Raw genomic sequence first — 143,147 nt, 5'->3', positions numbered from 1 at the left:
CCGTCTCCCATCTTCTCAAAAATAATGGTTTTTAGCTCACTTATCTAAATACATCTCCTGTTGTGTCATTTGGTTTTACTATCTTTCTGTAATATTCATTGTTATTGGCTATTCCTTTATTTGAAAATATATCCTTTACTCTACAACTTCAAGATGAACTAAATGGGTCAAGTTATTATTAAGCAATTTATCAATTAGTTTTTGCTATATTTATAGTAAATATTGAGTTAAGTATGAAAAACGTTTTTTCGACAAAAGTAGCCCTCTGCAGGTATTGTGTAACCTTAAAGCAGCTCTCCAATCAGTTGCAATAGTCAACATTTAAATCTTAAACCCTCGTGCAAAAACACGACCCAACAATATCTGAAATGAAACTAATGTAAAGCGCTTTTCGCTTTGATGATTGGGCCTCGATGTCCATGTTGTAGAAATCGCAGATTGACCGCAGTTGTGCAACACTGAGTTTGGTCAGCTTGTTACTAGTATACAAGGAACATATCATATTAAGTGTGTCATACACGATGGGATGAACCAGTTGGCACTGGTCTAGGATGGATGCACGAGCAGAGGTAAAGGCTTCTTCCTCTTGGGCCGCCAGAAGGTCGTTATCATCGGTTACATGAGCTGACTGAGATGTCGCGTGTTTCAATTTTGCAGCGGTACGCGAGAAGTATCCCTGAATCTGCTGCGCAGTTAGGAACTCGTCAACCTGAGAGAGCCGCTGACCATTTTCCTTCCTTGCGTATCGCATGTCCCGAGATACTTTTTCAGGGTCGGATTTGTGGCCAGTCTCCTACCCGATCTGGAACTTAGCATCCAGGTACTGGCGCTGATTGTCGTTAAAACGGCTGGCCTTTTTTGAAACTTTTAGAGCCCAGCCTTGCTCTAGGGGGGCCTCTGGGCACTCTTCATGATCAGTTGTCGTCGGGACAGCTAGTGTTGGCTGAAGGGAACAACCCTCTTAAATCTTTTTAGCGTACGCCAATACTGCCTGGTCAAAAAGGGTGTGCTTCTCAGAAACGAGTTTGCACTTTCCGAACAGCAAATGGCGCTCAAGGTTGTAGTACTTTTGATAGGTGCAGATGCACCCATCCACAGGACACGACAACAGCCCACTGCTTGCACCTTCCTCTTCTTCATCTCCGTCCTCGTCTTCTTCTTCATCCAAGTGTTCGATCATGGCTCGTTCGGCAGGTACGCGCCTTTCTTTAGAGCATGCCACAAAGTCTCCTTTAGACACCTCAGCCTTACACACATCTGGTAACCTTACAGGAACTGAATAATGGACCAGAAAAAAATATTAGAAAAAAGTAAAAGAATAACATAGTAATGTACAAATGAAACAAAATAGTAGGGAAGACTCTTCAAATTATTTGTTTATATATTTTATCTTATCTTATTTATTTTTTTATTTAATATTTTACTGGTAAGATGGGAGTTTCATCCAAATAAGAATAAGATGTTGAAATAAAAAAAAGACAAGAAATCGGATTGCCCATCATTAAATAGTTTTTTCCGATTTACTTTTTCCCTTGACTTTTTCTTAACACAGTAGTGAAAATATCAGAATAGAGGTATATAACTAATATAAGATATGCATGTATGTTGTTGTTGTAACTATAACCTTGTAATTGAGACCATGGTATATTCTTTCCCTCTCCAATGTTGCATGCCTTCCATACTGTGACACAGTCCTCTTGGTAGAGGAAATTGTTTAAGCTGCTGATACCCTCCCAGCGGCCTGGAACCTCTTGCTGTGGCTTGTTGGTAGCATCGGTAACTAGGACGACCCGCACAGCACTCATGCCCCCGTGAGACAACATGGCTTCTTTGAAGTCGCGCGCCGTTACCACGTCGTGGCCCTGGTTGATGTATCATCGCACATAAGCCTTGATGGAAGCGGCTTTCCTGTCACAAGGCCCTTTACCTCCCTGAGGGTCACTGAAGTCGACTCTTTTTACATCAATCCCCGTCGCCTCTCCCATCAGACGGCATGCTGACAGTATGGCTGCACTGTGATAGCACCCAGCGTTATCTTGCCTTAGTGCTGCACTTGTAATTTCAGGATGCTTGAGCCATGACCGAACACTTGGATGAAGAAGAAGACGAGGACGGAGATGAAGAAGAGGAAGGTGCAAGCAGTGGGCTGTTGTCGTGTCCTGTGGATGGGTGCATCTGCACCTATCAAAAGTACTACAACCTTGAGCGCCATTTGCTGTTCGGAAAGTGCAAACTCGTTTCTGAGAAGCACACCCTTTTTGACCAGGCAGTATTGGCGTACGCTAAAAAGATTTAAGAGGGTTGTTCCCTTCAGCCAACACTAGCTGTCCCGACGACAACTGATCATGAAGAGTGCCCAGAGGCCCCCCTAGAGCAAGGCTGGGCTCTAAAAGTTTCAAAAAAGGCCAGCCGTTTTAACGACAATCAGCGCCAGTACCTGGATGCTAAGTTCCAGATCGGGTAGGAGACTGGCCACAAATCCGACCCTGAAAAAGTATCTCGGGACATGCGATACGCAAGGAAGGAAAATGGTCAGCGGCTCTTTCAGGTTGACGAGTTCCTAACTGCGCAGCAGATTCAGGGATACTTCTCGCGTACCGCTGCAAAATTGAAACACGCGACATCTCAGTCAGCTCATGTAACCGATGATAACGACCTTCTGGCGGCCCAAGAGGAAGAAGCCTTTACCTCTGCTCGTGCATCCATCCTAGACCAGTGCCAACTGGTTCATCCCATCGTGTATGACACACTTAATATGATATGTTCCTTGTATACTAGTAACAAGCTGACCAAACTCAGTGTTGCACAACTGCGGTCAATCTGCGATTTCTACAACATGGACATCGAGGCCCAATCATCAAAGCGAAAAGCGCTTTACATTAGTTTCATTTCAGATATTGTTGGGTCGTGTTTTTGCACGAGGGTTTAAGATTTAAATGTTGACTATTGCAACTGATTGGAGAGCTGCTTTAAGGTTACACAATACCTGCAGAGGGCTACTTTTGTCGAAAAAACGTTTTTCATACTTAACTCAATATTTACTATAAATATAGCAAAAACTAATTGATAAATTGCTTAATAATAACTTGACCCATTTAGTTCATCTTGAAGTTGTAGAGTAAAGGATATATTTTCAAATAAAGGAATAGCCAATAACAATGAATATTACAGAAAGATAGTAAAACCAAATGACACAACAGGAGATGTATTTAGATAAGTGAGCTAAAAACCATTATTTTTGAGAAGATGGGAGACGGGAGGGGTAATTTTTGCTGAGCTAGATGTTTATTTTTCACATGTTTCATTTTCATTTAACGAAATTAATTTTTTGGCTTTCTTGCACGATTATTTCAGCCGGTTTTACTCTGCAGCAATTTATTTGACTAATGTCCACCCCTCCCCCCCCCCCCCCCCCTAAGAAAATAAAGGTTCGTTCCTAAGTGGCATCTGTTGAAAGTCACCCGAGTTAAGGTCACGCTTTAGTTTACTTAACAAACATTTAGGGTAAAAGGGGTCACTAACAACAATAATAAAATATTTAATAGACTGTAAAGGACGGATAAACGTCCTTCTGTAGAATCAAGCCCGCAAAATATAACAGCTTGTCAGCGGTCTATCCATTATGTAACGCAAGCTAACGATAAGCACAGTTGAATCAAACCAGCGAAGAATAGATGTTGTTTTCGATGGGCTTCGATTGGATTTTTTAAAGTTTCCAGGGTGCTTTGACTACTTATTATAAGGTATGAACATTATTTGATTGTAGCTCTTGTTATCTGTGTTACAAATGAAATTCATTGATGACAATTTGATGTGATAAAGGGTGCTTTGACCTTAACAAACGCTACGTGACCTGTGTTTGCTTTCTGTTACTTTGGAACTCGAGGTCAAATAAAACGGCTAAAATGGTTTCTTATTTCCTAGAAATGATACAACACCACGCCAAATAGTCTCGCGAGTATGTTCTGGTACCTGTTAAGAAGTATTATTAAAACTGTATTGTTTAAATATGTTTATTTGTTATTCTTTGTGAGTTTCAAGCATCGCGAAGCCGTTACGGCGAAGCTCAAATTTCACGAAAGTACTACTTGCATTTCGGGCCGTTAAAAATCGTCTTTTTAGTAGCCCGTGGTTTTGAAAACGGATTTTCAAAGAAGAAACAATGCTCTTTCACGTGGTATACGTTTTTATACCTTAGCTTATGTACCAGGCAATGATTTTAGGCGCTGAATTTTGTCAATTTTGCCTTGCGTGAAATGTCTCAAAATGATGTAAAGAATTAAAAATCTCCCAAATATTTAATATTGATTCAAACTTAGAAAATAACCATTCAAAATGTGTATAATTATCTATTCTTTTAGATGATGTATTTGTTGTTTCGAAAGAGATCGTTTTAATTTTGAAATTGAGGTGTTTGAAGTGTGCGGTATCAGACCCCTGAAACCGCTTCCGAGAGATGCAAAATCAAGATCACTTCCGTACGCCTAAAATATTCATCGAATCGAAGTAAAATATATATTTATAGTTATAGTTTACCTAGGGCTATGCTGTGAATTTTTTTCAAATTTTTCGAATTTATGCTAATGTGGGCCCGCGGTTGAAATTTATGGCTCTCCCGTCTTAAGCTGTTGGTCATCAGAGAGGTAAACTCTGATATGCCAACTATCTATATTTTAACAGAACAAACATTTACTTTGTTCTGTTAAAATATAGATAGGGATATCAGAGTTTACCTCTCTAATGATGAACAATTTGTTCGAAATGTACCGTGTTCCGTACAAATTAAAGCTGTTTACGAAATTCCGAGGACGTGCTTCACGCACCGTGGATAAGAGGCAGTGTTAACATAGTGCGTCATCTGAACGCTCCAATGGCCAATGATAATGGAATCATTTGACAGCTATTTTACGCAGTATTTTCACTGCCAAAAGGACATTTAACCTTGTACATGTTTTGGGATACTTAGGCGTTATAACCCTATTGACGCGGAAGCGTTATGATCGAAGCAACGATGGATCCAAGAAAAGTTCGTATCAGAAAGAAAAATTTCGTCATGCTTTTACTTTATTTTTGCGTTATCGTTTTGAGCCAAGTTGATGCAAGCCTCGTTAATCCTTCTCGAATCGGAATGGAGCTGCAAACGTTTGCCAGAGATGCACTTGGAGTGGATGAGATGCAGGTGAGAACATTTGCTACGTCAGAGAGCATGATATCAGCTTTATTTTCGCCCCAGTAAGTCTTTCTAGGTTACATAAGGGACATACAGCCTGAATTGAAATAGTAAAATTATGCCACGGATTACGGATCATGACAGCTAATGTTCATTCTTAATCTCCTTTCCTAAACGTTTGGGTCAAAAAATTAGATTACCAATTTAAATAAGTTGTGTAAACGGTATGGATCAATATCGCTCAAACGTACCCCAACGTAATGGCTCAGTTTAAAATTTGCACTTTGAAGATGAACTATCGCGATATAGATTGAGCAGCTGAGACAGTTATCTTTTAAATCTGTCACTTTACTTTGGAAAATGTTAACAAGTTAAAAACGTTTTCTTTGTTCTGAATTTACTTAGTTTAAATGAGTCGTCCCTCACGGAAGTCATGAGTCACGAAAGAGTTCCTCTTTTCTGCATCCAAGCACGTTTCAACTATTCATCTTATACCCTTCCGCTTTAACAGTACTAGTACCAGTCTCCCTTTTTTAATTGTACCTTTGTTCTAGTTGGTTTTGCTTTGGCAAATTTAAACAAATTTCTGTAACGCCCTTGCCAGACACGATGCCCTCAAGTTTTATAAGATATGAAAACTCAAATATAGTGTTCTAAATACAGTGTGCATATATTGCTCAACTTTCAAAATGGAAGTGAATCCGTTCATGACTGGCTTTCCTACGTGTTTATCTTCAAAAGTGTTGTTTTCTCTCATCTTTCAGAATTATTTTGACAGCCTTCAGTACCAGAAGCGGACAATAAAAGGAGAGGACATCACCCCACAGCTAGCAGTAAAACTCTCTAACAAGTTTGAAGCAAGATTTCAGGTTGCAAAACGCCTTAAAAAAGCAGTTGAGGACTCGTACACCAGGTCGGCAAACGCTGCACCAAAAACAGAATGCTGTAATGTCAACAAATCGACACTGAAGTACGATGAACGCTTTCACTCGAAAGTGGATCTGGAAAATGTCTGCTTGAAGATTTCTGGCAGCGCTTCTCCAAACCCAGTGCATTTAGACGAGAACGTCTTAAAAGAGATGAAAGACATCTCGAGAACGTATCCATTTATCAAGTGGCAGTACTTTGGATCTGAGGAAGGTGTAATGACCAACTTTCCAGTGTTCGACGACAAAGAGGAATGCGACAAATACGATCCTCGATACAGACCGTTTTATGTCGAAACTGCGACCCCCGAAGCTAAGGACGTCGTGCTTGTTATCGATACAAGTCAATCTATGATTGGGGATAAACTCTACAACGCTAAAGAGGCTGCAAAAACAGTGTTGGATACCTTGAACCCAAAAGACCAGGTAGGTTAGACATGTGTTCCACTAAAGATCCAAGTCTGCAGCCTAAAATACCAAGCCACAAGGCGTCAAAACATCAAAAAATATTTCAGATGTTTAACACTGCGTTAAATTGCCTACGGAAGACAATTTAAAATTTTGCTTGAACATTATGAAGAGCCATACTCTGGGTTCCACAGAGTCTCTAGGCCAACTCTGTACGACAGCCTGAACAACAGGGCTGCCAAACATCCTTTCGAAGCTTCTGTCTGTAGTACGAGTGGACCGTAGGGAAAGAATCTTTGTCAGAGGTCTTGATTAAACGGTCCGAGGCCACAGCCAATGGGACGTTACACTTATTTAATACTTTCCTTCTTTGTTTGGTGTAGTAATTAGTATTTGCTCAGATCATTTTTGAATAGTTTTGAGATGAGTCTTCGTTTTTTCGCTCAAACCGAACAAAAAGGGGAACTTCTATTGTACGACTAGAACTGTTTGTTGCAAAATTTGATTAATTAAATCAGTTGTTTGATTTCTTTAGGTTGGTATTGTGTCATTCAACAATGAGGCTTCAACCCCAGGCGATGTTGGAGGAAAACTGAGTCGTTGTTACAGTGAACAGTTAGCTCTGGCAATCCCTACAAATATCAGGGGCATGAAAAGTTATGTTGATGGGCTGGTGCCCGAAGGTAAGAAACGAATAGAATTTTCATCATTCTTGAATGTTTGCTGCTGAGAGTAGAGTGTCTTGACGTAATTACGGCATTTTTTTTTTTTTTTGCTTACAGGTCAGACCCAATACAGATTAGGATTTGAAAAAGCATTCAGTCTCCTGAAAGGCTCAATCTCTTCGCAATCGGAGAAAACCAAAAAGAGAGTTATTTTATTTATGACCGATGGGAAACCTTCAGATCCCAAGGTGGAACTAATTTTCGAGACCATAAGGGACAGAAACTTTGAGCTTAACAACTCTGTCATCATTCTAACGTATGGATTTGGGGACGTCGATCCGGAAATTCTCGAAGACATCGCTAAACAAAACACAGCAAAATATAACGTAACAGCAAATACCTCTGTTGGAGACATCACGGTAATACAAACACATGATTAGTTATATTTAATACTAGCTCAAGTTGAATCATAGATCGCTTCTTGTTGTATCACAGATTTTGGGAGACCTTGAACGATTTTAGGACGCGCTTTTGCTGATTTGTATACCGTCAAGCAGTCGTTTTTTCGTCATCAACCATGCGATATCTGCGCTTGACTAGGACTGGAATATATAGGTCGACAGTCGAAACTAGACTCTAATAGTCTAGATTAAAATACCTAAGCTACATCGATTCAGCTTAGCTTTGGGATAGGGATATGGACAGGATTTGGCAGATCAACTTGTTTGTGTAGTGGTGAGGAAGGAGAGTTATCATTCCAGAGGTTCTGGGTTTCGATCCTGGTTGCTGACGCGACACCAAACGTTTGCATTATTGTTGTCTATACTGCTCAACTCTTACACTGATCGATCAACCTCATTAATGAATATCATTTACTATTCCAAGTAAATCATATCTAACATACCTTTACTATTTGGTGCGTGTTTATCGTCTCATGCCCACTTAATCTGAATCATCGCTTTCTTTATCTCCTTAGCCTGGAAAATACACCTTTGTCGCAGACGTCAAAAACCTACGAAGTAAAATGGCTACGTATTATAATTTCTTTGCACTGGGAGAGCAAGACAGCCCAGTTGTGTCTGTGCCATATCTCGATGCGTTTGGAACAGGTACGCCATACGTGTATTTAGTATTTGGTTCCTAGGGTGTTGTGTAATAGTGTGGTTAAACTCTGTTTTCTAAAACGTTTGACCGTGTTTAGGGAAAAAAAAATGTTAACAATCGAAGGTTTAAGTTTTTAAGTCCCTAATAAGGAATATGAATTGCATTATGGATCACCAAATTATGAATCAGATTGCTCGAAAAGAAAAGTTACCAAGAGTTCGTGTATTAGTGTCGATCTTGGGAGCTACAAGAGTTGTTTGTTTGTTGAAGATGGCAAATTAATACCTCGCAGGAATTCAAAAGTTTAAGAACGTTCCTTTGACAAAAGTGTGGGAGGCGCGGTGGCCTAATGGTTAGCTCCGAGTCGAACGGCCCGGGTTCGAGGCCTGGCCGGGGCGCTGCGTTGTGTTCTTGGGCAAGACACTTTACTCTCACAGTGCCTCTCTCCTCCCAGGTGTATAAATGTATACCGGAGAATTTACTGCTGGGGGTAACCCTGCGATGGACTAGCATCCCATCCAGGGGGGAGTAGCAATACCCCTAGTCGCTAAATGCTACGAAAACCGGGATAAGCTCCGGCTGTATATGTACGGGCCACTAGGCTCGGACAGATACTTTACCTTACTTTGACAAAAGTGCATTTCCCAACTAATTCAATGAGCGTTTAAAATGAAACTGAAAGGAATAACCAAAAAGGCTGAAAAGGTTCACTGCTCGTGAGTATCGCTATATTTTTATCTTTTTCCATAGAATGTTCAAGGTATATAAATAATCAGCAGCACTAACAGCATTCCTATACCGACTATTTGTTGAACTGCAGAAGTTAATTCCCACACTCTATCTTTTTAGGGCTTCTGATGTCGATCACACTTCCTTGTTTTCATGAAGGAAAGTTCATTGGCGTAGCAGGCACTGACATCAACATAGACGACCTATTGTCTGACATAACATTCTTTAATCAAGGCCAGAGTACTTATGCTTTTATGGTCAGTAACTCTGGAAGGACTTTAATCCATCCGCTCCTACCAGCCCCAACCGATGCGTACGGGGACCCTGTGTTTCTGGACATCAGGACCTTGGAGGCAGAGATAGCGTTCGAGGAGGTCTTTGACGCAATAACAAAGTATGTTATTTTGAAAAGATTACTCTTAGGCCCAGTCAAACGTCGAACTTCACATGAGTCGAACCTAATGCAAATGACCAAAAACAATATCATTTGGTCATTTGCATTAGGTTTATCACATGTGAAGTTACGTTTGGCCCGGGCCTTACAGACTCACTTCTTTACGCCACTCATTGTTCTCCTTAAAACGGTTCTTGAAGTGGAAGGCGATGCTGCCTCATAATGTTGGATTTCGGATCAAGCCACCCAGATGCGAACACTCTCTGGGATATTTAAGTCGTGTTTTGTTATATGGACAAGACAATTTACTCTCACACTGTGCCTTTTCAACCCTGGAACTTGGCAACAGTTAATTTTTCGTTGTTCTGATTTTCTTTCTAGGGGGCAATCCGGTTCCAAAACGTTCGTTGCTAAAAGATTTTTGCCACGAGGCGGGAAAGAAAAAGAAGGGGTAACAGTGAAAGAAGTTAACTCCACGTACTTCTGGAGACCACTGGTGAAGATTGATTTCTCGGTTGGTGTAGTGGTGCCAGTTTCTCACGTTGACGATCAACTAAACTCACTTAAAATTCCTGATGGTGAGTTTTAGATCATTACACCAATCACAGAAGATCTTGGAAAAGTTGGAGTTCGTTTGGTATACAGTCAACTCTCTCTCTTAACGAACACCTCTATAAGACGGACACCGCTTTAAGACGGACACCTGGTGTTGGTCCCGTCCCTGCCGTTTTTTTTTTACTGTAACTTAACTCCCTATAAGACGAACACCTCCGTAAGACAGACAGTTGGAGTTGGTCCAGACGGTTTCCATTTCCGTACTTAACTTTTCATCTCTGATGTGATTTAATTTTTGTTGTTTTACAGGGTACAAGTTTAAATATCACCGAATCGACTTAAATCCTCCTGAAAAACCATGTTCTCATTTTGGAGTATATGCTGCAAAAGGTGAGGACACTTCGCATATAACCAATCAACACAGTGGTTAGCAAATGTCTTATAAAAACACGCTCCAAAAGCCTAGATATTCCCCAAACATCCCAGAAAAACACTCGTGCCTTTACATTGTGCCGTTAGAATAATATTTTCTTTCGATCCGATTTCTCTAATCGTCAAAATTGCATTTTTACTTGATAGATTCCACTGTGGTAAAGTTTGCTCCTGGAGCCTATAAAGACCCGTATAACTATATAGGCAAAGATGAGACAAAAGGCGATGTGGATCTACTAACTGCTTACATGAAAGACGACACGGGAAGAGTAAAAAATCCTGGTTTGAAAGATGACATTCGGGACACAGTGGTTGCAACATGGAAAGCGGAAGACCTGTGGTTGCGTGACAAAACAGACCTCACGGAATATGTGGTTTGGAGATACATTGGTACAGCCAATGGAATTTTCAGAACAACTCCAGGAAGTGTGAATACCAAAGGTTACGACCCGAGACAAAGACCCTGGTAAGGAATGGTACCGCTGTTGACTCATTATACATTGGATACTGTTTTTCAGTGACCTGGGCTGGTTATGTGATTAAAGAAGGATGAAGTAAAGAATTGATTTAAAACAGTCAGTTTGAAAAGGCCATACAACATAATGTGCTAGTATAAGAAGGTTTTAGAAGCGTTTTCAACAAATAGTCCAGTGTTTCCAAAATTAACTTTCTAGAAGCGAATTTTCAGGAATGGAAAGTCTGGTTGCATTGGCTATCCACATGAACACGAAAGTGAGTTACTATTTGTTATAGACGATACTTTTAAAGAAAAGCAGTCAGAAAATTGATTTTCCAATATCAGTTACACTGTCATCATCATCTTCACTATATTTCTATGTTGGTCTTCTATATTTCTGTCTTATTTAACGTGTAATTTTTCTATTTTCTAGGTATTATACTGCATTAGCCCATACGGGATCACTCACTCTTACAACACCATATTTGGATATGGCAGGAGCTGGAGTCGTAATTACCGCTGGCCGCGCCTTATTTCGTGGAGAACCAAGTCATATCCATCACACAAACGATGAAGTGCTTGGTGTTATGGGGGCTGACTTTCCACTGACTTATTTCTACAGGTGAGCATTTCATATCGGATGCATGTAGCAAACTGTCAATCAATAGAGTGTGTTCGTGGCGGCCATGTTGGAGGAGTTAAAAAATAAAATATATTTGCATAAAAATGATTTTTTCTCAAAGGAAAATCATTTTATTAATGATTAACTTCTCCAATATGGCCGCCATGAACACACTCTACTATAACACCTTTACCGATAACAACATATAGACAACCAAAATATTGTTTCAAAATCATGCATTTTTTCTAGTTTGAGCTGATCTATTTGAAAACATCTGAACAGGTTACTCACCAAGGTTTACCCAAAGTGCAAAGAGACAAAAACCTATTCCTGCTTTGTGATGGACAGTGCTGGCTTTCTCATCATGCACGAGGACTTCTTACTTCCATCTGCGGCAGCATCGGACGTAGAATATGTGCACATCACCGAGAAGGACAAGTTCATGGCAGAAGACCTCATCAGGGAAGGGTACTTGTTAAAAAAGGAATGTCGTGATCTGGAGGAGATACAGAAGCAAAGCTTTTACGAAGTCCACTTACCACCCGGCGGGGTAGACACTCTCAGGAGTGGTGCAAGATGTACAAAATACCAGCTGGCGGAAATTATAGGAACAAATGCATATATAGGTTTGTAAATTACTTTTTATCTTTGAATATCAAATACGAGTAGTCATAAGTTGACATAGTCACATTGAACAGTTTATGACTGACTCTTTGAACATTGTCGACAGTACTTTTAGTTTCGTCAGTAGTTTTAAACTACTACTGAAGTACTTGCCAAAACGTCTAGTGGTCGATCGGTCGGCCGCGATCGCTCAGTCGATTGGTCAGTCCGTCAGTGACTTAGCTAATACTCAGTTGCAATATGTATTTTTGCAGGGATTGCTGTCAGAGAACTCTTCTGCTCTGCAGAGGCCTGCCCGTGTTCTTCAAATAACACATGTCCTTATACAGGCTTGACGTGTGAATGCCCCTGCACCTCCCCCTTGGATTTTCATTATTGTCGCAGTCAGTTCCCCAACAGCAGGTTTGTTTCTTTATTTCTATGAGACTGAAAAACGAAATTAAGATAGTCCTTCAAAAAGAATTTGCACATTATATGAACAATGACTTAACTACGATTCTTCCTTTAAACTTGCTCATGACAGTCACGTGTAGTTAACAGGTACGACGTTTGCGCGAGGGCTGAAGGTTTGTTAAGTCAAATATGTTACTTAACCCTTCCTTTGCTTTGCATTATTTTCAGTCTTCCTATTTGCCCACCCTCGGCTCCTGAGGTACAACCACCCAGCAACCACAGCTCTCCTGTCCCTAAAAAGAAGTGCAGCGATCCTTTGTCAAAATTAGAGAAATGTTTTGATCCTCGCTGCAGCGAGAGAAACAGTTCACAAACGTGTGAAGGCATCGTTGGCTGCTATTGGTGCAGGAACGACAAGGATGATGTACCATTAAAGGAACCATACTGTGCCAGTTCTGAAGTGTGCTTCAGAGGACGAGAAGGTACCTTAGACGTCTTTAACTCAATTTGGGGAAGAATGGTTCATCGCCCTACGTTTGTCTTGTACTCTAGATTTGGGGCTGCTTGTACCTTCGCATTTTTAGTGTTTAAAAAATCAAACTTAATGCAGCCCAAGATATATCGAACCGCTTTATAACGGACCTAGAGCTAGTGCAGTGCTATGATGTAGTGCAGTGCAGTGCAGTGCAGTGTAGTGCCGGGCCGTAGGAGGTCGATGAAAGAGGGTCTAGTTCGGAAAAAGTGCATAAAGGGCGCAGCGGGCGCCGCCGAAGGTTAACACTTCCTCCCTCTTTCTATATGTTCCACTGTTTTCCCTCTGCTCGAAAGAGAAATAATGTGCCTTGACTTTTATTAGAGTATTTAAAAGGTGGAAACCGAAGTTTAATTCCTTTTTTTTCGGAGGAGGCGGCGTGGCCTAGTGATAGGGCGCTGGACTTGTAATCCGGAGGCCCCGGGTTTAAATCAACGTCCCTGCCACTAGTTTGATTTGTCTTCTGTCGTCCCGAATTCAAATCCCCAACGCTTTGTAAATAGCCAACTGGATGGCCTCCTGCCAGTTGGGTTTTTTAACATGCTTATGTTCGATTTGTAATATTTGTTTATTTTTTTACAGTATCCTCAATTAGCACAACCGTGCTAAATACATTAACACTTAAATAAAGTGATTTATTTTTTATTTTTTTTTATTTTTTACTTTTACAGTGTGCAACTATGTGAACGCCACTGGCACAGTCTACAGCACTACCTTGAATGCAACAAGTACAGTCCACAGCACTACCATGAAAACAACAAGTACAGTCCACAGCACTACCATGAAAACAACAAGTACAGTCCACAGCACTACCATGAAAGCAACAAGTGCAGGTTTGGGATTGGCTGCAAGCTCTGGCGCCACTTTGTTGGTTTTAGCCTTGACCATGCTTGTATGAATTCATCTGCAAAGCGAACCCAGTATCGCGGAACTTTGTGGCTTATCACATAAAGGGACTTGTCAAAATCGATTGTGTCTTTTTGATGCATTTCTTTTTTTTTACTTTTTAATTTTTTTCCCTATTATTTTTTGTAAAGCTGGTAGAAGTTTCGTTAGTTAGATTGTGTTAGAAGTAATCCGCGATTTGTTTTTATTAAAAATCGACTACTTTTCTACTTGTGGTAACTGCTTTTAAGAGACAGAGGATTCCCCGTTCCTCCCATTACCCGTCCGCCAATTTTGCATTGCGCCGTGTTTGTGTGCACGTGTGAGTTTGTATGAGTTGGCGGTGACTTTATTTGGGTAGTTAATAAATAACAGTTCCACGTCTTTCTTTTCCCTTAATAGGGTCCTTCTCACCTGATACTGATACTGTTGGTCAGCATAATCATTCGTAAAACTTGTTTAACACATTTATAATACAGTCAAACCTCTTTAATACCGACACTAAAGGGGCAGAGAAAGAGTGTCTTTCCGTGTCCGTAGGTCCCTGGGAACAAGATTAAAGAAAAACAGCCCCTGGAACGGCGTTGAAGATCACAGAGTAAGCACACAATAACATCGCATACATCTGATGTGGTAGTAAACTGCCTTTAAAAATTATTGGGTGATTAAAGTTGTGCGTAATTAGTGAAAAATAGCAGTCAAGGTCCCACCTAATGTTAATATTAAAATGGGCTTATCGAGTGTTTAAGGAGACTCGCAACAGTTTCCAATACTTTCTTTTTTTTTGATGAGACAGTGCTACAAACATTAACCCTGCTACAAACATTATTAAAGTCGCTCTGAAACTGTTTGGTAGAAAAAGTTCTATCTTAACATGCTGATCATTATCCTGTAATAAAAAATGGGGGCCACCGGACTCGTTTTAGAGTTATAAGCACTTAAGGCTAAAATAAGAGTGTTTTAACTTGTAAATCGATTGCTATGGTTATCAGTGACGTTTAGAAAATAACCACAATGTGTTTATCAACGAATGGGCATTTGTTTGATACCATTTTTGTAGCAGTAACTGATAAATGTTTGCAGCACTAGCCCATCAACGCATGAGAGCTATGAAGAACTCGATGAAGTCTTTATTTAATAAAACTATTCAAAACTTTGCGAGACCAATGCACACAAAATGGCGGTAAACGTGAAGGTCAATCCTTTGACATGGGCAGCACTGTTTGGTTTGGAGCTTGGTTCAGTCACGTGATACGGGTCACACAGGTCGCCTTGGCAACAGGCCACCGAACAATCGGTCATGTTGAGAAGCTTGCACACTGAGGAAAAAAAAAACGATTTTCTTTTGGTGTTTTGTAATATTGCGTAAGTGATAAAAAACACTTAAAACAGTGAAGGAACATTTCAAAAATACGACTTATACAAAAAAGGAACGAATGAACGAAAATTGAAGATAAAAAAAAAATTAAAGTTTGCGATATGGGATTTTAAAGTCTGCTACGCTAAAAAGTAAGCCAGAGTTGATTATGTTCGTTTATGGAAAACTATTAAATTATAACGCCGTATTTGCCGTTTAGAGTGAAGCTATGGTTATAAAAGCAATTTCTTCGCTAACAGAAGGTTTCGTAGCGAAAATTTAGTAAGCCAAATACAATTAACTCCCTCAAAAATAGACACCTTCGGCACCACAATTTGGTATCCGAAATGACGAAAGTCCGTCATGTCCGCTACGGCAGTAGCGAAAGTACACATTGTATTTTCAGTAATTATTTTTCGCCGGGACTTCAACTTCTGTCCGTAATAACAGGTAGTTCGTAATGGCGAGGTGTCCGCAAGGCGAGAGTTGATTGTCTCAGCCGTGACACAGTCGCAATGATTGTCCCTTTTGGTCCCTTGTAATCATTTCATGTATACCTTAAAGTTTCTATGTTCAGCGGCCACTAATTTAAGCGATTTTTTCTGAGCAAGATTTAGTGACTATTTAATTTAGCGATTTTCTAAAAGTCGTGTAAATTAGCATATAGCCAAAATAGAAACAAATGTTCAGTAAAAGAACAAACTCACATGAAATTGAACGCACATTTGTCATTTGTATTGCCAGAAAGAACAATTTTAAAAATGTCAGGAAATGGATCCGGCATCCATTTTTTTTTTCAGGTCAACTATGTTTAATTTTGTTTTTCTTTGGGGTAGGGGGTATTTAAATTTAACGCGTATTAAATTTGACGGAGACAAATTTTAGCGAGTACTAATTTAGTAGCTGCTTACAAGAGTAGAGCAGTTTTCAATTGAGTGTCGTTAAACCAAAACCAAAGTAATCAGTCTGGCCAATCACAAACGACACAGACAACCCAGTGAACCAATCAAAACTCGAAGCAAATACATGTAGCTGGCACGAAGCGCGGGAAAACGTGCGCGAGCGAGTCACGATTGGTTTTGGTTTTACTCCTGATTGACTGAGAAAGTGGCGCGAGATTTTTTAGCCAATCACTAAGCGTAGTAATGTAAAACCAAAGCAAACGCAATTTACTTTCGACACTCAAGTGAAAACCGCTCCAACCTTAAGGTACATTGTAGTGCACAGTACACTTACTGCTGAATTGACTCTGCGGATTGCACCCAACCAAGCTGCTTGAACAGTTCTTCAGAACAAATGACACAGAGCCCACATGTGGAATGGACATGGTCCCATTTACAGTCATACATCTGTCCAGATACTGACTGCACTGGACAGTGTCCTCCTTGTCACTGTCGCACTGGCTGGCACCGCTAGGTATCCCGGGTAAGTTTGAACCAGACTGCGTCAGACACACGTGACATCTCAGAGAGAAAACTGTCAATCAAATCAAAAATTCTTCAGACCGATTTCCTCATAATTTCTTCTCGCAATATCTTATCTGTTATCTGTTAAGATTGAGAGAATCACAGGAATAATAATAATAATAATAATAATAATAATAATAATAATAATAATAATAACGAATTTAAAACAGGATGGCCCTTCAGTACATGAGTACTGTTATCAAAGGGGTCCTTTAAAAAGAAAAATATATATAACAATATAAAAATAACTACATTATATATAAAGATAAAAAGTTAAAAATCTATTAAATTGGAGCAATACGTGACAGTCTTCTGGCGGCCAACGTGTGGAAAATCCGAAATTCAAATGATGTACACCAATGGAATGGTTATGAATCCCGGCAAAGTTCACTGTAATAGGTTTTTGCTCGCTTTTTGGGGGGTTGACGGTGCACAAAACCTGATAATTCATCAGCTCAATGTATTTTTATAAAACCTACGTATTTTCTTTTCTTGCCAGATCTATCAGCCATGTACTTATATCAAACAGAATCGGCCGCTAACAAGCACGGAGTAATTTCTCTTACGGCGAAATGCTATAGCACGGTAAAAGCAAAAAAACAAGTTTGACTTTTTAAAGTAAAAAAAAAAAAATAGGCGATTTACAAGCTGGTATACGAGAAATGATTTACGTCCATCAGATGGCTGCATAAAAATCGTTACCAATATCACACTATATTGAAAACGATGTTCTTTCTAAATTTTATAAGATATTTACCTGTCTGTCATAGGACTTTTAAAAAATTAGAGTGTTATTGTTAGAAATTTCCTCTCTCAACCCGAATTACAAGAATTGAAAACAAACTTCGGAAACAAAAAGAATCATTAACTGCCATTAACGTTTTTTTTTTTTTTGCCAGCTGGCAAATTCTAGCTAAAACAATCTACTGGTAGTTATTAATAAGAAACTTGATCACCACAGCACTTAAACCTTAATCTTTACAATGTATTAGGAATGGAAGCGGAATTATGAATCAAAGCTATAAAATTGGTAGGAATGATAAAGCGCGTGTTCAAAACTTGAGAATGATGAATAACAAATGAATGCTTTCATCAATATTGGGGCTTATGAATACAGAATGTAACTAAGAAATTGATGAAATGACATGGGTCATTTTACTAAACGTCTTAACGGATATGTCACAAAAATGGCTGGAAATAGTATTTCTGAGCAGCTAATTTTTAACATTTATGGGGGAGAATGCCCCCAGATCCCCTAAAGCAAAATACGTCGATTTTGCCGCATAATTCATGCAAGCAGAGTGTTCATCGTCCTCGGAGACCCAGGGGCAGTTAGTGGGGCGAAACGAAGGAATAAACCGGGCAGAAATCGTAGCGACGAATGTTTCAAGAACGGCACGAATTAAGTATCCATAACAAAGCAAGCAAGTACGTAAGAACAGGAATTATTTTTAGTAATTCTTGATTATTCGCCGGGACTTCAACTTCTGTCCTTAAAAACTGGGTGTCCGTTTTAGCGAGGTGTTCGCAAGGCGGGAGTTGACTGTATTGTGGAAGTCTTATTATATACGTACCATGAGGCAGAAGAAACGCAGCTACTAAAATCTGGAGTAAGATTTCCATGTTGCCGGAAATGGGCTTGTAGCGTTTATTCGCCCCGGCCAAAGGTTTACAACTTTTCGTGACTCGAGCGTGCAGGTGTGTCGAATATTATGCAAATTTCCTGATCATGACAGTTATGTTTTCAAGAGTTAACCGGTAGGAGGCGAAGCGTTACCATGGAAAATGGCGGTAACAGGAGGGTAAACAAAAACAACACTACACATGCAGGCATATCAACTTTTATTGCTGCTTCCAGTTACATCCAGGCACTAAAACTATTTTATCTTTATTAATTCAATATTTTGTCAAGCATACAAGTGTATACCGTAAAATTCCGGTTATAAGCCCCAGGCTTATACAACTTCGTAAGGGGTTTTGTGTGGGCTTATAAGCGGAGAGGCTTATATCCGGGGGGCTTATAAGCGGAATAAAAAAAACGTTTCGAAACGAGCCAAGGCAGTGTTGATCTTAGGCTAAAAACGCATAAGAGGGTGCTTATATCTTGGGGGGGGGGCTTTTTTATTCCGCTTATAAGCCCCCCGGATATAAGCCTCTCCGCTTATAAGCCCACACAAAACCCCTTACGAAGTTGTATAAGCCTGGGGCTTATAACCGGAATTTTACGGTATACACTTGTATGCTTGAAATTGAACCCATGACCTCCTAAACACCGTACGGGCACTCTATCCACTGAGCGACGAGAACTCATGGTGAGCAAGGCCATTTTATTTAACAAATAAAGAAGCCTAAGCCATGTTTTATACTGTCACGACGGGCATTTGAGAACAAGAGGGATATGTAGAAAACATGAGCCGCAGGCGAATGTTTTCTACATTTCTCGAGTGTTCTCAAATGCCCGGAGTGTTTTATGACAGTATAAAACATGACTTAGGCTTCTTTATTTGCTTTATGATATAGATTTTAGACACCGCGAGTGAAAGGTTTAATTAAAAATATGTACAACAAGAGCGAGTAAACAAAGATGAAAAGCAGAAAATAGTTTACGGGAAGACCAGAAAACTGACACAATTTCATTCAGTATTCGACGTAAAATAAGGCTAAGCATTTCAGGTAAGTTTGTTACCTTTTAATCTTGATCTTGTCTTTTTGAACTTCGATAAACTTCACCGACTGCACCGAGTGCAATTTCGTCTCAGCATATAATTATAGTAGTCTCGATGACATCCGTCCCTTGCTTCGTTCGACTTGAACAAGGCGTATAATTTCCAGAAAAGCTATTGCTTCGGATATTCCCGTAAACCTTAATTGTTGTCACAATCAAGTTCCAGCATGAATAGACGATTTAAGAGGAGATTGTCGAAGAAAATCTTCGAAAGAAAACTCTCTCGCTCGCTTTCCTTGCGAGTTTCATTCAACTCAAGCAGTGGACACCGCGCCACAATTTTTCCCGCCTCACTTCGTTTACATCAAAATGAAATGTCCAGTGGATTTATACTTAAAAAGGAATTTAATAAAACAATTATTCCATTCGCCCTTGTTGGATACGAGTGGTTATAGCCAACAAACAGTCAACGACGCGCGAAGCACTCGAGGAAAGCTGACGAAAAACAATAAAACATGATTTTTCTATGTTTTATACTCTGATAAAACATAGGTTTTTAGCCAATCAGAGCGCGCGTAGACTCCTATCTATATTATAATAGGTTCTAAACTCTGCCACCGGAGGGAGTTTCTTTTTTCGTGACCCTGATTATTTTTTTAATTAATTAAAAATTGAACTGTGAAAATAAAAACCTTATCTTTGCAGTACTTTTCTTATTTTTTGCATATTTCTGTCGTTTGTCCGCGGTCGAAAGGAAGTCACACGAAAGCAAGGCCTATATTAAAGGGCCACCAAGCTCGCTACATTGGAAGCTAATATTAAACTTGACTTGTCGGTTGTTCTTGTTGTTGTTGGCAATCCCTCGTTACTTGACTTAACATTCTGTCGAAAAGGATTTTAGTTCACTGTCAGAAGAAAAATGTAAGAAATAAGTGAAATTTCGTTACTGTAAAATGACTTTTTTTCAATCTCTCAACATAACTGAGAATTAATTAGCTTTGATTTCAACTAGCTTTCCCAGTAACTAGTCTGCGTGACGGACAATTTAAATAAGCTAAATTCATATGATTATTACATCCGCTAAAATTACGATTCCTATATTTGTATGCGAAAGTAGATGTTTCCAGGTGCTTAAAGGTCTGAGAATAAACGAGTCCGAAATGAATTAGCTTGCTGGTTTCCTGCAAAAATGTGCAAAACTAAAAATATCTTAAGAAATGGATTCCGATTCGGGGAAAGAAAGTTGAGGAAATGGAAATTATTTTCCCTTATCCAGGGATGTTCACAACACATTTCCGCCACACCCTCCCTGATAGAAATGCCACTGCACACGCCCTCCCCTCCCCTCCCCTTTAATTAAAAGAGCTTTTCACACAGACACGAAGCAAGAATTTCACTGTGAGAACCCTAACTCGCGCGATCGGCTCTGTATATAAATTACATGAGTCCAATTGCCCGAACGGCTCTGGGTTCGATCCCTGGCTGGGGACAACGTGTCGTACGCGTTCTTGGGCAAGACACTTTACTCTCATGCACATGTACAGTGCCTCTCTCCAGCTAGGAGTATAAACGGGATTGTTGAGACAGCTTGGCAGATATCTGGGGAGTAACTTGCAATGGAATAGCATCCCGTCCAGGGAGCAAAAAGCTGCTAAAGTGCTACAGGATTCAAAAGTAAACGACGCGAGTTATGAGTCACTTGGAGCTACTTGGGCATTAAAGATTTCACTTTTCAATATCAGCTAGACAGCGAGTCAAAAAAACGTTTTATTAAGGGAAAAGATCATCAAGGTGTCTAGTTTGTCCGCCCGTACCATGAAATCAAAACGCATCACAAGTAATAACGAAAAAGTGCAAACATTTATTGCTTTTAAAATGCAATTTTTGCTACTAGTTATATCTCGCCAAGTGCAAAGTGTTAAAAAAACTTTCCTTAAAAATCATAAATTATATGTTGTGGTTTTGTTCTACAGTCCACAAAGTTCTTCTATCTAGGAATGAACGTTTATTCGTTTGTCTCACGATAGAATCGCTTTGAGATGTTGATCGCGACGTTTCGACTGCAATACTGCTAGTCTTCATCAGACTAGCAGTATTGCAGTCGAAACGTCGCGATCAACATCTCAAAGCGATTCTATCGTGAGACAAACGAATAAACGTTCATTCCTATCTTACACCACGATGAACAATATTCACATCTTTAATGACATTCTCCTTACTAATATTGAAAAAAAGGTACCGAAATCACAAAAGGAAATTTATATTCTTCAACTTACATGCATAATTGGTTAAAAATGAAAACCGTGCATCACTTTTCTGGCCTTTTAAAAACGTTGCCAGCTATTTAAACTAAAACAAAAGAAAACCCCTGACGTGATATCCTAAAAATTACAAATTCAGGACCAAAGCCAGCAAAATGGCGGCAAAACTTGCGAGCAAACCAGAGATGCGGACAGCTCCATTGCACAGGTCACCTTCACAGCACTCGGTATTACAATCGCTCATCATTCCAGTTATGTTCAAGAGCTTGCACACTGTAAAGAAAATGTTCTTGTTATGAATCACGTTACCAAAAGAGAAAAACCTATAAAACTCAAATCTCGTATAAATTTGAAAATTAAAATAAGTGCCAATAGGTAAAGAACGTCCACATGCTTAATTTGACGTATCGTCTTCAAGAAATTGTTTTTTTTTTTTTATCGTAAAATGGACGTCAAATTCTCTGAACATACTGTAAACGACATTTCAATCTTTGATGTTTGGGGAAAGAGCAATGGTGGATCCTGACCTCGTGTGTGTGCAACCAAAAAACTTTTCAGCAGGGAAGTCATTTAAAAAAAATGTCTTTTGGCAAGAACTAGGAAGGGGCCCGGGTACCCCGCACCCCTCCCCTAGATCCGCCCCTGGAGAGCTTAACTTTCGGTCAGTGTGTTGGGGGGAGAGTATTTTATCGAAATATAACTGTATGACTTGAATATTGGCTTTATTTTTTATACTTACTGCTATATGGACTAGCTGGGTCACAAACGAAGCTGTTGGTGCAGTTCTTAATCTCGATGTCAAGTGAGCCAGCACCAGCAACTGTTATGGTACCCTTGACAGTCATGCATCTATTCAGGTCAGCCTTGCATGTTATGGTTCCAAGTGGCTCATCGCTGCATTGGCTTGCAGCGGAGTAACCGGGAATGTTTGTACACTCGTAACATTTTAGAGCCAAAGCTGTTGATTAGAGGAAATGAGGCATGAATGTGGTGTACAGTTTAAAATGTAGTGCAGCCAAACTCGTTTTTCATATGGACACGAAGGAGGCAGAGTTGGGTGTCCTTATTATAAAGTAATTGTCCGTGTTATGAGGGAGATTGGGGGGTGGGGTGGGATGGAGTGGGGGGAAAGGGGGTCTGAACCTCGCATCGCCAGTACCTTTTACTTTCGCGCTCCGCCACTTTCTGTAGTTTTTCCTCCTCTTTGTTCCATATCTATTGCAAATTAGTATAAATCTACTATCGTTCTATCACGAATGTCGTTTACTGGTTGGCTACGCTACTCACTATCTATTCTGTTGTAGAAAGTGAGTAACGAAACAGCGTGCGCTTGTCAACAGAATTGCCGCCGCTTTTTCGCTTTTTAAATTGTCCGTGAAGAAGAACTTGAATAATTTACTATTCGAGACGATTTCACAGAATTCGGAGAAGAAAGTTACTGTAAGGAAATACGTAATAAAGATTTTACACTGTAACAAAAGCATTTATTGTTATTTACGCTTTTAAAAGGGGGCGATTTTTATCCTCTCTTGTTTTATAACATTCAGAAATGCGCTTCACCGGGACATTTTGTGGAAATTAAGTTTAAACAGATTCGACTTGCAATTTTGTTATGCATCAATAAATTAAGCAACAAAATTGAAAGCGAATTCGAGGTTTTTTGCGGGCGACTCGTTCAACTTTTCATAAATTCCTAATCGTTCACGTTCCCTGCATTTGAAACAACTTGACTTCCAAAGGGCCTTTGTAGTTTAACAATGAATTAAAGTCCTGGCTTTTCGTTCAATTCCGAGCAGGTGACGGTTTACAAAAATCGTGCATGAAATGCAAAGGCGCACACTGAAGCAAAATAATGCAATGTGGTTTCTTCCTTGCGAACAACTCGTTCATCTTTTCAATTTCTAATCGTTTACGTTTTCGAATTTTAAAAAAGCTTGACTTCCAAGGGCCCTTGTAAGTCAGTACATCTTTCAATCGTCATTTCACAATAAAAACTTGGCTTTTCCTTCAGTTTCGAGCAAATAACGGTTTCAATAAAGCATGGTTCAATTTGACCCGTTTCTGTCCCCCCTCCGGGCAACCCCTGGGATAAGTCCGGTCCTTTGGGCCCAGGGGGTGGGGAATTGTTTGAAGCGGTCGTGTCCCGGGGGTAGGGGGCGGGAAAATCGAAAATAACGTTTCGTTCTTCGTGTGACATGCTTGCCTTCACTTTTCGGTTGACATGTTGGCGCTGGACCGCGTGGATAAATCGTGAGTGAAATGCAAATGCGTACACAGAAGCCAATGCAATGTGGTGCAGTTGTCAATTATCCGCGTGTGGTGAGACCTATTTATAACATCATTCAATAAAAACCGCTTAGCCTGTCTTGTTGTTACGCTTTGGACGTCTAGTAGATTTATATTAAGACAATTAGATTATTCGCGCTCGATTTCTATGTTGATTATGGCTTCGCCCTCATCAACTATCACACGTTACTGAGTTCACCACTAAATTTTCTCCGATTCTGATTGGTTTAAATTGATCACGTGACGCGAGAGTGTTCATCCGCTCATAGTGCCCGTCCGAGAAAAAATGCCCGGATGGATAGTGCCCGCCCGTGAAACTTTTTGTAAACAAGCGTGCCCACAGACAAAAAACCCAACCAAATTCACTGCATTCAGTGGGTTTCTTGTCTGGTTTTGTTTCATTTGTTAAATTTCAGCTTTTAATTGAGGTTTTTATTCTGAAAGTAAAAAATAATTCAAGATGCTCGTTTTTGAATTGGCGCGAGGAAAAAAAATTAGTGGTGAACAATAAAAACGATACTAGAGTGTTTCAGTCTCGGAACTATCGGTCTGATAGTTGCCACTTGGAAATTTGATGTTGTTAAAACTAGCTTCACTTCTCGGGCTAATATTTCTAATTTTCTTTCAACTTTAACATTGACTGCCACAGGCAAGCTGAATATTCAGCAACCCCATACTTAACCCAAACCTAATTGGGCAAACAAATCCGTCCATGTAATTTCATACTTCACGCATGAAAAGGAGTCTCGCAAAATGGTATGCATAATTTCATTAGTATGAGTTATGCGAAAATGTGTCTAGATTCCCCCAACCAAGAAGTTTTCAAAGAAACTAGATAGCAGGAAGCCTAGAATTCGGTCTTTGTCTAGAAGAAATGTTAAGGGATTTAAAACACGATTTTGGATTTGTCACAGTTGGTGAATTTTTCGTTTTCGGTAAAGTTTCGTTTTCGACAATTACAAAAGTTGGTGGTGTTACTCACGAAGCCAACTCTCATAAAATATCCACAAAAATTACAAATAACATCACCTGAAAGTAAATGGAGAAAGTATATAGGCAGGTCTATAAAGACATTTTTTGTGACCTGGTCTCCTCATCGAAGAAAAAAGGATTGTGCAACGAAAGCAAAAAAAAAAAAAACGCTCATGTTATTTTTCAGTGTGAAGCAGAAAACCGTGAACACTTTACTCCATTTTGCATATGTTAATTTCTGCAGAAAACCATCAAATGATAGCTCAAACAGCAGGGAATTTAAACAAATGACAGAGATGAAGCAGCATGATATTTTCCGTGAACAGTTCATCAACTATTTCCTCTACTTTCTTTTTCAAAGTATAATGAAAGTGTTCGTGGTTTTTGTGTTCTCACCGTAACAACAAGTGCAGATTATCAGCCGTCGGTATCATTTTCTTCATTGGCTTTGCTCATTTTATCCAATTCATTACGGTGTTTCTTTGCGCGGAGCTTGCTATCTTCTCAGAATTTAAAGGAACATGTTCACGATATTTTGTCATTTTTCTGATTACTTCCAAATTGAAGGAAACCACAAAATAATAGTTGTGTATAGTCCAAGCATTTTAGCGAATAAAAGTGGTCAACCTATCACTAATTGCAACAGAAAGTTTCTCTAGGGTTTTATAACCAGAAATATATCCTCTACAATATATCAAAAGTCTAGAACAATCTAAGGAGAACAAGGGGAGAAAAATATATTATTTATATGGATACCCTGATGCTGAACATGAAAACGAGGCTATATAAACAGTTATCTTTTACAGGCTGTTACATAAATCAGAACGTTAGGAAAACCTTGTAATTATCTTTATTGATTGAAAACTATTGTCTTAACATTTTGAGACCGTTTAAAAATAATAACCGCAGACCAGTAGTTACTGCAGGCTCAATTCAATATGGCCGCCTCCACGTGGGATTTGCTGTGTACAGGTGAGTCCTTTTATTACTTGTTTTGACTTGCTTTTCAATGTTTTAAATATTGATTGGTGATTTGAATAGAATGTTAAGCACAATAAAACACACATTTGCAAATTAAATAACTTTTTCGCAGAGAAAATTAGAATTATATTTTTGGTTTCACTACAGTGTATGTAAGTTCGTAAGCTTGTTAGCAGTTTAAATACAACAATTTTCTGCACTTATAATGATATAAATTGTAAGCATCATGTGAATTTGAATCGTTTATTCTTCTAATTCATGAAATGTGATGACTATTGGCCAGGACAAGCTGTATAATAGCCCTATTTCGCAGTTAACTTATCATATTAAGATAACAATAGAGACAATGTAGGCACTTCAGTTCGGGCTCAAGCCACAAAACACCATATTTTTTCCTGAGTTCGTGAAACTATTTTAGTATAAAAATGGTTTTAAAATGTACAAGAACTACAATTATTTTAGTTTACATTGTTTATATGCTGTGCAAGATTGTAATTGCAACAATAATTTGGTTATAACAGGTATTTTAAACTTATAAATGTACAAAAGAAGTGATTGAAGTGAAGTATTTTGGTGACCTATAAGTATATTTTTTACTTAAAAACGTAGGTAAATTTGATAAAGCAAATTTATGACGGCAAGAACAGACTCGGATTTCAAATTCAGTGTTGTAACTAGACTTGCTGAAGCATTATTAGTTCAATCAATCTTGGAATATTTATGATTTCAGATAATCTTAAACACAATCTGTGATGGATGGAAAACCCAATTGCATAATCTGTAAAGAGCCACTCGACCAAGGGCCTGACTCCGCTATAGTTACGCTAGGAGAGAAAGGCAGTGCAAGTGTTAACAGAGCAAGTTTAGAGCGTAATGATAGTACTATCTGCACCGTACCTGGGCAACAAGTTCACCAATATTGCCGCAAAATCCATTGCAACCCTAACAAAATAGCCCAAGCTAAAAGAGAGGCCGCCCAAACCCCAGACACGAGTATTTCCCACTCCAAACGCCGTTCAGCGGAAAAGAGCTTCAGTTTCAGCGGTGATTGCTTTTTTTGTGGAACGCCTGTCAATGTTGGGGAGCAAGGGAATAAAAAAGAGGTATTTAATGTAACAACCCTAGACATTAAGGATACTATATTGGCGACATGTTGTGAAAGACAAGATGCATGGAGTGACATTGTACAGGCCAGAATTATGCATGTACATGATTTACCTTCCGCTGATGCAGTGTATCATCAGACATGTAGTGTCAATTTCCGCACAGGGAAGCAAATTCCAAAGAAGTTTGTGACTGATGAACCTACGCACAAGAAGAAAAAAGTTGGCCGTCCGCAAGATGAGGAAAGAACGGATGCGTTCCTGCGAGTAGCAAGGTTTCTTCAAGAAAATGACGATGAGCAGATTAGTGTGAGTGACCTTATTGACTTAATGAATGATTTTATGGCGGACTCGGAAAGCACAGCGTATGGCCATACACACATGAAGGCAAAGATCAAGGAGCACTTTGGTGATCAAATAATAATCACTGAATTAAATGGAAGGGCTAATGTAGTCACGTTCAGGAGCACAGCAGAGACTGTTCTTCAAGAATTTCATGCTCATCAAAAGGATCATCCTGAACAGGAAAAACAATACATCATAGAAACTGCTGCCAAGCTCATTAAGAATGACATCAAGTTAGTAGACACTTCAAATGAGCACTATCCCACCGTAAATGAAATTGAAACTGAAGAGAAATGCCTCAACTTCCTTCCTGCCTCTCTCAAGCTTTTTTTAGAAGGGATCCTGGCAGGAAAAGATGTCGGCCTTAAATTGGCATCTATTGGACAAGCCATGATGCAAGCAGCCCGCCCTCGAGTTCTACTTGCACCACTTCAGGTTGGAGTGGCTGTACAGCTTCATCATCATTTTGCATCACGTTTCCTTGTTGACTCCCTCCACCGCCATGGATTTTGTTGTTCTTATCAAGAAGTGCAGAAGTTTGGACAAAATGCAGCTGTAAATCAAGGAACTGATATTCCCAGCCATACTTCCGAGTTTGTTCAATATGTTGCAGATAATGTTGATCACAACATAAGAACCTTGGACGGCAACGATACGTTTCCATGGCATGGGGATCATAGCCGCTGCTACCCCTGGAACAACGCAGAGCCAACTTGTTCCAAGGAGACGAGTTAATGCAGAAGATATTTCCACAGCAGGATGCATCCAAATACAGCACCAGGGCTTAGCAAGCCAGGAAATAGAGATCAAGTACAATGACATAGTCATCCAGAAAGCCCGCGATCCAACAGCCAATCTTGATATTCTATGGAAGACGTCACTCAGTGACAGGGTTCAAAATAGCAGCCGGCTGTCGGCGATAGCCGACAGTTTCACACCACTTGCCGGCGAAGTTTCACCGAAGAAATTTTGATCGGCCATAAAACTGGTAGAAAGAATAGAAAACGGTTTGAAGAATCGGCCAAATGAAAGCAAAGATTTTAAAAAAGGGTCAAACGTTTATAAAGCTTTTTGGAAAACGTTTTTAAATGAGTAAAAAGAATAGAAAATAGTTTGGAGAATTGAAGCGTGGCGAAGTTGAAATCAGGAGAATCCTCGCTCTCCGGGAACGACTCTCTCACGCATTTGTTTATTCAAGCGTGAAACATGCAAGTTTGTATGAATATATACCTTGCATAAATTACCACTTTATGTTTCTACATGTGTTAACAAGATTTTTTGGACCAAAAATTGTTTAGTGCCGGTTGTTAAGCATTTTTACACTTTCAAACTAAAGACAGTTTTGTTTTTGATAACACAGATTTCCGTGTTTGTGAGTAAAGAAGCGCGACAGTTTGTCTAGACAAAGTTGCATATTTCACGCTTAAATAAACACAAAAAGAAAAGCCATTCACGATAATTTGTGTGAAAGTGAGCTATCGCAGCGAAACACGTTAATTAAAATAAAAAGATATTGACATAAATTATTTCAGCAGTTCAAAGCATGCGATATGTGCGAAATCTTGTTTTAGTCAGTTTATTATCTCAAGGTTTCTCACGGAATAAAGTAAAACTTCATTCAGGAAGATTTTGGTCACGTGCTAGGCAACGGGTTTTTCTTAATTAGTGTAGCACCGAAAGTGAGAAAACGTGATTCATTGAATGTGAGAGTTCTGTCAGCAAAATGTCTTTGCAGGCATCAACTTTCCAAAAGTGGAAACAAACAAATAAATATCTGGAAATTGATTCGTCAAATAAGGTTATAACATGCGGTCTTTGCAAGAAATGGGCCACAAAATTACCCTCTACAAGTGCCTTTATTACGGGATCAAAAAACTTGAAATCGTCAGCCGTTGGTGACCACGAACGAAGCGGACTTCATGTCCGTGCTTTACGACTAGAAGAAGAAGAGCAAGCAAAAGCTGAGAACAGAAAGGTGAGAGCTACCATACCAGCGCCATCTGAGAATTCCCCCATTTCTATAGCTGTTGGGAACATGGGTCGTCTTGGAAAAGAAGAAAAAAGCAGTATTCAGCGACTCTTTGATATTGCTTACTTCATTGCTTTCAAAGGCCGCCCGTTCTCTGACTTTACAGACATCATAGAACTTGAAAAGTTACACGGAGTCGAGTTCTTTAGCAATTCTGTATATGAAAACGACATGGCCTGCAAGATATTTATCCACTTTGCAGCAAAAGCGCTCTTCGAAAAAGAAGTTAAAGATAAAATTAAAAGAGCAAATTTTATCACAGTGTTGGTCGACGGAGCAACGGATGCAGCCCTCATTGAGAAAGAAGTTGTGTATATACTGTACGTTGATCCAGATGAGTTTAAGACTAACCTGGAATTTCTAAGCTTAAAGTCAGTTGCATCCCAAGACGCAACGGGCATTACAAGTGCTATCGAACATGCTTTTCAAGACTGTGATATTTTGGAGAAGTTGCAGCGTATTGTGTTTTTTGAGTCCGATGGCACTGCAGTCAATTCTGGATTAAGAGCTGGCGTCATTTCGTTCCTGCAGCAGAGATATGGGAGGCACATTAAATTCTTCTGGTGCTTATCTCATCGACTTGAACTAGCTCTGAAAGATGCTCTGAAGAACGATATGCAGGAAGTAGAGACAGCAATGCGCGATTTGTATTACTTTTATCAGAACTCAGGAAAACGCTTGAGAGAACTACGTAGCTTGCACGAAATCCTGAAAGATGTATACAACTTTGAGAACGGAGAAGTGAAGCCTTGCAAATCAACTGGAACCCGCTGGATTGACCATAAGCTACGTGCAATGAAAGCCTTTATTGACAAGAGAGGATTGTACTTGGGCCATATGCAGAATGTTATTGCTGATACAAGCAAGAGGAATGATAAAGCAAAGGTTGAAGGAATAAGAAGGCGCATTGCACAGGGATCGGTGCTGCTGAAGTGTGCAATGTATGTTGACATTCTTGAGCCTGCCCGACAACTTTCCTTGCTCACCCAAGCGACAAACGAGATTAACATTGTCAAACAGGTTGAAAAGGTTGACAGCACACTCAAGCAGTACGAAATCATGCAACGCAGAGTACAAGAAACTGATGCTGCTGCAACGTCTGCACTGCCAACGGTTAAACATGTTCTTTCTGTCATTGAGAAAGAAGGTCCCTCTGAGGTAGGACAACAGAGCCAATACCAGGGTGTTCCTGTCAGCAATGTTGAGCAGAGCAAGGCTGCGATCAATGGTATGATACGCCGTAACGTCAAAGCCATCTATGATTCTCTTACAAGCCGTTATGGTAGCCTCATTGATGGTACTGAAGCTGAATCGTCTAGAGAAACAAAGGAAGCAGATGAGGTTGCTCATGCTGTTGCAAAAGTGTTAAACACGCGTGTGTGGATGAAAGATGCCACTGAAGAAAGTCTTGCCATACAGCTTACAGCCGTCAGTAAAGTGTTTAAGACGTTTAAAGATGTTCAGCCACTTAGCCTGACAAACGAGGAGCAACTGAGAGACCAATATGTAATGTTAGTCCAGTGGACAACAACATATTTTGAAGTTGAAATGATCGACCCCATGGATCTGTGGCCAAGATTGAGGAAGGTGAAGCAAGATGAGGCAAAGGAGCTGTGGAGTCTCATTGAGCTCTGTCTCTGTTGCCCATATGGCAATGCTGTGTGTGAGTCCTTCATCTCCTACCTCCGAATAGTCAAAACGGATTGGCGCAACAGATTAAACGAGTACAACTTGTCCGACCTGTTGCGCATTAAAGTAACAGGCCCCACTCTCTCGGTTTTTCATGAGAGCTTCAGTGATCAAGCCATAGAACTTTGGAGCGATGCTAAGAGAAGGAGACCAAATCAGAGTAAAAGGAAGCAATATCTACCAAGAAATGGAGGGCAGAAGAGAACAAGAGAAACGGAGAGGGCTGAATTTCTGGAAGAGTGGCTGGCGGATATAACTGGTGACACAGAGAGGGGTTCTGACAGTGACGTTGGAGATGAAGACGAAGAGCTAGAGGAGATGAATACCAGTTTGGACGTAAATGAAGTTGACTCATTGTCAGACGAGCAAGCCAGGGAGAGGGAGAGCCATTCTGAAGCAGAAGAATGGAGTGATGATCCTCTGGATTGTGGAATGAGAAGCGATTCTCCTTCAGACACTGATTAGTCCTAATGCTAACCTGAAAACTGTTTACGGCAAGGAAAGATTAAGACATCTGATCACTGTCATCATTATTTATAAATTATGTATTTTTGGTGGTTAGCTTTCACCTTAGTGTTTTAACAACGTTATCTTTCAAATTTGTGATACCAATTTTGTTGATTTCCCAAGATATCAGTTCTTCAAACATGTTGTCATGAATCTAGCGTTGATATTGTTTCCTGTCGTTCAAATTAATTCCATGTTGTTGACTATTGGGCGTATGTGGTCATTTATTTAATTATTGACAGCCGGTAAAATGTGAGCCTTGAAAATAAAAAGCTGACAAATTTAGGCCAGATGCTGAGATTTTATTTTGAACCCTGAAGCTTTGTCAGAGATGCTTCCCTATCTGGCTGCCTCAGGGCACAATCTGTATGCTAAAAGTGCCAGATTGTACTTGCAATCAATGAACAGCCTTGAGAGTGAACATCCAGATGTATACAGGAAATTTGAAGCTGGGTTCCATGTAGTTAGAAGAAGCAACCGCATGTGGGCAGGACTCTCGACAGATCTTGTGATTGAGCAAGTGCTAATGAGAAGCGTTAAGACAAGTGGTGGTCTTACAAGAGGACGTGGGATGACGGAAAGACAGCGACTAACTTGGTTGCTCTCCATGCCTGCCTGTGCTGAGATGAATCGTGTCATGTTGGACCTCACAGGTGTAAGTTACAGCACAGGAGAACAGAACAAGGATATGACCAAGTCTAGGCAAGCCCGCGACATGAAGGACACCCAGAGTTTGCTCTTTTCTCTAGCAGAAAGAAACCCTTTCACACCTCATCAAGATCTGATGAACATCATGAATGGCGTCCATGCTGACAGTTCCGTGAATGTGGAAAATGCTAAGGAGATTGGACAGACCATCTTAGAATCCATGACAGGAAAATCAGCTGTGGAATTCAAGTTTAAAAGAAGTAATCAGGTCATCACACTTAGCACAAAGTCATCTGTTAAAATTGATGGAGAGAAGATCCAGGTGGATCCGCAGCTGTTGTTTCAGCGTCTAATAATTGCCAGTAAATCACTGGATGACATGGAAGCCATGTTCCAGCATGAGCTATGCAGCTATCCAACAGCTCTGTTTGATTCCTCGTTCATGCTGCTTCAGCCACAAAAGCCAGTACTAGCAGATGCTATCTGGGCCAAGCTTCCTTCCGATCCTGCTGGGCCAACCGGTGAAGTCCAATATGTGTTGGATGGTGGTGCGCTTCTTCATCGCATCCCGTGGCCACGCGGATTCCCTACATATAGGGACATCTGTGATTTGTACTGCAACTACGTGACTCGGAAGTATGGTGCGGCAATTGTTGTCTTTGATGGTTACACTAGCAGTTCCACAAAGGATATGACACAGCAGAGGCGAGCAGGAGGGAAAACAGGGACAACCGTCACATTTTCTGATGATATGAAAGTTACCATGAAGAAAGATCAGTTCCTGTCAAATTCAAGCAACAAGCAATCCTTCATCAATATGCTGAGCAGCTATCTGCAGAAGAGAAATTGCCAAACACATCACTCCCAAGCAGATGCTGATCTCCTCATAGTACAGACATCTGTGGAAAGCGCAAGAAGGATAAACACCGTGCTTGTCGGGGATGACACCGATCTTCTTATCCTATTGTGCTATCACACGGAATTGGATGCATTTGAGTTATTCTTTCAGCCGGAGCCAAAGGCCAATTCGATAAAACGGCGGGTCTGGAACATGAAAGTGGTGAAGGAGACGCTTGGTGAAGAGGTATGCAGCAACATGTTGTTCATCCATGCAATCCTTGGATCTGATACCACTTCTCGCCTCTATGGTATTGGTAAGGGCGTCTCACTGAAGAAGTTCTTCGCCAGCCAGCATTTTCGAGATCAAGCACAAGTGTTCAACAACACATCTGCCTCCAAGAAGGATGTTGTCGCAGCGGGTGAAAAGGCACTGGTTTGTGTTTACAATGGCAAGTCTGACGAAGGACTGGATTCTCTTCGATACCGACAGTACTGCGAAAAGGTAGCCACCAACACTTCGCAAGTTCAGCCACAGAGCTTACCTCCTACATCAGCAGCAGCGAGATATCACAGCCTACGTGTGTACATTCAAGTCCAACAGTGGAAGGGGGTTGGAGAAACCATGTCAGCAGAAGAATGGGGATGGAAGGTCAGTGAAAGATTACTTCTTCCTATCATGACACACTTACCTCCAGCACCTCAAGCCCTCCTTCAAATTGTGAGATGCAACTGCTCCACAGACTGCAGCAGCCTTAGATGTACCTGCAGAAAACACAACCTAGAGTGTTCAGCTGCTTGTGGTCAGTGTAGAGGCTCAGGTTGCACCAACTCTGTCCAGCCGGATGACTGTGAAAGTGAAGTTGATGACGATGATGATGATGTTTGATTCATGCATCCTTCCCAATTGACACTGTCTGCTAAGGTGTCTAGATTATAGCTTTACTTTATTTCAATTAAGCCGGTGATGTTTCCATCAATGAAAAGTAAATGAGGAAAGTTGTTTTGTATTTAGTCTTGTTGTCATGCTGATTTTTAAAGGCTTATTTGTAAAATTAGAAAAGTACTAGGCAAAAGGATTATAATTCGTGATTCATTTGTCCTACCCAGTTGAATTAGAACTTGTGAGGATGTCTGGATCATTATCTTTCTTGTTTGAATGACATTAGTAAATTTGCGATAAAAGAAATACATCTAAGAGTAGGTTATTGTATGTAGCCTTGTTTTCATGCTGTACCAATAGCGGTATGATGTATAAGTAAAAAATTAAGTCACTTCCCCTTCGTAGATTTTTCTAGACTTTTGATATGTTGATCGGGACACTTTTCTGAGATGGATAGTGAAGAAATAAATTCTGTTGCAATTTGTGATGGGTCTTATCAATATATTGACTGGACTAGTAATGTAGGAAAACAACAGAGGAGTAAACGAAACGCGAAAATAACCAAGGATGGTTTCGACTGACGAAGATTAAGACAGATTACGAACGACAAACTTGAAAAAACTTGCCAGTTTTTTCAAGATGAGTTGTTCGTGACTGAGCTCCTTTAAGGCACGAAGCGAAGGCTCCTATGATCAGAACATCGGCGGCAGGTATTCGTAGCAAAGATATTTACAAACATGGTTTCACATGCGAAAAAAGGGCCTGCTCGCAGGCTAATCTGGCTAAAATATGGCTGGTTTTTGGTAAATTCCATTAAAAAAGAAATAAATCGATTTACTGATCGATGGATCGACGATATTAGCCGATTGCAACATGAAAATATCAAACAACACCCCGCTGAAACTACCCCACTACAGCTACAATTATTGATCGAGTACGTTCCCATGATCATGCTGTATTTTCATTCCAATCTGCAAAATTCAAACATTTCGGAGTCAACTTACCGGATGGCATCACACACAGAGCCAGCAAAGCGACAAAAACGAAAGTTAAAGTTTCCATGATCCGTCAACTTGAAGAGACTGAATAAAAGTGCAGCCAGTCGATTACGCTTGAGCTTTTATAGCTGCGGTTGTGCTATGCACAGAAATAGATTATGATGTGATTGACATCTGATTGGAGGGCGGCTAGTCGGCCTCCATATTACAATATTAGTGGGCGCGACACAAGCCTTTTTTACCCCTCAAAGAAACCAAAATGCTAAATGTATAATTAATTTTTCTTGTGTTCTTCCTATCTGAAGGTAAACGAGACCCTGGTGGTTCAAAATAATGACGTTTTTTCCCAAAACACCGTAAGTGAGACTAAAATCCGAAATTAACCCCCCCCCCCCCTAAACGAGACGATGAGCGGCATCCCGGTCTCTTTCATATGGAAAAATTAATAAGAAACAGATGCATCATGTTGCCGAATGTTGTTGTTTTTTTTGGCTCAAAAGGACCCACACTGGCGTCCAAATCTTTTCTCTCCTTTAACCACCTCTACCCCCTAAACGTCCAGTGAAAGTCAATTATCTCGACGGGCCCTATCAACGGCGAAAACATTGCACCGACTTGCGTTTAACTTTGTTCTCACAAGTGCAACTTAATTGCTGCAACTTTGTTCTCGCAAGTCAACGCAAGTGCAAGTAAATGCTGGTCAAACAGAGTCGCAAGCGTGATATTTAAATCCGTGACTAGCCAAGAGGCCGAGTCTCGAGAATTTCGCTTTCGTCTGGGCTCCCGGTTGTCGCAAAAGAACAGTCTTCGAGCTACAGTCTGGTCCATTTTGATTAGCTCGTGGATAATTAATAAGCTTGGGTATCTAATCAGATTGCAAATTGGCTCTTTTAATCCAATAGCTGGAACAATTTCTTCATGATTTAGCAACATTTAATACTTGCGCGACAAAAGAAAGGCGTGCGAATTTTGGGTTCGTTTCAAGCGCTAAGTAGTTTTTCAGTTTCAAATCAATGGATCACGGCTACTAGCTCTCAAATATGTGCTTTCTCTAGACTCACTGAACTGAGTTGCTGAAGCGCAAAACGTATTCTGCATAACAAAAAAATTTCTTAATTAGTTGATAATGAAATGCCTAACGCAATTTAATTAATAGTGCGTCCGAGGCTACTGCGCCTTTTATGGTCTTTATGAGATTTGGCGCCGCTATCCCAAGGCCAAGAGACGACTGACGGAATTCACTTAGCATATAAAGGACAGTTTTTGAATCTACAGCTCCCGAATACCCTGAACAAACAAAGGGAAATGAATCACTATTCATTGGGCGAAAGTATAAATTAGCTATATGAAATAAGGATAGGTCAGATAGCTTTTATATTTTCCTTACTTTACACTTTAATCTGAATGGCAGCAAGTTCTAAATACAATCTATTCTTTTGAAAGACAATGAAACAAACCTCTCATACTTTGTGAAAACACTTGAAAATATTTATTTATTGAGCAATTAAAATTGTTTTGACTAGCCATTCGAGATAACATCAAACTTTAGTACCAGGCTTAGCTTCCTATTGGTTTGATCACTGGATCGAAGGGAGCCTGGAGCGATTCTTTATTGATCGTCTGGTTCCTTTGCCTCACTGAGATGTATGACAAAACCTTTAAAGCAGTGAACCGTTCGCTAAACACGCAAATGGAATAAAGTAGTTTCAAGGTACTAAGGGACGGTTCATTTTTTATGAGATTTTTATGAGGGGGTGGGGGGGCTGGTGGGATTTGAGGGGGGGCCATCCGAAAAAATTTGGCTTTAAAGGGGGGGGGCAGCCAAAAAAAATGGTCTGTAAGGGGGGGTCACTAAATATAATTATACTTTTAAGTGTTGTAAAGAGGCTTCTGTAAGAGTAAAAAAAAATTCCCAGAATGCCCAAAATAACATTCCTGAGGTTCTCAAAATTCACTTTTTCTCGGGGGAGCAGGCCCCCGAACCCCCCTACTTTGTTATGTACCAAATGCCATTAACTCAACCCAACAGCTTATTGGTTACAAGTGCAGACAACCCATACTAACAGACGACATCCACAATAAACAGTTGAGGCAATGCCAGCTATTTGGGATGTGTTTTTTGTACACTGATAAATTCTTTATTCACAAGGCTCGATATATTTTAATTTCACTTGATTATTGTTGTTGTTGTTGTTTTCTTTTTGGGGGGGGGGGTCATCGAAAAAAAAATGATTTCGAGGGGGGGCCAGGCAAAAATTTTCGATGAAGAAGGGGGGGCCATTATATATAACAGCGACTATCTATCAAATCCCACCAGCCCCCCTTACCCCATAAAAAATGAACAGTCCCTAAGCAGTTTGGGTTTGTTTCGTGTTTTGCAATTTCATATTACTTGAGCATAATATCAGCTATCAAATGTTCCAGCTGTTATGATAAGTTGGTTGTTCTGTGTAGTTGTTGTTATCACGTGATTTTAAGTTCACATGTTCAGTAAAATCACATGAGAATAAATTCTTGAAGTGTATAGACGTGCACTTCATTACTCATAACACCATCTCTCTTTAAAATAAGGGAACGCTGAAGCATAATTTATTAACAAAAAGAAAAATATTATTAATAGTTGTCTTGCTGCTGCTTTAGTCAGGACTCGAGGAGTGGGCATACTTGAAAGAGTGGGCATACTTGATTCACGCAAAACCCGCCATTATTCGCATTTTACACGCATGATTGACACAAATTTCTACCGTTTCCCGGCTTCCGTTATGCCGTCAAAGAAAAGTGGCGACTCCCCCCACCCCCGTAAGAGACAAAGCCTGCAATCCAAGCGGATTTTGGCGAGCGAGCGTATTTTGATCGGGTGAGCGCCGTATTGATAAAGCATGAAGAGAGAGGAAATAAAAGTGAGTCCGCAATGCGTACATGTGTGGACTTCCATTATGTATATGAATTATTTTCACTGTACATAGCACCGGTCAAATGTAAGTTAACAGTCCTTGGAGTATCGACTCACGAGTCAACAACATAACGTTTAGAGTCGATTAATTCAAGACATGTACACGAGACGAGAAATCAATCGATTAATTTTTCACAAGACTGTTAGAAGAAAACAAGTGCACGCCGTTTTTTTGGGATGTCACGCAATGCTCAAACACTAAAAAAAATTGGCGTTCTGTCGTCCTCCAACACAGTAGCCTGAATTTCAGACGTCTTTCTCTGGTCGCCTGCTCCTAAAATTTAGGCTACCAACACAGATGAATAAGTCTACGGTGTTCTGCCCTAGACACCCTGGTTTAGAAAAGACCATGACTTACCCGTCCCGTTCATATCGTACCCCCTAGGCCTCGTCACGTCGTTTACGACAGATGCCATTTTTTCATGGAAATAAAATCCCAAAATCCTAATAAAAGCTAGTTTTTGAAACCAAAAACCTACCCTTACCGCTAACAAGAAGGGATACTAATTTTCATTCGAAAAGAAATGTCGCGTGCAGCACGTGAACTGTCTCAGATCGGCTGTGTAAACAAATCATCGATAAACGTTTTTTTTTTTTCAATGCGTTGGCGCCATTTTATGAGCACAGGTTTCCTACGGTCAAACATATGTCGGTAAGAGTCCTTAAATGGATTTCGCTCATACTCTTACCATGGGTAGGCCTTAATATAAAATAAATCACAGTATACTTTGTTTGGCTAAATATCGATTTGTTTTCGAGAAAATCGATAATTCTAAAATCCAGCAAAATTGACGCTTTCGGAGCTCAAAATTTATGCCAAGTTTGTTAGCTTCGCGTCGAAAAATAAAGCACTCTGGAAGAAAAGTACCTATTTAATATCGAAGAATAACATCAAATTAGTACGTCGAAAGCAATTTCTGCTCTTAAAGTCCTTTTATTTACAAAATATAATTAAGTTTATTCGACACACTTTTGATTTAATTCAAAATAGGTCAAACTTATCGCTTTATTTAAGTATGAGCGAAGCGAAATAAATGGCCGAAAATTTGGTGTTAGACAGATAAATGATTGTTCTTTTCGATACTAAAAGGATTTCCTGGAGAAATGATTTAGTGCGATGCTTTCAGATCTCAAAGTTGCTTAAAATTCGTTAATTTAACCGACCGTGACATTGTTGATCTTATCAACATTATGTAAACATTCCACGCAAAGGTTAATTTTCCCCATGTGAACTTCAACTGAGTAAAATAAAAACATAGACTTGCTTACCGTGGTGTTCGCTGATATGTTGTAAATCCTGTTTTCCTCATTTACGACAAAACCTAAGCCCTCGGCGAAGCTGTTATCCAATTTTCTTGACGCGCCATTTGTAACTGATTTCCACGTATTGAAGTGACAGTTCTTTTCCATGCATTCTTGAAAACAGTCCTGAGTCTTAACTGATCAGTGTAAACAGGAATACGAAGTACTTTGCTTTAAATCAACTTAAAGCTTAGCAGCAGTGGTAGATAAATCGATACGGCCGGCGAATCTTCGTTTCGAAAACCGCCATTTGAGATTTGTCGGCCCTTTGTCCTGCGGTATGCAGATAATTAATTCACACTTGAGTAACTTCCGGCACATGAAATCGACAACCACCGTGACCAGATAGCACCCTCCTTTTCGAAATATTGGTCGAGGCACTATTTTTATCATTTTAACATAAGCTCTCAATGAAGAACTTTTGGGCTGAACTTGTAATAAAGTTTCACTTCAGTTAGCCACCGTTCGAGAGAGTTGTTAAATGGTTGCATGAAATCCGGGTGGAAAGTTCTTCTGTTGCGTTGCTTCGCTTTGTTTCATATTTTTTATCCAGTTCTTACCCTTGTTCAAATTCTTGTCCCTTCTTCAGTGGAAAATTTGAAACGACGTTAAAATCCCTATAAGACGGAGATCTCTTTTAGACGAACTGAGTTGGAGCCGGTCCCGAAGGTACCCGTTTCAGAGAGAGTTGGCTGTACACAAAGCCTTAGATGGCGTCGTTGGATCCGTCTCCCGTGAATGTCAGTTAAAAATATATATTCCGCTGTGTAGTCTAGCCTGTAAACAAGCTCTCCTTCTTTCTCCTGTGGAGGATTGGGCGAAATAAAAGCGGGAAGGAAAGGTGGGGAAGGGGTGGGGAAAAAAGGGACCATATATCATGTATATGCAGTTGTAATACCAGTCACGGTAAACAATTTATAATAAAACGCTGAACATTTATGACTGTATAAAAAATTATTGGTGTAAAAATTAAGGAAAGGGTGCTTTTCACTTCATTAGATTAAGCTAGGTGAAGAAAAGTACACGTAATCAGAAGTTTGTTATGGACTTCTGACGTGATGCCATATTTTGTATTTATTTCTGCAAAGTACAACAAAGCATTTATACCAAAGTAGCATTCTTAAAAAAAAATGAGCATAATTACAGTTGAGCATTATATCGGACAAAAAACAAGCATTGTTAGAAGCATAACATTCCCTTTTTACCAGCGTAATTGGAAGGGCCTCTGGTATTCAGTTAGAAAGAACTTGCATTCAAAAGATACCGCGTTCTAGAAACAAGTCACCCCGTTTTGGCTGCTGATATTTTGGAACTTTTGTGTGTTCAAAATACCATATCTCGTTCTAGATATCGTCTGATATTGAAAATCCCGTTCTAGATCGGGAACCCAAAACCACGACCTCATTGGACGGCACAGAGCCGTTTTTGGGGAATACCCCAGCTTCGACAACTCCTTCCTAATAAAGTTCGCCTATTGAATTGAGAATTAAGGTGATTATAAAGTTATTACTTTATATCTCTTGTTGTTTGGAAACTTGAGTCGTATTATAATTATAACCGTCTTATTTATGAAGGAATAGACTGCGGATAATATTTGAAACTTAAACCGTTTTCCCCTAATAGCTTCCAAATCAACTCAAAAACACACCGGAAAACAGGTTTAAAAACAAAATATTTATATAATGACTATGATATTTTTAAAACATTTGGGTTCCCTGACGGCGAGGCGCTTGTCCCTCCCCGCAAGCTCTGGCGGGGGGCACCTTCCCTTGTTTACGCCGGACCCCAACAGAATATATACATGGTCATATTTTTTAACATTCACGGAAGACGGATCCAACGATAACATCTTAGATTTTGCTTTCACCTGTTTTGCCTTGACCTAATCAAGAACTTGGACAAAGGTAAGAACAAAAAAAAACTATAAAGCGAAGCAACGCAACAGAAGAACCTTAGACCCGGGAGTTAAAAGCGCTGTCATGCAACTATTTAGCAACTTTCACAAACGGTAGCTACCTAAAGTGAAACTTAATTACATGTTCAGCCCAAAAGTTTTTCATTTAGAGCTTATATTAATATAGCAATAATATGGTGCCTCAACCAATACTATACCAAAACGCAGGGTGCTATCTGGGATCTGGTCACGGCGGTTGTCGATTTCATGTGCCGGAAGTTACGCAAGTGTGAAATACATTATCTGCACACCGCATGACAAAGGGCCGACAAATCTCAGTTTTCGAAAAGAAGATTTGCCGGCCGAATCGATTTATCAACCACTGCTACTGTCCGGAACGTTTCGGTCCGATTTTCGGATAGGATATGCCTTCTAATTACACGGATAGGATAGGCCTTCTGTTTACACGGGGCCGTTCTGGAACCGGTGCGGGACGGAACCAAAACTGGACCTGCTATTTTGCAGGTCAAGTTATGGAACCGTTCCGGACCGGTTCCAGAACCGTCCTGTGTAAACACATGGATCGGTGCCAAACGCTTCCGTGTAAACAGAGGCCGATCCGGTCCGGTCCAGTTCGGAACGGCTCCGGTCCGGTCCCGTGTAAACGTAGCCTAGCTGGTTAGAGTATAAAAATGACTGAAAAAACGGCAAGGACAGGACTAACACCAGGTGTCCGTCTTATAGAGATCTTCAATAAGGGAGAGTTGACTCTACAACTGTTTTGCCTTAGCCTAATCAAGAATTTGAACAAGGGTAAGAATTTCGCCCCCAAATTATGGAATAGCCTCTCAGACACTGCCAGAACTTCAATATGCTATAAAACCTTTAGAAAGGCGTTAAATGCTGTAGATATTAGTCGTCATTTGTAATTTTTAATTAAATAATTGTATATATTCTATAACTTTTAGCTCATTTTTAATCAGGAAATGCGTCGCACATATTTAAAGCTTTAAAGCTTTGAAGAATTTTATTCACTTTACTTTATTTTATTTTATTTTTATTTATTTTTTATTTTTTTATTTTTTATTTTCATTGTGGCTTACCTGTAAACTAGCTGGTGCGTTCCCGCAGATTTTGCTAACCATATCTGCGGGACGCATCGAAACCATAGCTAAGTGTAATGACCACATTAAACATTGTATTGTATTGTATTGTTGTATTGTAAATATGCAGCAAAGCGAAGCAACGCAACAGAAGAACTTTCGACCCGGAAGTTAAAAGCGCTTTCATGCAACCATTTAACAACCATTTAACAACTCTCTCAGCCCAAAAGTTTTTCATTGAGAGCTTATGTTAAAATGATAAAAATAGTGCCTCAACCAATCACCAAAAGGCAGGGTGCTTTCTGGTCACGGTGGTTGTCGATTTCATGTGCCGGAAGTTACTCAAGTGTGAATTAATTATCTGCATACCGCAGGACAAAGGGCCGACAAATCTCAAATGGCGGTTTTCGAAACGAAGATTCGCCGGCCGTATCGATTTATCTACCACTGCTGCTAAGCTTTAAGTTGATTTAAAGCAAAGTACTTCGTATTCCTGTTTACACTGATCAGTTAAGACTCAGGACTGTTTTCAAGAATGCATGGAAAAGAACTGTCACTTCAAGACGTGGAAATCAGTTACAAATGGCGCGTCAAGAAAATTGGATAACAGCTTCGCCGAGGGCTTAGGTTTTGTCGTAAATGAGGAAAACAGGATTTACAACATATCAGCGAACACCACGGTAAGCAAGTCTATGTTTTTATTTTACTCAGTTGAAGTTCACATGGGGAAAATTAACCTTTGCGTGGAATGTTTACATAATGTTGATAAGATCAACAATGTCACGGTCGGTTAAATTAACGAATTTTAAGCAACTTTGAGATCTGAAAGCATCGCACTAAATCATTTCTCCAGGAAATCCTTTTAGTATCGAAAAGAACAATCATTTATCTGTCTAACACCAAATTTTCGGCCATTTATTTCGCTTCGCTCATACTTAAATAAAGCGATAAGTTTGACCTATTTTGAATTAAATCAAAAGTGTGTCGAATAAACTTAATTATATTTTGTAAATAAAAGGACTTTAAGAGCAGAAATTGCTTTCGACGTACTAATTTGATGTTATTCTTCGATATTAAATAGGTATTTTTCTTCCAGAGTGCTTTATTTTTCGACGCGAAGCTAACAAACTCGGCATAAATTTTGAGCTCCGAAAGCGTCAATTTTGCTGGATTTTAGAATTATCGATTTTCTCGGAAACAAATCGATATTTAGCCAAACAAAGTATACTGTGATTTATTTTATATTAAGGCCTACCCATGGTAAGAGAATGAGCGAAATCCATTACAGGGCTCTTGCCAAGAATTTTCATTTTTGTTTGAAATTTGTGCATATGTCCTCTTATAACCTTTCTGGAATATGTACGTTTCAATAAGCTTTCGCTAATGTATAGTTTCTTAGTTGCTTGCCTAGAAAGGCAGAAGAATATTTTTTTCTTCAAGAAATATTCACTGTTCTTTAATTTTTGAGTCGGTGGTTTGAGAAGCGGCGAGCGACTTAATTTCAACCAACAATTAAATTATCTTGTTGCACAGTTACAATATGCAAATTTTACGATTTGATGTTATTTTTATACTTTAAGGACAATGTTTTTTAGGCAGTTCTGAATTCGACATCGGTCTTAGGTTATTCATGACTTGAGAGCCAAATGGAGTACGTGATATTATATTCCGAAGCCCAAGACGTGTGTAAAACTAAACATGATCATCGAACTTGTTTCGGTGACCCATTGCGCATTCATTCTGTGTATATTTTCGTCAACCGATGGTGTTACTATTTGCCGCCAAATAAATGCAGTTTCACCCTTTTCACATTTGAACACGGGGAAATATTCTCCTTCCTGAAAAAGTTTCTTCCTTTATACACGGAGAGTTATTTGTGCCTCTAATACGAGTTTCTTCTTTTTCAAAAGGAAATTCATTTCAAACTCTTCGCGAACAAGTCTCTTTTAGGCAGTTGATTTCTTAACTCGCGGCGCCGCTTTTACGAGACGAAATCGCTTCTAGATTCACGAATAAATTGCGACTTACTCGATACTGATTGAATAGCTCACCGCCTTGACTGCCCGTTACATCTCACTGAAACTTCGGATTCTCCGAACACTATCGAATCCTTCCGAAAGCACTTAATCGAGTTAACACGGAAAGTGACCCCCCAATCGGAAAAAACTGCATCATGACAATGTGTGGAAATCCACACAAAAAACGAGTTCATCTTCAGAACATTTTTTGTAAAGGCCTTGACTTTCCACATGAAAGCAACGTTCATTCACACTGTTCAACTCACTAATTGCAAAGGTTTTCAACTGAGGGCGGCACATCAACCCTTGTGATTTCAGAGTGATCCTGCTCACTATATTGCTAAAGCCCGCAATCCGTGCGCTGTAAAAGGCTAAATCCGTCGATCCACAAACGAATTCATCCCTGGCCACTGATAGGGGCCACTGATAATGGCCTATACGGGGAGGCTCTGCCCGAAAGGGGTACCTTTTTCATGCTTCAGGTTTATAAGTGGGAAGGATTAAAGAGTAAATATATCGGTCATTTAGGTATTAAAGAGGGCCTACAATTAAAATATTTCAAACAGACGCACCTTATGGCTGTATCATTTAAATTTATTAAACCCTACATAAAACTGAATGGAATCAAGACTTCCTGTTATAGGCATATGTCTGTTATAGGCATATGTTGGGCAAGACACTTTACTCTCACACTACCTCTCTCCACTCAGGTGTATAATTGGGTACCGGTGAATTTAATGCTGGGGGTAACCCTGCGATGGACTAGCATCGCATCAAGGGTGGAGTAGAAATATTTCTAGTCGCTTCGAGGCTACGAAAACCGGGAAAAGCTCCGGCCTGATGAGCCACTAGGCTCGAATGCAGACTTTACCTTTACCTGCAGTCAGAGGAATTTTTTTATGGAAGAGATCATCAAGATGTCTTGTTAATTCTGCATCATAAAACAATGCATGACAAGTAATAACAAAAAAAGTTCAAACGTTTATTGCTTTAAAATTTAAAACAATTTCTGCTTTAAAACAATTTCTGCTGCTAGTTACATCACGTGACCAATAATTTTATCCTTACCACCTCAATATCTTGTCAGGTACACAACTGTTAGAAATATTTTTTCCAAAAAAAAACACAAACTACTTGATGTTAAGCTATTGTACAATCCACTAAGTTCTCCTAATTAACTTGAAATAATTGTAACAAAATCACAAAAGGAATTTATATTCTACAACTTTCATGCGTATTGGTTAGAAATGAAAACAACAACAACAACAACAACAACCATTTTATTTTGCCAAAAAAACGTGCGAAAAACGTGCAATCACTTTTCTGGCCTTTCAAAAAAACTGAACCAGGTATTTCACTTAAATTTAAACAAAATAAAACTCCTGATGTAACACACACACTTCAATACGATCCTGTAAATTACAAATTCAGGAACAAAGCCAGCAAAATGGCGACAAAACTTGCGAGCAAACCAGAGATGCGACCAGTTCCATTGCCATTGCCATTGCCATTGCACAGATCGCCTTGGCAGCAGTCTGCGTTACATTTAGTAAAAACTCCGCCGGTGGTGTCGTTCAAAAGGTTGCACACTGAAAATAAAATGTCGTCATTAATGTTTACTGTGTATCTTATTCTTACTAATTTTCGCGGGTACAAATTTTCGCGATTTTCGCGTTTTCAAAAAAAACGCGAAATTTAATACGCGCGAATACAACGTTGCGCGCGATTTAAACCCGCGAAAATTAATACCATATTTTATATTAAAACAATCATTTTTGGACCTGCGACTAAATATCCTTGAAAATATCGTTCCGTCTTGCTTTCGACTACCACCCTACCTCTGATTACTGTTTTCGTCAGCTTGTTAACCTCGAGCGGCCAAAGCCCTTAAAGCACAGTTACCAAAGTTTCCGCTTGCAGGCTCCTTGTAGTAACATTGAGTTTGACCATTGTGTTCCTTAGTCTTTGACGGTTGATCCATAAAACATTGACAAAATCGCGAAATTTAATACACTTTTGCTCTAATTGTTCTTGCAATCGCGAAAATAAATACTCGCGAAATTCGGCTCCCGAATTTTCGCGAAATTAAGGACGCGCGAAAATTAGTAAGAATAAGGTAGCTACCCCTCGACACGCAGGTAATTAGCAACTTAAAATTAATCAAGAAAAAAATAACGGCTCCTTGTTCGGGTATCGTATACTACTGCACACAAATGAGAACACAATTGTGAAAACTTTGATTGTTAGTTGCTGCGTTTGGATGGATCATTATTAATCTTCTGGGCCCGGTTATTCAAAGCGCGATTAAGCTTATCCAGGATTAGCGTGAAATTTGATTTCAACTTATATAATTTCGTTGAGGTTTTCTGTTAATATTTTCTGTCCCACAGTTTTGACATGGACCAATCTCAAACTTAACAAAATATTAGCTTTGGGAAACCCTTTAAAACAAGAGAAATTTAAACCTTGATCATCTTTTAATCCTGGGTTAGCGTTAATCATCTTTCGAACAACCCGGCCCTGGTATTTTATGTTATTTTTATCAGGTAAATGATAACCTGTGCGGCAGGCGTCGAAAAAGAAGGGGCCCGAGGAAATATTGTTGTGTTTCTGATTTGGAGGACTAGGTCGGGCCCTTCCCACCGACATTCTACAGTGTAACCTCAATATTAGTTTTACTTACTGTCTAATGAACTGTCCGGGTTACAAAGGATGCTACTGGAGCAGTTTCTCAGCTCGATGTCTAACGGACCAACATCAGGAACTGTTACGGTGCCAGTCAAGGTTATGCATCTGTCAAAAATCGGCTCGCAATTGATGGTTTTAAGGTTGTCAGCGTTATCACTGCATACAGCGCTTCCTGTGGATCCGGGGATGTTTGTACACTCGTAGCATTTGATGGCCAAAGCTGTCAGATAAGGAGATAATTAAGATATTTACGTTATTGGACTGTTCACAGTCCCCTATTTTTCCGTGAAGTCGTAGAGATCGATCGTTCAGTCCGACGAGCCGCCATCTTGGTTTACGAACGCGACCGAAAACTGGGGAGATTCCAAAAACCCCGTGGGTGGCTGGGCTGGATGCTCATAGCGTGGGGGTGGGAGAGCACACTCCCCCCCCCCCCACCCACGGGTTTTTTTGCACTCTCCCCATTTTTTGCTCGCGTTCGTAAACCAAGATGGCGGCCCGTCGGACTGAACGATCCATTTCTACGACTTCACGGAAAAATAGGGGACTGTGAACAGTCTATTACGTTATACACACAAACACATTCGAACTTCTTAGACTGCTCAAGTGATACCGCCATGGCTTTATGCCGGCAGACGATCGACTGATCTTTTATTCTGTTTAGCGCGATCAAACAGACTGAAATCAAGTTAAACAATCTCCGCATAGAACACAAAAGCAAAATACTCCCGTGCAGTTACAATGGAACACTGCAATGTATAAATCAATGAGACTAATTATCTATGATAGGATCTATTATATTTATTAGATAGAAATTTCTAATAGCGAAGCGTGCGAGTTATATTCATTTGCATTCTATTTTATAACACAATCTTTGTTAACCCTATCCAGACCGGGGGTGGGGGGGGGAAGTGCCCGCGCTGACTTTTAACGTTTATAACTTTTTGAAGATTCAAACAAACGCTGCCAAACTTTACAAGTTTATGTAAAATTTATCTGGGAACAATTTAGTAGGATAGGATATTGCGTCAGGAACTTGATGTCACCATGGCAACGGCATTTTGACAGGCATGTTTTTCCAAATTTGTAATTTTCGTGTTTCTATTAATGAAAACTAACTTTAATGCAATTAAAGTTCACCTTTTTACGGTTTTTAAGCACAGTTTTATTAATTTTGAATGCTTTGCAGTAATTTTGGGCAGTTTTCTGACGTTTTTGAAAAAAATCGAAATCCAAGATGGCGGCTGTTTTGACATTATGATGTAATTGTCACGTGATGTGACGTCATCATCCCACGTGACGTATACCAAAAGATATATTTTCGGACATACTATATATCCTCTAAGTTTCATTGTGATTGTTTAAATATTCTGGAAGTTACTGAGGGGGGGGGGGAGCGGAATCCCCCCCTGCGGTTTGAAAAGATCCCAAAAAGGCCGGTCTGAATAGGGTTAAGACAACATAGGAAATTCTAAAAAAATAAAAATAGAAACTGTTTTAAAATAAAATATTATTGTTGTTCAATTGAGCAAATCTTCTAAGAAAATGTTTTATGCATCCTTGACCTGTGAGTTCATAACTACTGCATTTATTGAATTCCATCAGATCCTTACTATGCTATTTATGCAACCGTTAACATTGCTTCTTATGCTTAAACAAGGTATCAGCTACTTTTATTTACGTTAACGTTTTGACAAAATTCCACAAAATTATGTAAGACCCCTTGTGATACGTCCACGTTTCTACATAAGTCTGCATGCATTGCGTGCCATCTATTCCTGGTTCTGCTCCAGTAGAACACACACTTTTTTTATAAGTGCGTCTAATTTTCGATCAGGGCTGAGCGTTTCTATTTTTTTGTTTTGTTTTGTTTTGTTTTATTGTTGACGACTTGAGCCTGTAAATGTTTTAAGTTTTGGAATTTTATAAACAAAGTGATCCTGCGGTAAATTCACTTACCATTTATGTTTCTGAAAGTGTATCCGCCTACTCCATTGTTTTGTTTCTATGTAAATTAATGACGTTTCGAACAGTGCTGCAAGGCAAATTTGCAGGCTTGGACAAAAATTATTCAACTCCGAGAAAGAACAACCGAACTGCAAGAAAGCGAACAGTCGTTCTTTTCGTATAAACTTCGCGACGTCTCATCATTTCTATATTTATTATTTCGTGATTTCATATCCTTGATCCGTGAAAGTCATTGAGCATGAAATTTGCCGATTGTGTAGCCACTAATGATGCGAGATATAAAACACCGCAAAGAAAGAAAACAAGCATTCAAACTGCATCAGTAACGAAACTTCTATCCCTTTTCCATTCAGAAACATTGCCTGCTACCCTATAATCCTTTATTACATCTTTACAGAGACGAATGAATAACGAAGAGACGGTGAATAACAACATATCTTTGCATAAACTTTTTATTGGCGTAAAGAAAAGAAACAAACAAACAACTTCAATGATAGAGGGGATGGAGCTCTCAGCTCATAGCTGTTTGTGTATGTATTTTTTTTGGAGTTAATTCTTAGATTACTGTAATAACCACCTTTTCAACTAAGCTACGGTTGCAAGTGAAACTCTCAGGAAAAGTTTACCTTTTTTCGGCTGTTCAGAGTAAATGTAAACATCATTGGGAAAAAATTTGGCGAATTGTTATTAATTTCCTCATTGTTTCTTAGAATGAACAAACAGCCAAGAAATAACGCTAACGTCCTTGGCGATTGGGGCGATCACAATCGCTTGGATCGCCCGTGGTCTTTACTTCTAGCTTCTCTTTCCCTTCTTCGCCTTAAAACAGCAATAACTAAGATAATAGGAGGCCACCAGTTTTGCTCTTTTATTGAAGGCTGTCATTGTGCTGGATATAGGGCAAAAATGATTGTATTTTGTAGGTCTTCGTTCATACCAATGACAACCCCTGGTCGCTTCCACTCGCTTCCATCGCCTACGATCATCTCAGCAGTCGCAAACGATCGATGCGATAGAAACGATCGGGGCGATCATATCAGAACCAGCCTTAATGGTAAGTGAGCTTCACTCCGGATCGAGCGGTCCGAATTGTGTTGTAATCTTGGGCAAGACACTTTACTCTTACACTACCTCTCTCCACTCAGGTATATAATTGAGTACCGGTGAATCTAATGCTGGGGGTAACCCTGCGACGAACTAGCATCCCATATAGGGAGGGGGGGGGGGGAGAAATACTCCTAGTCGCTTCATGCTACGGAAACCGGGATAAGCTCCGGCCTGATGAACCACTAGGCTCGAAGGCAGACTTTGCCTTTACCAACTGAATCAGAAGAATGTTTTCATGGAAAAGTTCATCAAGGTGTCTAGTTTATTCTGCATCATAAAACAACGCATCACACGGTAATAACAAAAAAGTTCAGACGTTTATTGCTTTAAAAAAACAATTTCTGCTGCAGCTATATGCTAGTTACATCACGTGACCAATAATTATCATATCCTTACCACCTCAATATCTTGTCCAAAAAAACATAAACTTTTTTTTTAATTTATTTATTGCAACACAAAGAACACTTCTTACAACACAAATACATGCACTACTTACAATGCTACTTACAATACTTATTACATTGTTTCTTCACTACTTTTGTAAACATTTCTTTTTAAATAGTAATATCACGAAAAAATCATAAAACTACTCGATGTTAAGTTGTTGTACAATCCACTAAGTTTTTCTAATTAACTTGAAATAATTGTAACAAAATCACAAAAGGAAATTTATATTCTACAACTTGCATGCGTATTGATTAGAAATGAAAATCGTGCAATCACTTTTCTGGCCTTTCAAAAAAAAACTGAACCAGATATTTCACTTAATCTAAAACAAAATAAAACTCCTGATGTAACACACAACCTTCAATAAAATCCTGGAAATTACAAATTCAGGAACAAAGCCAGCAAAATGGCGACAAAACTTGCGAGCAAACCAGAGATACGAACAGCTCCATTGCCATTGTCATAAATTTCATTACCATTGCCATTGTCATTGCCATTGCACAGATCGCCTTGGCAGCAGTGTACGTTACATTTAGAAAAAACTCCAGAGGTGGTGTCGTTCAAAATGTTGCACACTGAAAATAAAATGTCGTCGTTATTGTAGTACTGTGTAACTATCCCCCGACACGCAGGTAATTATCGACTTAAGATGGTTTCCGCCGAACATTCGAGCAATACAGGCAAAAAAATAAAGTTACCAAAGAGACCTCATAGCATGGTTTCAGTTTAAGTACAGCTATCAAAAACCTGACAAAACTTTAGCACTCAAGCTGACCCCGCGGAGAAAATGGATTTGAAATTATCTACATTTCAGTTAAAACGGACATTTCGCGCCAGTTTACAACAAAATGGCGCATATTTTAAACATTTTTATGAGGTTTGACTTTAATTTTCTCGAGAACGCTCTAGAGTTTATCGTGGGGTCACAGAGAAAAATGAATTTCAGTGAGATGTTTCAAATAGTATACAAAATGTTACCAATCAATTAGTAGATTATTGGTACTTAATTTTTTGCACTCATTGCTCAAACTATCAGCGGAATCCATCTTAAAAATGATTACGAAAAAAAACTGCTCCTTCTTCGGGTTCCAGACGCATGCAAAGGGCTAGCTACCTTTCGAGAGAACAATAGTAAAAATATTCTTGTGAATATTCTTAGATTCTAGCGTATGACATTTCCGTTTTAGAATGTATTGACATGGTATTGAATGTATTGAAAGGGGTACCTTTCTTCATTAAAAGGTATACGAAAGGGGTACAATTTCTGGCAAAATGGTATATAAAAGGGTAGGGGTAAAAGCTCGGGGCGGAGCCTCCCCGTACAAATTTTTTTGGGGGTACCCCCTCCCCCCGGGGGGGGGGTCACATTGATTCTACTTACTGCTGTATTCACTGTCTGGGTTACACAGAATGCTACTGGAGCAGTTTCTCAGCTCGACGTCCATCGAACCAGCGCCAGGAACTTTTACCGCGCCAGTGAAGATCATACATCTGTCAGAAAACACATTGCAATTGATGATTTTAAGCTTGTCTGTGTCATCACCGCATTGGCTCGCTGAGTATCCGGGGATGTTTGTACACTCGTAGCATTTGATGGCCAAAGCTGTCAGAAAGAGCAAATAAGATGTTTGTATGTTATAGACCCATGGCCAATGCAAATATGGCGGCTGTTAATTTTCGGCTCCCAGAAAAAAACATTTATCAACAAAATTAAACTTAAAGATAAAGTCAAAGTTAATCAGTGTATGAAGTTTAAAGGCTATACTTTCGCATGGGAAGTTACAGGGGCATTTATATTGCCAAAACATGAAAACGAGGCTTGGCAGTTTGTACACTCGTAGCATTTGATGGCCAAAGCTGTCAGATAGAGCAAATAAGATTTTGTATGTTATAGACCCAATGCAAATATGGCGGCTGTTAATTTTCGGCTCCCAGAAAAAAACATTTATCAACAAAATTAAACTTAAAGATAAAGTCAAAGTAAATCAATGTATGAAGTTTAAAGGCTATACTTTCATCTAATGGGAAGTTACAGGGGCATTTATATTGCCAAAAACATGAAAACGAGGCTTGGCAGGCCGGCGTGACTTTTTCCATTCAAATCTCTTAAATTTTAATGAGTCATAATTCGCAGCTATTTAACCCAAAACACTAAAACTTCTCAGAATAGCATAATATTTCATACATATTTAAGTGCCACGATCAGCGTTTTAAGAAACTTGACCAAACAACAGAAATCAATGACAACCATTTTTGCATAAGGTCTATACACACAAGCACATTCGAATTTCTTATACTGTTCACGGCGTTTTTTCTTCGATCGTTAATAAAACGCAGGTGAAGAATCGCGAGAGAACTGGGCGCCAGCGCAAAACGGGAGGCGCGCTTCGTTTTCCTCGAGCTTCGTTCTCGGAAAACTGTTTAATTCTCGGAACAGATGATGTCCGAGGACAAATATCAGTGCACATTTTCGCGCCAAATGGAGGTAGACAACCAGCAGAGCTTGACATTTTAATATTAAAATATTTGATCATCGAACAAAATACACAATTTTTTATAAGAACGTCTAATTTTCGACCACTTCTGAGCGTTCCTATTTTTTATAGTTGATGACATGAGCCTGTAAATTGTCTTAGTTTTGAAATTTTAAAAACAAAGTAGTCCTGCGGTAAATTCACTTACAGTTACTTACCATTTATGTTTATGAAAAAGTGAACCCATCCGCCATATTGTATTGTTTATATGTAAATTTATGACTTTGCTTGCCTGTGTAAATTTTGGGAAATGCGAAAAGGCAAACACAATATATTCTCTTAGTCTGCATACTGCGTTCTGCATTTTGCGTTCTGCATTCTGTATTCTGCAGTCTGCATTCTGCAGTCTGCAGTCTGCAGTCTGCAGTCTGCAGTCTGCATTCTGCAAATGTCAGACACCGCGATTTAACGAACCTCTAGTATAGCGAAGTCCACGATATAACGAACGATATTCTTCGCCCTTGTAGTAGTAAAATGTATGAGAAAGTACCTCGATATATATAACGAGACCTCGTTATAGCGAACAAATTTTGCCAGTCTCTTGGTCTTTGGAGGTTCCACGGTATGTTTATTATTTTTATTAACTCCTCTCATCGTGAGCTTGGTTCGCCTGTGATGAAATTTGCCGATTTTGACACATCAATTGGACCAATTGTGTAGCGACCAATGAGATGCGAGGTATAAAACACCGCAAAGAAAGAAAACAAGCCGTCAACTGCATCAGTCACGAAACTTCGATTGCTTTTTCTTTCCAAAACATTGGCTGCTACCCTGTATTTTTTCCATTCCTGATTTAACCTTTTTTACTTGTTTTTTTTTTTTTAGGACAGAGACAAAATTCAATCATCACCCCATACATCACACAGCACAGCGTATGAGGATACCTAAATTTCGAGCCAGGATGCGATCCAGGATTCGAGCCAGGATCCGAGCTAGGATCAGAGCCAGAATCCGAGCCTAGCGCTCCGGTAAGCCTAAAAAGCACTCCGATTAGCCTAATTTAGCTTGGGTTGCTTGCGGTTAGCTTTTTAAAAAGGATTAGGACTTTTATCTACAAAAAAATTCTGGCTCGGATCCTGGCTTTATTACTTGTTTAAAAATTTAAAACATCTTGTCGTTCATATGATACAACAGTCTATATAAAGTTTCGAGAAGCAATCCAAAGCATGCAAACCCTCCACAATATTGTAACATGTACTACCACATTACTATTTGAAAACTCAAAATTTGACATTTTTATCAAAGTCGAGCTGAAAAGTTATTAAAAAGGTCGCGCAAAGGTCGTTTTAATACCGAGGAAGGTCCTTATGTTCTTGGCAAACAAGCTTCGGTAGACAACAACGTTTCATTTCAACTGGATTTTTGTGCTTTTTTTCTTTCATTTCGTTGCAGAAGCAACGAAGTATACGATCACAATAAAAGGAAATTATTAACAAAGCTGCTAGTACTGGAGATATGCGGCAAATATTGTCAGAGAGGAACGTTCGTGCAAACGTCGGTAATGTTTATTCGCAGTGAAGTTCGAATTACAAATCCCGACCGTAATTTGCCAAAAAATGGTTGGCAAGGTTAATTTTATCGCCTACAAAAGCAGGCAGGGTACCCAGACTGTGTTTTATGACCTGGTCATCCCATCGAAACAAAAAGATTTTTACTAGAGAAAGCAAAATTCATACAGCTCGTTCTGTTGTCCTTGGTGTTAATCTTAATTAAACTGCCAGCGCGCGGCCGTATTTTATTTGCATTGCTTTTCTCATTTTATTTGCTATCCAATTCCTCGGTGATTGTAGTATTTTACATACATTTTGCGCGAGGCATGCCTTAATGTGGTCCTTTATGGTGCGTATTGCTTTCATCTAGACCTTCTACGACTAACACATCGTCGGCAAAGGTTTGCAATTTCAAACAAAGACAACTGAGGATTAAAGCGTATTTGATTCAGAAACTAAAAGCTAGAAACAGCTAAAATGTGGCCACTCGATGGACAGTGCCATTCCAAAAAAATTTAAACCAATCTACATTCGATTGATCGACAACAGTACCATTTTAGTTGATTGCAACATGAACATTCCAAACAACGCCCGCTAAAAGTCAACGAGTAAGCTGTGGCAATAGATCGAGCGCTTTCCTGCGATCACGCTGTGTTTTCATTTTCATCTGCAAAATTCAAACATTTCGGAGTACACTTACCTGATGGCATCACACACAGAGCCATTAAAGCGACAAAAAGGAAAGGTAGAGTTTCCATGATTCGTCAACTTGAAGAGACTGAAGAGCAGAGCAAAAGAGCTACGTGACGGTTGTCCTTCGTGAGGAAATCGAATATGATGTGATTACGCAAACGTTCATGTCTACGTCTTGACCCTATGGCTCATCACGCAATTACATACATAATCCTCTTCGCGCCTAGGAGGCACATAAGGCTGAGACCAGAGATTTCCATTGCTCCCTTTCCATGGCTGCCTTCTCAAGTTCTTTCCACGTCTTCCCTGCTGTTTTCATTTCTGCCTCGATCGTCCTCCTCCAAGTCTCCCGTGGACGTCCTTTCTTCCTTCTTCCACTATCCGGTGTCCATCTTAATGCAGTTCGTGTTATGCTGTCTCGACCTTTCCTGATAACATGCCCTAGCCACCTCCATCTTCTTTGCTTTATTACCATGGCGACGGAACTCTTTTAAAAATCGTTAAAATAAGAGAGCTTAGTATGGCTGGAAGTCCCTCCAATCCATACTAAGCTCTCTTATTTTAGCAATTTCTAAAAGTGAACCATACCTATGCGTTTAAACCAATAACTCTCAAATTTGGTTGAGTTACTAATTTGTGGATGCTCTTTCAGATGACGGGCTCAGTTTTTCAGTGCAATCGATATTGAATATTCGTACCCAGTCCCCTGCTCGTTTTGAATATGGCTAATTGCGCAATTGCTTTGTTCTGTATTTATCTTTAGTGTATTGAAACCTTAATTCTGGAGATTGTGAAAATAGTTTGAGTAAAGTTAACGTAATATTTTGTTTTTGCTGCATTGATTTTACTTTTTAAGGTGTAAGGCCATCCTTTTTTTCGCTGTTTAGCGTCGTCCAACCGACCCAGATTTTCGCGTTTTCAAAAAACAAAATGTTATTACGAATGGCTACCCCCAATCAATTATCTCTAACATCTTAAAGAAAAAACGCACTACAGAAACAATTCCCTCTCCGGAGGAACTTGTTGGTTTGTTTTTTAAGCGGGTCGAGCCATCAGAATCATTTGACTTGGCTTGTCTGCCCTATATCAATGGCCTCACCGAACCGCTTAAAAGATTGCTTCCAAACAATGGAATTCGTGTCGTCACCAGACCCCACAGAACCCTTCACCAAGAGTTCCCTTCACCAAAATTCAGACCTCCCAACCACCTTCAAACAAATGTGGTCTACAAGATTCCTTGTAATGACTGTAATTGGAGTTACATTGGAGAAACCGGCAGATGTTTACAGACGCGAAGAAAAGAACACATCAGAAACGTCAAACATTGTAACAAAGGATCGAACATTGCAAACCATGCATGGATGAATGACCATCAAATTGATTTCAAAAATGCAAGAGTCATTGACAAAGGAGACTATCGCGTGCGAAAAACTCTTGAGTCATGGCACACTGCCATGACAACTGAAGCGGACAACAATGCTAGGTCATTACCTCCACAATATTCTATTCTTTTAAAATAGTTCTCTTTTATTATCATATTCTCACTATTTTTCTTGTCACCTTTTTACGCATTTTTATTCTGTAATTTTTTCACACATTTTTACCCTATATATTTATTCATTCGCGCCATTTTTATCATTCGTTAAAGGCTGCAGTTTGGCAGCCGAAAGCCTATATTTTTAACAATTTTTAACCAGATACGCTTCAAAAACATTTTACTTAGTTATTACGAAGGTAATGAAGGCAATGACACAATATTTTAAATAATGGTTCATCCTTTTTACGCTGTTCTCGTTTGATTTTAACCACGACGTCGATTTTTCCTTCCTCCATTGCCGCCATGTTGACTTTGTAACTATGTATTCTTGTTTTTCAGGCTCCAAGGATAGCCAAAAAAATCTTGGGGATCACTTTCTTGGGAAGCTTGGAAACCAGGCTTGAATTGGTAGCCGAGCCTTCTCCTCAATAGAGCGAAATTTTCACAGAATATCCAACAAAAATTCTTGAGAGTATCAGATGTTTGTTTAGAAATGTCAAGCGATTCCAAAAATTATTTTGGTTTCCTAGTTGACGAAATATCTGAGCTTCGGTAATCGCTTTGTTCTCGACACCCCGAATAAACGCCGGGTCTCCAAGGTAGAGTGGTAAGTAAGCCTTTCAGGCATCTATTTGAGGCGTAATATGATTTAGGTATGATGGCAAAATGTATCCATGTCACAAATAATGATTAAAAACCCTTGTTTAATAAACATTTTGCTCGAATAAACTGCACCATTCAAATAAACGCCGGATCTACGAAAACAAGTTTGGAATAAACGCCGGGGGCGTTTAATTGAGAAAATACAGTAAATTATTTTGGTTTCGAGGTGGACGAATTATTTTTTCGTGAATGAAATGCACACTGAAGTTAAATAATGTAATGTAACTCGTTCAAATTTTCAGAAATTTCTAACACTTGACTTCCAAGGGCCCTTGTAAACCAGTTTGTCTTTCCTTCAGTTTCTAGCAAATAACGGTTTCAATCCATCGTGAATGAAATGCAAACACAGGAGCCAATGTGGTGCAGTTGTCAATTATCCGCGTGTGGCGTGACCTATTTATATCATTATTCAATAAAAACAATAGCCTGTCTTGTTGTCAAGTTTTGAATGTCTGGTAGACTTATACTAAAACAACTAGGAGTTGCTGATAGCAAGCAAAGTGCTACGAAGTGAGTTATAAGAATAATAATTGTAATAATAGGAACGAAACGAAAGGTCATAACAACAAGTTTCGGATTTTCACATTTTCAGATGTGAAAGATATGATTTTTCTCAGCGAGTGAAATGCTGGTAATTCACTTAGTCCGTATAATTAGTGTCATTAAGGAAAGGAAGCAATGTAACATAACATAGCACGTGCAATTCGATTTCAAAACCATCAAAAACACCAATTTATGACGTCAAAAAGCTCAAAGCTATTATGCAAACGTTTTCGTGGAGCATCCGTAAATAATCTTCGTACTTTTTGCTGTACATATTTCGCACTTAAATTTCAGAAAGTAAAATTTTTCCTTAAATTAACTAAGTAATGAATAATTATAAAAACGAATTATAAGAAGGCCTCATAAATTCATTATTCATCAGAGCTGGCGCATAAGAGATGAAAAGACCGTTTCTTCGGCACTATACTTGACCATCCTGCTCAAGAAAGGTTTCTTGGGAAGCATTTACAAAGTACTGAACAGAAGCGCAAGCGACAGCGCTTTAAAATTTAACTTCTTGTTCTTTAGTGAAAAGGACGTCGCAAACAACAAACGAGTTTTGAGCCAGTCAGAGTGAAAGGCGCGGTCACGTGGCCTAATGGTTTGTGCGCTTTGCTCCTGATCGAGCGGTCCGGCTTCGAGCCCTGGCCGGAGTCATTGTGTTGTAATCTTGGGTACGACACTTTATTCTCACACTACCTCTTTCCACTCAGGTGTATCATTGGGTACCGGTGAATTTAATACTGGGGGGTGACCCTGCGATGGACCAGCATCACACCCAAGGTGGAGGAGACATACTCCTAGTCGCTTCAGGCTGCAGACTGACCGGGATAAGCTCCGGCCTGATGAGCCACTAGGCTCGTATGCGGGACTTTGCCCCATCTACCATTCAGAATGTTTTCAAGTCATCCAGGCGTCTAGTTTATTCCGTATCGTAAAAAAAATGCATCACAAGTAATAACAAATAAGTGCTAACGGTTATTGCACTTAAAACGTATCAAGAAATGCGTTTCAACTTTGCTAACAATAGGCTTTGTTTTGCAAGCGAAAAATGACCCTATATGGCCATTTTTGAACAATAGCGCAATAGCTTCAGAACACACGAGGGATTCGACGAAGTTTCCGATTAGCATACGAGCGGGAAATTTAAACGTTCGGAAAGATGGAAGAAAAGACAAATTCTCCCCGGGAGGGTGATACTGGTAGGTTTTGTTCAGGTAGGGGCGACAGTTCATGAAGGTGAACAAGTGGAAATAAAAATTACGAAAGGCGTCTTTGCAAGTATGACTAAAAGATTCAAGCAAGGCTTCGAGTTCTAAGCGTCGGTTTGTTTTTTTCACAAGTGTGAATAAAATCTTTACAAGAGTTTGAGTTCAAAGCGTGAGTTCGCGTCTTCGCAAGCGCGACTAAAAAGTTTCGAGTAAGGTTTCGAGCTCAAAGCGTCGGTTTGTTTCTTCACAAGTGTGAATAAAATCTTAACAGAAGTTTGAGTTCAAAGCGTGAGTTCGCGTCTTCGCAAGCGCGACTAAAAAGTTTCGAGCAAGGCTTCAAGTTCTAAACGTCGGTTCGTTTCTTCACAAGTGTGAATAAAATCTTAACAGGAGTTTGAGTTCAAAGCGTGAGTTCGCGTCTTCGCAAGCGCGACTAAAAAGTTTCGAGCAAGGCTTCGAGTTCTAAACGTCGGTTCGTTTCTTCACAAGTGTGAATAAAATCTTAACAGGAGTTTGAGTTCAAAGCGTGAGTTCGCGTCTTCGCAAGTGCGACTAAAAGTTTCGAGTTCAAAGCGTCGGTTTGTTTCTTCACAATTGTGAAAAAAATCTTAACAAGAGTTTGAGTTCAAAGCGCGAGTTTGCGTCTTTGCAGGCGCGACTAAAAAATTTCGAACAAGGCTTCGAGTTCTAAGCGTCGGTTCGTTTCTTCACAAGTGTGAATAAAATCTTAACAGGAGTTTGAGTTCAAAGCGTGAGTTCGCGTCTTCGCAAGTGCGACTAAAAGTTTCGAGTTCAAAGCGTCGGTTTGTTTCTTCACAAGTGTGAAAAAAATCTTAACAACAGTTTGAGTTCAAAGCGTGAGTTCGCGTCTTCGCAAGTGCGACTGAAAGTTTCGAGCTCAAAGCGTCGGTTTGTTTCTTCACAAGTGTGAATAAAATCTTAACAGGAGTTTGAGTTCAAAGCGTGAGTTCGCGTCTTCGCAAGCGCGACTAAAAAGTTTCGAGCAAGGCTTCGAGTTCTAAACGTCGGTTCGTTTCTTCACAAGTGTGAATAAAATCTTAACAGGAGTTTGAGTTCAAAGCGTGAGTTCGCGTCTTTGCAACTATGACTTAAAGATTCAAGCAAGGCTTCGAGTTCAAAGCGTCGGTTTATTTCTTCACAAGTGTGAAAAAAATCTTAACAAGAGTTTGAGTTCAAAGCGCGAGTTCGCGTCTTTGCAAGTATGACTTAAAGATTCAAGCAAGGCTTCGAGTTCTAAGCGTCGGTTTATTTCTTCACAAGTGTGAAAAAAATCTTAACAAGAGTTTGAGTTCAAAGCGTGAGTTCGCGTCTTCGCAAGTGCGACTAAAAGTTTCGAGTTCAAAGTGTAAGTTTGTTTCTTCACAAGTGTGAAAAAAATCTTAACAAGAGTTCGAGTTCAAAGCGCGAGTTTGCGTCTTTGCAAGTATGACTAAACGATTCGAGCAAGGCTTCAAGTTGTAAGCGTCGGTTCGTTTCTTCACAAGTGTGAATAAAAAACAAGAGTTTCAGTTCAAAGCGTGAATTCGCAGCGTTCGTGAGTTCAAAGCGTCGGTTTGTTTCTTCACAAGTGTTATTAAAATCTTAACAAGAGTTTGAGTTCAAAGCGTCGGTTTGTGTCTTCACAAGTATAAACAAAAAGTAAAGCGAGAGTTCATGAAAGCGACGGTTCGTCTCTTCATAAGTATGAATAAAACGTTTAATAAGGTCTCATTTTGAATCGTTGGTTTGCGTCTTTATAAGTATGAATAATAAGTTTTTGCGTGGTTTAATTTCATGTTCAAAGCGTTGGTTAGTTTCAGGCGCGGAAACCTGTCCTGACGAGTACAAATATGACGCTACCTACTCCCCCAGTGTAGCTAAATTGTCATACCGACAATCTTCCGATTAGCCACGAGCTTTTCCGTTAGCTTCGACCAAAGTCCCTTAGCGCAACCAAGAACAAAGGGACTATTGTTTAGTGCTTAATCCAAAAAGTTGAAACACAACAATAGACAATTTCTTGATACGTAAAATTCTGCTGCTAGTCACATCACGTGACTAATAATTATCTTATCCTTACAAACTCGATATCTTGCCAAGTACACAACAACCTTGTTCCCAGGGCTTTTCCCTTGTAATTTTGGAACGGGAATTTGCCACGGGAAAAGCTCTGAGAACGAGGTTGAAGTACACAAGTGTTAAAACGTTTTTTTTTTTTCTTCCAAAGAGTCATAAACTAATCGGTTTCGTTTTCTAATACAGTCCACTAAGTTCTTCTAACCAATATCAAAATAAATGTACTGAAATCGCTAAAGGAAATTTATATTCTACAAATTAGCGATCACTTTTCTGGCTATTCAAATACGTTGCAAGGTGCTTAAATAAAACTAGAACAAAAGAAAACTCCTGATGTGGCACATACACTTCAGTAAAATCCTGAAAATGACAAATTCAGGAACAACGCCAGAAAAATGGCGGCAAAACTTGCGAGCAAACCAGAGATGCGAACAGCGCCATTGCACAGGTCCCCTTCACAGCACTCGGTATTACACTTTAACATCAATCCAGTGCTGTTCAAAATGCGGCACACTGTAAAGAAAATGGTATCGTCATTACAGATGGAAATAGGCTCCCCAGGAGCTTTATTTGCTTTATAATGACTTTTTAACTTACAAACTAATTTTGATTGATCCTGCCGTGCCTCGTTTCGAAACGTTTTTATTATTATTCCACTTGTAAGCCCCCCCCCCCCCCCCCCCCCCCTCACCCGGATATACCGTATTTTCTCGATTAAACGCCGGGTCTCCAAGCTGTATTTGAAAATAAACCCCTTAAACAATTATTAAAGGTTTAATATGCTTTAAAAATAATGTCTAATCATAAAGCTTTCAAACATAATGAATAAAAATCATTTCTTAGAAACATAGGGCCTGCAAAAACTCCTAAAATCAAATAAACGCCGGCCCTATCGGGCCAAGTTTGAAATAAACGCCGGGGGCGTTTAATCGAGAAAATACGGTTAAGTGGATACGGATAAGTGTGGACGGGGCCTTAGTTTTACTTACTGCTGGATGGATTGTCCTGGTTGCACAAAATTTTGCTACTGGAGCAGTTTCTTAGCTGGTAGAACATCGTACCATTTGGAACTGTTATGTTGCCAGTCACGGTCATACATCTGTCAAGGCCAGCTTCGCACGTGATGATTCTAGAGGTGTCAAAGTCATTACTGCATGGATGGATTCCTGTGTACCCGAGCCTGGGGTAACACTCGTAGCATTTGAGGGCCAAAGCTGTCAGTTAGAGCAAATAAGACATGGTCGGAACACAAGTCAACAAGTCGCTCCGTGTGTACTTATATATTTAAAACAAGTCGATTGTTTGTTGCACATACAGCGAATTTTGAAGAGTGTGAATGTGACTAGTTTTCCAATTTTATATGGCAAAAATACATGACGATTTCTCATTGGTTAATTTATATTTCGTCGCAGCGACTTGTCGCACAAGTGTGCATACCGTATTTTCTCGATTAAACGCCCCCAGCTTTTTATTACAAACTTGACCTGATGGATCCGGCGTTTATTTGACTCCTGCAGCTTTTTCGAGCCTGAATGTCATTTAGCAACGGTTTTTATTCGTTGTTTTTGACAGAAATGTATCTGGCTGATATAGCTACAGCTTATTATACCTTAAATAAATACCTTAGGGGCCTATTTGTAACTCCACCTTGGAGACCCGGCGTTTATTCGGTACCCGGCGTTTAATCGAGAAAATACGGTACGCTGCGAACTGGTTTGATTTTGTGCGACTGATCGCAGCTGGAAAGTTTGTAGCACAAATGTACCATGTCACACGAGACAACATGTTGCAGCAACTTGTCGCCGCGACATGTTGCAGCGACTTGTCGCCTAGTGTGTCCCGACCTTTATATGCTGTTGCAAAAGCTGGTACATTCGAAATTCTTAGCATGTTCCCAGCCCTCTATTTTCTCGTATTTTACCTCGATCATTGAACGCGGGGAAAGAACGGCAACAGAACTAGACGCCAGCGCAAAACCGGCGGGAGGCATGCTTTGCTTTGCTTTTCAAAAATAATTATCTTTCTTCTACTTCTTCTTTGAACCTCTAAACATTTCATTCAAATTCAGGTAGAACCCGTCCTTAATCAGTGTTTCCCCTTTTGTGCGAGTAAGAAAGAAAACAAATTAGGATAGTAGAGATAAATATGTTTCCATAGACCACTGTTCTGGTCTGTATTGTATACATTCAGAGCTTTTTTCTTGCATTTTTTATCATAACTCTGTGTAAGGGCTTGCGTCTTTTCGCGTACTGACCATTATGTAGGTGAATGATACACTCTTTTACGACATCTACTGCAAAAAGTTCTTATATTGATAAGTATACAGCGCAGTACGATGAAATCTTGAATTGTCGAACTCATATCAAGAGGAAACGAAAATTGATTCACGAAAGCGTGCATAAATTGAAGCGTTTAAAAAAGTTACGTAAATCCAAGGAAAACAACCACTGGTTTGAGTTATACGCTGAGGTTCAAGAAAACGTTAGCTATTATTATTATTATTATTATTATTATATATATATTATATTATATTAGCGTTATTGGAAGGCTAACCTGAATTCATACCCTCCCTCGCTTTCGTAAAAAGAAAAAAGAACGCCTGATCGCAGGTTAATGGAAGGCTCGAGGGCCGACGCCATGTTTGCTAACCGTCCCTCACGGTCTAAACAATGTTTTGGTCAGTGAGTGAGTGAGCCAATCAGAATACAGGAAATCATATATCCAGTTCTGGTTATGAGCTGCACTGAATATATCAGAGGAGTTGTAGTAAGCGAACGTGACTCTTGGCTTCGTGCGCTGCACTATTAAAGGAACACTACCAGCTAGCGCAACTCGCCGAAAACGCTTTAAAACGACCTGAGACGCAGGCAGACAACAAAGAACACAACATGGAAACAAGGTAAGTCGCTTTTATTCGTAAAATATTTAAATTGAATCAAAATCGCTAAGTTCCCATACAAACCCTTATAAATCGCATCTTTGTAACACAACACCGCACGAAGTCAAGAGTCACGTTCGCTTACACTTTATAAATAAATAATTAATTCACGCAGTGAACTTGGGCTGCCTGTGGTGCAATGGACGAAAATGTCGATTTTTAGAACATATTCCGAAGTTTCAAAGTAATTGGACTTTGCATCGCAGAGATATTTCAAGTTTAAAAATGGTTTGTATAATGTAAAATTGTCGTAAACACCCGCTGCAACTAGCGAAGTTGCAAAAATATCAATTAATTACGACGTCACTGTTGTTGTGCTGTAAGATGGCAAGGCACCTCAATTACGATGGAAGAAAGGAAATTAAAAAATGTTTAGAACTAGCTAACATATTTGTTATGATCATAAGCACGTTTAGTTCATCATAGCTTGTCAAGCATGCATAATAAGAATTTCAATTTGTTGGTTCAATAACCTCACCAATTAATTAGCCTTCAGGCGTGCACGTTTTTTTTTTTGACACGTAGAAAATTAAGCCTCTGAACTTGTACATGTATTTACGTTGGGTTTACAACCATAAATCTCGAACACTAGTTGCTATGTACCAACTTAACAACACTTACGTTGTCTTTGTGGCCAAAACATGAACCGATACCGGGTAATAAAAGACACAACTCTGTGTCCATGGGAATATGGTTGCTTGATAGACAATACATGCCATTCGAAAAGAAATAATTATACCGATTCAGTGATCGAATGATCGAAGTCAAACTACGACATGCATGCGCAATTTTTCTCAGATCACGCTGTATTTTCATTTTCATCTTGAAAATTCAAACTTTTTGGAGTGAACTTACCGGATGGCATCACACTCAAAGCAAATAAGGCGACAAGAAGGAAAGGTAAAGTTTCCATGATTCGTTAACTCCAAGAGCAAAGAAGAACGGTTTTACACGCACAAGTTTGCGCGGTTGTACTTATAAGTAAATCGAATATGATGTGATTGACAGCTGCTTATCAGTGTCATATTAGACATATAAGGGAAAGGCTTGCCTCTTACGCGGACGTTTTTTCTTTCGTTTCCTCAGAAACGATAAGGTATTATTTTGGATTCGATGTGAACTATTTACACAGTGGAGGCTACTGTCCAATCAGGAGAACGCTCGCAACCAAAATGTAAATAGTTTGACCGAAGGCAATTAATTTCGTAAAAGCATTTTCTTCAAATATCAGAAAGATAATTCTCAGCATGACCAAAAAATATTGAGATTCCTTTCAAATACAAATAAGTGACGACTGCAATGGTTTTAAGTTTGATTAAAGCGATGTATTGGAAAAAATTTAGAGTAAGTTCTTTCAGCGTTTAATTGTAAAGTAAGCATTCTAGCTATTTTCTTAAGCGGAAGAAAATTTCCACCAATCAGAGTGGTTGCAAGCGCAAACAAAACCGTGATGACTTCGCGTATCTCGTGTTTGCTCGCACGGAAAGGCTCAGAGCGTGCCCCGAAAACGGGCAAGTTGATTGAAGAAAAGGGCATATGTGCAGGTGAGTTACAAAATTAATTTCACTTCATGTAACAGACTTATGTATAAATCTGGGAAATTGCCCTATTCTATTTGTTTAGGAAAATTTACGGCATCTTCGACGTCACAAACCGCGCGAGTAAACGAAAAATTGCGTGGGTTCTCGCGTGAAAGTACCCGGAGTTGCGTGATCAGTGTCACGTGAGTCGCGAAAACATTTGAGTCGGCACGAAAAGTTCAGAACGAAAAAGAAGACAGTCAAGTTCTGTTAAAACATCAAATTTCGTATGGACAGTATCGTATAGCAAGCTGTGCAACTTTCATGTCGAACTAAATTAATCTCCTTGATGTACAGCTCAAGATTAACTACCGTTGCAACTGCTGGAGAGGTTTTCTGAGATGAAATTAACAATATGAGCATTATTTGGATTACTCAAAGCTATCGCGGTCTGATAGAAACTTCACGGCAACACCAAAAATGCAAATCGTAATTATCAAGGCTGTTACACTGACAACAGAAACAACTCGGCTGTGTCTTATTTGTCAGAAGAGCCTGCAGCGCGGATCGAGACGAACGAGCAAAATACAATCCTGGTATGACTGTAAATACTTCTGGATGGTAGCTTTTTACATTACCTTTGCCCTGGTTGTGGAAGTTAAGTGACCAGAGGCATTTGATTTGGAAGAACTTGAATGGCTTCGAAACAGTGTATTTGTGCTCATCTCTTTGCTTGTCGACCAGGGTTTTGGGTTATCTAGAATATGGCATTTATTTAATTTGAGCATGTGATCAATTTGGAAAATTTGGAGAAGTATATACCTCAAGAATTTTGTCAAAAGATGATAATTTCATCTACGATTATATTGAAAGGAACATGTTATTTTCTGTAGCTATTTTTTTTTTCATTGATGGGACATTCAAAGTTTTGCTATAAGGTGCCATTTTTAAGCAAAAAAGTGTTCTACAGAAATAAAAAATCATTTTAATTTTCATTTGATGAGTAAAAAAGGTGAAGGCAGGCTACCTATTTCTATAAGGAGAAATACATTTATACATGTATGTTACTTGAACTCTGCCATGCAAACTGCAGCAGATCTGAGTTATCTCTCCTTTACATAAAATGGACAGTAGGTGTTGAATGGGAAGTTACTACTGATTATAATTATGAAGTTCTTTTCATTCTTCACTCGTGCATAAATTCAGCAAATTCAACATACACTAGGACCTCCAAATTAAATTAAACCCCAAACCCACCTCTCCTTAAACGTACGCTATTCTCACCCCTTCCTTATCGGTGGAGAGGCATTCTCACTCCCATAGCTCTTTTCACTTCTCTTAGCCGATGTCCTTGGCACGAGAAACGAAGGGCTCTGGAGACACAGGCCTCTTACGCTCCGATCCGCTTGGTATTCGCAGGCTACGAATGTCCCTCTCGGAGCCCGTGCACGAGAAACAAGTGGTGCTGGGACACATGATTTGATTGGCTAGATTTTTACAAAAGGAACAGCCAATAAAATGAACCGTTTCATTTAAGATCCCTTTGTTATACAGAGATTTGAAACTCCTCAGTCATAACCAATCAAATCGTGCGCCCCAGAACTACTTGTTTCTCGTGCACGGGCTCCGCCGTCTAAGAGGGGCAAGCCGGGTGCTGGGGACGAGAATAAGAACATAGAATTTTTCAATTGGCTTTTGAAAAAAAAAGAAGAAACACGCCATGACTCTTCCGCACAGTAAACAGAAACATCACGACCCGTCCGGCGACCGGAAGTTCCAGAATCTAGGAATGGAATTATCTCCAGAGCTCCTCTTTTCTCGTGCCAAGGCCCCGCATGCTAAGAGAGGCGAAAAGGGATTTCCGTTATTGTAGCGAGAGTGTGGAAAGGACGATTGCGTGAGCAAAACGAACGTCTCCGTAGGAGGCTAGAGAGTCCAGAGAGGGCGGCTAGACAAATCTCCATAGCAAAAGCAGAGAAAAAACATGGAAAGCAAGCCACGAAAGAAAAATGGTGAAAAAGCCAAAACAAATTTTGCACAACCCAGAGTTGAAAAAATTTCTTGCACAGAAAAAATTGCCCAGCCCGCCCGTCGGCGTGTATGTGTTTTATAACGGGCTGCCCTGGACCCGTGGATCAGAAAGGGAGGTCTCAAGACCGTCGCGTGCGTCTTATCCGATTAAAAACACGCAACGGTAAATTTTGTATCGCTGGGGTCAGATTCATTGAGGTTTTTACTCGAACGAAGGCCTACATTCTCGTTCCCAGAGACGCCTGTTCCTATAAGCCAGTGAGGCCTTAAAACGAGGATCGTGTAAAAAAGGTGGCTCTGGGACTCATGATTTGATTGGGAATTTAAATATTAAACGGAAAAAACAGCTTGAAACGATTAGGTCAGTTGGGCTTTATTGGTTTTACTTCTTTTGTCCCTGAGCGAATCAGAAGAGACTTTGTTGGGAAAGGATCGCATCACAAGTAACATTAAATAAGAGCAAACGTTTATTGCTGTTAAAAAACAATTTCTGCTGGTGGTTTCATCACGTGACTAAACCATTTTGTCCTTACCAACTCAACATCTTGCCAAGTACACAAATTTAAAAATGTCTTTTTTTGTTTTGTTTGTTTGTTTGTTTGTTTGTTTGTTTGTTTTAAAAGCCATAAACTAGTTGGTTTCGTTTTCTTATACAGTCCACTAAGTTCTCCTAACCAATATTGAACTTAATGTACCGGCATCATAAAAGTAAATTTACATTCTTCAACTTACATGCATAATTGGTTTGAAATATTAACCGTGCAATCACTATTCTGGCCTAAACCATGTATTTAACTTAAACTAGAACAAAAGAAAACTCTTGATGTAACACATGCAAACTCCTCAGTAAAATCCTGGAAATTACAAATTCATGACCAAAGCCAGCAAAATGGCTGCAAAACTTGTGATCAAAGCAGTGATGCGAGAAGCTCCATTGCCATTGCCATTGCCAGTGCCTGTACCATTGCCATTACACATACTTGTGATCAAAGCAGTGATGCGAGAAGCTCCATTGCCATTGCCATTGCCAGTGCCTGTACCATTGCCATTACACATACTTGTGATCAAAGCAGTGATGCGAGAAGCTCCATTGCCATTGCCATTGCCAGTGCCTGTACCATTGCCATTACACATATCGCCTTCGCTCGGTATCACACTTGGAAAAGATTCCAGTTCCATTCATAATGTTGCAAACTGTAAAGAAAATGTTCTTATATGAGACTGTGTAACATATCTGTCGTCCCTTACTTGTAATTAAACAAATTATTCACTGAAGTGGAGGGGAATTTTGCGCGCGAAGCGGCGAGGTAAATATCCACAACTATTCACTTTTCGCGCGCCCTGATTGGCTAACTTGGAGGTGATAAGCAAAGTACTATTCACCTCCGAGAATTTTGCACATTGTAAAGAAAATGTTCTTGATGTGATATTGTTTACAACGAGCGGCGCAGCCGCGAGAGCCAAGCCTATCGCGGGCTGCGCCACTCGTTTTCGCGGATTCGCCTCTTACTAGCTTGTGCGCGCTTTAAAACCCAATAATACCGCCAGCTACGCAGGCTAGTTTAACTCCTGTTTAATAGGTATGTGAAGGGGGTACTATTTTCTATTAGAGGTTTACTTAAGGGCTACCTTTTTTTCTACCTTTTCCTACCTTTCGAGTCAAATTTTTAGAAGAATTCGAGGCGCCGAAAGCCGAAAGTAACGTCAATTTTTGCGTTTGTCCGCTGTTTGGGGTGAGGATATGAACCTGAATGGCAAATGACATTTCTGCCTCTAATGAATGGGGTGAAGTATAACTTTCGTGATGTGTGTATTCGGGGCGGGATACTATCGAAATATAACTGTCATACTTGTACATTGATTTAACTTACTGCTAAAGGGCCTGTTTGGAGCACAAAAGAGCCTATTGGAGCAGTTCTTCATCTCGATGTTAAGTGAGCCAGCACCAGGAACTGTCATAACACCTTTGATGGTCATGCATCTACCAAAGGCCATTCCACATGTAATGCTTCTAACGTGCTCATCGCTGCATTGGCTTGCACCCGAGTACCCGGGAACGTTTCTACATTCATAGCATTTCAGGGCCAAAGCTGTCAATTAAAAGCAAATAGGGCATTTATGTGCTGTAGACACTAAAATGTAGTACAGTCGTATCTCTTTTTCATACGGGAACCAAAGCGGCAGAGTTGAGCGGAGTGTCCTTATTATAGAGTGGTCTGTGTTATGGTAGGTGGGGGAGACAGGGGGGTCTATATCTACCGCCTCTAGTGCCTTTTACTCCCGCTCCTGCCCATTTCCGAAGTGGTTCCTTCCTCTTTGCCCCGTATTTATTGCGAAATATAACGAAATGTTGCGAAATTTTACTCGTTTTCTCCCGGATCTCGCCACCTTACGAATCCTACTTCCCGCTCACTCCTCTCCCTTCTCACCCCTATTCTTCCGGGTCCTCCTTCCTCCGTCCCCCTCCACTGTTGTAAAGGTTATTAAAATGGAACGATTTCTTTTTTTTTCAGGAGTTAAGTGAACTGTCCATAAAACAGATGTCCGTATTATGGAGGTTTTTCGTGTTATAGAGGTTAAGATTGTACGTATTTTTGTATCCAATACCAAGTGGACTGTATCAGATTGCAAGAATTCTTGTTTCTTAGGATCCTAGGGACCAAGTGTGGTGTCCGTAAGACGAGTTTCGACTAAAGTTAGAAAAAGCTTTCATTACATTTCTTGCACTTTAAAAGATGCGTTGACCTGCGAATACAGCCGCCACACATCGTAGTAGGAGGGTCTCAATGGGGTGATGGCTTTAACGGTAACGGTTAAACTTTTGGCTAAATTCACTCTACCCGTCGTGTTGATCTGAACAGAGAAAAATATACAGCTGTGTGAGTTTTTAGGGTTTTTGTGTTTAGGTCACGTGACTTACCAAATATGGTCATGTCTACCAAAAATGAAGGCAACCTCTAGTAGAACAAACATGGCCAGGACACTAAGGGGACCCAAGATATGACAGTTAGAAGTCATCCTAGAAAAAAAAACATCTCGACCGAGACCACCTATAGTACACATGATCTGGAATGTTTGCTTCTTTGAAAAGCAGCTGCAAACCGGTAGGAATCAAATCTCGCAAATGGCATTGAAAAACAGTCAAATCTTGCTGTTCTTGTACCTCTTGTAACACAGAACATAAAATTATAAGACAAAAAAAATGACTTGACTCGTGACTCGAACTTGACTTGGGCTCGAACCCGGGGGGGGGGGGACTCCCACATGAAACGGACGGGGATGCTCGTCGGAAATTTTGAAAAGAACCCCTAAAAGAGACCAATCTTGGTGTGGCTCAAGCTTTTCTTGGCCCCTGTAAGATACCAAAAAACTAAGAATGGAGTTTATGTTTGTATATTTCTTCGTGTGTAACCCTAAACGAGACCATTATGGCTAAAAATACTGGCGTTTTGGGCGTTTTGCCCGGAACACCCTAAGCGAGACCAAAAATCCGAAATTTACACCCCTAAGCGAGACGACGAGCATCCCCGTCACTTTCATATGCGAGTCCCCCCCGGGGGGCTCGAACTTGACTCGTACTACGAAAAAAACTCATGTTAATGATGCATGAAATTATAAAATTCTTTGTTGACTAGGAAAGTCTGATAAATTCAAAAGATGATGGGGAAATTAATATCCTTGCGGCGGCTACAACTTTCATGAGACGCTACCTGTGCCACAATATTATAGTAACGCTATTTTGAATGTTTTTGTAAGCATATGTAAGGATCAAAAGGAACACGAATTTCCATTGAAAATTTTCCACCGGGAAAACTAGACTTCCTTTTCAGATTTTCCGTTTATTTCGGGAAGTTTCCAGTGGTACGAAGCGAAAACTCGTGTTCCATTTACATCCCAACCGGAATTTCCGGCATTTGTTTTGTAAATGGTAAATTAAGGTTAACGCTATCCGGCCTACAAGAGCAGGCGGGTGTACAGACTTTGTCTTATATATGACCTACAATAGTCTCCCCATCGAAACAAAAAGATATTTTACTGGAGAAAGCAAAATTCATACACTTCGTTCTGTTTTTAGCCTTGGTGTATAAGCTCTATTAAACCACCAGCGCGCGGCCGCGTTTCATTGACTTTTCCCATTGTATTTGAGCTTATTTGCTTTTCAATTCCTCGGTAATTGTAGTTTTTCGCATGCATTTTACGTGAGGCTTGCCTTACTGTGGGCTTTGAGGTACTGCTCGGTTTCTGCTATATTGTATATGGAACCCAAAGCGAGGGCTACTACGATTAAGGTCGATTAACACATCGGCGGCAAAGGTTCGCAAACAAAGACCACTGAGGTATCCAAGCTACATGAGCGTATTGTTTCAGAAACTAGAAGCTAGAAACTGGCTAAAATGTGGTCGCTCGATGGACAATAGTGAATACCATTTGAAAAAAATCCATTCTACATTCGATTGATCGACTGCAAAACCATGTTAGTTGATTGCTGACATGAAAATTCCAAACAACACCCCGCTAATTCAACGAAGCAGCTGAAATAATTGATCAACGCTTTCCTATGATGGTCTATGATCATGCTGCATTTTCTTTTTTATTCGCAAAATTTAAACATTTCGGAAAGAACTTACCAGATGGCATCAAACAGACAACCAGCACAACGACAAAAAGGAAAGGTAAAGTTTCCATGACTCGTCAACTCGAAGAGCAGAAGAGCTACGCGACTTATGAGACGGTTGTCCTTTATAAAAGGTAGGCACGGCTGTCCTTCCGGTGAGGAAATCGAATATGATATGATAACGCAAACGCCCTTATGTCTCCTATGGCTCGTCACGCAATTGCTTTGTTTTGTTTTTAGTGCAGAATGCACTATTGTGATGGTTTGGTGGGTTGGCGTTTGCTAAACCCCTAAACCACTAAACCACTAAACCACTAAACCACTAAGCCACTAAACCGCTAACGCGGTGTAAACTTTTAATCACCAATTAATTAATTAATATCAACTAATTAATTATTTCTGTAAAGGGGGGAGGGGATGGAGAGCACCTGACCGTGTGCCCTTGGTAAATCGGGGAGTCCATTACGATACTTACAATTGAAGAACTCAAGGTATATATTTGTTTCAGAAAGCACTATGCTCTCCTTGTGGTACAATTCTTTCTGGAAAAAAATACTTTGTGCTAAACGCATGCGCAGATCAGTCTTCATCACGAACATTGCGTTTTTCTTCTGCAGAAGGATTCGTGTAGACTCCGTGGCCCCAAGTTAAAACCACAAATTAATTGAATTAGACAGTAAGGCGTCATAGCAGATCATGTGAAATAATTCTTGATATGGCAATGCTGTTTTCTTAGAAAAGGTGATCTAGCATCTCATAATTAATTGATAACCTGATAACATCTGTGTTATAATCAATGTCGCCTTCTTTGCAGAAAATAAATCACGTTACCATAGACATCATGTTACATCCGTTTTCGACACAAACAAAAGTATGTTACATGTTTTTGACAAAAACAAAAGTATCTCGTTTGCTGTTTCAATAACAAACTGAAATTCAAGCTATCGAAAATTAAAATAACAGTGACGTGTTTAGAAATTTTGTATTAAAGCCTAACGTGGTGTGCTTTTCAATGCGGTTGAATTCCTGTAGAATCCGTGGCGTTAATTTAATTAGACTTAAAAGGCATCACAGCGATCTGCGAGAAAAAAACAACAATATCATGTTACATCCGTCACTTCCTTTCCTTTTATTTGTTCTCCATCGGTTGAACTAACCTCCGTTTTATTTTGTAAAACCTCTGCCGCTTTAGTGTTTGAACATGCTTTCGTGACGGTTCCGACATTTCTTGAAAGAAATCTTCACACTACGTGCTTCTCGGCTTCATGCTTGAGTGAGCGTGTGACGTGTTCACAGCGCTTTCGTAAATCGTAACTAGGTATGCAAAAACTTGCACCGGGATTTTCGGCGTGAACACCTGATAACCAGGAAACGAATATCCTAGCTGTACTGCGTTTTAAAAACCCTTTCGAAAAAGATGTTTTTTGATTAGATTTGTTCTTTAGTTTTGAGAATCGTCTTTCGTGCAGTTTAAACCGTAACTTAATTAAATTAAACAAATGTCATCGATGTCGCCGTAAAACAAACAAAAAACAAGAGTTTCATGTTACGGCATTTTCAAGGAAAACAAAAGTATTTTGTTACAAACGAACAAAAGTGTCGTGTTACGTTTGCAAAGATTAACGTAAGGAACACCTAGGAAAGAATACAAGTAGCCTGTGAACAGTTTTTCCGAAAGTAAAGTAAAGCAAATAAACACGAACATATATAAAACATCATACTTTCAATTGTTCCATATTGCATTCTGCACTTACCAAATCATCGAGATTTTTATTGTAAAGATGAGATCTTTACAAGTGTATTGAAGCCTTTATTCCGGGAATTGTGACAATAGTTTGAGTAAAGTTAACGTAATATTTTGCTTTTGCTGCATTGATTTTACTTTTTTAAGGTGTAAAGAAAACCTACGTTTAAGATTAACGTTTAGGATTTTTGGATTAACGTTTCTCAAACCCTACCTTACTATATCGATACTATAGAAATATTACGAAGCATTTTAACAACGCGAACAAAATTTACGCATAATAAAATTAACACGAATTTAAGAAAGGTTCTGGTTAGATGCCTATATCAAACGTTTTAACATAAATGTATACAAATAACAAAGTAACATTATAGGTCTATAGGGACAAATTACACGGTGAGAGTTAACGAAGACTATTAACAAAACTGAGCCTATTACAATTTTAGATAATAGTTTAGTGAGCTCAATAACAAAATAATTCTCGGCACAGATCGATAAGAAAAATATGCAAGTCTGCACTCGGAAAGCCTGTCATTCTCGTCAGGGGCACAGTGACAGACTCGTTAGAGAGTTCAATAGTTTAAACTACTAACGAGCACGCGCGAAAGTGGGCTATAAGCGTGTGTGCCGGACGATGTTACATTGATCTTTGTATCTGCAGTGTAACGTACTGTTTATCAAAAACCTATTGAACTAGGTATTTAAAAGGGCCTTCAATTAAAATATTTTAAACAGACGCACTTGATGGCTGTATCATTTAAATTTATCAAACGCTACATAAAAATGGCATCAAGACTTACTGTTATAGGCATATGTCATGTCTTCGGTATATGAAAGGGGTACCTTTTTGCAGTAAAAGGTACTCGAAAGGGGTGCCTTTTCTTTCCAAATGGCATAAAAAACGTAAGGGATCGGACCTCGGGCGGAGCCTCCCCGTACAAAACTTTTTTGAGATGCCCCATCCACCCCCGGGGGGGGGGGGGTGATTTCTAGCCTTGCCGAGGTCATCGGTTCACAGTACCTCTCTTTACCCAAGAGTAACCATGGTAACAGCCTGAAAGGATGATGAGGAGTAACCTGCGATGGACTACTGAGCATTGCACCCAGGGGGAGAAGCAATAGGCTAAGCCGTCTCGTTACGCAGAGTTCGACGTTAAGCGCCGAGAGTTATGAGCCAGTTGGGCAGTTAAAGTTTTTCTTTATTATTCCATAGAGCGAGTCAGAGTGGAAGGCGCGGTGGCCTAATGGTTAGTGCGCCGGACTCCGGATTGAGCGGTCCGGGTTGGAGACCTGGCCGGGGCCATTGTGTTGCAATCTCGGGTACGACAGTTTAGTTCATCAAGGTGTCTAGTTTATTCTGCATCATAAAACATCGCATCACAAGTAATAACAAAAAAGTTCAAACGTTTATTGCTTTAAAAAACAATTTCTGCTTCTAGTTACATCACGTGATCAATAATTATCTTAACCTTACCACCTCGATATCTTGTCAGGTACACAACTGTTAGAAATATTTTTTTCAAAAATCGTAAACTACTGGATGTTAAGTTGTTGTACAATCCACTAAGTTTTTCTTATTAACTGGAAATAATTGTAACACAATCACAAAAGAAAATTTTATATTCTACAACTTGCATGTGTATTGGTTAGAAATGAAAAACGTGCAATCACTTTTCTGGCCTTTCAAAAACTTAACCAGGTTTTTAACTTAAACTAGTTCAAAAGAAAACTTCTGATGTAGCGCATACACTTCAGTAAAATCCTGAAAATTACAAATTCAGGAACAAAGCAAACAAAATGGCGACAAAACTTGCGAGCAAACCAGAGATGCGGACAGCTCCATTGCACAGGTCACCTTCACAGCAGTCGGTGTTACATTTAGAAAAAGCTCCACCGGTGTTGTGCTTCAAAATGTTGCACACTGAAAATAAAATGTCGTTGTTATTATTGTACTGTGTAACTATCCCTCGACACTCAGGTAATTATCGACTAAAAATTGATCAAGAAAAAAAAAACGGCTCCTTCTTCGGGTATCAGACGCAAAGGGCAGGACAGCAGCACTCGCAAGGTGTCACATGAATGGCTTGCTTCCCCTCGAGAGAACAATAGAACAAACAACAGGAACAATGCCCCTAGTCCCCAAAACTGTAGCAACTACACAAGTGGACCACAAGGAGCAGAGGAGCCAAATTTGACTTTGCGAATATTAAATATTCGATCTATATCGTGGCGTTTGTCATACGTTATCCGATCTTTATGTTTTATACGCGAAGGTAAAGCCATACTAGAGGGTCGGAAAGGGGATTTTCCGTGAACCGTGATCGCCTATTTTTAATTGCCGTGAATCGTGAAAGAGATATTTTTTTTCCGTGATCCGTGAACGAAAGTACTCCCGTGATTCGTGTAATAACTAATTTATTTCGCGAGATTCGTGAAAGGCAAAGGCAAATTTGGCTCCTCTGCTCCCTCTGAGAGGTCCAGTAGAACTACAAGCTTACGAGAGCTGCTACGCTACTGGACACAAATGAGAACACAATTTTGAAAGCTTTGATTGTTAGTTATTGCGTTTTGGTGGAGCACTGTTTCTCTTCTTTTGTTTCTGTTTTTACACTCTTTTTTTATAAGAATACAGTTTTTCTGACCCAGGCTGAATATTCTTATTTTTCTGCCGATTTTAGGCTGAAAATATTCTTATGAACATTCTTAGAAAATACCGTTTGACATTTCCGTTTTAGCAAGTATTGGGTAATCAACTACAAGTGTTTGGTTTTCAGATCTGTATCGTGTTTCATTGTACACGTGTTCCATCGCTTTTCGTTGCAGCCAGCAAGATCAAGATGTCGCGTAAGATAACACTTGGCCGTTTGGCTTTGAACAAAGCATTCCTCACAGAGATACAATGATACAATGTTACAAATTTTCAACTTAAAATTATATTCGTTTCAAAATCTCAGCCTTGGGTTTATTCTTAAGATATTCTTAAAAAATCGCAAATTTCAGCCTCGATATTCTTATAAACTAGATTCTTATAAAATAAAAAGAGTGTATGTCATTGTGTCAGGTAAATGAAAAAGATGCCAAAAAACAAATTCTAAAAAGTTTAAGGCACCTTTAGCGAAATTACCAAAACTAAACGAGAACCGAAACTGTTGAGGTGCATGGAAAATACAGCACTAATCTCGATTCCATCATATTCCGTAATAAGCTCTGGGTTGTAAGAAACTGTCTGATACATCAATTTAAACTAGAATGGTGCCTTCATATTTGATTTAAGTCCTGAACAGTAGTGTTTTAATGGACTTGAGAAACAGGTGTTTTCATTTGTCACATTTTTTAGCATGTTCTGAGCGAAAAATTAGTTTCAGAGACACCGCTCTCATGCGCTCTCATCGACTTTGAACGTGTTCAAATTTTTCATGAGAGTCGATGAGAGTTTTCTCTCGTTTGGCCCGAGTTAATGATAGTCGATGAGAGTTGACGTAAACTCTCATGACAGTCATTTCTAGTCAACTCTCATCCTCGTTTGGCCCGGGCTTTACGATGTAACCCTCACATTGATTTTACTTACTGCCGAATTGACTGTCCGGGTCACACAAAATGCTACTGGAGCAGTTTCTCAGCTCGACGTCTATCGGACCAGTATTAGGAACTGTTATGGTGCCAGTGATGGTCATGCATCTGTCAAGAATCGGATTGCAATTGATGATTTTAATGTTGTCAGTGTTGTCACTGCACTGGCTTCCTGGATATCCCGGGATGTTTGTACACTCGTAGCATTTGATGGCCAAAGCTGTCAGATAGAGCAAGTAAGTTATTTATATGTTATACACACAAGCACATTCGAATTTCTTATACTGTTCACGGCTTTCTGTTTTGTCGTTTTTTCTTCGATCGTTAATAAAACGGAGGAGAAGAATCGCGAGAGAACTGGGCGCCAGCGCAAAACGGGAGGCGCGTTTCGTTCGGGGATTTCGCAGATTTTTGGTCTATTAAAACTGTTCTGAAATTAGTGTTAGGCAACTTAACCCATTAAAAACATTGTCATTAAACATCTAAAGGAAGACATAACCTTAATTTGCGGGTACAAATCAAACAAATCAAAACGCGCGGAAGCAACTTAAAAAAGTTAAGCCTCAATTTTTCAAATTGCAATCCATTTCCATCCAAGCAATCCGCAGCCAAAGACGCTCGTTAACAGTTTCAGTGCTCTAATATAGCAATTTTGAATAAAAATGTATCATTATTTTTAGCTTTCCTGCGACACAAATATAAATTTTGGCTGATCAAAAGTCTGGTAAAATCTGTGACAAAGCCCCTTTTAGTTTAAAGTCTTAGCAATTGGCACGCCATTTACAAGGAAGGAAAATTTGTCTCGTGTTGATTTTAGATATATGTTGTTAATAGCCATTTCTCACTATAATCTTGGAGAGTATTAAGTTGTTTTGAAGACGAGTAGCATAGCTTGATATTATAATATTAAAATATTTGATCATCCGCATAGAAGAACAGGCGCGGATCCAGGCCGGTTTCGACTGTTTTATGGAGATCAGTCAGATGTTTTATTATAAGTGTATATTTTTTAGAGTTAAGAGTATTTCTAAGTCTTATTCTTTTTCAAAAACGCAAAAAAACTAGTCAACATCTTTTCCGAGTGTCTAGTGACTTCATATTCTAAAACATTTCCCGGTTGGAGTGCAACCGGACATCCTAATATAAATGCTCGCATCTTCGGTGCTCGTGTTATCGGATCAAAGATCTCTTCGAGATATCGACTTTTTTGCATGAAGTTAGTATGAGTAGAAGGTTTATCCTGGGCATTGTTGTTCGAACATATCATGGAAGAATTCAAACGTCTTTCAGTTCAATCATTTTTTTTTTATTTTCGCGGAGGAAATGTTGTATTTGTCAGTCGCGACGGCTGGGCGCTCTGCGACTCATATACTTTGGCTTGGTTAAAAATGGTAAACTTTGACGTTTGTCTTTAATCGAAATAGTTGTTTCCTTTCGAGTTAGAAAGATTTCTACTCGACTTAGTTCAGGGTTCCCGATAAAGGTTACGCACGACAGAGTTACCTTTTGTCTCGTTATATTGTTATATAACGTTTGTAAATTTGACAAGTCACGTTTTTTCTACAAGAACGGAAGTGTTGAAGCACAACTATAGAGTGACACTTTACAAGTCACGCGCTTTGATCACCCACAGCGGAAAGTATTCCCTTGAGAAATTAAAGCAGTCCCTTGACAGTTTACAAGAATGTGGTTCGAGATAGAACAACTTATCCACTATTCTTCTTTTCTTGCTTGTAAACAAGCAAAAAAATGGAAAAAACGGTCACCATCGTGTGTTTTTTTTTGTTTAGGTTTTGTTTTGTTTGTTTTTTTTTTTTCACTTCGGATGTAACCTTTTCTATATGTTTTTCTGTGGAACAGAGACCAAATTTAATCAACACCCACACATGGCATACAGCGCAGCGCGTGATCGATACAATATAACAACCCAAAGCAATATTGTTACTATCACGTTGGTATTTGCAAATTCAACATTTTTGCATTAATTACCAAAGCGGAGCTCAACAGCTAAGAAGTGTTTTGACGAAGGGTCGTTACCGATGGAGGTCATTTATATTCATGGCAAAACAAGCTTCGGTACACAACGTTTCGTTTTAATGAAACAATTCCTTTTTTTATTTCATTTCGTCGCAGAAGCAACGAAGAATACGATCACAATAAAAGGAAAGCGTCGACAAACCTGTAATATCAGTGATATGCGTTTAATATCGTTTAATATTGTTTACAGTGCTAGCTCGAATTACAAATCCCGCTAATTTGCCAAAAAAAAAAACGATGGGGTATAAGATCGGAAATTCGGTAGCCTGCGTAGCAGGCGTCTGTGTACTTTTTTAGCGTGTTTAAAAGAGTGCGCGATTGCGAGAAGCCCGTACCTTTCGCGTTTTCCATACGCGCACTCGAAACTACGGCGCCTGCTACGCAGGCTAGAAATTTGGTGACAAGGTTAATTCTATCGCCTACAAGAGCAGGCGAGTGTACATAGGCTTTTCTTTATGAACTATTCTCCCCATCGAAGCAAAAAAGTATTTAATGTAGAAAGCAAAATTCACACAGCCCGTGCTACTTTTATACCTAGTGCCCTGTCTAGATTACGAATACCAACCGCATTTTGCTTTTTTTTTCTCATTTTATTTGCCATCAAATTCCTTGGTGTTTTGCAATGTGTGCAGAGCTTGCTTATTTGTTGTTCTGGTTAGACTCTTCTTTAGAGAATTTAGGGCATAAAGCGAGGGCTTCAATCGGCGGCAAACGTTTGCAAACAGAGAATAAGTATCCTTCGTAAGCTTATTGTTTCAGAAACTAGAAAATGGTTAAAATATGATTGCTTGATAGTAATAGTAGTAAACTTTAATAGTAAACTCCCCACAGGGCTTTTCAGAAACTTTTTATTTATTAATGATAGACAATGCCATTCGAAAAGAAATACAGTATACCAATCCAGTGATCGAATGATCGAAGGTAGGACGACATTAGTAAACTACAACATGCAAATACCAAACAACACCCTGCTAAAACTACCGCCTGGACAGCTGCGATCATATAGCGCTTTCATCAAATCATGCATTATTTCCATTTTCATCTGCAAATTAAACTCAAACATTTCGGAGTAGACTTACCGGATGGCATCACACACAAAGCCAGTAAGGCGACAAGAAGGAAAGGTAAAGATTCCATGATTCGTTAACTCCAAAAGCAAAGCAGAATGGTTTTACTCGCACAACTGGGCGCGGTTGTCCTTATAAGCAAATCGAATATGATGCGATTGACAGCTGTCATATCAGACATATCTGGGATGGATAATTGTTGAGGAAGAGGCTAGCCTATTACGCAGACGTTCTTTTGGTTCGTCACGCAATCTTCCTCTCTCTAACGGTGGGGAGGCATCCTCGTTCCCATAGCACTTTTCACTTCTCTTCGCCGATGTCCTGGCACGAGAAACGAAGAGCTCTGGGGACACAGGCATTCTCGTCCCAGAGCCGAATGTCCCTCTTAGCCAGTGGAGTCTCTGCACGAGAAACAAGTGGCTCTGGGGACACATGTTTTGAATGGCTGGACTAACAAAAGGAACAGCCAATAAAATGACCGTTTTAAAATCCCTTTGTTATACTAGAGTTTGAATCAGTTTTGAATCAGTTTTTGCTAGATTTGAACCTCCCCTTGTTGAAATCATAACCAATCAAATCATGTGTCCCTAGAGCCACTTAACGTACTTGTTTCTCGTGCACAGGCTCCGCCATCTAAAAGGGACAAGCGGCGCTGGGAAATAAGGACATAGGATTTTTTAATTTATCCAAACTTTTTTAATTGGCTTTTGAAAAAAAAAAGAAATCTATAACGGAAGTCAAAACACGCAATGACTCTTCCGCAGTAAACAGAAACATCACGACCAGTCCATATAAGAAGACCGGAAATCCCAGCCTAGTCCCTAGCCGTTCTCCTCCTCTCTCGGGCGAGCGCAAGATCCACGTAAGGGCCTGGGAACGGGTTGGCGTGGCGGAAATTTCGCGCCAAATCGTTAAGCGGGAAGGGAACACCTGGATACTAGGCTGCGGAAGTCCCAGATCTAGGACTTCAGAGCTCTTCTTTTCTCTGCCAAGGCCCCGCCTGCTAAGAGAAGCAAAAAGGGAAGACCGCTTTGCGGGTGGCGTGAGGTGGAAAACGAACGTCTGCCTAGGAGGCTAGAGTCCAGAGAGGGGGGCTGGACAAATCTTTATTGCAAAAGCAGAGAAAAAAAAAACATGGAAAGCGAGCCAAGAAAGACAAATGGTGAAAAAGCCAAAACAAATTTTGCACGACCCAGAGTTGAAAAATAAGTTCTTGCACAGAAAAAATTGCCCAGCCCGTCCGCCTCGGCGGGCTGTTATTACTATGTATTTTATAACGGGCTGCCCTGGACCCGTGGATCAGCAAAGGAGCTTTCAAGATCGTCGTGTGCGTCTAATCCGTTTAAAACACGCAACGTTACATTCTGTATCGCTGGGGTCAGATTCATTGGGGTTTTTACTCGAACAAAGGCCTACATTCTCGTTCCCAGAGCCACCTGTCCCTCTTAGCCAGTGGGGCCTGCGCACGAGAATCGTGATTTGATCGGGAATTTAAATTTTGCTAATCAATTCAACCTTTTTAAAGTTCCTTGAAAACAGCTTGAAACGAATGGGACAGTTGGGCTTTGTTGGTTTTACTTCTTTTGTCCCTGAGCGAGTCAGAAGAGAGTTTGTTGGGAAAGGATCACATCAAGGTGTTTTAACCTTCCGTATCATGAAAGAATGCATCATCACAAGTAACATTAAATAAGTGCAAACGTTTATTGCTGTTAAAAAAAACACAATGTCTGCTGGTGGTTACATCACGTGACTAAACCATTTTGTCTTTACCAACTCAACATCTTTCAAAGTACACAAGTGTTAAAAAAGTTTTTTTTTTGTTTTGTTTTGTTTTCTTGGTTTGTTTTATTTTTTGTTTTTTCAAAAGCTATAAACTAGTTGGTTTCGTTTTCTTATACGGTCCACTAAGTTCTCCTAACCAATATTGAAATTAATGAACCGGAATCACAGAAGGAAATTTATATTCCCTTAACTTAAATGCATAATTGGTTTGAAATATTAACCGTGCGATCACTATTCTGGCTTTTCAAAAACATTTGCCAGGTTTGTTTTAACTAGAAACAAAAGAAAACTCCTGATGTAACACAAACTTCTCTTAAATCCTGGAAATTACAAATTCAGGAACAAAGCCAGCAAAACGGCGGCAAAACTTGCTATGAAAGCAGAAGTGCGAACAGCTCCATTGCACAGGTCCCCTTCACAGCAGTCTGTGTTACATTTAGACATCAGTCCAGTGGTGCTGTTCAAAATGTTGCACACTGAAAAATAAATGTTACCGTTACTGTTGTTGTACTGTGTAACTATTCCTCGACACTCGGGTAATTATCGACTTAAAATTGATCAAAAGAAAATAACGGCTCCTCCTTTGGGAATGGGACCCTACTGGACACAAAATTAAGGCCCCGTCCACACTGACCCGGGTAAATTTGAAAACGGAGAAATTTGAAAACGCCGGGTAAAATGTTTTCCATCCACATTAATATTAACCTGGGTAAATTTGAAAACGATGTACCCACTTTGGAGAGCGTTTTTTAAAAGCTCCGTTTTCTGTGACCAAAAACGCCGTTTTAGTGTGGACGGTTGGCCTATCCGTGTAAAAAATGGTGCGTTTTCAAATTTACCCGGCTCAGTGTGGACGGGGCCTAAGGTCAACACAATGTTGAAAACTTTGGTTCTTAGGCCCTGTCCACACTAACCCGGGTAAATTTGAAAACGCATCTTTTTATCTCCGGAAAGGCCAACCGTCCACACTGAAATGGCGTTTTCGCTCACCGAAAACGGTACTTTTCAAAAACGCTCTCCAAAGTGCGTAAATTTGAGAACGCCGGCTAGTTGGTGTAGTGTGGATGGCGCAATCGGGACAACGCATCTTTTTTTTTTACACGGATAGGCCAACCGTCCACACTGAAACGGCGTTTTTCTCCAAAGTGGGTATCGTTTAAATTTACCCGGGTTAATGTGGACGGAAAACATTTTATAAGGCGTTTTCAAATTTCCCCGTTTTCAAATCTACTCGGGTTAATGTGGGCAGGGCTTTAGTTACTTCTGGTATTTAATCATCAACGGTTATTTTTATCGTAAATGATAGCCTGTGTGGCAGGCGTCCAAAGGGAAGGGGAGGAAATATTCTTGTGTTTCTGATTTGGAGGACTAGGTCGGGTTTCTTTTTATCAAAAGTTTAGTGTTTCTTCCACGATATAACGATATGACAAGGGAGCAGTAAAATTATATCGTTATATCGAGGAATCATGATATCGAAACTCCCGATGTAACGATATGGCCGTAAAATAACCGAATATATCGTTATATCGGGGTAAACCTTAGAAGTACTTTTTACTGCATATTAAAGGAGGATAAAGGGGATAAAGCTGATAAAGAGGCTTAGAAGACAATATCAAAGCTGTTGACAGAAACGTTATAGCTAGATGACTTGATTACCGAAATGTTGCATTAAATTCGATGTCTTGCTTAAATTGCGACTGTGTGTACTGATAATATCGTTATATCGGGAAAGATTTTACGTTCGGTCCGCTAAATACTCATCGTTATATCGGGAATATCGTTATATCGAAGATCGTTATATCTGGGTTCTGTCCCATACATTTTACTGTAACTTTTGATGGGGCATAGAATATTCATCGTTATATCGGGAATATCGTTATATCGAAGATCACTATATCTGGGTTCTGTCCCATACATTTTACTGTAGCTTTTGCCGGGACATAGAATATTCATCGTTATATCGGGAATATCGTTATATCGAAGATCGTTATATCGGGGTTCTATCCCATACATTTTACTGTAGCTTTTGCCGGAACATAGAATATTCATCGTTATATCGGGAATATCGTTATATCGAGGATCGTTATATCGGGGTTCCACTGTATTACTTACTGCCGAATGGACTGTCCGGGTTACACACGATGCTGTTGGAGCAGTTTCTCAGTTCGATGTCCATCGAACCAGCACCTTGAATTGTTATGGTGCCGGTGATTGTCATACACCTGTCAAAGCCGAGTCCACACGTGATGCTGTTAAGCTTCGATGTATCATCACCGCATACGCTCGAGGAGTATCCGGGGATGTTTGTACATTCGTAGCATTTGATGGCCAAAGCTGTCAGATAGAGCAAATAAGATATTTATATGTTATACACACGAGCACATTCCAACTTTTTAAGCTGTATTCACACTAGGCCGACTAAACCCGTTAAAAATGGCGGACATGCAGTGAGGAGGCGAGTGCCCAAAAGCTTCAAAACTGGGCCTTCTATGAGCTTCTGTGAGACCAAATGTTTGTTTAAAATATGGGCTAATGACGCGATACAACAGGAATTATCGCCGGGCGAGTGGTAGAAAGCAGAATATTTGGCATAACATAGCCACGAAAGTTTACGACGGCGGCAAGCGCACAGCATTGCAATGTAAAAACAAACTTCGCAAAATATTATTCTTTAACCGAAGATAGCGCAAATACTGACAATACTGTCTCCTTGCTAGACGCTTAAAAGCCCTGCTCCATCCGAGAGCTTAAAATTAGACAGAAAGACAAACTTTATTGTAATTTCGAGCTATATTTTCCGGTTAAAGTGTACAAGATTTATGCAAGAATCGTAAAACCGCATGAAATTACACATCAGGCATGTAACGTGTTTGAAACTGACACCTAATGTGAACAATGCAATAACAAGCATGTTTAGGTGAAACATGTTTATTTGGGGCATGTTTCGGTTAAATGTGAACACAACTTTAGACTGCTCACGGCTTTATGTTTTGTCGTATTACTCTTCGATCGTTAATAAAACGCAGGAGAAGAATCGCGAGAGAACCGGGCGCCAGCGCAAAACGGGAGGCGCGGTTCGTTCGCCCTAGCCCCCACACCTCTGGGTTAGCAGTTGCTTTTCTTTATTGTTCAAGTTATTATTATAGAGGTCCTGAGGCTGTGAAAAGTCTACGAACCTCTTCAATACTGAAAAATAAAGGGACAAAGCTGGGTGACTTTGCTGGTATTCGCTTTTTTTTCACGATCCCATAATACATCTTGTTTACCCCTAAAAATTTTGCATAAGTATTGTTTTCAATTTCTCTTAGGACGATTGTGCGCCGCGGTCATTGTAAATCCGAAGAGAAATTGAAAGCAATGCTTATGCAAAACTTTTGGGAGTAAACAAGATGTATTATGGGAAACGTGAAAACAGCGAATTAGGGGGGGGGGGGGGGCGATCATTCACACTCCAAGAATAAGAAGGGGACCGTTCTCGAAAATTATTTTTCTCAGCCCTTCAGGCTTTGGATTGACCTGAAAATAAGGTGCCCCCCACCCCCACCCCCCCCCCCACCCTAGATCCGCCACTGGTTTGGTTTTGATATGAGTTGATGATTTTCTGAGAAAAAAAGTGTAAAATAATAATAACATTCTCAAAATAAAATGTTGTTTTTTTTTTCATTTTCGCGAAAATTAACTCCCTTTGAAGATAATTTTGCATCCGAATCGCGAAAATAAAGACCTGCAAAATATGCCGGCCTTTCTATTTCGCGAAATTAAGTTCCCACGAAAATTAGTACCACTAAGGTACATTCTATTGTTTAAATGTAAATTTATGACATTTCGAAATGTGCTGCAAGGCAAATTTAGGCAAAAATTATTCAGCTCCGAGAAAGAACAGCAAATCTGCATAAAAGCGAACAGTCGTTCTTTTCGTATAAACCTTGCGACGTTTCATCATTTCTATATTAATTATTTCGTGCAACATCTTTACTTGATCCGTGAAAGTCATTAAGCATGAAATCTGCCGATTGTGTAGCCATCAATGAGAAGCGAGATATGAAAACACCGCAAAGAAAAAAAACAAGCATTCAAACTGCATCTGTCACGGAGCTTCGATTGCTTTTTCTTTCAAATAAAAAAACATTGCCTGCTACCCAGTATTTTTCCATTTCTGATTTTACCTTTTTACTTGTTTTTCTTTATTGCTTAAGAGCAGAGACGAAATTCAATCATCACCCCATACATCGTGCAGCGCAGCCGGTGATCCACACAATTAACATATCGTATTGTGGTTAAAATAATACAACAGTCTATATAAAGTTCCGAGAAGCAACCCAAATCATGCAAACCCTCCTCGATATTTCTACTACCACGTTTCTATTTGCAAACTCAAAATTATGGCATTTATTACCAAAGTGGAGCGGAAAAGTTAAGAGGGTCGCTCTCGTTAAAAATTAAAAAGGTCGCGAAAAGGTCTTAACCGATGAATGACAAACAACCTTCGGTACACAACGTAACATTTCAACTGGATTTTTGTCCTTTTTTTCTTTCATTTCGTTGCAGAAGCAACGAAGAATACGACCACAATAAAAAAGGAATCATCAGAAGAGCTATTAGTAGTTGTACTAAGCTTCAAATATCGACAGAACTAGAACAGAGGTAGAAGTTCAAGTTATTACAAACGTATTGTTTAATTTAATTTAACACTCGCTGTGCAAGTTCGAATTACAAATCCCGACCGTAATTTGCCAAAAAAAAGGTCGGAAAATCGGTGACAAGGTTAATTTTATCGCCAACAAGGGCAAGCTGGTGTCCATAGGCTGTGTTTTATGACCTGTTACGGGAGAAAGCAAAATTCGCATAGCTCGTTATGTTTTTAGGGATTGAACCACTAGCGCGAGACAGCATTTTATTTACTTTTCCCATTTTATTCACTATCCAATTCCTCGGTGATTGTAAAGTGTTTCGCATGCATTTTGCGCGAGGCTTGCCTTAATGTGGTCCCTCGAGATTCTGCTTAGTTTCTCCTATATTGTATATCGAGCCCGAAGCGAGGGCTTCTACGATTGTTACTTATCGATCGGCGGGCGGCAAAGGTTTGCAAACAAAAACAAGTGAGGTATCCAAGATACATAATCGTATTGTTTCAGAAACTAGAAGCTTAGATCTTAAACTGGCTAAAATGTGGTCGCTTGATGGACAATGTCATTTGAAAAAAGAAATACATCGTTTCCACATTCGACTGATCGACAACAGTACCATGTTAGTTGATTGCAACATGAAAATTCAAAACAACACCCCGCTAATTCAACGACGCAGCTGAAAAAATTGATCAACGCTTTCCTATGATCACGCTGTATTTTCACTTTTTATCTGCACAATTCAAACATTTCGAAGTGGACTTACCTGATGGCATCACACAGAGAGCCAGCAAAGCGGCAAGAAGGATAGATAAAGTTTCCATGATTCGTTAACTCGAAGAACTGAGCAGAACGGTTTTACAAACACTGTTCCCTGAAATAGGCGCGGTTTATGCTGTATAACCTGTATTCCCTCCCGTAGGCAACGAAAATAATCGATTTGATTGACACATGCTTGATAGGCGGCCAGCCTTCTTTGGCTGGTCACGCAATCTTACAAAGAAAGCTTGCGTGAGGAACCAAAAGAACGTTTGCGTAGGAGGCTAGAAAGCGGCTAGACAAATAAAATTTGCACAAAAAAGCAGAAAAAAAAATTATACAATGCAAGCCATGACTTAGGGCCACGCGTCACGCGTGACGAGCCCTAAGAACGTCTGCGTAGGAGGCCAGAGAGCGGATAGACGAAAAAAAAAAAATGGCACAGAAAAGAAGAAAAAAAAAAGATCAATGCAAGCCACAACTTAGAGATGGGAAGGACGTTCTTGCTAAGAAAATTTGCCCAGCACACTCAACACCGCCCCCCCCCCCCACCACCCCCATCTCAATTTGCTATGTACTTATCCTCACTATGGCTCCCCAGGGAGACTCTCGAAACCCAGTCCACAGCGTTTCAAAATACGTAGCCACGTTGCCCCCGAATAGAGAGCCTCGCAGGCTACAAAATGCACAACGTTTTACACTCAATAGCTTCAGCTGTGGTGACAGATTCATTGACATGTTTATTCAAATACAAAAACCAGCATAATCGTTCCCATAGGCCTGTCCCCAATTAAGAAATTTACAACGGGATCTTCGCACGAGGAAACGGTGGCTGCGGGGACTCATGATTTGATTGGCTGGATAACAACGAGCCAGTTGGGGTCAGTTGGGCTTTTAATGTTTTTCTTTTTTATCCCAGAGCGAGTCAGAAGTACGTTTTTTAGTGAAAAGATCAACAAGGTATTTACTTTATTCCCTATCATGAAAACAGCTTCACAAGTAAAAACAAGAGAGACCTTGGTAATAACAAATGAGTGCAAACATTTATTGCTTTTAAAAACAAATTATGCAAAAATTACATCACATGACTATTGTAATGTATAGACTACGTATATGTCGATGTAATGTAAAGTATGTAAGTACTATTTTATCTTCACTAACTGTCATATTTTTACTTACTTTTATCTTTACTAACTAAATGTGAAAAACACTTTTTTTCAAAAGCCATAACTAGTCGATGTGTTATTAGGCCTCATTCGCAGACGTTCTTTGGGCTCGTCACGCGTTTCTCTTCCAAAAAACGTCTGCGAAGGAGGCTAGTCGATCTGGTGTATATCTCCAAAATTACATTGAAATTTCAAAAGCAAATATATATTCTCAAACTTTCATGCGTAATTGATTAAAAATGAAGAACGTGCAATCAATTTTCTGGCCTTTCAATAACGTTGCCAGTATTTAAGCTAGAACAATGGAAAACTTCTGATGTGATACAAACACTTCAATAAAATCCTGGAAATTACAATTCAGGACCAGAGCCAGCAAAATGGCGGCAAAACTTGAGAGCAAACCAGAGATGCGAACAGCTCCATTGCACATATCGATCGCCTTTACAACACTGGCTATCACACTTGGTCATCATTCCAGTCCCTGGGAGGGGGGGGGGGTACTTTTTTCAGGCTTCAGGTATTTAAAAGGGTAGGGATTTCACAAGTTTAGGTATACGAAAGGGTAGGAAAATCTGTCAATTAGGTTTTTCAAAGAGCCTTTAATTAATAAAGCCTTTAATTATTTCGAACAGATGCAATTAATGGCTGTATTATTTTAATTTATTAAGCGCTACATGAAAACGACAAGAAAACGTTATGTTATATAACATGTCTTTCAGGTATATGAAAGGGGTATCTTTTTTTAAGTAGAAGGTATACGAAAGGGGAACAATTTCTGTCAAAATGGTATATAAAAGGGTAAGGGGTGAGAGCTCCGGGCGGAGCCTCCCCCGGGGTTCCAGTCACGTTCATAATGTTGCAAACTGTAAAAAAATGTTCTTGTTATGTAACTGTGTAACTGATGACTTTTAAGTCGAAAACGTTTGGTTTTTATTTGTACATATTAATCGACATATTATAGCCTTTTAATCTTATTTAAACATTTTATCATCTTAGCGAACATTATGTTGAACTGTGTAACTATTTCAAAGACACTCAGTTAAAAGAGTCTTAAAAGTGCTAATTCACGTACAGCGCATGTTTAAAAATTGGCCATTTTTTTTCTAATTTGTCGTTAGTGATCTGTCGTCTTAATCTTGCTTAGTTTTAACCATCCTTGATTATAAGTAACCATGGTAACGAAAGATGTTTAATTTTAAGCTCAGTGAATAAATGATTAAGATGAAATGTTCATTTATCACTAGCATGGGACAAAGAAAAATCCTGAGTCGTGACAATTTGAGTCGTGACAAAGAAAAAAGGAAACTAACTCGACGTGCAAAAAGGAACAGACATAATCTGCTAAACAAGTATTCTTGATTCTAGCCCCGTGTTTCCGCTGTGTTTTGTAGCCATTTTAAAGCGATTCCGGCTAGTTTTTAGTTTCACTGCTTTGATTTCTTTTTGTTGGCCCCAAAAAGCCACGAAAACACACAGAACAGAACAAATAATACCTTTTTTATTGAATTTCTTTTCTCCTACAGGTAATATTTTGAACTCCTGTGTACGATCGTTACATTCCCATACCGACTACTAAGGGAAATGGTCAAAACTATTGTACTCAGACAGGACCCACCACTATGCAAAAAAGCCAGGTGGTCTCTTCATGTACCCTACCTTTCCCACCTTAAAAGATGGTGTCTTGTTTGTATAATCCCCACTCTATCAGGAGTAGAAACTAAGAAAAAGATTCAAACATCCTTGTGCCATTTCTCCAGCAATGCAAGCTTCATGCACACCTAATATAAAAGTCTCAACTTGAATTTTGAGGCCAATAAATTTTGTACATTTGGCTAATATAATCAAACAGGTGGTATCTTGCGTAGCCCCCCTGCTCCTACACAAGGTGGTTCCTCGTTGAGCACACTTGTTATGACCAATGCCCTGAATGCTACTTAACGTTCCCGGTTCTCAAGGAGGTTTGGTGACCTGTGGTCGCACGCTTTAGTTAATTCCTGCAAACACAATCAACACTAAAGCCGACCAAATGGCGCCAAAACTCGCAGCCAATCTCAAACTTGAATTGATTGGTTCCGTCCTCAAACTCGGTTTCATCGTCGAACTAGGAATAGAATTCGGTTTTATCGTTGAACCAGGAATCGTACTCTGATTGTTGCACAGGTTGCCTTGACAACAGTCAAGAGTGCAGTCAGACACCCAACCGCTGGAAGCAAACACCTTGCAATCTAAGACAAAAAAGAATTGTTAATGTTACAAACCGACGGAAACAAGCAAGGCGGATTAAACAGTAAAGGAAAATAATGTCAATGCTAATATTGATTTCGAAATGATCTTACAAATAACGACTCTTTACCCAGATTCATTCTTTGCAAGATCCTAGGGCCTTTTCGAATTTTCGGCATTGGGTATTATCTTCTTTTGCAACTTATTTATGGGTTAGAGACTGTTGTGAGTGTTTTGTTGACAAATACACGCACGCGCTGGCCGCACAATGAACGAGAAATTTTCAATACTGCACTAGGCGTAGCCGAATGCAGTATTGAAAATTTCGAGTTCATTGTGGGGCCAGCAAGTGCGTGTATTTGTCAACAAAACACGAACTAACAGTCTCTAACCCTTTTAATATACAATCTGAGTACACTGCAAGCGATAAACGAACTTCAAACAATAATGTTTCAACGTAAGAAGTGTAGTACATAATTACACAGGATTAGATCAATAATATATAAATCACAAATAAGCCGTACAGAAATAAAGCTTAACATGGTTCATAAAATCGTTCATCAGCTGGGGTCGTTCATAAATACAGTCAGCGAGAAGCTTGTTCAAAGCAAGTCGATGGCTTTCACAATCAAGCAACAAGCAAGTCAATCGCACACAAAAATGAATTTATTGAGCTGAAGTTTACCTTTGAACATGAAAGCGCTTCAAGTTGTTGTCCTCATCGATTTTGTTTGGTACTGGATAGTTGATTATTTGAGGAATATATTTTTCTTCCACTTCTACAAGCCTTGAAGCTGAAGACATTTTCAATAATGCACGATATTTGTGCATTATTGTCAATACTGCACTGTCGGAGTTTGCTGACGACAGGTAAAGCAAAATCACGTGATCTATTTTAACCAATGGCGCGCGTGGATTTTGGACAGTGAACGAAGATTGTATATTAAATATGAATATCGCTACTCGGAAATCTACATTTTGGAATATAACGAAACATTTTAACAACGCGAACAAAATTTACGCGTAATAAAATTAACGCGAATTTAAGAAATGTTCTGGTTAAATCCTTATAGTAAAAAAGGTTAACGTCAATAAAATTAACGCGAATTTCTGAAATTCGCGTTAATAACATGTAGCGTTAATCTCCTATAATGGTACACATCATTGTGATGCCCTTTAATTTTTAAATATGTTCACTTTTATATTCACGCATTGTAAATAGTTTTAGTATTTTGGCTTAGTTATATTCACAAAATGTTAATAGTTTTAGTATTTTATTTAATTATTTTATTTTATAGACATGTCGTGTAATCCAATGTCATGTCATTTTATGTCATGTCTTCAGTATCTTGTTATCTACTTATCTACGATTCGCCTATAACTGTTGAATGGCATGAAATGATCTTGGGGTATTATTAGCACATTGGATTAAGTCCAATAAAAAGAAAAAAAATGTTGAACTAGTGAATATGTGAAATCATAGATTTGAACTGCGGATGAAGAATAAATGAAGAGAACATCCTCGCAGTTTTGAACACAACTTAAGCAGTTGCGAAAATTAAGCCTGAAAAAATCAGGCTTGCCGGGACTCGAACACTGACCTCTGCAATACCGGTGCAGCGTTATAAGCTGCTATATTCACTAGTTCATCTTCATCTTTCCCGGGTATATTACGAACCAATTTAATGACCAGCTCCCAGTTGGCTTGTTAGCTCAATTGGTTAGAGCGCTGCACCGGTATCGCAGAGGTTAGGGTTCGAGTCCCGGCAAGTCTGATTTTTTCAGGCTTAATTTTCGCAACTGCTTAAGTTGTGTTCACTAACTGCGAGGATCTTCTCTTCATTTATGGAAACTAGTTAGTAGTAGATAAAATATGAGCGGGAGATCTGTATGGGCGTTTACAATGGCGAGCCGATAGGCGAGCCATTGTAAACGGTCATACAGATCGGACGCGAATATTTTATTCTACTTGTTAAATGAAAACAATATATTGAATGCAAAGTATTGTTATGCGAATCGGTAGAGATCTGTATCAAAAGTTAATGAATACTAATTAGCTATAGCTGAACAGGAGTTTGTATCAAAAGTTAATTCTATTGTTTGATTTGTATTCAGTGGGGTTTACAGTTGTGTACATGTGATCTGAATACTGTGCTGGGATTGGTTTGCACCTTCATGAATAGTTAATGAATTTTACAAGTATTCTTATACTTACAGTTGTATTCGTATTGTGGGTCACACGAGATGCTATTGGAACAGTTCTTGAAAACAACGTCTTGTAAGCTCTGCTCCCCAAATGAATATTTGTACTTCATTGTCAAGCATCTGTCACTCAGCCAATCGCAAGTTATTGTTGTAACATTGTCACTGTCACACTTGGGTACTCCAGTAAACCCAGGCGTGTCTGTACACTCGTAGCATTGAAGTGGTGGAGCTGTAAATTAAGATACAACATTCATATAGTAAAGAGTCTAAAGAGGATCTTCTTCTGTGGGGGATAGAGGGTATTGGGAGTTATATCCGTGGAAAGCAAGCTAAGCTAAGTTGAATTGCTGCCCTGCATGATACAACCCTGTTAACTCAAACTCGGATAACTTGAAAACCCCGCTAACTCGAACTAAATTTCGTTTCCCTTGATCAAAATTTGGGTCAAATTTACCCCGATAACTCGAATTCCGGTTCTTGCTACTCGCCACGGTTGCCAATTGAATAGAGCTACGAGCAGATCACTATTTGACAGCCATTTCCCACCCTTATCATAATAACTTATGATCGTGTTAGAGTTTCTGACGAGATAAGTTTAATTTGCACTGTACTGTGCACTGAAGAGCTGAAAAATCATTTAACTATCAATTATTAACTTGGCAGATTAAATATTCCGTCGACCCCGATAACTCGAAACCCCGCTAACTCGAAGTGTGTTTCGTTTCCCTTCAGAGTTCGAGTTACCGGGGTTCTGCTGAAGTTGTAAAAGGCTGAGTTAGTGAGAATGTAATCCTATTGTATTTTTTTTTTTTTTACTTTTAGCTATCATTGGTTCTCTTTTAGACTAAAATGTATTGTAGTTTAAGTAGGACCTTGAGAGTGGGCGCTTATTACATTTTCACCATTTTTAGTAAGAAGTACGCTTATTTTGCAAGAAAACAGTAAATTATAACAAAACGTGAAGATTTACAAAAGCTGAATTTTAACTGTTCATTGATTTGTTTCTGTAAATAACTAAGAAAGCTCGGTCTTTGGGGTAGTCTCGTGGTAGTACATAGTCAATTTCACTCCTCTCATTTTACTCCTTTTGTGCACTTCAATCTTAGGGGGTGGGGGTGGGCGCTTATTCGAGCTGGGGGCTTGTTAACGCTTCCTACCTACAGGGTGGGCGCTTATTCGAGTTTGGGCGCTTAATCTCGTAGAAATACGGTATAACTTAACAGAGAATTGTTAAATAAGTGGGAAGAACGCATATATGGAAAGCGGAAAATTCTGACCAGCCAATTCAATCCCCGTACCTACCCATCGTCGGAATTGTATTCGGTTCGTTACACAGGTCACCTTGACAACAGCCAAACGTGCAGTTAGAGACCATACCGGCACCTCCAAAGCACCCTAAGACAATCTATATGGTTAATTGACGAAAAAAAGAATGGCTGATTTTAAGGGACTGTGCCACGGATTTTAGCCAAATTTAGGTATGAGAAATGACCGTCAATCTCCTTGAATTATAAACTGATAACCTCTTAAAACAGTCAAGGGACATTTCAATAACACAGCAAATACAAAAGAAGTTACGGATGGCCAAAAGTGACGAAGATTGAAACAGACTGCAATATGGGTTTTTGAAATATTGTTAGGCTGAACAGTTTTCAAAGTTTGTCTCGTTTGCTTGTAACTTTAAATTACAACGCCCGGGAGACACATTTGGTTGCAATGAAGCTTTGGTTTTGTCATTTTGATTCATTGGAGTAGTTTCTTTGCAAACATTAAGTTCCATAGCAAGTACTTGGCAAAACTTAAAAAAAAATAAACTTAACTCAGCCGTGACACAGTCCCTTTTACAGTAAAGGAATATAATGTTAATGCTAATACCAAATTTCGAACGGGTCTTACAGGGGTTTCATTAAGTTTTACTGACAAAGATGGCACTTTATGGGAGGGTAGGCAGGCAGAAAAGAAAGATTGAATTGAATTTCTTTATGACCAGTTTAAAAACAAGCAGGGACTGACCCTGGTGTATCCTGGTCCGAATACCATGTCCTGCCTTTCAATTAGAGCCCCATCTTACCGGGTCAGCTGTAAACATTAACACTGAAATAAAGCTCCATTTACTTGTACGGTCGAACCTCATCGACACCAAAGGGACAGGAAAGAACGGAGATGGAGTTTGTACAGCAGTAATGGCCCGGGGGGGGGGGGTACTCCCATAAATTTCGGATAGGGGTGTGCCGCGAAGGTTCTTAAACCCTGACCCTATTTAAGGATAAATAAAGCGAAAATTGATACCCTTTTTAAGGCCCAACACCGAAAAATGACACCCTATTCAAGGGGAGGAAAAGCGTTCCATGACCACCCAAATAACGGCTAACCGCGCACGGCAAAACACAAATCCTTATAAAATCGGTTTACTAATACTTGAACGGATAGTACAGTTTTAAGATCACTTTTTTCCGTTTAGCTAGGCGTTTATTTTAGCTGATAGAATTTAGGTACCCTATCTAAGGATCACACCAGGAACACAATGCCAAAAGGAGCAAAAATGATACCCTATTTAAGGACCGAGAACCTCAAAAACCATACCCTATCCCGCGGCACATACCTATATAGCCCATATATGGGAGTACCCCGCCCCCCCCCCCCCCCGGAGTAATGGGCCCCTGGTTTGTATGAATTTTGTCCTCTTTCGAACCAAGTAAACTGTTCTTCAAAAACTCATTAATAATTCATTAAGGAAATACAAAAGAAATTAATGTTTAATGAGTGTCTTTATATCTGCTAAAGACACGGCTAAATTTTATGTCGACCAATTTTCTTGGCCAAAATAACCCAAAATCTAAATATTAGTACAAAATCAAAGGCTCTTCGAGCAACCTCATGGTAATTCGATGAAGTGCCGACCTTCGCAATTTTTTCTAAAGAAGTGTCCAATAAAGTAATGCAGTCTCACTTCATTTGCGTTTGAATGTTATATTTTTCCACATGAGTTGCGTCATTGATGGTTCGTGCTCTCAGGTGTCGTAGCGCTATTCAGTCTTCACCACCAAAATATTTACCGATTAGTGTACAGTGGAACCTCGATATAACGAAGGGCCAATGGACTGGCAAAACGTCTTCGCTATAACGAGGTTTCGTTATATCGAGGTTCTTTTCCAAATATTTTACTATTACTGGGGCGAAGAATATCGTTCGTTATATCGAGCATTTCGCTATATAGAGGTTCGTTAAATCGAGGTTCCACTGTATTACCTTTGATCCTTTTTTGGCATTAAGTAAATTTGTTTTGTGAATATGTTTACTTTTCTGTCAACACGTATAGCGTTATTTTTTAGCAGCGAACAAAATCCGAGAGAAAGATACGCCCGAGCACTTTGTGTTTCTGCTCGACTGAAAAAGATGAAAAACGGATGACGTGACACGAGATGGCGTGACGCGAAACAAAAACGTGCTGTGGATGTGGTGTTAACTAAAACACGTCACATGACGAGCGTAATAATTTTTTAAGCGTAATGTAGCGCATAGCTGCTTTCAGTAATGTCACAATCTCATTTAATTTGCCTTTGAATGTTTTCTTGCGTGAATCAATGGGTCATTGATAGTTTATTTTCTTCAAATAAGCGTTTAATAATGTACGAAAAATTAAAAAACAGAAAGGCTGACCGTACGGTAGAGGGATTGAACTTGTATATTCTCTTCCAATATTTCGTCAGGCACGGCCTGACTTCATCAGGGAATGAACAACTAAATAAAAATCTTTACAATTTAAACAACCTAGACTAAAGATAATAAGAATACAATTCAAAAATAACCGTTGAAATAGAACTAACGGAAAAACAAAATAAGATTATAATAACAAGATAAGGTAAAACAAACGGTGGTACTCTAAGTACATAATATGCTGTATTTAATTTCTTCTCTTCTTTCTATGCCCTTAGGTTCTAACGTTTCTGCACGTTTCCTTTCGATAAGATACGCTTCCCTTGCTTTGCGTATATGGCCCTTTCTCAAGTTAAAAGTGTTCAATAATGTAACACAATCTCACTTCATTTGCCTTCCATGGGAATTACGTCATTGATTGTTCGTGCTCTCAGGCTTCGTAGCGCGAATTCTATTTTTATCACAAAAATATTTAAGTGTAACCTTTGATCCTTTTTAGCATTAGGTAAATTTGTTTTGTGAATATGTTTACTTTTCTGTCAGCACGTATAGGGTTATTTTGAGCAGCGAATAAAATTTGAGAGAAAGATGCGCGTTTCTGCACGACTCAAAAAGATGAAAAACGGATGACGTGACACGAAGATAATGTGACGCGAAACAAAATCGTGCAGCATGAATGTTGTGTTTACTTAAATGCGTCACATGGCAACCGTAACTGCTTGTAGTTTATAGCTGCTATCAGTAATGTCACAATCTCACTTCATTCGTCTTTGAATGTTTTCTTACGTGAATGGGTCATTGATAGCGTATGGTCTGAGGCTTCGTAGAGCAAATTATATTCTCTTTTATCATCGGAGGACAAGTGTAATTAACTGATCCTCTTTCGATTTGTTTTGTGAAAATTCAACCTTGTTCCCTGAAAAAGATAGACCCTGGGAACGAGGTTGTAGAATAATTTGTTTTTGATTGACATGTGCTGAATGGCGTTTTTACCGAATGGTAATGAGGTGTAGTGATCATTCTTGAAGTGACGTGTTTCCCTCACTCGACCACTCGCTCACTCCATTCTGATATTAAACCGCAATTAATTCATGCATTTAACGGTGAACGTGCTGACAGAAAGGTTCTATAAAAACGCCATTCAATGCATGTCTAAACAAATTATTCTCCAACCTCGTTCCGAGGGTCTCTCTCTTTCAGGGAACGGAATTGAATTTTCACAAAACAAATCGAAAGAGGATCACTTACACTTATCCTCTGGTGATAAAAGAGAATAGAATCCGCTCTACGAAGCCTCAGAGCACAGGCTATCAATGACCCATTCACGTAAGAAAACATTCAAAGACGCGTTTTAGTAAACACAACATTCGTGCACGTTTTTGTTTCGCGTCACATCATCTTCGTGTCACGTCATCCGTTCTTCATCTTTTTGAGTCGTGCAGAAACGCGCATCTTTCTCTCAAATTTTATTCGCTGCTCAAAATAACGCTATACGTGCTGGCAGAAAAGTAAACATATTCACAATTTTTTTTTTTTTTAATTTTTTCCTTTATTGATATTTACACACTTAGCATTACATAGGTGATTGGAATAAAAAAAAGTAACAAGTGTTAATTTACAATTAAGTAACAGATGATAATAATTTCCATATAGCAAGTTTACATCAATAGTTTGGACTTTTAATAATCGAAATTAAAACAAGCAACAAAAAGAAATAAGCAACAACAGCAACAAACACACGAAAAAAAAAGCGAATCTAGCACTATAATTTCTTACTTATTTACTTAACGCTAAAAAGGATCAAAGGTTACACTTAAATATTTTTGTGATGAAATAGAATTCGCGCTACGAAGCCTGAGGGCACGAACCATCATGACGCAATTCCCATGGAAAAATAAAACATTCACAGGGAAATAAAGTGAGATTGTGTTACATTATTGAACGCTTATTTAAAGAAAAAAACTATCAATGAATCTATCAATGACCCATTCACGCAAGAAAAAAATTAAAGGCAAATTAAGTGAGATTGTGACATTACTGAAAGCAGCTATGAACTACATATAGTTACGCTTAAATTGTTATAAAAAATTATTACGCTCGCCATGCGACGTGTTTTAGTTAACACCACATCAACGGCACGTTTTTTTGCGTCACGTTACCTCGTGTCACGTCATCCGTTTTTACCGAATGGTAATGAAGGTATTAAAATGACTTTGGGGCTTTATTAAATTCACTCACTCACTCCATTCTGATATCAAACCGCAATTAATTTATGCGCTAAACGATAAACGTGCTGACAGAAAGGTCCTTTAAACGCATTCAGCACATTTCAATCAGAAATAAATTATTCTTCAACCTCGTTCCCAGGGTCTCTCTCTTTTAGGGAACTAAATTGAATTTTCACAAAACAAATCGAAAGAGGATCACTTACACTTATCCTCTGGTGATAAAAGAGAATAGAATTCGCTCAACGAAGCCTCAAAGCATAGGCTATCAATGACCCATTCACGTAAGAAAACATTCAAAGACGCGTTTTCTTCATCTTCTTGAGTCGTGCAGAAACGCGCATCTTTCTCTCAAATTTTATTCGCTGCTTAAAATAACGCTATACGTGCTGGCAGAAAAGTAAACATATTCACAAAACAAATTTACTTAATGCTAAAAAGGATCAAAGGTTACACTTATATATTTTTGTGATGAAATAGAATTCGCGCTACGAAGCCTGAGAGCATGAACCATTAATGACGCAATTCCCATGGAAAAATAAAACATTTCACAGGGAAATAAAGTGAGATTGTGTTACATTATTGAACGCTTATTTGAAGAAAAAAACTATCAATGACCCATTCACGCAAGAAAACATTCGAAGGCAAATTAAGTCAGATTGTGACATTACTGATAGCACCTATGAACTACATATAGTTACGCTTAAACTGTTATAAAAAATTATTACGCTCACCATGTGACGTGTTTTAGTTAATACCACATCCACGGCACGTTTTTGTCTCGCGTCACGTCACCTCGTGTCACGTCATCCGTTTTTCATCTTTTTGAGTCGAGCAGATACACGAAGTGCTCGGGCGTATCTTTTCTCTCAAATTTTTCCGCTCTCAAAAATAACGCTTTACGTGCTGACAGAAAAGTAAACATATTCACAAAACAAATTTACTTAATGCTTAAAAGGATCAAAGGTAATACACTAACCGGTAAATATTTTGGTTGTGAAAACTAAATAGCGCTAATACCCCTGAGAGCACGAGCCATCAAAGACGCAACTCACGTGGAAAAATAAAGCAAAGTGAGATTGCTTTACTTTATTGGACACTTATTTAGAAAAAAATGCGGAGGTCGGCACTTTATTCATCGAATTACCATGAGGTTGCTCGAAGAGCCTTTGATTTAAGGACCTTTCTCTCAGCACGTTCTTAAATGCATGAATTAATTGCGGTTTAATATTAGAATCGAGTGAGCGTTCGAGTGAGGGAAGTAAGAAACACGTGACTTCGCGAATGATCACTACACCTTCATTACCATTCGGTAAAAAATGAAAGAGGTTTTTGAAGCTGTTCAATAAACTCGCAGTTCGTGCTTTATCAAGTCTAAAACACTCGGCTGCGCGTCGTGTTTTAAACTTGATAAAGCACTCCTTCTCGTTTATTAATCATTACGTAACTGTTCGTAACTGTCCGTAAAGAGAGTTTCGACTGTCTTTTTACGCCATGTCATGTCATGACACGACATGTCATGTCATGTCATGTCATCTCACGCCATGTCATGTCATGACACGCCATGTCATGTCATGCCATGTCATCTCACGCCATGTCATGTCACTCCATGTCATGCCATGTCATCGCACGCCATTTCATGTCATGCCATGTCATGTCATGTCATGTCACTCCATGTCATGCCATGTCATCTCACGTCATTTCATGTCACACCATGTCATGTCATGCCATGTCATGTCACGTAATTATCTACGATTTAACTGTCGGCTCAAGAGCAAGGGAACAGAATCTTGTTAGTATTATTACCTTATTCTTACTAATTTTCGCGCGAACTTAATTTCGCGAAAATTTGAGAGGCGAATTTCGCGAGTATTAATTTTCGCGATTGCAAGAAAAATTAAAGAAAAAGTGTATTAAATTTCGCGATTTTGTCAGTGTTTTGTGGATCAGTCGTCAAAGACTAAGGAACCACTGGAAATACACAAAGGTCTGGCTCCATGTAACTACAGGGAGCCGGCAAACGAAAACTTTAGTGACTGTACTAAAGAGGTTTTAAACCAATTTACAAGCTCAAAACTGTAATCAGAGGAAGGGTGCTAGTCAAAAACAAGAAGGAAAGATATTTTTAAAAAGTAGATAGTTGCAGTTCCAAACATTTAAAATTTTTACCGTATTGATATGTGATATGGTATTAATTTTCGCGTGTTCAAATTTTTTTTTCGCGCGTACTAAATTTCGCGATTATTTTGAAATCGCGAAAAGCGCAAAAATTTTTACTCGTGAAAATAAGTAAGAATAAGGTATTACTTACAGTTGTATTTGTATTGTGGGTTACACGTAAAGCTGGTGGAACATTTCTTGACAAAAACTTCTTTCGTGTCCAGTGCCCCGAGTGTGAAGTTGTACTTCCCTGTCAAGCATCTGTTACTCAGCCGATCGCAAGTTCTTTTTGGAACATTGTCGCTGTCACACTTAGTTACTCCAGTAGATCCAGGCTCGTTTGAACACTCGTAGCATTGAAGTGATAGAGCTGTCAAGTAATATAATAAAGTGGCTTTCGTTACTTTTAAGGGACTTGCGCTATATAGGGAAAACAGCTGTCTAAATGCACGCGCAAAATGGCGTAAACAAAAGGAGTACTACGCTAGTGATATAGTTATCACCTTACTAACAAATAAAAGCTAAGCAAGCACACCGGAGTGGAACTAACCGCAAGTAAACTGGAGTGGAACTAACCGAAAGCAAACTTGAATGTAACTAACCGCAAGCAAACTGAAGAATAAACATGATGCGTTTTTTTTTTTCAATAAATTTGACATTCACAGTGCGCGTTCTTCTCCTTTACAGTTATTGCGCCATTTTGCGCGTACATTTAGACAGTTGTTTTGCTATATAGCGCGAGTCCCTTAAAAGTAACAAAAGCCAATATAGTAGATAAAATATGTATGAGCGAGAGATCTGTATGGGCGTTTACAATGGCGAGCCAAAAGGAGAGCCATTGCAAACGACCATACAGATCAGACGCGAATATTTTATTCTACTTGTGAAATGAAAACAATAAATTGAATGCAAAGTATTGTTATGCGACTCGGTAGAGATCTGTATCAAAAGTCAATGAATACTAATTAGCTGAGCAGGGGTTTGTATAAAAAGTAAATTCTATTGTTTGATTTGTATTGGGGTTTACAGTTGTGTTAATGTGATCTGAATACTGTGCTGGGATTGGTTTGCACCCTCATGAATAGTTAATGAATTTTACAAGTAAGATTATATAAGATTTTACATTCAGAGTAAAGAAGATCCTCTTTTGAGTAGCATGCGGTCTTGAATCCACGTTTTCGGGTTCTGCTCAAGGGTGAAATCCACTTATAAGAGATGTCTGTTGGTCGGAGTTGTTTTCTCTATATTTATTAGCAGTATTTCTATTTTAAGATAACGCTATCCACTGGATGGTGATTTATCCGTTTGATAGCGTTATCCATCATTTGAAAACGGCGGCAAGTGCCTGGTTGTTCAAAGGATGTATAGCGCTGTCAACCGGATAAATCACCATCCACCGGATAGTGTAACCGGCCACCCTTTGAACAACTATGTTCAGTTTAGAGAAAGAAAAAAAAAACAGGTGAAATGGCCGGAAACTGCTTGTAGTCCACGACGATAGGTTGATAAAACTGATCACATGAGGAGATGTGTTAAGAATTATTTTCGCGTCTATCACAGGAAAGAAGGGTGGTTTTTGCCCAGGTTGGTTCGTTTTCTCGTACATGTAAAATGGACCAAAAACAGAGCTTTAGATCTGCGCAACAGGCTCTCGCATTTCGGGCGGAGAGGGTAGGGAGAGGGGGGAGGGGCTTGATATGGAAAGATTTTCACTTCGATAACGAAAGGGTAGTTGCGAGATTTATGGGTGGTTTTCACAGTCACGCCGCGAAAAAATAAATCCAAAACTAATGAGTTAAAAAAATCAAGAATATTACAGGTTGTAGAAAACTACTATATAAACTACTTGTCCAAGTCTCAGGTCTGTACGTTATTCCTTACTCGAGGTATCCGTCAAAATGTTTTGCGCAAATTTAGAGAGTATAGTTTGAAAACGCCATGTTGGAGTCCAACGACTTGGACTCCAACAGGGCGTCCAGAAATCAATGAAAACATCATGATTGTCCTTTGATTATCAATATCAGTTAGAAGTGTAGAACGTGACTTTCTAGATAAGAGAGAAATAGAGGATAATACATGGTTGCGCGGAGATATGAAATTTATCTTCCAGTGTTCAAATCGATAGCTCACGAGTGAGCGCAGCGAACGAGTGAGATATCGGATTTGAACACGAGAAGATAAATTTCATATCTCCAAGCAACCATGTATTATTCTGTTTATTGCCAACGAGACAGCCGAGCCAAGAGGCGAGGCTGTCGAGGCGGCAGAATCATAGAGCCGTGTGCGTATGAGTGTATAGGCAGAGAAAATCTTAGGTTTTGCGTAAGGGACTTTTTTTTGACCATATTTGGGTGTAAGTAAACCCCATATTTGGGTTATATTGTTCTTCCCAACTGGTTCCCAGTCTCTCACTCCTTGCTAGAGAGCAAATGACCAAAATGGCGTCCACGCGGCTCGCTGTTAAAATTTTCAATGTGGTCATAAATACACCTTTAGGGAATTATAAATCGAAAGAGAATACCCTATAGAATATTCGACCGCCGAAAAAATGAACATCAAGGTCTTCAAAGCGATGAAATAATCTTTCGACTTTGGAGTCCTTTGATTTACGATCGAAGAGAGACATGAAAATCATAGCGGACTGTTGACTTCAAATAGAGTTTTCTTGACTTATGAGAATGCTGAAGTCGGGTAAATGCTTCCTTTTAGTGTTGATTGTGTTTATAGTAATTGTTTGACCGATGATTTATTCCAAATCAAATACCGTTTATATTTTATTTGGCACGCATTTTCGCTCCGCGTAGGAATAACATCAATGCAAAGCGACGCTCACTAAAATTACTGCATGTCATACACACAAGAAAGTCAAAGGTGTTTTGCTTCTAACGGCAAATGTAATGTTAACTTGAATAAAAATTTTGTCTCCAAAGAATCCTTGACCGTTCAAGTTTTGTTTTCTGTTCAAATTTTTCAAGTTTTGCGTATAAACTGAACATGACACTTCGCATGCGTGACTGAAATCTGACCCGTGCATTACTGTCTCTGATTACTGAAAATTATTTTTAAAAAAGCATCTTAGCAGTTTTGATTTTGGGATTTGATTTATAAGAAGTTCTTGAAATGCAACTATCCCTTTTGTGGACGGAAACATTTTAACCATCGCGTGTAGTGATGTGATTAAACCTCATTTATTGCCTACATTTTGTGACATTTTAACGTTGAAAAGAATTTAAAGATTTGTCAAGAGTTATCAATCTGTCAAACCCGTAGCCTGCGTAGCAGACATCTGTGTACGTTTTTTAGTGTGTTTAAAAGAGTGCGCGATCGCGAGAATACGCGCGCTGGAAACTACGGCGCCTGCTACGCAGGCTATCAAGCCTGTGTCATTTATGAACACCAGAGAAATAGCACGTTTTTCGCATATTACCTAAAATACAATTTACCATATTTTGGTCATTTCGAATATAGTTCTATCAAAACCATTCAATATCTGTTCTTATGAACAAACATGAGTATTTCGCTCGTTGGCACTTACCGATAGGTACAACTAGTTATATAAACCAACTATCTACGATGTTTTTGACGATATTTCGAATATTTCCGACCATTTTCCGAAGATTTCCGAAAATTTTCAAAATGTTGTCCGAAGGTTGTACCAACGATTCCGAACATTTTCCGAAAATTTCCGAAGTTTTCCGAAGATTACCGAAGATGTCCGAGGAAGATCCGAAGATGTTTCGACTTAATATCGATTTACTTTAGCTCATTGAGCATTAAAACATGGCAAACTCTGCGAGCTGATTGGTCAAAAATGATATCACACATGTGTGGATATCATTTTTATCCACACATGTGTGATACCATTTTTCTCGATTTGCTACCACTCGCTAAACCACTGCAGTTTATATAATAATATATATTTGCGTAAGCGTGCTCGTATCAACTGTGCTGTATATCGACACGGGTCTGATTCCTTGAAGACTCCTTGAATACCGAAAGAGAAAATAATAAAAGCTGTCTACTTTGTATAGTTAATTTATATATATAACTGTTTGCTCAAGGAATTTTTTTTTACCGCGTCTACATAAAGCTAGCCTGTGTAGTTTTTGAGTCTAATGCTTGCGTGCGCTTTGCGCATGCGCATTAGACTCTTTGTTATATGAAAAAAGCTGTTAGCAATCCCAAGGGAATGGTTCGGGATCGATAATCGTTCGCTGTAATGTAGAAAACAATGATCAGCTGCAAGAACGGACTCCGTACGGACACGCACGATTAGTTTCAATTAAAAACAGCCAATCAGCGACACGTGTTCCCACGCATAATTAAAAGTTCTTTCTCAAGTCACGATTATTCAACACTTGAACAAGACGAAATAATTTTCCAGTTAAGACATTTGTAAGCTTTTTGTGAAAATAAATCTTCGTTTTCAGTTCAGTTAAGCACTTGTGTTTTCGTCTTGCTTAAAAAGCAAGACGTCTTTGAGAAAAAATATTTCGACGGCGACTCGCGTTTATTTACACAATGCGACCAAATATTTATTTTGTTTTAAAAAATAGAAAACTTTACCTCGGTTTTTGTATTTAAGTCATTCGAATTTTGACCAATTTTTTCTTTACAGTGCAAACAAAAACCTTCAAAAATAAAAGATGTACATGGATAAATGTAAATCAAGTTACGCGACTAAATCAAAATGCGTTTGTTTGGCCGCTTTGCAGTATTACACTGTCCCGGCCTTTGCCATACACTGAAATCGAATTCCATGCTTTTACGACTCTCATAGATCTTAAGTTCTTCTTACAGCTAGAAAAATCATAAAATGGTTACATTGATATGGAAGTGATGATTCGCGAAATTTGTACATCATGATAAACAGTCTTCGCTCCTGTGTATGGTAGCTCGATAATAATTGCCTAGTTTCCAGCGTTCAAAAGGTCATCATTATATTGACGTGAGCATTTACACCCGTTTTTAGGAAAATCTGTCACTAAGTGCTTACAGTACAATGGAGTAACAGTCACTATTTCAAGTGCTTTTATTGCAAAATCTGTTTCAAGAGTCATCATCAAAATGGTGAAAAATCTGAAAGAAAACGATGTGAAGTTCTTCAACCCTTGTTGTAATGAACATGCTTTTTGTAAATCGTCACGCAATCTTGTCCAAATGTTTAATCGTTTCTGCTTTTACGGACAATACGGAAGAAGTAACATCAACTCCTGTTCATACTTTAAATTTTGTGAAGCATATAACATTTATGACTGTTTCGTTTTCATCCATAATCATCCACGATGCCCCTAGCTTGCTATAAGCATTTAAATTAAACTCCCGAACACAAACCTCTAACCAATTTTAACCGGCTTACGAAAACCGCGCAATCTGTATCACTATGCCATACGGCATTAGACTCATGTCACCCTTGGTGACCTATTTTTGAGAAATGCGAAAAGGCAAATGCGCGCCAAAAAATACAGAAGCGCCCGCGACGCAGGCTATGACGTTTCGAACTACGCTGCAAGGCAATATGCAGGCTAGGGCAAATATTATTCAGCTAAAAAAAAGCAGCCAATCTGCAAGAAAGCAAACAGTCGTTCTTTTCCTTTAAACTTCGCGACGTCCCATCATTTCTTTATTAATTATTTCGTGATTTCACTTGATCCGTGAAAGACAAAAAGCATGAAATCTGCCGATTTTGACACATCAATTGTGCAGCCACCAATGAGATGTGAGATATGAAACACAGCAAAGAAAGAAAACAAGCATTCAAACTGCATCCGTCACGAAACTTCGATTGCAACAACAACAACAACTTTATTTGTACCCCTACATTAAATTAAATTTACAAAACTAGGAAGGATTATAAACTAAAGTGAGTACATGGCTGCCCGAAACAACCGCCAATGCCTAATGAGAAACTGGGCAGCCATCCTTAGTGTTTACATCAGTTATTTTTATAGATGTCAGGTACTTAGGACTTATTTAAAACACATACAACAACACACAAACACGCAGACAAAAACTAGGTTAACTTAAAAAATTAAGCAAAAATAAGCTGGAAAATAATTGCTTTTTTCAGAAACATTGGCTGCTATCCTGGATTTTTTCTCAATTCCTGATTTAAAGGGACCGTGTCACGGATTTAAGCCAAACATAGGCATAGGAAATGACCATCAAATTCGTTTAAATATATAAAATATCCTTTTAAAACAGTAAAGGAACGTTTCAATAACACAGCAAATACAAAAGAAGGTACGGATGGCCAAAAGCGACCAAGATTGAAACGGATTGCGATGTGGGTTTTTGAAATATGGTCCGGCGGAACAGTTTTCAAAGTTAATTTTGTATGCTTGTAACGTTAAATAATAACGCCTAGGAGACACATTTGGCTGCAATGAAGTTATGTTTTTTTTTTTCATTTAGAATCATAAAATTAATTTCTTTGCAAACATTTAGTTTCATAGCGAATATTTGACAAAATTTTATAACATAAAATTAAATTAGCCGTGACATAGTCCCTTTAATCTTTTTTACTTGTTTTTCTTTAGAACAGGGACGAAATTCAATCATCACGCCATACATCATGTAGTAAATACAACATTCTACATAAAGGTCCGAGAAGCAACCCAAAGCATGCGACCCTCCACGATATTGTTACTTCCACGTTACTATTTGCAAACTCAAAATTTCGACATTTATTACCAAAGTGGAGCGGAAAAGTTAAGAAGGTCGTACTCGTTAATGCAAAAGGTCGCGCAAAGGTCTTCGCCGATGAAATATGGCAAACAACAGTAAACAAGCTTCGGTAAACAACGTTTCATTTCAACTGGATTTTTGTGCTTTTTTAATTCATTTCGTTACAGAAGCAATGAAGAATACGATCACAGTAGAAGGAAATCATTAACATAGCTGCTAGTACTTGAGATATGCGGCAAAAATCGACAGAAAGGAGCGTTCTTCCAAACGTATCGTTTAATTTCGTATTACACACTGGGTAATTTGCCAAAAAAAAAAAAACAATGGGGCACGAGATCGAAAATTCGGTGACAAGGTTAATGCTATCGACTTCAAGAGCAGGCGGGTGTACACAGGCTGTATTTTATGACCTGGTATCCTCATCGAAACAAAAAGATTTTTACTGGAGAAAGCAAAATTTATACAGCTCGTCCTAATCTTTATTAGACCACCATGCACGCGGCCGCATTTTATTTACTTTTCGTATTTTATTTGCTTTCAGTTCCTCGGCAATCGTAGTGTTTTGCATGCATTTTCAGCGGCGAGGCTTGCCTTAATGTGATCTTTTGAGGTACTGCTCGGTTTCTCCTATATTGTATATGAGTTCCCCGGGATGAGTTATATGGGGCCCGAAGCAAGGGCTTCTACGGATTAACACATCGGCGGCAAAGGTTTGCAAACAAAGACACTGAGGTATCCATGCTACTTATTTAAGCGTATTTGTTTCAGAAACTAGAAGCTTGAAACTGGCTAAAATGTGGTCGCTCGATGGACAGTGCCATTTGAAAAAAAATCATTCTCCATTTTTTGACTGCAACATGAAAATTCCAAACAACACCCCGCTAAAACCCAACGAAGCAGCTGTAATACATTGATCGAGCGCTTTCCTCTGGTCACGCTGTATTTTCATTTTTCATGTGCAAAATTCACACATTTCTGAGTGCACTTACCGGGTGGCAATACACACAGTAAGGCAACAAGAAGGAAAGGTGAAGTTTCCATGATTCGTCAACTCGAAGAGCGGTGCAGAGCGGTGGATAACACCTGATAACACACACTATGCACTGTAAATAGGCGCGGTTGTTTCCGAACGGAATGAATAACAATCGATTTGTTTGATCGACATCTGTTGGAAGGGTGGCTAGCCTCCTTTGGTCGTCACGCAATCTTATGGAAAGGAAGAATGCACGAGGAACAAAACGACCCGGGGAGGGGGGGGGTACTTAGGTCAATCTTTGTTGGGTATGTGCCGCTGGCCTCTCAGAACCCCTACCACATTATAGTCATATTCTATGGCCAACTATAGACCCCATCTTAATCACTTTTGGGTAAATGTAATTTTCACGACCCCAACTTAGTAACTTTTTGTTTTTGCGTCTGCCGTATAAATCCGCAAAGGTCCAAGTTATCTTAACTTCGATGGACGCAGAATAGCAATTAAATACCGTAACACGAATGTGGACTTTGTTCTGGACTATTTTGCAACTGGTTAATGTTTAAGTTGTGATTTCAAGGCCGGAAATTTAATGGGAGCCGTTTGTCAAAATTAAACAACAGCAATAAATACGGTAACATTTTTTTCGGTGAATCTTTCCGTTTAAAAATTACAACTTGCCAGAACTTTCTTACTCTCAAAATCCCGGAAAAGTGTGACCCAATTCTAGTCACCCTATAAAAAATGCTTGAAAAGGCGACCCCATTATAGTCAGTCCAGTCGTGAAAATGCGACCCCATCCAGCAGCACATCCCCATTAGCCCATTTATAGAAAGGGCCCCCCCCCCCTTCCCCCCTCGGGCCAAACGAACGTCTGAATGAATGAATTCTCCCGATCATTTTGTGACCATGCAATTGATTAAATTTATATCATCTTGTTTTGATTTACGTAACAAAACACTATCAATGTAATTAATTTTATATGAATCATTTTTGTTTTTTACTATATCTTATTATTTTATTATTTTTATTATCATTATTACTAAATAAGTTTACGCTTTTGCAATATTGTAACAATTTAACAGTCATGCAAATAAAGCTTGTTGTTGTTGTTGTTCTGCGAAGGAGGCTAAAGAGCGGCTAGACAAATAAAATTTGCACAGAAAAGCAGAAAAAAAGATTATACAATACAAGCCACGACTTGGAGATGGGAAGGACGTCTTGCTGAGAAAATTTGCCCAGCACAGGCAAAGGAGGCTTTCCTAAACGTAAATAAAATCTTCGCAGCATCGTTGTTGACACATCGTTTTCCATTAGAACACTGATAGTGATACAGTTCTAAAAAAATGCAAGTCTGGGGTGCAGGTCTGGGGTGGATATTCTGTGTCTAGTCTAGTATAGGGGTGCAAAATCAGCTCAACATGGTCTGGTAAGGGTAAGGGTTTCACATTCCCAGCGGCACACCCCCACCCAAAAATATACAGGGTACCCCCGGGCTCATGATTTGATTGGCAAGATAACAACGAGCCAGTTGGCCTTTTTAGGTTTTCCTTATTTATCGAGAGCGAGTCAGCTGTGAAACTACCTTGATCACCCTGGTCGAGGCATGGAAGAGGGCAAGGGACGAGAGTCTTGTCGTGAACATTCTTTCCAATGACATGTCAAAGGCATTTGACTCCCTACACCCACCATTGTTGTTGAGTAAGCTTAAAGCATACGGTTTCCAGGACGGACTTATACAACTCCTGAAAAGCTACCTTAGTGACCGATACAATCGTGTCAAAATGGGCAACCAAGTCAGTTCGTACAGGTTGGTGAATAGAGGCTGTCCCCAGGGCTCTGCCCTGGGGCCGTTACTATGGAACATTTTTCAGAACGACCTCCCCTTGTGCATAGCAACCAGACCATCTATGTACGCTGACGATCATCAAATTTACCACAGTGGTCATGATCTAGTGGAGGTTACATCCAAGCTTAGTGAAAGTGCGGATCAGGCAACAAAGTGGTACGAGTCAAACTTGCTGGCCGGAAACCTAAAGAAATATCAGACGTTAAACATCGGCTGCAGCAAGACAACTGACTCAGGCACTAGTGCAGTGATCTATACTAACAATCACAAAATTAAGACCGCAGATACTCTTAAGCTTTTAGGGGTAACTATTGACTCCAAACTGAATTTTTCGGAACACGTTAGCTCAGCCTGCATAAAGGCAAGTCAGAGAATCGGCGTACTAATGCGACTAAGGACATTAATCCCCACTAAGGCCGAACTTCAGTTATACAAGTCAGCTGTACTACCATACCTTACTTATTGTCACCTAGTGTGGCACTTTTGTAGAGCTAGCGATGCACGCAAACTTGAACGACTACAGGAAAGGGGCTTGAGGGCCGTTTACAAGAACAAGCATGCTAGTTATACTGAGCTACTGGAGAGAGCCAAGTTGCCAACGCTAGCGAACAGGCGTTTACAGGACATATGTATTCTCGTGTATAAAGTTAAACATAGATTATGTCCTAATAGCATCTGTAACATTTTTAACGAGCATAATTCCACGTATAACCTGAGACAATCAGATTTTTCTACTCCTAGATACAACACTGTTACTTATGGAAAGCACTCTTTGCGTTATGTAGGACCCAAACTATGGGGCAAACTTTCTACGGCTGACAGATCAGCCAAGACACTGCAGGCTTTTACAAACCGTATTCGCAAAAGGGATATAATTCGCTTAATGGACAGCGGCTGTAAGGGATGCATCCTATGCTGCACATAGTGCCTCTCAAGTCAAGTCATTATTATTATTATTATTTTCTTTTTTAACAATTAAGATTTAAACATTTTTTCTATATCGTAGATTATAATAACATTTTTATATAACTTATATATATTTTTATTGTATTTATATTTAGTATTAGTGTAGCTTTTAGTTTTTAGCAGTGTCCCCTAATTAGTATGGTATTATTTTCCAGGCTATAAGGTTCTGACACTTAAATAAAGTTTCTTATCTTATCTTATCTTGTCAGAAGTACGTTTTTTAGTGAAAAGATCATCAAGGTATTTACTTTATTCCCTATCGTGAAAAAAAAAAAAAAAGCTTCACATGTAATAACAAGAGAGACCTCGGTAATAACAAATGAGTGCAAACATTTATTGCTTTTAAAAACAAATTATACAGCAAATTACATCACGTGACTATTGTAATGTAAAGTATAGACTACGCATAATGTGGATGTAATGTAAAGTATGTAAAGATGTTCTGTTTTTAAATGCAGCAAACAATCAAGTGAATAAGTACTATTTTATCTTCACTAACTCAAGCATACAAGCGTTAAACACTTTTTTCAAAAAATCATAAACTAGTCAATGTTGTTTTGTTGCATATAGCCAAAATTACATTGAAATTTCAAAAGCAAATATATATTCTCAAACTTTCATGCGTAATTGGTTAAAAACGAACAACATACAATCACATTTCTGGCTTTACAAAAGCGTTGCCAGGTATATAAACAAGAACAATGCACTAGAAAACTTCTGATGTGATACACACACTTCAATAAAATCCTAGAAACTACAAGTTCAGGACCAGAGCCAGCAAAATGGCAGCAAAACTTGCGAGCAAACCAGAGATGCGAGCAGCTCCACTGCCTTGGCCATTGCACATATCGCCTTCACAACACACGGTATTACACTTGACCATCACCCCAGTAATGTTCATAATGTTGCACACTGTGAAGAAAACGTTCTTGTTATGTTACTAGGCTCTTACCGATAGTGCTCGTAAAAAAGCATTAAATGCTTAACGCAGTGCTTGTTTTTTTGCCAAAAAAGTGCTAAAATAATGCTAATTAATCGGGCGTGGCCGATTTAAGGTTTACCCTTTGGTCGTCCTAGAGCGTAGTCTCCTGGCGCGGCCAAAAAGACGGGGATAGCTTGGGGTTGCTACAAAACCGCTACGGGTGACGCATACCGCAATGGTTTTCATTTTAGTTTTGACAGGAAATCGTTGCAGGCACACTTGGTCGACTTTTGGGTTAATGTGTAATCAGGTTGTGTTTTTTTGCTTCGGCGGAAGGACAGAGAAAAAAGCTTACGGTGCAAAGTACAGTATGGGGCCCAGTTCTCGGCCACTTTTGACGTAAACTTGAATTTCTTACCTCAGAAGAACCGCAGGAACTTGAAATTTCTCGCAGAGCTAGCTACATTATTCAGCTTTTTGGTGTAAAGCTATCGACCGGTCAAAAATTAATTTGCCCGAGCAATAATAAAAATAAAAGCTCCATTTGTGGGCCCAGTTCTCGGCCACCTTGGCCCAGTTCTCGGCCACTTTTGACGTAAACTTGTATTTCTTACCTCAGAAGAACCGCAGGAACTTGAAATTGCTCCCAGAGCTAGCTACATTATTCAGCTTTTTGGTGTAAAGCTATCGTCCGGTCAAAAATTAATTTGCCCGAGCAATAATAAAAATAAAAGCTCCATTTGTGGGCCCAGTTCTCGGCCACCTTGGCCCAGTTCTCGGCCACTTTTGACGTAAACTTGTATTTCTTACCTCAGAAGAACCGCAGGAACTTGAAATTTCTCGCAGAGCTAGCTACATTATTCAGCTTTTTGGTGTAAAGCTATCGACCGGTCAAAAATTAATTTGCCCGAGCAATAATAAAAATAAAAGCTCCATTTGTGGGCCCAGTTCTCGGCCACCTTGGCCCAGTTCTCAGCCACTAAAAAGCTTGTGCGTAATTATCTGTAAAAAAATGCTCAATTAATTTTCACAGTCATAAAATCACTCTGTAAACCTATTTATACTATATCGATCCCAAATTATTTTTATGATGCTTTGTTTTACTTTAGAAAAGAAGGATTTTAACGCGCCTAGTTGCCTATGTGCAGGTTCTGGCAAAACCGCATTGTGTGACCCGTGCATTTAGATGGTTTATTTTGCAGTGAAAAGGTCTTGAAATATTTAGGTGTTGTAGAAATAATAGACAAGACAAGAGTCAGCTCAAAACTTAGAGATAAGATTGAACTTTATTTTTAAAACATTTATTTCTTTCATTCTGGCAGCAGCAGATGAAATTATATTAAAAACCAAGCGCTAAGCTGTGATAGCGAGCAGGGTGGCCGAGAACTGGCAAATACGCAAACGTCGCAAGAAAAAATTTCGAAGTAAATTAAGACCAAAAAATACAACGGTTCAACGAAAAGTTAACTAAAGCAGAAAGCTGAATTATTCTACGTTTCACATGCCAAAAATTAGCTCGTATGGTGGGGGTTTTTGGATAAAATACGAATTTAACTACATCCATGAATTTGGAGCCAACAAGTAAACAAACAACTACCTCCGCGTAAACTCGACGTGTGAGCTTTCTATATCGAATTGAACGATCAAACTCAAGATACTTAAAGCACATGAATCAGTCTATCGTTTGAAGGAAATACCTTTTCTTTTTGATTCAACTGGAGTGTGAAAAAACGCGTTAAACACAAAGTGGCCGAGAACTGGACCCGGCCGAGAACTGGGCCGATATATTCACCATTGTGAAATTGCACTTACTTTGACAAGTTAAAGTTATTTTTGTAAATGAAAAAGGTAACGTCATTGATGTCACGCAGTGTTTTGTTTAGCAAACTAGATGGTTTGCTGGTTTCTGACTATGAATGGGGGTGTGATCTTGCGGTATATTTTTTGAGCCTGACTCCGCCGTAAAACTTTTTTTTTATTTAGGAAGAACTGTGTCGATTTTCATTTCGAACAATTGGTCGTCAAGTCGTTTGTCACAAAGAGTAGAATGTTTGTACAGCATGTTTTGGAATTATTTTAGATTTGGTTAGTAAGACGCTTCTGAAGACCTGAGCAAAACATTGGGAATGTACAGTATTAATAGGAACTTGAATGGAATTTTTCACAAGTTGGATAAAGGTATCAACTGAAAAAAATGGAATTCAAAATGAGAACTTGGATTTTGTTGTAATTAAATTTTATCGCGGATTGGATGCATAATATCACGGCTTTGAAAGTCTTCAAATAATTAGAAAGGTTCCTTTCTTCCTTTTGATCTTATTGTTATTTTCATGTATTGATTATTCGAAAGTGGTTTTCGTTGATACGAAAAAAAAACGGGTTTTCACTGAATTGCTTGAAGTATTTTTAGACGTGATAATATTGGCTTAATCAAATTACATTGTGCACGAAATATTTGTTATTCTTTTGTCTTGAAACTTTGAGGAAATTGAAATTTTTGTTTGACAGTAGTGTATGAAAGGCATTTTATAGAACTGAATAAAAAATAAGAAACATTGATAAAGGTTATTTCAAAGATTTATTTTGCCTGATTTTGAAGGGTTTCAGGAGTTTTAAAGAGTGCTGGTAAACGGCTGTATGTTGTTTGTGATTACGGATCTTATTTAGTTTCGAACGCTCTAATTTTTGAAAGGTTAAAACAGGTTAAAACCGGGCGGTTTCATGAGTTTTTTGGGTAGAAAGGTACGGTGGTGGTAAAAAAAAAAATGTTTAGAAAGGAATGACTGTAGTAGCACGTAAGTCGGAGGTTTGCGTGAGTCACGGGGTATAGTATGCGTGAGCTGGATTTCCGGCGTCATAACGGCATGTTTTGTTTACTGAAAGATACACTCGACGTTTAGTTAGCTTAGTCGGCTTGGGAAACTATTTTAAAAATGAATGTTGTAATAGTTAATTAATAGTAATCTAGAATTAACCCACGCTCGATTGGAGTCTGTTCTGGATTAATATTCGCGCTACCTTTTCGCCGCGAAGGAATTTTGTAAAATTTCGCTAGTGGCTGAGAGGTACTGAAAGAACAGTATCAATAACTCAAAAGGAGGAACTTCTTTGTAGCTCTGAATTAAGACGTATGATAAAATTTTAGAATAAGAAACTTTCGATATATGGTTTTCATATTGTTTTTGTCAATTTCCTTTTGTGGCAGATTTTTTGAGAATCAGCTTTTCTTTCGTGTGATGACAGACACAGGACAGAACGAGAGGTGGATGAGAAAGATGCCGAAGATGAATAGGCACCGAAAAACGACAAGAACCGTCAAGGACTTATCTTTAGAGGGCGGGGAGTTTTGGCATACTGTATTTCGAGGACTGGACTGGACTAGTAAAACGCGGACTAGTAAAACGCGGACTTGTAAAACGCGGACTAGTATAACGCGGACTAGTAAAACGCGGACTTGTAAAAGGCGGACTAGTAAAACGCGGACTAGTAAAACGCGGACTTGTAAAAGGCGGACTAGTAAAACGCGGACTTGTAAAACGCGGACTTGTAAAACGAGGGCTTGTTAAGCACGGACTTGTAGAACGCGGACACTAAACGGAAACTAAACGGTTTAGCGAGCGAAACAATTTGTGTTTGAAGCTCTTGTGTGTTTCTTCGACGGCATATTTCTAGCTTTTTTGAGCACTCTATGGTCTGTTTTAGCGTGGAGATGTTTTATGCAGTATAGCACATGTTCGTTCTGCAAACCCCTACTAAAACAACGGGATTGATGCTATGAGTTGTGTGCATATGTTTCTTTCTTTCCACTACTTGACGTCTGTTGAGTGCAGTCGTTTGTATTGCTCGCACGAGGTAGAACGGGGCCCGTCCAGAAATCAACAGTCAATCGTAAATAAAGGTGACGGGCCTACACGACTCCTTCGTTCGTGACATTGGAATATTTGCCGTTAAATGTTTAAGTTCGGTCTTTCGACCTTATTTGCTTCTGACTTCTTTCTGAGGGTACTGTTTTAATTTGGGGGCAGTATGTGGTAAATAAAGGTGACGGGCCTACACGACTCCTACGTTCGTGACATTAGAACATTTGCCGTTATATGTTCAAATTCGGTCTTTCGACCTTATTTGCTTCTGACTTCTTTCTGAGGTTACTGTTTTTTTGAGACATTATGTATTGAAGAGAGCCGTAAGATGATTGTGGCCAAGGAATTCGAAGTGTCTAGAGGCGTTTTACAAGTCCGCGTTTTACTAGTCCAGTCCAGTCTACAAGTTAAAGACACATCAAGACCACCCCACTGTGAATTGCCATAGCACAGACAAAATTATAGTCAATATCTTATGTGTTTTTAAGAGAATTACATAAGAACCAAGGCATGTCTTGTCTTGCCTTACATTGACATGCAATAATTTGGAAATACTAAGCTCGTAACAGTTTAAGACAGAATCCATCAGGAATTTGAGTAACATTAATTTTAGTTACGCAAAAATTGAGCACCAGAATAATTTAAATCCTTGTGTTGTTTCATACCTTGTTAAAGGCTTGACATGTGATAACACCAACATAACACCAACAACAGTTCTTTATCAGTGGGGATTGAAGAAAAAAATGGAAACATCATCACACAGTTGACCCCCATGCAAAAACACTCCAGGATGTCACGGGACTGTTTGGTGTCCGTCTGCCAATTTCTAACTTCAAATTCCAATGTTAAATTCACATTAAATTTTCAATATTTCTTAGTTGTCTAAATTTTACTAATTCTTTTAAAAAAACTATCACCTGCCAAACATCCCCAAAAATCACTCAAAAAATTACAAAATACCGCAATACATAGATACATGGGATGAGTGAAGTTTCCTTGTATTCCTTGAAACACCAACAAGATATTTCCGTTTAAGGTGGCTGATAATGGGTTTCAGTATTTCCCAGTCCTTATACTTTGGTTCAGTACTAAAAGCCTTCATCAATTGCTATTACAGTAATGGTATGAAACAAATGTTCAATCATTCATCAACAAGTTGTGATCATTTTCTTGACAATAGTAGTTCCCCGGTAAACAGTTGTAGTACTGTCCCATCAAAGTGCAATGCCTGGAAAATACCGAAAAGCACACGACCGTCAGGTGAAACCGCACCTTACAGTATTACCAATACACTGCACTTTGCTAAGTCAAACTTTACATTGTCTAGTCGTCTACTTCAATCGTTTATTTGTATTGTGTGAGATACATTTATAAATTGAAACCATCATGTCATTAAGTAATAATGCAATCTCGACAACGTTCTAGATATTATATTATGCACACTAATACAGCTCATGCAAGCCCTGTGACTTACACAAACACAGTCGGACTGAGTGCTACTTAAGTAACTGCTTCGTGGTTTCTGCTGTACTGAACCCTGTCTTTCAAGGCAAAGCGCCCGATTTTAAGCTTCTCAAGCTTCTCAATGTTCTTGTTTTTTTTAAAAAAAGTGCTCCTGGGTTACATAAAAATGCTCACTTTTTTTTCCATTTTTTAAACATGGAATATTACATTTTTCAGATTTTCAGTTACATTTTTCATTTTTTGCCTTGGCTGGCTGACTTCCATTGTTCCTGGATGACAACGTGGATGACGTCATCTTTGGAACGAGTGTGACGGACTGGGTTTCTACAAGGCAACCGCTGACCTATCAAACCTATTCCCCAGGCCTCCTCGGCTCCTTTGACTAAAGGGCAAAATGCATCTGGGAGGCTTTGGACGCCATAAATAAAGTCAGGTTGTGCTTTTTAACACGAAATTATACAAATAATCAGTCGAAAATCCAAAATAATGCTAGCAGTGCTTTTTGGGATTAAAGTAAAAAAATGCTTGCGAAGCCAAATAATGCCAAAAAAAGTGCTAGCACTATCGGTGCTAGCCTATATATTACCGTGTAACTATTTCAATGACACAAGGGACTAAGAAGGACACCTTTTGATGGCCCCCGCCGTTTTTCAGTCATTTTACTGTAACGAAACTCCCTATAAGATGGACACCTCTCTGAGACGGACAACGGACACTTTATAATCATTAACGGACACCTGAGAAGTGTTTTTACTGAGTGGACATACTTCCAAACTTCGTATCGACCTAACTCAAAGTTAGTCAGCGCCCTAAGGATACGTGTATACCAAGCTTTCTAACCAAAAACAATGACACTTTAACGAATACTTCTCTGCTTACGTGTATTGCCACTACTCAACGTTTGCTTTAATAATCGAATACTGTCCTTTTATTATTTTAGTCTTGTTGCAGTTTGCAAAGTGTACAGGTAAGAATTTAGAGAAAAAGCCGTGAACGTTTACTTAAACAAGCGAATACAGTATTAAATATTGACGTGATACAATTTGCAACATGTACTGTTCATTTTTTAGAAGCAGTGAACTAGCGATTGTAGTGAACAAACGAGACAATTTTCTGATATCTTTGTTTTCCTAGTTTGTAGGTTTTGTTAAAGTGAGTGACTTTAAACAGACTCAAAACAGACGTGTATTCACTGTGCATAAGATCAGCTTAATTATCTTAGAATAACTAGTGTCATGTTACCTCGACTCTCTACAAGCCGGAAACCTCTCTAAGACGGACAGTTGGAGCCGGTCTCGAAGGTGTCCGTCTTAGAGAGAGTTGACTATACGTCACGAATTTTAACAGATTTTTGAACAGCCAAAATTTGTATTTGTGTTGTAGGAAACTTAAAAATAATGGTCCATTTTTATTAACAATTAATATTGCTATTATAGAGCACTAAAACTGTTTAAACTTCGTGTTTGGCTGCGAATGGCCCTTGATGGAAATGGATTGCAATTTGAAAACGTTAGCCAACGTTTTCAAGTTGTTTCCGCGCGCCTTCAAAAAAAATCGATATTTGTAGCCGAAGTTTGATTTCTATCCCCAAATAAAGGCTATATCTTCAGTTAAATGTTCAATGGATAATGTTTTTCATGGTAAAAGTTGCCTACCACTTATTTCAGAACAGTTTTACTTTAGTCCAAAATCTGCAAAATCCCCATGACTAATTCGCGCACAAAAAGTTTTGGCATCTTCCTCCGTCTCCTCCTCTTATACATCCGAGGGTTAAAGGTGACAATTTCGATACCGAATCCTTTATTTTTTAACAGTTATTCCACAGACAATCTTAGAAAATATTCTGTGAAAGTTTCAGGGATCTGGAACGAAACCAAGGTGTGTATCGATATGGCAGTTACTGAAACGCCTATAGCAAACATAGAATTAACTCGATCAGGGTTTCATCGTATTCTGTACAAAAAGGCTTTAAATTTGTTGGAGGACGTCCTTTTTAGGGGAGGAAGAAGTATGATAGGGGAGGCTGGAGCTTGTTGAAATTTGCTTTTCAAAAACATGGCTGGGATTATATTTGGAAGGGATTTTGCGTGTAAAAGATATATGGTGCGTATGAATAATGATCCAAAAACCTCATAATACAATGTTTTACAGTCGTAAAATGGACATCATTTTTTTCCGATCATAGTGTAAACGACATTTCTGTCCCTGAAAGTTTGGAGGGAGAGTATAACTTTCTTTTTGTGTGTGTGTGTGTGTGTGGGGGGGGGGGGGGTTGCGGGAAGCATATTATCGAAATATAACTGTGTTTTCTTATACTTACTGCTTAGTGGACTATAAGGGTCACAAACGATAGAACTGGAGCAGTTTTTCAGCTCGATGGTGACTAATTTAGTGTAGTTCATAAACAGTTTAGTGTCGTTCAAGACACCCATGATGGTCATGCATCTATCAGTTAACCCTCCACATGTTATGCTTTCGTCTTCCTCAATGCCGCATTTGCTTCCAAGCGTGATTCCGGGAACGTTTGAACACGCTGCGCACTTGAGGGCCATAGCTGTCAATCAGAGAAAATGCGGCATTTTAGTATGCTGTACACACTGTCGGAAGCAAGAAAATTAGCAAAGAACTCAGCGTTGATTGTTGATAACATTGTAAAACATTAATTTTGTCTGGACTCGAGTGTCGTTTTCCGTCTCCTCGACTACGATAGCCTGCTCTCGGTAGTTGGGGAAGAGCGAAAAACGCGGGCACGCGTTTTCCTCTCGCGCCCGCGTTTTTCGCTCTTCCCCAACTACCGAGAGCCTGGAACAGGCTACGACTACGATGGATTGTTGTTCGTTTGGTTAGCCAATTAGGACTGGGCCGTAACTAGACCTTTGCCATATACGAGGCAAGATCTTGCTAGTGGGTTCTGGGGGCATGCCCTCCAGAGCATTTAGAGTATTTAGAAATCTAGAAGCAAAGAATCTCTTTCAGAGACATTTTTTCATGAGGTATTTCTTGAGAAAAATCAATTTTGTTCAACTGAGGATTATTTTCCCAACAGAAAATATTTTGTTTTTAATTTTGGGTAAAATTTTAGACGAGGCAAGTGCCTTGTCTTCTCTCTTGCTAGTTACGGCCCTGTAGGTCATTTGTAGAATCGATTGTGAAGATAATTCAGTCTATTGTTGTATTCTATATTCGCGAGAGAAGTTTTGTAAAACAAACTAAGGTTTGGAAATTAAAATCTAGAAGAGAAAAGTGATAGTGTAGGCTACCTGACTTATTCCCCACATTTGATATTGTAGTACTTGACTGAGATATGCGTCAAAAGCCAAGGGAAATTCTTCCATTCATTCATTACCCTGTATTTTTATAACTTTTTTTTCTGACTTTAACCTTTTTTATTTGTTTTTCTTTGAGACAGAGAAGAAATCTTGGTGCTGACCAACAGCATCGCGGGCTCTGGGAACGAGCATGTGATCACCCATTCTCGTTCCCAGAGCCCGCGTCCCCCTGGATGGTCCAGGGGGACGCGGGCTCTGGGAACGAGCATGGTGATCACCTCATGCCTGGGTAGCCTCCCACGCAGTCATTTTTGGGGCTGATCGTATTCCCCCACCCTAGAGGGGCGAAATACCATCACCCCACCCTTAAGGAGTGAAATATGATCGCACCTAAAAACGACTGCGTGGGAGGCTACGTACACAGAGCGCTGTTTCGTGATCGGTACAATAAATGTAACATAATCGTTCTTTTGTTGAAATACAATAACCTCTAAGTGCCTTAGAAGCGACCCACAGCACGCAAACCCTCCACGAAATTGCTGCAACTACACACCGTTTGTAATTCTTTTTTTTTTGCGTTTGATACGAAAGGTGTTGCTTAAAAGTTAAGAAGGTTGCTCGCGTTGAAGCTTAAAAGGTCCTTGCAAAGGTCCCGGGCTACTTAGGGAGGTTATTTATAGTCACGGCAAAGCAAGCTTCTCGATAAACAACGTTTCATCTGGATTTTTGTGCTTTATACAAAAATTATATCTTCCATTTCGTTGTAGAACGAACGAAAAATACGCTCGCGATAAAAGGAAAACAACAACAATTGAGATTCTAGTACTTCAGAAAAGCGTAGGTACGCTCTTCCAAACGAATCCGGTTTATAGTGACGTCTCAGTGGTTGTCCGATTACAAACCCCGTTTATGAGAGGATTCGGAAATTCGGTGGCAAGGTTAATTCTATCGCCTCTAGCTCTCAGGATCAAGGAGCTAAGGGGAGAACAGACTTCGTTTAATTGTTTAATGACCTGGTTCCCTTATCAAATCAGAAAGCGCACATCTCGCGCGTGTTATTTTAATCCCAGGCCTTAAGCTAAATTATAAATCACCGGCCGCATTTTCTTTTCTTTTTCTTTTTTTTGCTTTCCAATTCTTCAGTGTTTTGCATTTTGCGCAGAGATTGCTTTTTCGATGTTCTTTGATAAACTCGTGGGTCTGTCTTTAGAATATAGAGCACGAAGCGAGAACTTATAAGATTAACAGGTCGGCGGCAAACTTAAACAAACAAAGCTCAACACGGGAAACACAGGAGTCATCCTACATCAAAAACTAGAACTGAACTGACTTAAATATTGTTGCCAAATAGACAATGCCATTCGAAAAGAAATATATCGAATCAGTGATCGAATGATCGGCCACTGTAAAATATAAGTCAACTGCAACATGAAAATGCCTAACACCGCCCCCTAAAACAACTGCCCGGCATCTGTGATTTTCCTCTGATCACGCTGTCTTTTCATTTTTTTAAAACTGCAAAATTCAAACATTTCGGAGTGAACTTACCGGATGGCATCAGACAGAGAGCCAGCAGAGCGACAAGAAGAAAAGGTAGAGTTTCCATGATTCAACTTGAACAGCAGAGCAGAAGGGCTACGTACAGTTGTGAGTTTATCCTAAACTGGGCACTGTTGTCTTTCGTGAGGAAATCAAATATGATGTGATGACGCAAACATACGACGTTCTTATGACACGTCACGCAATAGCAAAGCGCGCGAATGACGTACGGACGCGTAATTTTTTTACGTGTGTTTTACGTGCGTGAAAAAAAACTAGAGACAATGTATGAACGACTTGCGTTAACGCTTACGCAAGTCGTTCATACAAATTCTCATTTTTCTAGGCACGTTAACGCACGTAAAAAAAAAATACGCGTCAGTGGAAATCTAACCATAGACAAGACACGGACAGAGAAACCGGAAGGGCCGACGATTTTCCTTAAACTCTTTTTAAAACGAAAACGTCCCCTAGATTCCATCTATTTCTCTCAGAACACGCTCATGTTTCCTGAGCTCGGAAAGGGGGGTAAAATCATTCATTAAATCAGGTCTATTTTTAGACCTCGCGCGCTTCGCTATTGCCTATATGGTGAATTTCCACTGACGCGTAATTTTTTACGTTCGTTTACTTGGGTTAAAAAAAAATTGAGGCAATGTATGAACGGCTTGCGTACACGTTTACGCAAGTCGTCCATACATTGTCTCTAAATCTTTCACGCACGTAAACGCACGTAAAATAATACGCGTCAGTAGAAATCCAGCATAAGAAGCCGAAAGAACATTTGCCTATGACGCTGGAGGGCGGTTGGACAAATAGAATCTGCACTAGGCATAAATAGATTGTGCTCGGCAACTTTTGAGCAACTTTTAGCGTTTTGAGCAACGTTTTGTAGTACCAGCAACCTAGGGCAACTTTTGCCTTCCTTGGCAACTTTTGAGCAACAAATTGATATAAAACCGATCCAAACTATAAAAGGTCGTTTCATTTCAAAGGATTTTATTAAAACTGGTTTTATCAAAACTGATTTTTTTTTAATTTTTAATTTTTTTTTTTTTAATTTCTTTTTACAAAAATATTTGTGAGCAGCACACAGCATAAACAATGGATTTTTGGTCTCTTTTAACGATTGTAAGAATATTTAATGAAAATGATTAAATGGCAACAAACAAGCTAACACGTTCTCGGTATTTATCTAAAACAAAACGACTCTAGAGAGCAAGCAACTTTTCCAAATTTTGGTGGCAACACTTTTTGATATTTGAGCAAGTTTAGAGCAACTTTTGGGTATATTGTGAAGCAACTTTTCCTGAATTTACTGGCACAATCTATTCATGCCTAATCTGCACAACAGAAGCAGAGAAAAAAAAACATGCAAAGCTATCCACAAAAAATAACGGTAAAAAGCCCAAAATATTTTGCGCGACCTTGAGTTGGAAAAGCAGTTCTTGTTTAGGAAAATTCCCACCCACCCCCGCGCCGCCCCTTGCGAAGGGTGCGTTTCTTTGGAATTAACCAAATTCGGATTCTTGTGTCCAAAAAACGGATTTTGCGTTTTTTTACTTAATTCAGAAAATGGATTAAACAGAGAAGAGAAATATCGTTTATTAAAAAAACGTTTACACTTGGCAATCCTTAGACTGAATTACGTGTAAATGTATAAAAACTTTATATATTACAAGATTAAAAAAATATTAAAAGCTATTTACATTAAAATATATTAAAAACTATTTAAAACGATCTATACAATGTAATTTAAACTATTGTCTATTTATGGGTTAGAGACTGTTGTGAGTGTTTTGTTGACAAATACACGCACGCGCTGGCCGCACAATGAACGAGAAATTTTCAATACTGCACGAGGCGTAGCCGAGTGCAGTATTGAAAATTTTGAGTTCATTGTGAGGCCAGCAAGTGCGTGTATTTGTCAACAAAACACGAACGAACAGACTCTAACCCTTTTAATATACAATCTGAGTACACTGCATCGAACTGCAAGCGATCATCGACTTAACGAACTTCAAACAACAAACTTAATGTTTAAAAATAAGAAGTGTAGTAGTACATAATTACACGGGATTACATCAATAATATAAAAATCACAAATTAGCCGTACAGAAATAAAACTTAAAATGGTTCATAAAATCGTTCATCAGCTGTGGTCGTTCATAAATACAGTCAGCGAGAAGCTTGTTCAATGCAAGTCGATGGCTTTCACAATCAAGCAACTACAAGCAAGTCAATCGCACACAAAAATGTATTTATTGAGCTGCAGTTTACCTTTGAACATGAAAACGCTTCAAGTTGTTATCCTCTTCGATTTTGTTTGGTATTGGATCGTTGATAATTTGAGGAATATACTTTTCTTCCACTTCTACAAGCTTTGAAGCTGAAGACACCTTCAATAATGCACGATTTTCGTGCATTATTGTCAATACTGCACTGTCTGAGTTTGCTGACGACAGGTAAAGCAAAATCACGTGATCTATTTTAACCAATTGCGCACGTGGATTTTGGACAGTGAACGAAGATTGTATATTAAAATAAGATAATTTTTAAAACGGTCCGTCTTACAAACAGGCGTGTCGAACACTCTCTTGATCTTCACTCTGAAATAGCCCTGACCCCCCTTCTTTCCACCCCCCCCCCCCCCGCTCTAGGGCTTTCCACAAGTTGCTCGTTATTTCTCAAAAAGTTGCTCAAAAGGTGCTTCAAAAAATCCAAAAAAGTTGCTCCTTATAATAAAAGTTGCTCGAAAGTTGCCCCAAAAAATCCAAGACCTTGCTTCTAATAAAGAGAATTTCTCTAAATATATGCTAATTCCCTTTTGATAGTAAGATTTCTAAGGGGAAAATGGCCGCGGCCGCACTTGGCGAGTTAACCGAGTTATTTCCAATTAATCGATTAAAATTAACCGGGTTAAAAAAATGTCTAGTGCGGCCGCGTATTTGGAGAGTTAACCGACTCTTAACCAGGTTAGCAGTTCCCATGGAAATTAATCAAAGAACAAAAGATTTTTTAAATGGGTTAGGTTAATTCTAAACTACCTTTCTGGGTCGTTTTAACCAGGTTAGTGGTATTTCAGTGTTTGTTTTGTCGTCATCTACACCGGGGGGGGGGGGGGGACTCCCATATGAAACGGACGGGGATGCTCGTCGGAAATTTTGAAAAGAACCCCTAAAAGAGACCAATCTGGGTGTGGCTCAAGCCTTTTTTGACCCCTAAAAGATACCAAAAAACTAAGAATGGAGTTTATATTTGTATATTTCTTCGTGTGTAACCCTAAACGAGACCATTATGGCTAAAAATATTGGCGTTTTTTCTCGGAACACCCTAAGCGAGACCAAAAGTCTTAAATTTACACCCCTAAGCGAGACGCCGAGCATCCCCGTCACTTGCGAGTTCCCCCCCCCCCCCCCCCCACCCGGGCATCTACATCCGGTTACATTTCGAAACACCACTAACACGCATATTAGCATTATGTTAGCTGGGCAAGCTCCCGTAAGCGGCCATCTATCCCCTACACCTCAAGTGGCCGCTTACGGGAACCATTCTCGTAAGCGGCCAGCTCCAGTTGCGGACGCTTTTTTCGCGTCCCGAGGGTGTCCGCTTATGAGAGCTTCGACTGTAATGAATTCTCAAACTTTTATGCGTAATTGGTTCAAAATGAAGAACGTGCAATCACTTTTCTGGCCTTTCAAAAACATTGCCAGGTATTTAAGCTAGAACAATGGACAACTTCTAATGTGACACATAGACTTCAATAAAATCTTAGAAATCACAAATTCAGGACCAAAGCCAGCAAAATGGCAGCGAAACTTGCGAGCAAACCAGAGATGCGGACAGCTCCATTGCACATATCGCCTTCACAACACACGGTATTACACTTGACCATCACCCCAGTAACGTTCATAATGTTGCACACTGTAAAGAAACACAAGGGACTACAATCAACTCTCTCTTAACGGACACCTCTATAATACGGTCACCTTCATAAGGAATGGACCATTATTTTTTGGAGGGGGGGGGGATGAAAAATATTGAAAAAAATTGTTTGCAGGGCCTGGAAAGACAAAATAAATTGTTTGCAAACACGATATGTATAACAAAAAATAGTAAGAATTTCGAAAAAAAAAAAAAGTTTGCAGAGGAAAATTTTTCATCCCCCCCCCCCCTCCCTCCAAGAAAATAATGGTCCGTCCCTTAGACGATGAATCTTGGCATCTTCCGGCTCCACCTCCTCCTCCCCTTATACATCCGAAGGTTAAAGGTAAAAAATTCCGATACCGAATCCTTTATTTTTTAACAGTTATTCCACAGACAATCTTAGAAAATATGCTGTGAAAGTTTCAGGGATCTGGAACGAAACCAAGGTGTGTACCGATATGGCAGGTACTGAAACGCCTATAGCAAACATAGAATTAACTCGATCGGGGGTTCATTGTATTTCTGTACAAAAAGGACTGGAGGACTTTCTTTTTGAAAAGGAAGAAGTATGATAGGGAGAGGTTGGAGCTTGTTAAAATTTGCTTTTCCAAAAAATGGCTAGGATTATATTTGGAAGGGATTTTGCGTGTAAAAGATATATGGCCTTGATTTTTTGAGTTTTGTTTAGTTCTTTTACTGAAACTTTCAATGAACATTTAAAATTCAGCTTTCGTACACCTTCACGTTTAGTTATTATACATTGTTTTCTTACAACATAAACATACTACTTGCTGAAAATGGTGAAAATTCAATAAGAGCCCAGCCTCGAATAAGCGCCCACCCTGAAGTTCCAAAAATTTAATAAGCGCGGCAGTGCGCTTAATCGAATAAATACGGTACTTCTGGAAAGTTAGAAAGGCCTGCTGCAGAGTATAAACGAAAGAGACAAATTATATATTTAAGGAGTTCTACTCCTGTCGACAGACATCATCACATCTCTACTTTTTTAATACAATGCCGCCTGTGTTCTCGGTCTGTATAAACAATTACGAAACAGCCCAATATTCGTTGAAGAATCGTTCAACCCAACCATAAGTTGTCAGCTACCTTATTCTTACTAATTTTCGCGAGTACTTATTTTCGCGAGTTTCGCGCTTTCAAAATGATCACGAAATTTAGTACGCGCGAAGAAAACATTGCGCGAAATTTAAACACGCGAAAATTAATACCATAGTATCTTTATCAAAAGAACAAAAATTTTAAAAATATGTTTCTGTCTTGTTTTTGACTAGAACCCTTCCTCGGATTGCTGTTTCGTCCTTGTAAATTGGCCAAAACCTCTTTAGTACAGTCACCAAAGTTTCCGTTTGCAGGCTCCTTGTAGTTACATTGGGCCAGACATTGATATATTTCCAGCTGTTCCTAGAGTCTCTGTCTTACGACTGCTTTATAAAACACAGACAAAGTCGCGAAATTTAATACACTTTTTCTCTAATTTTTCTTGCAATCGCGAAAAAAATAGTCGCGAAATTAAGTACGCACGAAAATTAGTAAGAATAAGGTACTTTTGATTACGTTAAATTTTTGACAATTTTTCTGAATTTTTTCAAGACCACCTTGGGAAACGCCATCGCCTCTGCATGCGTTGCGTGCCGTTTATTCAAATTTCATGTTTTAACGTGATAATTTTTCAAATTTCAAATTTTAATGGGTTTTTTCAACCATTGCTGGTAACCTAAGCCGTGTCACTTTGTCTTTTGTTATTCACGTATTGTATTATAAATTTGCAACGTTTAATCTTTAGAGTCATTCTCTGTTAGTCCCCGAAGAAGGAAGGCCGTGCCTTTTAAAATGTATATTTAAATACTCCCATACCGTTCAATCAGCCTTGCGGTTTATCTTCGTTCATTATACAATTATAGCTAATTAGATCCTCTACAGTGAGAGGATCCGGTACTTCTGTTCTGCTTTATCCACAGTTTTACTTGCAAAGTTACTGAAATGCATGTTCATTGTTCTTCCTATGTACCCCCCGGGCCCGGGGGGGGGCACTTCCTATAAATGGGCTAATGGGGATGTGCCGCTGGATGGGGTCGCATTTTCACGACTGGACTGACTATAATGGGGTCGCCATTTCAAGCATTTTTTATAGGGTGACTAGAATGGGGTCACACTTTTCCGGGATTTTGAGAGTACGAAAATGCTGGCAAGTTGTGATTTATGAACGGAAATATTCGCCGAAAAAAATGTTACCGTATTTATTGCTGTTGTTCAATATTTGACAAACAGCTCCCAGAAAGTGACTAAGTTGGGGTCGTAGAAATAAAATTACCCAAAAGTGACTAAGATGGGGTCTATAATTGGTCATAGAATATGACTATAATGGGGTAGGGGTTCTGAGAGGCCAGCGGCACATACCCAACAAAAATTTACCCAAGTACCCCCCCCCCCCCGGGCTATGTACACCTATAATGGGATATCCTTTTCCGTTCCAAAACACGCGACGTTACACATAGCTTACAAACCGGTTGAGCCAGTTGGGCTTTAAAGGTTTTATTTTTTATTATCCAAGAGCAAGTCAGGAAAACGTTTTCAGGGAAAATATCATCAAGGCGTGTCATGAAAGAACACATCATTAGTAATAACAAATAAATGCAAACATTTATTGCTTTTAAAAACAATTACTGCAGCTAATTACATCACATGACTTATTGGTATTTTATATTTACCAACTAAACATCTTGTCATTTATACAAGAGTGCAGAATATTTGTTTTCAAAATCATGAACTAGTCGATGTTGTTTTTCTTGTACAGTCCACTATAAAGTTCTCCTAACGAACATTGAAATAAATGTGAATAAAATCTCAAGAAAACATTTACAATTTACATGCGTAATTGGCTAAAAATTAAAAATCATGCAATCACTTTTCTGGCCTTTGAAGAACGTCACCAGGTACTTAACGTGAAATCAAAAGGAAACTTCTGATGTGGCACGCTAGTCTCCTTAGCAGCCGTTATTTGGGGTGTCACCCCCCCCCCCCCCTTCCAAAAAAAAAAGAAGCTTCTCTGGGGGGAGCGTTGCATGAAACATTCCAAATAACGACTGCGAAGGAGACTGAGTGACACACACACTTCAGTAAAATCCTGTAAATTACAAGTTCAGGACCAGAGCCAGCAACATGGCGGAAAAAATTGTGACAAAACCAGAGATGCGGGCAGCTCCATTACCATTGCACAGGTCGCCTTCACAGCACTCGGTATTACAATCGCTCATCATTCCAGTTATGTTCAACAGATTACACACTGTAAAGGAAATGTTCTCGTTGTGGATCGTATGATTCATATGAGGGAGGGGAGGCTAGTATAGGCTGTTTACAGTCCCCTATTTTTCCGTGAAGTCGTAGAGATCGATCGTTGAGTTCGACGGGCCGCCATCTTGGTTCCTGAACGCGAGTGAAAACTGGGGAGAATGCAAAAAACCCCGTGGGTAGGGATGCATTTTGCACTCTCCGGTTTTCACTCGCGTTCAGGAACCAAGATGACGGCCCTTCGAACTCAACGATCAATCTCTACGACTTCACACAAAAAAAGGGACTGAGAACTGCCCACCTACCCCTCCCCAAACCTAACATTAACACTTACTTATCGCTTTGGGGAAAATGTTAGGTTTGGGGAGGGGTAGGTGGGCAGTTTTCCAAAGACCTACATTGATCCGAACAGTCTAAGGCTAGTAGGAAACTTTAACTAAACTCCTAAAGAAGACCAATATGGGCGTGGTTCTTTTTTTACCTCTAAAAGATACCATTCTTCGGGTCTGATCGGTCAAGAACGCTAATAGTAAATACAGTATGGTGGCGTTTTTTTTTTCTTCATTTGTTACCCCATTTGTATGTGTCTCCGTGTGTACGTGTGTGTGTCCGGCCAAAATTTGACAAATCAATTTGTAAACTGGCAACCCGGAATTTTTAACCTAGTGGTTATTTCGGGTTGCCAGAACTCCTTATCTTTAGTATATAAATATTAAATATTTATATAACAATTTCTGTAATTTAATTTTATTGATAAGGAAATAAAGAGGATGTTGTTGTCATTCTCATCCCCATAGCCCTTTCGTTTCTCTTAGCCAGCTGAGCCTTGGCACGAGAAAACGAAGGTCTCTGGGGACACAGGATTTCCAGTCCTAGATTCTAGGACTTCCGGTCTTCATGTATGCAGTCATGACGTTTCAAAAGAAAGTATGAGAGAGTCGTTACGTTTTCGACTTCCGTTTAGGAATTCTTTGTTCCAAACAACCAATCAAAAAAATTCGAATTAATTCAAAAATCCTATGTCCCTAGAGCCCTCAGTTTCCACGTGCCAAGCCGGCTAAGAGAAACGAAAGGGCTAAGGGAACGAGAATGTTGTTACCCGAAGCGAAACCTTGACGGCTAAAATGTTGGTGTTCTATCCTGAATATCCCAGGTGAGGCCAAAATCTGTAATTTACAACCTTAAGTGACAAGACGGGCACCCTCGTCCCAGTCTCCCCGCCCCGGGAACATATTATTGAAAAGTAACTGTGTGTCTTGTACTTTGCAAAAAAAGCTACAAAAAAAACAGCCCTTATTTTGACCTTCTTCTTCTGCACGCTAGTGATTTATTTGACATTTTAGGATGGAAAAATCTAGCTCGCCAGCAGCATATTCAAAGAGCCACGATGATTTACTGGTCTCTTTACAGGTTGGCTCCTATCTATTTTCTACATTTGAAAATCGAGAAACCGCGTACAACCTGAGGTACTCTGGGAACAAACTCAATGTTCCATTACCGAGCAGAGTCCCTTGGGCAATTTAAAGCTTTAGTTAAACAAGTAAAAAAAAGGCAGTGCATTCGTGGAAAGCAGCTTTTCTTTATAATTAGCTTATCACTAGAATTTTATTATTTATGTAAGGATTGTATATGGTATTTCAAAAAAGCCGATGTTTAATCCATGTTGAAATAAAGATTACCAACCTATCTACCTACCCTGCCTCGTCCCCAGTTGCTCGCGATCGTTGGGAGAAATGCTAGTTAGTTATTGAGGAAAGCGGGGACGAAGGGAGACACATTCGCAGATCTTCGACACAGGATTTAGCAGGCTTTTTCCTTTCTGTTTTTTTCCCTTCCCATCACCCTTCGCGCTTTACTTACTGCTTAATGAACCACTTGGGTCACAAAGAAAGCTATTAGAGCAGTTCTTCATCTCGATGTTGAGTGAGCCAGAACCAGGAACTGTAATAGTACCCTTAATGGTCATACATCGATCCAGATACGGTCCACATGTAATGCTTCCAACTGCGTCAGCGCTGCATTGGCTTGCCGCCGAGTACCCAGGAACGTTTGTACACTCGTGGCATTTGAGGGCCAAAGCTGTCAATAAGAGCAAATGGGATATTAATCAGTGAAATGCTGCCTACACAAAGGTGGCGCGGTGATGTAATAGTTAGCGCGCTGGACACCGAATCGAGCGGTCCAGTTCGAGCCTGACCAGGGCACTGCGTTGTCTTCTTGGGCAAAAACATTTACTCTCACAGTGTCTCTCTCCGCCGAAGTGTATAAATGGGTACCGGCGAATTTAACGCTGAGGTAACCCTGCGATGGACTGGTCAGACTCGCATTTCATCCCATCCGGCCTGATGGGCCACTAATCTTGAAAGCAAACTTAAACCTTTTCACCTTACCCACAAGTACATCAAAGGAGCATAGCTAAGAGTCCTTATCGAGTCCGTAATATAGAGGTACTGTATCTGTATTTTAGGGGTGCACAAGGTTACACGAATTCTCGTTTCTCTAGAACTGCCCGGCCCGTAATATAGAAATGCCGGAAAGGTGAATTTTGACTTTCGTTAGCAGTGTACTTCCACTACACCGTCGATAATATGGCTAGATTATTGGCTAGCAAGATAACTGAAGTGAATGAATGAATGAACGAGCGAACACATGTACGGACGGACGTCACGGACGGACGGACGGACGGACGGACGGATGGATGGATGGATGAAAAATTATTTACGTGCCACTGTTTTTAGCTATACAGTATGGGGCCCAGTTCTCGGCCGGGTCCAGTTCTCGGCTGGTGATGGATGGATGGATGAAAAATTATTTACGTGCCACTGTTTTTAGCTATACAGTATGGGGCCCAGTTCTCGGCCGGGTCCAGTTCTCGGCCACTTTGTGTTCAACGCGTTTTATCACGCCACAGTTGAATTAAAAGAAAAAGTTATTTCTTCAAACGATAGACTGATTCTTGTGCTCTTAGTATCTTGAGTTTGATCTTTCAACTCGCTATAGAAAGCTCAAACGTCGAGTTTATGCGAAGGTAGGTGAATTTGTTTTTTCGAAAACTTGTTTGTTTACGGCTCCTTAAATTTCATGGATGTAGTTAAATTCGTATTTTGTCCGTGAGCCCCTACCAAACGAGCTAACTTTTGGCATGTAAAACTTAGAGTAATTCAGCTTTCAGTTTCGTATCCTGCCACGAATTTGGCCTGAATCCACGATTTAAAAATGTTTTTCTCCAAAGAAATTCTTTTATGTGCTTTTTCCCACTCTCTCTTTCTTTCCTTGGCACTTTCAAAGGACCTTTTACGGCCAGAATTATCTCGTCGACCGCCGCGGCGGGAACCTCCACTTGTCGACGCCATTTTGAATTTCGCAAGTTATCTTTTGAAAACGTCTGCCAGACGTTTTCAAAATGGGAGCCGCTACTGACGCATGCGTAGTTCGTGAGACGGTTCCTTTAAGTTAACTTTTTGTTGAACCGTTGTATATTTTGGTCTTAATTTACTTCGAAATGTTTTCGTGCGACTTTTGCGTATTTGCCAGCTCTCGGCCACCCTGCTCGCTATCACAGTTTAGTGCTTTTGTTTTCAATATAATTTCATCTGCTGCAGCAATAATGAAAGAAAGAAAGAAAAAATTAAAAAAATAACCCATCTAAATGCATTGGTCATACAACGTAGTTCTGCGGGTTTGCCAGACCCTGCACAAAGGCAAGCAACTAGGCGCGTTAAAAACCTTCTTTTCCAGAGTAAAACAAAGTCTCTTAAAATAATTTGGGATCGGCATAACATAAATAAGTTTACAGAGTGATTTCATGACTGTGGAAATTAATTGAGCCTTTTTATACAGAAAATTAAGCACAAGCTTTTTGGTGGCCGAAAACTGGGTCCGGTTGGCCGAGAACTGGGCCCACAAACGGAGCTTTTATTTTTATTATTGCTCGGGCAAATTAATTATTGACCGGTCGATAGCTTTACAACAAAAAGCTGAATAATGTAGTTAGCTCTGGGCGAAATTTCAAGTTCCTGCGGTTCTTCTGAGGTAAGAAATACAAGTTTACGTCAAAAGTGGCCGAGAACTGGGCCCCATACTGTACAGCTAAAACTGGAAGTCAATGTCGTGATTTCCTGTCGAGTTTTTAGTACAGAGTTTCGCCTGGTAGTTGCATGGTTTTCAGCTTGGAACAGTAATGAAAAAAAAGAAAACCAGTAGATACACTGGAAACAATGTTATTTCCTGGGTACGTTTCGTGTCTGGAAGAAAACAACATGAATTTAATACGGGCTACGATTGTGAAAGTCGATAAAAAAATTAGAATTGAAAGTTTTAGCCTTAGTTATGTTCTTTTAGTGTTTATATTTTAGGCTTTCTCAGCCCAAAGAAGCGCGAACTTCTAAGATTAACACAACAGCGGCAAAAATTTACAAACAAAGAAAAGATGTCCTTAATTTCGCAATCGCAAACGGAAACAAGGGCCCAGCTCGTTGGTTAAAATATGGCTGCTTGATGGACTACACAATTCAAAAAGAAATATATCGATCGATACAATGATCGAATAAACGACGATAGTACGATATTTTAAATAAACTGCGACATGAAAATATTTTAGCAACACCCCGCTAAAACCGCCGATTACGATGCGATCGAGCGCTTTGCACGGATCATGCAAACGTTATATCAGTTTCATTTTCTACTGGAAAATGCAAACATTTCGGACTGAGAGAACTTACCAGATGGCATCACACATAGAGCCAGCACAGCGACAATAAGGAAAGGTAAAGTTTCCATGATTCGTCAACTTGAAGAGCAGACCGAAACAAATACGTACAGTAAATGCTGCGAGCAATTCAACACTAAATGAAACTGGGCGTGGTTGTCTTACGCATGCAAATCACACACAATGTGACAGGTGATGGCGGATGGATCAAGGACCAAGATTCTCAAAACCTTACGTTTCTGCGCCCTGCCGAGCCCCACTAGGAGCTCCTCTTCACTGGCAAAACAAAACAAAAACAAAAAAAAAACATGCATGTTACCTAGAATAAGACTGAAAGGTCATACAAGAAAGAATTTTCATGCAGACGGTACCCCAGACATTCAACGTTATTTTTTATCATTATTCAGTCAAACTTCGATCTCACGCCAACTCTAAAAACGTGTCTCGGAGCTTCCCAAAAAAAAAACATTTTTCAATAACTTTCCCTTCCGGGATTTTCTGGGACTTTTGATATGTTATTAACGATAAGTTTCTCGGTCAAAAACCGTTGGAATTTCTTCTGTTGCAATTAGTTGCAGGTTGACCCATTATTTTTAGTAAAATGACTGGACTATATTGCAAATACGTGAGTGGCGTACGTTCTTTGATCAACAACAAGATATAAGGTAAAAAAGACCTGGCTTTACGAGACTATGAAAATAAAACTCGTTAATTGGTTGTTTTTAACATTCTTTACGGTAGTGACACGAAACGATAATTTTTATGTATACTTCTAATGGAAAATTTGTTCATGTTATCCGTACACCTGCACTATCTCACAAACGAGTAGGCCTGGCCAACGCTTCTCTATGAAGACTAGTAGTAAAACTTATAAGCCAACTGCTTTCGTGCGACGTTCGTTTCATGGTTCGGTTCCAATAGAACCTTTTCAAAGGACATTACAAAGGAAATGATTAGCTTTGGTAAACACTCTTTAGTTCGGGGCGGTGAAATAAGTTCTTTTCTTACGCAAATGGGTCCTATTGTTTGGGAAGAACAACAAGGTTGCCATGAAAATTTCAAAACACGCGGGGTTTTTTTCCTTTTTTTTTCGCAGCTCAGTTTTTTTGTTGATATTTAACCTTTTACCTCAATTACTCCCCTGAATCCTGGTACCTACTATCATCGAGCAATCTGGTCAGAGGACTTGGTCCAATATCCCTAATCTGTTTTAGCTTTGAATGCGTTCTAGATGTTTTAGAATTTGTTTATTACATGTGATTGCTTTCGTTAATATAATTATGTATGAAAAACCCACTTCTACATAAATTTATAGTTTACAGTATATATTATAAGTTTTTTGCACAGTTAGAAGGGTACGCGACATCCGCTTTCTCATATGACAGGCTACTGATTTAGGCTTGTAAGCATTATTATCAGAGAAAGATAATTATATTTTTGAGGTGGGGGGGAGTGGATGGGCAATATTTTGTTTTGACCTAATTTCTTCTACCTCTAACTGCAGCTTGTAACTTACGTTTTTTGCTAGTTTGCAAGATATTGCTGTGCTTCTCTCTACTGTGGACGATTACTAAATTTACCGTACCCACATTCGCAAGTAGCCAATCAGAAGCGCGATCTACTGTCCTGATATCCTATGATATCAAGTCACTGACCTGATATGCCACCATATCACGGTCACTTTGAAGTAAAGTAGTGTTACCGTACGTATACGATGAATTGAAAAAAGGGTTTTACCTGAATGTTTAGCAGTGTTTAGCAGTCGTAAAAGGAGAAAAACGTTCCCGCAAAAACTTGAGCGCGCTTGCCAATTGCGCGGTGTTTGCCGACGAGCACAGCTGAGACATTTTTCGCTACATTTAGATTTTGAAAATTTAGAGAATGAAACTCCAAACAAACGAGTAAGAAAAAGGCAGAAGAGGAAGTTGTTAAAAGAGTTGAAGACCAAAAAAGTATCAATACAAGCAGGTCAACACTACGTACCTAGCTTGGCTGCGATATAACCGGTTTTTTGCTGCATTTGGGTATGGCTTCGATATAACCGGTTTTTTGCTGAATTTGGCGTCATATCAGGCTCGTTTGGTCTCGCCATGGGTATTTTGGCTCGACTGCGTCTCGCCAAAATACGAACCATGGCTCGACCAAACTCGCCTGATATGACGCCGAAGCGTACCAAAAAGGTACGATTAGGTATAAATATTGAAAAAGCATTGCGATATTTCGTGCGATTTTGTGGGTGAATTGTTGAAAATAAAATAATAAAAAAAGATGGATAAATAAGAATATCAGTTGTGGACATGAATACCACTCATCATATCCCACTGAAAATTTGCATGAGAAAGGGAATTTTCACTTAATGCAAAATTTAAAAAAAAGTGCTAATCAGTAATATTCTAGCTGTTGACATATAAAAATTGCATTCGAATTATATACTAGTAGGAGTAGGAAATTTAGCTATTCAGTTTCAGAATAAATTAAAAAAAAAATCGTGTTATGTAAATGAAACGAGGCACCGACTGGTTCACCGCTTTAAAGGTTTTCATGGTTTCGTAAATCCAAGTTTTAATTTATTATTCTATCACCGTGCACTCGGAGTAACGGAACTGAAGGAATATCGGCAAAATTGCGATTAAATGGAACTCTCAATAGAATTAATAAATTTCGTGATAAATTTTCTCTTTTTTTTTCTTGCATTTAATCCATATTATTTTAATGTAGATTTGACCAGTAATCGCAGTAAGATCATTTTTTTATGAGGCAAAGAAACTGAACAGGCAATACGAAAAAGTGTTATTCTCAACAAGCATAACACCATGTAACAGACACAACGAAATACCATACAAGTGAAGAAGCGAATGAGATCAAGGGAAAAATATGCATCGGCTGTCGTGAACCGAAAACTGGAATTTATGTTAATCTCTATCAAATTGAACCAAACAAATGAAATATAATTTAAGCTTCTTTAGAAGGCTAAAGCTACTCTGTAAAATATCAATTTACCGCAGTAAACAAGTGTGGCAAGGTATACCTTGAACAAAATACACTTCAACATATAATCTATATACTTACTGCTTTGAAATCGCTTGACTAATTTATTCTAATTTGCATCACAACGTTTAAACAAACATGGCGACTATCGTGAATAAGGCCTTTTAGTTTCTTTTGTTTTTCACCCTTCACCTCCACGCCATTGTACGTCCGGTAAGGTCCTTTTGTTCCGGTACACAAAGTAATAGCCAATTTAATTTTCTCTGTTTATATGTTAATGGCAGCAGTGTAGTGTATTGTTTGGTTCTTAATATCTGGACTGAAACACCTACCGCTTGTATTCGCTTTGCATTAACCAGGAGTTATGAAACTGAGTTTTCATTTTCGTGATGAATTTAGGAATCAAACGTCTCGTGTAATTTTACTAACCGGCCTTTTCTGTAAGACCTAAAGCTGCAGGACGCTGGAAAGTTTCGCTACCAATAATAGTCGCTGACAGGCGGCTAGACCTATAAGATGACTAGCGCTAGCGCTGCACTCGCGTTCTCAAGAAACGAAGTATGCTGAATTGCTACAATCCTCGCAAACAATAATAAAAAAATAAACTATATAATAGTGTCAACCAGTTCACATAGCAGAAATAATCTACTAATTGATGAACACTATTTTAAATCTAACTAAAAATTTACTAACATATTAATTATAACACTGAGAAAGAAACCCTATTATTTGAATAACATTTTACAAACTGAGGACACTAGTAGGTTTTTCTTTGATTTGTGAGGCGAAAAATATGGCCGACTGCGAAGCAAGGACGCGCAAAAGCTTTTAGATTTGATAGCTTTGTAAAGCATCAGTAGCTTGAGTGCGGATATCAAGTTGTTCGACACAAATTGTCGCGATAAACTTATCCTTGCTTTTGGAGAGGACAATCACTATTATGTCTGCTAGTGCGGAAAGGCCTTTTAGTTGAATATGTGAAGTACAGTTGAGTGAAAATTCTCTTATTGTATAGCCTTCAGTCTAGGCTACATCCTGTTTTTTTTTTTTGTTTTGTTTTGTTTTGTTTTGTTTTTGCCAGTGAAGTCGGAGGAGCTTTTAGCGGAGCATAACACAAAAAGCGCATGGTCTTGAGGTTCTCAGTCCTCAGAAAGAGTATCTTTTGTGTCGCTTTTGAACTAACATTGTGACAGCATTGCAAAAGCTATCACATCATGTGTGATTTACATGCGTTGAATAACCGCACCCAGTTTCGATCAGTACTAAATAGATTGCTTGCAACATTACTGTACCAAATTGTTTTGCTCTGCTCTTCAAGTTGAAGAATCATGGAAACTCTACCTTTCCTTCTTGTTGCTGTGCTGGCTGTCTGTTTGATGCCGTCTGGTAAGCTCTCTCAGTCCTAAATGTTTGAATATTCAGTTAAAAATGAAATACATCGTTTGCACGATTCGTTGAAAGCGCTCGTCATCGCATTGTAATTGGTGGTTTTAGAGGAGTGTTGTTAAAATAGTTCATGTTACAGGTTACTAAAATCAGCCTTTCGCCATTCATTCGACCATTGCACTTCAAAACAAGCGCGCAGTATTGGACGCGCGTTTTTCGATGGGCGAAAAAAAAGAGAAAAAAAAAATTTTTCCTTATTTCCCCATTTTGCCGCTCTAGGAGCAAAAGCTACACGAAAAGAAACACGCAAGAATTGGAAAGCTAATAAAGCCAGGCAATCGTTAATCGATATGCACACTCTTTGGATGGTTTAAATATTTTTCTTTTTTTAAAAAAAAAAAATAGTTATAAAGGCTCCTTATTAAAAATTGTCTTACACATCAGTTATGGTGACATGGTTAGGAGTGAATTTACTGCAATACCAATTTGTCTCAGTTAAAATTTAAAATACCGTATTTTCTCGATTTAACGCCGGGCCCCGAATAAACGCCGGGTCCCGAAGCTGTATTTGAAAATAAACCCCTTAAATAATCATTAAGGGTTTAATGTGCTTTAAAAATAATGTCTACGTATATAGCTGTCAAACATAATGAATAAAAATCATTTCTTAGAAATATAGGGCTTCAACAAACCTCCTGGAATCAAATAAACGGCGGCTCTATTGGGCCCAGTTTGAAATAAAAGCCGGGGGCGTTTAATCAAGAAAATACGATATATACATAAAAACATTCATAATAATAAATAATAATAAATAAATAAGTTATATTGCGCAATTATCAATTTAAAAATTTTCAATTGCGCATTACAATATAGTTAAAAAATAAAAAAATTTAAATTTAAAATTTAAATTCACAAGCTAAAAAAGTTTAAAATGTAGTGATAAACGTTTAGGCTCAAATGTTAGGATTCCAGTCAAGGATGATTGATGGCCTGAGAAAAAAACATCCAATGAAAACAACTAATAAACTTTCTTAATTTACGAGTTGAAGGTTAGCTTTATGTACTCTATAATTCTACATGAAGCGGTCTAGGGTTCGGTTGCATAAAGCATCTAAGATTAAATCAAAATCCAACTTAATCGTAAGTTGGGCCCAGATCACTGAAACTACGAAATCTGGCCGCTTTGTCAGCTGAGCTCTTACTACTCGAGTAATGTATCTGATCTTTCGCCGAATATTGCTTGAAAGCGAATGACGTTATATGAAAACAACCAATGAAATTTGTTCTAATTGACAGCTTTGGCCTTCAAATGCTACGAGTGTACAAACCTGCCTGGGCCTGACTCGGCTGCAAGCCAATGCAGTGATGAGGAAATTGGAAGCATTAAATGTGGAGCATTCATGGATAGCTGCATGACAGTCAAGGGTACTATTACAGTCCCTGGCTCTGGCTCACAGAACGTCGAGATGAGGAACTGCTCCAATAGCCTCCTTTGTGACCCGAGTCATGAATTTGGCAGTAAGTAAAATCAATGGACAAGCGCACATTTAGAGCGGTTTTCACTTGAGTGTCGAAAGTAAATTGCGTTTGCTTTGGTTTTGCATTACTACGCTTAGTGATTGGCTTAAAAATCTCGCGCCACTTTCTCAGCCAATCAGAACTAAAACCAAAACCAATCGTGACTCGCTCGCGCACGTTTTCCCGCGCTTCACATGTATTTGCTTCGCGTTTTGATTGGTTCACTGGATTGTCTGTCTCCTTTGTGATTGGCAAGAACAATTACTTTGGTTTTGGTTTTACGACACTTTATTGAAAACTGCTCTTTACAGTAAAAACCCCCGAGTAAGAACCTGAGCTAACATTAAAGAACCCGTTAGGCAAAACTTGCAAATTAGACCCTATTTTTTTAAGAACCTTTTAAGCCTACAATTTAAAAACATGTTCTTGTTTTCTAAAACTGATTAAAAATGTTTACTTTTGGAAAAATAAGTTCGGACAAGGCTTTACTGTACATTTATACAATGTCATGTTATAAATGATTAGTGCTTCATTTTTACATAAACACTTGTGTGGTATGCAATGTTTATACAAATAAGTTTTCTACTAGCCTCCTATCCCCATATAAGACAAACGAACTATAACGAGAACATTTCATTTACAGTGTGCAATATGCTGAACATGATGAGCGATTGTAATGTCGAATGCTGTGAAGGTGACCTTTGCAATGGAGCTGTCCGTATCTCTGGTTTGCTCGCAAGTTTTGCGGCCATTTTGCTGGCTCTGGTCCTGAATTTGTAATTTTCAGGATTTTACTGAATGTGTGTGTCACATTAGAAGTTTTCTTGTGTTCTAGTTCAAGTTAAATACCTGGTTTAGTGTTTTTTGAAAGGCCAGAAAAGTAATTGCACGATTGTTTTTAGCCAATTACGCATGAAAATTGTAAAATGTAAATGTTTTCTTGAGATTTTATGCACATTTCTTTTAATGTTAATTAGGATAATTTGATGGACTGTACAACAGCAAAACAACGTCGACTAGTTCGTGGTTTTTGTGAACACCGTAAAATTTCGATTATAAGCCCCCCCCCCCCCCCCCCCTCCCCGCTTACAACCCCCTTGTTAAAAACCCATCTACCATCCGGTAATAAGCCTCCCCCCCCCCCGGAAATAATCCGCCCTCTGGTGGATTACAGTACTGAAAAGGGCTGTTGCTTTATTATGACTTTTTAATGGAAAAAAATTTTTGATTTACACTGCCGTGGCTCGTTTCGAAACATTTTTTTTTATTCCGCTTATAAGCCCTACCGGATAGAAGCACACCCAAAACCAGTTACGAAGTTGTATAAGCCCAGGGCTTATAACGGGAATTTTACGGTATAATCCTGACACTTGTATGCAAGACAAGATATTGAGCTGTTAAAGATAAAAATGAAATTCCTCACGTGATGATGTACAGCAGCAGTAATTGTTTTAAAAAGCAATAAATGTTTACCCTTGTCATTACTTGTAATGCCATTTTTGTCTTGTGACGTCATGACGTAGTCATGACGACACAAGATAATACTACAGGGGACAAGGTGCATTCCATGCGTATTTGCTTTCTGAGGCCGCGGAATTTTCCCGCCATGTCAAAATTTTCTTTTTTTTTTAGTAAATGCCGAAAAATGCGATCATCAGATTTAAACAAAACAGATGCAGACTTCTCAACCTCAAAGCACTGGAAATCTAGAGATTGAGGTAAAAAAATCTGGAGATTTCAGTAAAAACCGGGAGATTGATCAACTGACGGACAAAAATAACTAAAAGAGTCCTAAAACCAGGCGCTAATCAAATGACTTGTTACTCTGTTTTTTCGTGAGATTTCTGTTTCTCGTCGTGAGATTGAAGTGAAAACCGTGAGTCTCAGGACAAAATCGTGAGACTTGAGAGGTCTGCAGATGCTGTTTACACTGACAGTTGCGTTTATTTTTAAGCTTTTTGTTTGTTTTTCTTAGTGATAAAAGCAATCACACGAGATTCCCACCATTCTAGTCATATTAGTCAATCTGACAATAGCTACCTTTTCGTGAGAACAATGTGTTTTATAATTTTGGTACAGCAATAGGGGAAAAGCATGTCTTAAACAGGATTGCGCCTTACAGAACTGTAGGTATGTCGACCGACAATATGTCAGGAAAACCTTTTTTTGCCGTTTCGATTTTTGATTAGATCCGATTTCAAAGATGTAATAGACCGTAGTAGTCGAACCACATGTGTGCCTTTACTTCAGTTGACTAGCTAGCTTAGGCAAGTTAGAATTTGTGCTGATTAAACTAGTTCAAAACAAC

General features: G+C 39.3%; 9 protein-coding genes and 1 long non-coding RNA gene across 17 annotated transcripts; 2 read left to right on the top strand and 8 right to left on the bottom strand.

Annotated features, from left to right (window-relative positions):
* Nucleotides 1-412: 412 nt before the first annotated feature.
* On the bottom strand, nt 413-2,012 carry LOC144628907 (uncharacterized). Its single transcript, XM_078487026.1, has 2 exons — nt 1,625-2,012; nt 413-1,275 (listed from the first exon to the last, which is right to left on the bottom strand). Exons 1-2 carry the CDS (start codon nt 1,821-1,823, stop codon nt 962-964), a joined length of 513 nt encoding a protein of 170 aa, XP_078343152.1. The 5' UTR covers nt 1,824-2,012; the 3' UTR covers nt 413-961.
* A 2,949-nt stretch (nt 2,013-4,961) lies between these two features.
* Nucleotides 4,962-13,909, top strand: LOC144628881 (VWFA and cache domain-containing protein 1-like). Its single transcript, XM_078486992.1, has 14 exons — nt 4,962-5,179; nt 5,935-6,522; nt 7,040-7,187; nt 7,287-7,588; nt 8,146-8,278; nt 9,123-9,396; nt 9,778-9,974; nt 10,261-10,341; nt 10,531-10,849; nt 11,274-11,462; nt 11,745-12,088; nt 12,341-12,488; nt 12,708-12,961; nt 13,683-13,909. Exons 1-14 carry the CDS (start codon nt 4,997-4,999, stop codon nt 13,907-13,909), a joined length of 3,387 nt encoding a protein of 1,128 aa, XP_078343118.1. The 5' UTR covers nt 4,962-4,996.
* A 192-nt stretch (nt 13,910-14,101) lies between these two features.
* On the bottom strand, nt 14,102-18,550 carry LOC144628914 (uncharacterized). The gene is made up of 3 exons (XM_078487035.1): nt 18,294-18,550; nt 16,490-16,729; nt 14,102-15,215 (listed from the first exon to the last, which is right to left on the bottom strand). The coding sequence occupies exons 1-3, from the start codon at nt 18,340-18,342 to the stop codon at nt 15,040-15,042; spliced, it is 465 nt and encodes a 154-aa protein (XP_078343161.1). The 5' UTR covers nt 18,343-18,550; the 3' UTR covers nt 14,102-15,039.
* A 2,997-nt stretch (nt 18,551-21,547) lies between these two features.
* LOC144628920 (lymphocyte antigen 6B-like) lies at nt 21,548-35,047 on the bottom strand. Its single transcript, XM_078487046.1, has 3 exons — nt 34,930-35,047; nt 22,385-22,603; nt 21,548-21,918 (listed from the first exon to the last, which is right to left on the bottom strand). The coding sequence occupies exons 1-3, from the start codon at nt 34,985-34,987 to the stop codon at nt 21,773-21,775; spliced, it is 423 nt and encodes a 140-aa protein (XP_078343172.1). The 5' UTR covers nt 34,988-35,047; the 3' UTR covers nt 21,548-21,772.
* Nucleotides 31,889-34,444, top strand: LOC144628889 (uncharacterized). The gene has a single exon (XM_078487000.1). The coding sequence runs from the start codon at nt 31,889-31,891 to the stop codon at nt 33,929-33,931; it is 2,043 nt and encodes a 680-aa protein (XP_078343126.1). The 3' UTR covers nt 33,932-34,444.
* A 10,454-nt stretch (nt 35,048-45,501) lies between the features above and the next one.
* On the bottom strand, nt 45,502-88,016 carry LOC144628916 (uncharacterized). 5 transcript variants are annotated; one of them, XM_078487038.1, is made up of 3 exons: nt 87,846-88,016; nt 46,877-47,101; nt 45,502-45,782 (listed from the first exon to the last, which is right to left on the bottom strand). In XM_078487038.1, the coding sequence occupies exons 1-3, from the start codon at nt 87,901-87,903 to the stop codon at nt 45,613-45,615; spliced, it is 453 nt and encodes a 150-aa protein (XP_078343164.1). In that variant the 5' UTR covers nt 87,904-88,016; the 3' UTR covers nt 45,502-45,612. The 5 variants fall into 5 exon arrangements, with proteins under 5 accessions (XP_078343164.1, XP_078343163.1, XP_078343165.1 ...); XM_078487037.1 differs by lacking the exon at nt 87,846-88,016 and adding an exon at nt 72,268-72,386; XM_078487039.1 differs by lacking the exon at nt 87,846-88,016 and adding an exon at nt 64,944-65,039.
* On the bottom strand, nt 50,255-55,266 carry LOC144628911 (uncharacterized). 2 transcript variants are annotated; one of them, XM_078487031.1, is made up of 4 exons: nt 55,128-55,266; nt 51,785-52,006; nt 50,908-50,978; nt 50,255-50,862 (listed from the first exon to the last, which is right to left on the bottom strand). In XM_078487031.1, exons 1-4 carry the CDS (start codon nt 55,183-55,185, stop codon nt 50,782-50,784), a joined length of 432 nt encoding a protein of 143 aa, XP_078343157.1. In that variant the 5' UTR covers nt 55,186-55,266; the 3' UTR covers nt 50,255-50,781. The 2 variants fall into 2 exon arrangements, with proteins under 2 accessions (XP_078343157.1, XP_078343156.1); XM_078487030.1 differs by having other exon boundaries at nt 50,255-50,978.
* LOC144628922 (uncharacterized) lies at nt 68,089-70,617 on the bottom strand. The gene is made up of 3 exons (XR_013566299.1): nt 70,560-70,617; nt 69,511-69,729; nt 68,089-68,833 (listed from the first exon to the last, which is right to left on the bottom strand). It is a non-coding gene; the product is annotated as an uncharacterized LOC144628922 (long non-coding RNA).
* LOC144628919 (uncharacterized) lies at nt 75,386-135,082 on the bottom strand. 3 transcript variants are annotated; one of them, XM_078487044.1, is made up of 3 exons: nt 134,961-135,053; nt 77,567-77,788; nt 75,386-75,919 (listed from the first exon to the last, which is right to left on the bottom strand). In XM_078487044.1, the coding sequence occupies exons 1-3, from the start codon at nt 135,016-135,018 to the stop codon at nt 75,768-75,770; spliced, it is 432 nt and encodes a 143-aa protein (XP_078343170.1). In that variant the 5' UTR covers nt 135,019-135,053; the 3' UTR covers nt 75,386-75,767. The 3 variants fall into 3 exon arrangements, with proteins under 3 accessions (XP_078343170.1, XP_078343169.1, XP_078343171.1); XM_078487043.1 differs by lacking the exon at nt 134,961-135,053 and adding an exon at nt 80,685-80,780; XM_078487045.1 differs by lacking the exons at nt 75,386-75,919; nt 77,567-77,788 and adding exons at nt 129,626-130,234; nt 132,100-132,318 and having other exon boundaries at nt 134,961-135,082.
* Nucleotides 112,316-123,142, bottom strand: LOC144628918 (uncharacterized). Its single transcript, XM_078487042.1, has 3 exons — nt 123,013-123,142; nt 120,516-120,749; nt 112,316-112,861 (listed from the first exon to the last, which is right to left on the bottom strand). Exons 1-3 carry the CDS (start codon nt 123,068-123,070, stop codon nt 112,704-112,706), a joined length of 450 nt encoding a protein of 149 aa, XP_078343168.1. The 5' UTR covers nt 123,071-123,142; the 3' UTR covers nt 112,316-112,703.
* Nucleotides 135,083-143,147: the final 8,065 nt, after the last annotated feature.

The sequence above is a fragment of the Oculina patagonica genome, chromosome 10 (assembly GCF_052425735.1).
Source record: "Oculina patagonica isolate OP01 chromosome 10, crgOcupat, whole genome shotgun sequence".
In the NCBI taxonomy this organism is placed as follows: domain Eukaryota; kingdom Metazoa; phylum Cnidaria; class Anthozoa; order Scleractinia; family Oculinidae; genus Oculina; species Oculina patagonica.
The sequence above is the reverse complement of the archived record's forward strand: the minus strand, read 5'-3'. Positions and strand labels throughout refer to the sequence as shown.

Bases quoted from the DNA above. Each gene is read 5' to 3' on its own strand.
- LOC144628920 (XM_078487046.1), bottom strand. From the start codon at position 34,987: ATGGAAACTTTAACTTTCGTTTTTGTCGCTTTGCTGGCTCTGTGTGTG. The intron at 22,604-34,929 runs GTAAGTTGACTC...TCTAATCAACAG, and splicing joins TCTGTGTGTGATGCCATCCG to CTTTGGCTCTAAAATGTTAC. The intron at 21,919-22,384 runs GTAAGTATAAAA...TTTTCTTTACAG, and splicing joins CCCAGCTAGTCCATATAGCA to TGTGCAAGCTCTTGAACATA.
- LOC144628918 (XM_078487042.1), bottom strand. From the start codon at position 123,070: ATGGAAACTCTACCTTTTCTTCTTGTCGCTCTGCTGGCTCTCTGTCTG. The intron at 120,750-123,012 runs GTAAGTTCACTC...TCTGATTGACAG, and splicing joins TCTCTGTCTGATGCCATCCG to CTATGGCCCTCAAGTGCGCA. The intron at 112,862-120,515 runs GTAAGTATAAGA...TTTTCTTCACAG, and splicing joins CCCTTATAGTCCACTAAGCA to TGTGCAACATTATGAACATT.
- LOC144628907 (XM_078487026.1), bottom strand. From the start codon at position 1,823: ATGTTGTCTCACGGGGGCATGAGTGCTGTGCGGGTCGTCCTAGTTACC. The intron at 1,276-1,624 runs GTTATAGTTACA...TCCATTATTCAG, and splicing joins ACCATGGTCTCAATTACAAG to TTCCTGTAAGGTTACCAGAT.
- LOC144628889 (XM_078487000.1), top strand. From the start codon at position 31,889: ATGCTTCCCTATCTGGCTGCCTCAGGGCACAATCTGTATGCTAAAAGT.
- LOC144628919 (XM_078487044.1), bottom strand. From the start codon at position 135,018: ATGGAAACTTTACCTTTCCTTATTGTCGCTGTGCTGGCTCTATGTGTG. The intron at 77,789-134,960 runs GTAAGTTCTCTC...TCTATCTGACAG, and splicing joins TCTATGTGTGATGCCATCTG to CTTTGGCCATCAAATGCTAC. The intron at 75,920-77,566 runs GTAAGTAAAATC...TTTTATTTTCAG, and splicing joins CCCGGACAGTCAATTCGGCA to TGTGCAACATTTTGAAGCAC.
- LOC144628916 (XM_078487038.1), bottom strand. From the start codon at position 87,903: ATGGAAACTTTATCTATCCTTCTTGCCGCTTTGCTGGCTCTCTGTGTG. The intron at 47,102-87,845 runs GTAAGTCCACTT...CTTATCTGACAG, and splicing joins TCTCTGTGTGATGCCATCAG to CTTTGGCCATCAAATGCTAC. The intron at 45,783-46,876 runs GTAAGTAAAACT...TTTTATTTTCAG, and splicing joins CCCGGACAGTTCATTAGACA to TGTGCAACCTTTTGAACGAC.
- LOC144628914 (XM_078487035.1), bottom strand. From the start codon at position 18,342: ATGGAAATCTTACTCCAGATTTTAGTAGCTGCGTTTCTTCTGCCTCAT. The intron at 16,730-18,293 runs GTACGTATATAA...TTTGATTGACAG, and splicing joins TGCGTTTCTTCTGCCTCATG to TTTTCTCTCTGAGATGTCAC. The intron at 15,216-16,489 runs GTAAGTGTACTG...TTTTTTCCTCAG, and splicing joins TCCGCAGAGTCAATTCAGCA to TGTGCAAGCTTCTCAACATG.
- LOC144628881 (XM_078486992.1), top strand. From the start codon at position 4,997: ATGATCGAAGCAACGATGGATCCAAGAAAAGTTCGTATCAGAAAGAAA. The intron at 10,342-10,530 runs GTGAGGACACTT...TTTACTTGATAG, and splicing joins TGGAGTATATGCTGCAAAAG to ATTCCACTGTGGTAAAGTTT. The intron at 12,089-12,340 runs GTTTGTAAATTA...GTATTTTTGCAG, and splicing joins AGGAACAAATGCATATATAG to GGATTGCTGTCAGAGAACTC.
- LOC144628911 (XM_078487030.1), bottom strand. From the start codon at position 55,185: ATGGAAACTCTACCTTTCCTTTTTGTCGCTTTAATGGCTCTGTGTGTG. The intron at 52,007-55,127 runs GTAAGTGTACTC...TCTTTCTGACAG, and splicing joins TCTGTGTGTGATGCCATCAG to CTTTGGCCATCAAATGCTAC. The intron at 50,979-51,784 runs GTAAGTAGAATC...TTTTATTTTCAG, and splicing joins CCCAGACAGTGAATACAGCA to TGTGCAACATTTTGAACGAC.